Genomic DNA, 142,423 nt, shown 5'->3' on the forward strand with positions numbered 1-142,423 from the left:
TCCAAAATTCACCCATCTGTCTCTCCACTTCCCTCTCACCTGTAACCGTCCTATGAGCGATAAAAAGTTTCTCTCCAATCCGTCACCAGCCGGTCTGTATCATGTTGGTCACACCTCAAGCACTTCTCCCATTGTTATGCCTCCATCCTTTGCCTCTGTTCTCACTATCATTTGTTCCATCAGACATCAGTCCTCCCTCCTTCACTGACCATCGCACCATTTTTCCATTATTCATTCCTGCTCCGTGTCCTATCCCTCTGCTCCTCACCAGGCGAGACCCTGTCAGGATGAGTTATGGGAGGAGTATCTGCTGCTATAGCTGAGAATGCTTCAAACTGCTTTCAGCTGGATTAGCATATTGTTGGGATAAATTTGAAATATTTCTGTCAGGAACTGGACTCTTGCAGAATATGCATTTTTCCGATAAATATTTTGCCAAAGCCGGTAGTTTCTTTTTTTTTTTTTCTCAGAGAGAGGTCGACCTAGAGCAGATGACAGTCAGCACAGCCGCCCTTTTTAAACCGGCTGGAGCTCCCACCCACAGGCTTCATCCATACAACTGTCAACCTGTGCTGTCCTTAGCCTTTAATGACCAAAGCAGCTGACATGTCACATAACACACAGCATGGTGTGGGGAAGTATATAGGACTCTAATATAAGTATAGACACTTTCCCAAAGAAAAGGGCTGAAATAGAGCATTGGGAACATTTACATTTCCTCGTTTGAATGAAGACTTTTTATGTGGTTATGTACAGTAGTGCACAGCTCAGCCTCCGTGTAGGAACTCTTTGCTGACAGTTATCTGATTTTAGAGTTATTTATTAGTAACATAAATAGAGCAGTGCTACATCATACCACTAAAACCATGACATTGAGATAGGTGTCTGCTTTAAATCAGTCAACTTTAACAGCTCCACCTGTACACCTGGCTCGTATGAGGGTAACTCAAATTGCTAAGCAAATTTATGACTGTTTTACATAAAGAGCATGTTACTCTAAACTGTTAACAAATCCATCCGGGAGTTCCTTTTTTGTGCGTTTGTTTTTGGTAAAACGTGTTCTTTAAAAGTGCAGAGGGAGCAACAGGAAGCAGGAAGATGCTGCAGCATTTTGCTACAGTGTGCTACAAGGGACAAACTAGGTAGGTCACAGAAGAGTTTAAACTTTAATTTTCACTTTTGACAAACGTGTTTTCAGTTTAAAAGAAGTGAGTTTTGCATTTCAGATGTTTAATTTTGAATAAAACAAATTACACTGGAGTGAGGTTTCTATCTACATGTACACCTACAGGCAATTCAGAATCACCAGTTAACCTGATAAGCATGTTTTTGGACAGTGGGAGGAAGCTGGACCTCACCCAAACCAGGAGTGGAACTGCTGACCTTCTTGCCATGAGGCAATGGCACTAACCACCATATAGCTTCTGTATGGTCCTCATTTTTTTGTGGCTCGGATGGACATGATCAGTGGAGATATGTGTGCATATGTGTATATGTGTGTACTACCACCTCTGCATGAGTCAGTGCCCCAGTTTGGCTGCCCCATTACAAAAAAGAAGAAAATCTGGACACACCCCTGTGTAGTACTCTGACTTTTAATGAGTACCTCTTACAGCCAAATTTGAAAAATGTAAATTTTCCTTTGAAACCAACCTCAAAGAGCGGCTGTTATTAAAGTACTTAAAAGCTGCTGCTCCTGTTTTCTCCTCTTTCTTCCAACACGATGCATTCTGTATCCTTAAATGAGCTTCTGCTCCTCAGCTCCTAACTGAGTTACTTTGATAACAATATCACATGTTTTAGAGTTTAACAGCATTTGTTCTGAGAACAACTCTAGGGAAGTGTAAATTTCTTCTCCTGCTTTCTTTGCATTGCCACATTTTCAGAGTTAACCCTGGGGGGCGCATGGTTTTGTTTATATCCATCCAAACAATAAGCAATGACAATCATTAGTGTCGAAAAACCAAGTTATGGTTTTCATTTTAAAACCTAAAAGGCCTTATAGTCGGATGATTGCACCCAGCGACTCAGAGGGTTCCAACACCCATGGGGTGTTTTTTTGACCTAATTCATGTCAGACTAAACTGAGTTATTTGTTTCAACAAAGGAAGTCTAGGACAATAAAACGCAAACCCTGGAACTGTTTTCCCTCCTTATTGGTTTTTGTTACCATTAAACAGGATGAGTGAGCAGGTCATACATGTAGTTTACAGGAAGCCTAATACGCATGGCTGCTGACATGACAGTGACACGAACAGCCTGAGTTATAATAGACTCCTACAGGATGTGTGTGTGTGTTTGTTTGTGTGCTGTATGTAGGTCGAGGTGTCAGATGAGCTGTCGGGTCTCCCTTTTGAAAACCTGTAATTCTCCTAAATTACTCTCACCGCTCTGACGCTTCCCTGTAACCGGGAGTCATTTAGCATTTTGCTGCAGTTGTTCTTTTCTCGCCCTGAATCAAAGCACGCCTCGGCAACAGAAAGCCCGAGAGCTGCTGCTTTCGAGTGCTACACTGGAAAACAGATGAGAGTGTGGGAGCCAAATACTATCAGTTTAAGAGGCAGAGAGCTAGCTCGAGAGTGTGTGCGTGCGTGCATGAGTGTGTGTGTGTGTGTATGTTATAGGCTACAATTGTCTCATTAGCCTGGTTAATTTAGCTATCTGTTCTTTATCAAACCCCACCTCTCTAAACACTTCCTGTCAGAGAGGAGAGGCATAATTGTGAAGAGTGCAGACAGGAGTGTGTTGCAGAGTGATTCAGAGGTGCATGTGTTTAACTGAGTGTTTTATCAAAATGAGAGTAATTTTGTTGTCACTTTACAGTACATCTACATTTTTCCTGTTGTAATTTTCAGGGTTGATCATTCTGAAGTAATTAAGAGGTGAATTTTCTGGCGCCTGTTCCAACACCACTCCTCCCTGCCTGAAGTCCAGTCCTCTGAGTGGGGTAATGTCAACCATATGGTCCACAACATGACACATACTTAAAACACATAGTGCGAAACGCACACATACACAATCACAGATGAGTTGTGTTGCAGTAAAAACTCCCTAACAAGTCTCAGGGATCAGAAGATTTACATTTAGATATAAGAGCAGACATGCAGAGATTGAGAGGCTTAAAGTCACTTAGAGTGTGTACATATGTGTACATGTGTGTGTTTGTGTGTGTGTACAAGATCCCAAGCAGAGACCAGAGTTTATCCCCTGCAGTCTATATCTCACACGGTAACAATTTGGCCCAGATCTGCTGCAAACATGCACGCATATAATCTCACAAACTACGCTGAAAACACTCGTGATAAATAAGTGAACACACCCCCTCATCTCTACACCGTGGCCTTACACTGAACAGCATATGCTGCTTTTACAGTTGGCAGCGTGAGCAGCATAAACACCTCCGACCTGTTTACTAAAAGCCTCACTCATTGACGAACCTGGCACAGGCTCACACACACTAATTTCCATACTTCCTAATGTAGTAGAGTTATAATTTTGTAAATTTGCTCTGCCACAGCAGTAGATTGTAATGAATGAGGCCACCTTATTGTAAACAATAGATCCAAAAAAGGTAAATATAGCTGTTGAGGAGCAGTATTGATTTCAAAATGTTGCTTTAAAAAAAAACAAAATCAGCGATCAACCGCAGAAATGTTCTTTAACAGTCTTACATATGCTAAATATCTGTTTTCCTCTTAATGCATGCACAGCACTGCTTTATTTTCATTCATCCTGGCTTTCAGGCTGTGGGCATTTTGAGAAAATAATAAAAGGCGTAGGAGGGCAAAGAGTGCACGCTGCGTTGGGCACCGAGTGAAGATTTTAATGGTATGTGATAGCTTTAACGCCAAGGTCAGTTGTGAGTTAAACCAAACCTCAGCGTAGCAGAGCTGTAATATGGTCGCTGACTGGCCACAAACACTCTGCCCTCATTTTCATGGGTATAAATAGATTTTCTTTTTCTCTTCTTCCCCAGACTTCCACGACTAACAAACGGCTATTATCTTATAAATCTTCTGACTGTGGCTCTGAATACAGTCAGACAGTTTTGCTCTCCAGGAAAGGAGTGTGGTGTAGAGTTTACAGTTTGAGGATTTCTAGTATTGATTGGAAGCAAAACATACAATTCTTAATTTTAATGCTTTTTTAGCAGTTTGGCACAATGCAATGTAAATTTGTGTCATTTTTTTAATCAGAATGTTTCAAGAAAGTCACCAGAATTCACTAGCTTGGGATATTTATGCACTTTCTCTTTTTTCTGAAGAGCTGATAAGATTTGGGCCTCAGTTTGACTACCCTGTGCACCTCACGTGCAGAGGCTACAATCCTAGTTTAGCTCCAGGACTGCGTCTTTTTGCAGCATGTTTTATTTGAGATCTTTGTGTTCTGTTCTCAGCCCAACCTTGGAGAATAAGCATCTAATCAAAGCAAAATCCTGAAACAGATATTTCTGTTCTCTCTTGAGCCCACAGTGCTGCACCTTGATTTCCAAACCTATTAACACAGACAATTTGTCTCCAAGGTGTAATCTCCCTTTGTTTCTTCAGGAACATCAGGTTTTCTTCTCTAGTCTTTGCATCCTGCAGCAAACTCCAGTCTTAAAATATGAAGCCAATGCAGAAGCTTTAAAAAACTGAAGTCCATCAAGCTTCTGCTCGAGTTCAGAAGCACCAGAAACCACAAACACACCATTTCAAAAAAGTTGAAGCAAATGTAGCCTCTTTACCTCATCATTCTGTTCAACATATAAGGTAAAGGCACTGCCACAGGAGTCATGGTTTCACACCTGACAGTCACAACTTGCTAAATGCTGCACAGTGCTGCACTGATGATGGGTTAAGATGAGATAAGACGCCTTATCTCGTCTTGATGAAGGGTTAGCAGGTTTTTGTAAAGTGTCTCGAGATAACATCTGTTGTGATTTTGGGTTAGATTAAGATTAATTGATTGAACTGAAGGAGCCAAACAGCAAGTTACTTATCAAGCTGTTGTCGGTGATGACACAGCCAGAGGCTGTAACATAAAAGGTAAGACCAGTAGTATTTCTCTCTGTTTTTGCCTGTGTTTGACTCAAGTGAATTTTAAACAAGCCAACGGTTCAAATCTGTTGCCTGTTTTCATGCTAAGCTGAAGCTATACCTCCAAACTTCTTTCTGGCTGCCACTCAAGCTTTTCCATAAACTCCAACTGGTTCAGAACTCAGGTGCCCGGATCATCTCGAGAACCCCCTCTGCAAATCACATCTCTCTAGTTCTTTACCAACTGCACTGGCTACCAATCAAATACCCCACTGACTACAAGATTCTCCTCCTCACCTTCAAGGCTCTCAATAACCACGCACCTCCGTACCTTTCTGATCTCCTTCACACCTATACACCCATCCAGGACTCTCCGATCTTCTTCCTCCATGCTCCTTGCAACAACTCTTGCTCGCCTTTCTTCAATGGAGTCCCGAGTTTTCAGTCGTGCAGCCCCCCCATCTCTGAAACTCTCTCCTTCAAACTATCCGGGACATGACCTGTCTCTCGCCCACAAATAAAATGTATTATTAATATTATTTTAATTATTAAAGGACCTGTGGTCACTGGTGGTACTGTGTGTGTTGACAGTGCCAGAGTGCTTCTCATCATATTTTTACAACTTTTTCTCCTGTGTTTGTCTGGAGATCCGACCATAGTCACATTGTTTACATGTGAAATCAGCTGTTAGCAGCCTGTAGCATGTCAATGCTAACTGGTGTAAGGCCTGATGTTTCCCTACAAGGTGAGGAGGTGAGGACGACGTGCTGGTTCTCAGGTGTGAGCTAAGAAGTGACGACATGGACCTGTCCTTCCATCCATCGTTATTGGGAACGTAAGATCTATTTCCAATAAGATGGACAAGCTAGCCATGCTAACCCAACAACAGAGGGAAGACCAGAAGGCAGAGTAGCATCATGCTATTCACAGACATGGCTAACAGACTGAACAGACTGCTGAAGAAGCTCAGTCCTGGACCCTGTGGAGGTGGAGGCTGGCTGAACTGGACAATGATGGACAAGCTGTCATCATCTATTTTCTTTTGGAGCTTTTTGCACTTTCTATACACTTTCTTTCTATTGTTTTCTTGATTGCTGCTGTGACTCCTCCTGAATTTCCCCTCGGGATTCTATTCTATTCTATTCTATTCTATTCTATTCTATTCTATTCTATTCTATTTCATCAGCACTTACTGTAGTTTGGTTAGGTTTATTTGGTTTTGCAGCACTTTTGAGTCCTTGGTGGTATAAAGTCTATTTAAGCTTGCTGTTTGTGCTTCATATTTGCTTTTTTTGGATGATTTTTTTTTAAATAAAAAGGTCAAAACAAATGATGGACATCATGTTGAAGCACTAACAGCAGCTCTTGACCTGGAAACTTTGAACTCGGAATAAATGGATAAAAACACTAGATCTCCACTTTTTTTGTTGACAAATATTAGACATTCAGCTCTTTCTTGATAGAGAAATGTTCCAAAAGATAAACTACTTTGAAGTCAGAAATAAAAACTTCAGATATTGAAATATTTTTTGTTTTCAGGACCCTGAGCCCTAAAAATGCTGAACACCATTGGTTATGTACAGAAAACGGATGCTGCCAGTAGATATAGATCTTTGAGCACGTCGGTAAAAATTCTGTTTATACTGGTCTTGGCATCCCCTATAAATGAAGTGTCACTTTGCTGGTTTTGTCCTGTACCTGTGCAAACATTTTCTATGAAGGAATAAAAACTACTCTTCTAGGTACGCGTTGGAAAGCAAATCCAAAGTTCACTGTCGGTGAAGTTGATGGACAGACGGTTGGGAAAAGAACAATTCCTGCGTCTGTGATGTCAAAACAGCACAAAGGGAGCTCTGTTTGCAGGACGTGTGTTTGACATTTCAGTGGTTAGTTATCAAAATGTGTTGCTTTTTTTCTTCATTCACTTGAAGCTTTGAACACAAACATTTTCAAGGCCAGCCTTTGTTTGTGAAGTGAAATGACAGTGAACAATAATTGCCAAGTCTGTTTTGGCAAGAGAGAGTTTCAACAGCAAAAGATAGTCTGCCACAGCCCAATGACAAAGTTAATTAAAAATAAAAAACATCCATTGCTCTGTAACAACCTCTCTTCCTGGCTTTATCCAAAATACAGACACAAAGCCACAACCCCACAATCAGAAAACAATGCAACAACAGGCCCTCAGTCTCAAGTGTGTGTGCAGCATCCCTCATCCAGAGGTGCTGCTCCCAGTGCGCTTAAGCTGCCAGGCTATATTCTTATCTCTTCAAGCTGTGTGTGTGTCCTGTGCGTCACACAAAGGGTTATAAAAATGCTTTATGGCGGCTCCTGAAACACTGACCTTTACAGGAAAGCAGTGATGTGTTCAGAACAACATGATATACCGTGCGTGTGATAGAATGAACATTGTGTGTGCTCATGGTTGCATGTGCGTGCGACATGATGTATGGTCAGCGACGTTCAATCCCACCAGCCATCATTAACTTTGATGCAGAGCCAAATGTCGTTGTGTATGGTCGACTGCATGATTTACTGTAACAGACGTGTAATGGAGGAGGAGAGGTTACTGTAATGAACTCGCTGTGTGTATGATGTACGCGTCTCTTAAGGGTGGGGAAAGAGTAAATACTAACACGACAACAATGATGGCAACAATTACATATATCATAATAATGATGATGATAATGATGAAATTCCTCACTACTTTCTAGGACCCAAGTTTTAAGAGAGCGATGGGGAGGAGAAAGAGAGCAAACAAGGAAATGATGGAGACAGGGGAAGCCGCTAAAGGAAAGGAGAGACAGAGAGGAGAGAAGGAAGGGACCAATTACAGGCTGCCGCCGAAGCAAACTTTGATGTTTTGACAGGCAGCCACTGCTGGAGGGAGAGGGCATGAGTGTTGATGATGATGATAATCAATGATGATGACACTGATGATGGAAGAGTCTTTAGAGTCTTTTATTATTTAAGATCTGTGAGGCATTGTGGTCAAACTAGGACACCCTGCTTGACAAAACCCACCCTGTCTTTCTGTCCTTAAGCTGCTTTTTGTTATTACTCAGGGAAAATGGCTGATGGGAATTTGTTTGTCTGAGATTACTAAGCGTCATGTCGTCACTTGAAACAATGTGAGTGTAGAAGAAATGGAAGGAGATGTGGGAATGAAAGGTAAAGAGGAGGCATTCAGACCGAAAATTAAATAAACATCATGTGTCGTATGAAGCACCAGCTTAAACTTCTAGTGTAAAAATAAAATGTCATGTTCTTTAAATGTACATCATGTCTTCATGCACCTGAAGCTGCCTCTCTATTCTTTTCACCCTCTCATTTGTCTCCCTCATACAAACAAACAGCAGTTTACAATCATCCAATCACAGTGTAACTCTGCCCCCTAATGGTGAGTAGTTTGAACTGACACGTTGATTGATTTATCTCCATGGTGGGGTTGTGCCTAACAGAATCTGAAGGAATCACTTTGAAAAACAAAGGTCTCACTGTGAGCACTGAGGATTTTAAAGATGTTTTTTTGTTTTCATTTTTTATTTTTTGTTGTTGTTATTATTTTTATTTTATCTATTTATTTACTTATCTATCTTTTTTCAAAAAAAGGATTAAAGTTGGGATAAAGTCAGCGTGATGTGTCCAAAGAAGCAATGAAGTTCATTTTTATTTTATTCAAATTTTATTTAATGCAGTGCATTGATTTTCTTTGCCTTAAAAAAAATGCAATTTCAAAAAATTTGTTCACTTGACAAAAGATTCACATGTAAACACCAGACTTCTTCATTTTCATTTAATGACATGGTCATCTTCTCTATGCTTTGCAGCAAGTTCCTCTTCTCAGTACAATACTGCACTTAAAGGTAAATTGCATTGTTTATTCGTTTTATACGTTTCAGCTTAAAAAATATCTTTGTTAAAGGCACTGTGAGGAAGTTTCAGAGTGTTTCTGTTGAGGCCTTTCCCTCCAACAGTGGATTTCCCATGAGCACCAACACTCACTATTGTAAGTTAACATGTGGCTCTTTGTTAAGTGTGCATTTGTTGTAGACTTTTTCTCTTTTGCAGGATTTAAAGTGATAATGTGCCATCTCTAGCAACCTTTTATTAAACTTATGGCGATAAATCTGACATATCTTTTTTTAATGCAACCCAACAGCTTCTGTGTCTTTGTGTGCGCTACAGTGTCCTGACAATTAATGGATTATAAAATAAAAGCATAGCTCAGTTTTTGCCTTTAAAGGCAGAGTCTGCAGGATTTTCCTAAAAAAAGAATGTCAATTCTTAAAGGAATAATCTTGCTAATATTAATCTCCTATGAGCCTTGGTTACATCAGCCAATCACAGAGCGCCCAGTGCACAAGTGACTTTGTGTGTTGATAATAGGGAGTGGAGGGAACTAATCAGAGCAGCTACGAAAGTGAACATAGTAAAGAGGAAGAAAAACAACTAAAGTGAAAGAAAAAGCCAAACAGATTAAGAGTAGCATGGGTCTAAGAGCCACGTGAGTTAGCTTTCTGCTAACCAGGTACGTGTCAAATACCCGTGATTAGCTTGTGCTAACATACCAAGTCAGGTGCACTGCTCTCAAGTCGCAGTGCTACAGGTGGTTGCTGGGCTAGTGAGTGTGTTCATGTAGCTTTGGTCAGAGGAAGTGGGTGTGGGCTGCAGCTGGCACTGAGCCAAAGAGGAGGAGACCAGTTTGAATGTTGTGTTTACTGACAAGCAACAGAAATTCCTGCACACCCTACTTTTAAAGACAAGTTAAGCATTCACATACCAGCTATAACTGGTACTTAAATTATACACAGACTCTGCTTTCATAAAGAAATACCAACCAATCACGTCACTGATCATTTCATTTATAATGTTGGTCGGGATATGACATCAGAATCAGTGATACTACTTTCAAAATCTGTTGAAATTTCTCACAGTGCCTTTAAAGGTGACAAAAAAAGAAAAACAAATTTGTTTACTGTTGTTTTACAAAAGTAAACTGTAAGCTGAAGTAAATCTTTGAGTTTTACTTCATACTTAGGTAAAGTAGAAATCCTTTCATTGTGCAAATGAATGAATGGAATGAATTCATATGGGAAATGTTGAAAAAGCTTTAAAAGGGCAGCACATTGGGTTTTTAAACCAAGTCCAATGCCTAAACTTTGGCATATCAAGTCTTTGAATTGTTAAAATCTAATGAACGCACCCCGGACCCCAAAAAGGACAGTGGTCCATTATTCATGAAGGTGTGATAACCCTGCTGTGGATTCCAGAGGAGCTTCACCAAGTCCAGGAAAGGATATTTAAAAAAAAAAAAAAACTTTTTTAGACTGTCTGGCGGCTTTTTCCATTAAATATTTGTCGTGTCCTCTTTGCAGCCGCAGAATGGAAAAGTCCCACAGCAGGGCTGCAGCCAGGGTCTCCACAGAATCTTGTCCCACGTCATCTGGCTCTGAACACCAGGAGCATCTGTGCTGCTTTTAACAGAAGCATCGCCGGACTCCTGTGTGTGCGTGAAGGTGTTATTGTGCCTTTCTACAGCTTTAGCAGTCTGCTCTAGGATTTCAGTGTATCGCGGCTCAGTATCAGGGGTCAGTGGGCGGGACTCTGAGGGGTCGTGGAAAAGGTCATACAGCAAAGGTGGGTTGTGGTGTGTCACAAATTCTCCATGACAAAAACAGACCCCTGTTTTGTAGCATCCACCGGCTCCGGGGGGAGAAAAGTTGGGGGTGAAAAGGTGCACCTTAAAGATGGAGTCGCCTGGATGGAAAATCACATCAAAGTGTGACGTTAACAGTTAATACTGCCACAGCTTAAAGTCAATCATTGTAAGATATTTCAGGTTTAAAGGGCTATTCCTTCATCATCAGTATGATCTAACAGAGAGAAAAGTAACTTTAAATGATCCTGATCTTTAAAATACATCAATTAAAAAATGCAGAGTGGATTTAACTGTAAAGGTTTATTTGCGTTCATCTTCGTGCTTAGAACCAAAACCCATTTATTGCAGATGGTTACAGAAAATTCAGCTCTGTTGCTTCAAACTCTGCACTGTCAAACAATGACAGGAGCCAGTTTTGGAAATTGTTCCCTTCATTACTCAGCTGCATGTGCTAGCAACGGCAGCCCAGGGACAAAAGCGGCAGAACATGCAACCCAAAGGAGTAAGAATAGTAAGTGCTGAAGCTTGTACCACAGCTTGTACCTCTGTTTTATCACTCACTACATCATTCACATTGTCTTTCGAGGCAAAATCAGTAGAATAAATGGAGCACCAAGAGCTCAGAGAAACAGATTTGACTGTTGGAGAAGCAGCAGAGGAGCCTGACACGGCCATGCTTTATGTCAAATGAGTGCTGGAAAAGTGTAAAGCAAGCTGCTGCTGCTGCTGCTGCTGGACTCGGGAACAGAAGAAAAGTAATCCCTGGAGTGATGACACACTTCTCTATCTGGCACTTACAGCTGAATGTGTGTTTGCTGCATGCCAGGGGGGAACAATACCTTGTGGAGTACAAGGAGCTGTTTTTCAGGAATTGAAGGGTCTTCTTAAAGCAAAGTCAATAAATACACGGGGAGACAAGCGTAGAGTTGTTTGATTTACCTGCACCGATGCTTGACCTCAAATCCTTTTAAAGCCTTTGGGAAAAATAAGAACGTTGCTTGCAGGCTAAGCTTTTTCATCCAGTATCAGTGCCTGGTCTTCTAAAAGCTCTATTTGTTGAATCGGCAAAATCTTAAACTGCACGTACTAGACTTTAATCTTTGAGTGATGTGTGTTTTATGTCTTTAAGATGTGGAATAAAGCAACGATCAATCCTGGAAACAATGAACTCCACAGACTGAGCTGCTGTATGCAGTCAGTGTCTTAAGTCTCACTCTCTGCCCTCTTGTTTACTTTTTTTGATTTAGTAAAATAAATTAAGATGATAAATTAATGCATAAATCGACACTTGAGTAAGTAAATAAATAAATGCAGCATTAAATACATAAATTGAAAAATTAAATGATTAAATACTATTTTTTTTTGTTTGTATTACCATGTTTTTATTTTTATTCAGCTATCCATGTCCTCCAATATCCATGCTTTTTTAAATAAAAATATTTACAAATTTACTAAATTATTTGTGAATTTTAACATATCTAAATTAACTGGGCGGTCCTACTTCACTGTGAAGCATGAAAAGAAAGTGAGCTTAGATAATTTAATTATAATTTAGATAATAAAATTAAATCCAGAAATATAAGAATATTTAAATAAATAAGTAATTAGATATTTAAAATAAATATAAAACATGATAAAAAATATTAATGAATTAATAAATAAAACAAAAAAAACATAATTCAGAAAAAGAGAACCCAATAAGTAAGGTTAAAAAAAATGAAAAAAATGCATTTGATTTTTATTTACTAATTTAAATATTAATTTGTGTGTCAAAGTATTTGTTTATTTGTGTATGCATTTATTTCTGCATTTATTTATTCATTCTTTTATATTTAATTCAAGTTATGTCATTTTGGTCACTCCTACATTTTATTCTTTAAGTTCAGAACAAATGAAAGAACATGGTTGATTTATTTTGTTAATAAGAGTTAAATTATAGGTCTTCATGTGTGAACTTACTTCCAGGTGGGTGCCAGCGCACTGCATTCAGGTAGACCCCACAGTAGTGGAACATGAACTCATGCTCTGACCGCTCTGCCGTCCCCTCCAACAACGGCATGAGGTTGTAACCGTCTAAAGGTCTGGGAGAAATCAACAAGTCAGAGAACAGGAGGAGCAGAAATGTGATAAAATGTGTCCTAAAATCAAGGATAAAATTAAACCTAACAACAAGACGAGATTATGATTTTTAACTGTCTGACAAACTGCTTCACACTGTAACCAGCACATACACACAACTGTTTAAAGACGGATAATTATCTGAGACAAAGCAGAAAACACGCTCAGTGTGCCAGGATGAAAAATTGGTAGATAAATTACCCACAATTCTCTCTTAATAGGCTGAATTTGTTTCCTGTGTATAATGCAGCATTATCATCTGGCTACAATGCACTTTGACTACAGCGCTCAGGTTGCAGACTCCTTTATAGCACTTTCTCTGCGACTCTAGAGACTCTAATTGGGTCTATTATTGGTTTTCACATTTACAGAGATCAGAGAATCAAACACATGAGCCATTGTTTACCTGTCAGGTTGTGCGTCGTTGGCCAAATACTTCAGTGTTGGATACAGGTCCATGAGGCTGGTGGGTTCGTCCACAACTCTCCCAGCTGGCAGCCTGCCAGGCCAGCGGAAAATACCGGGCACCCTGATCCCGCCCTCCCATCCACCCATAGCTTTCCCACCTACAGGTCAGATGTTACACAACACAAACACCTCTATTATTGGAGCTAACACACACACTTCCCACAGCGGTCTTTTAACCCAAGCATTAAAACACAGTTACTCATGCCTTGTCAGGAGGGATGTGTGTTTTCTAGGGAGCTGATACACCAGAACAACTCTTTGTTTACTATAAAAGCATGATGATGATGATGATTTGATTTATTTCGGTCATCTCAGCACACTTATACAATATCACACATTTTCAATAGATCACATTGTACATTTCCGAAAGGGAAGACAGGAGAAGCAGAGCTTATTTAATCCCGTCCCCATATAAGTAAGCATAGCTTATAAGTTAAGCATAGTTTTGTAAAATAACGCTGTGAGGCGGTGTGTACCTTTGTAGATGCCATTCCAGCCTCCTTTCTGACCAACTTTTGAATCCCTATCCTCGAGGTGTCCACCGTGATCGGATGTAAAATACATCAGAGTGTTGCTGGTGAGGCCAAGGGAGTCCACAGTGTCAACTAGCTGTCCTGAAAGAGAAATCAAGACGTGTTAGACATTAAAGAAGAGTTATTAGAGGAAAATATGAAGAGAGCAAAGTGTTTACATCTGGTAATTTACTGAAAATTGTTTTCTGTCATTTCTGGTTGTTCACTGCCTTTCTTCTGACTTAACACCCAGCTGTGTAAATCCTTGATTTGCCAAAACCTCAGACTAGTCAAAGGAAGTTTGTTAAGATCACGTTTCATATCAAATCAGTCCAGGTTGGCACATTTATGTTTCTGATTTTATCTCTTCCTGCTGAAAATGCAACAAAAGCTCAGATCCTTCAGAGAACCTGAGAGTAGTTATTAATTCAACCCTCAATATATATGGAGATAGGAAAACTTAATATCTAAGACTGAAGGTTGGCCTGTCGCCAGTTTAGTAAATATGACATGAGGAGGTAAGGAAATAAGAAATATTCAAGACACACTGCAAAGTCAAAACTTGGAAAGTTACTTTTGTCTTTCTCATAAAAAGTGTTGTAGAAGATTTCATTCAAGCTTTATCTGGCAAGCTTCTTTCAGGATTTTATACGTCAAAAATAAACCCTGAATTACTGGTAATGACAAAAAATATATATAATATATGCAAATGAAGCTTAAATTAAGAAAAAAAAAAAACTTGGGTGATATCCTTATTCCAAGAATCTGGACACAGAAGATCTTCTTTTTCCATTTGTAGTTTTTTTCACCCATAACTTTGAATATTGTATTTTTGGGATTTGTCAGTTGAATGTGATGTATATTTCGTCTAGCAAGGCTTTTTATTTTTAAGAACTCAGACAAAAACTCTTCCTTAGTTTTGGGTTTTGTAGTGTGCATGAGGAGCCAAGTGAAAAAAGGCATCAACCAAACTGAAGGAAGTGGATTAAAACAACCACAAACCATTTTCACTATGGACTTTGGCAGTGTTTCGCAACTGGTTGAGTGAAAAAAAGCAGACATTAAATTTATTGAGGAAAAGAAAATAAAGGTGCTGCTGTTACTTTCTGCATTTATTAAGAATGTCATGTATTTGACCCACCAGTAGGGGGATAACGAAACCTCAACCATGGAAGGAATCAGAGGAAAAAAACATTTTTAATCAATAAAACCATATTTAAACTCAACTCGAGTTGGTAGTAATAGCTGGGAATCATCTCTGTTTTGTCTTCACTCAAAATTCTATTTTTAATTAACATCCACTCCTTTTTGCATTACACCTTAGGCTTCTACTTAATACCACAAGCTCAGAGCAGAACTGTGGGACTTTTGTCCCTTTTCCAACTGTTGAAGTTACTGTCAAACCAGTTTATCTCCTCAAAGTGGGAGTCAGTATTTGGTGTTTAAACGTATCCTGAAACCCACCAATTATCCAATCCATCTCCTCTAGGTTGTCACCGTAGCGACCATGGTGGCTTTTGCCAGCAAAAGCCGGGGTTTTAAAGAGCGGGATGTGGACGTGGACCAATGAGAAGAAGAGGAGGAAGGGACGATCCACATTTCTGAAAAGGAGAGGAGAAAAACAACAGTGAAATAATGATAACAATAACAACAGAAAGAAAACGAAGAGTGACATTTTAGGGATTGATCATGTCTTTTTGTCAAGTATGAAAATCAAAATCAGCTCAAAAAGAAATACTCTTACTGTAAATATCACCTGATGTATTAGTTTGATATTACTTCACCTTAAAAGTTTGGTGGAAATAGGATTTCTTAACTATGGAGGAGACATTAGCTGCTTTTATGTGATTGGAAACGCTCCACATGGAACGAACACAAATTCACACTCTTTCATCAAAACAGTTATCAAGCCACAGATGGACCTAAGTTATGAAATTGCAAACACTTGGGTTCCCCCGAAGAATTCATTGTGGTTTTCTGTGCTTCTTTCCAGGAAAAAAAGAACAACTTGTACCCTCTTTTGCTTGAGCATTCCTACCTCTTTATAAAATTCTGTGCTTCTCCCAGCAGCCTCTGGGGCACAGTCTCCACCGTCATCGGCTGCTCGATCACTTCTTGGTTCCTCATGAGGATGCAGTTCCAGGTCGGCAGGAATTTAAAGGGGATCCACCACACAGCGGCTGCTAGGACACTGAGCAAAAGCAGCGCTGCCAGGAGACCGAGGTTTATGTCGAAGAGACCAGACACACGGACACACACCTGGAAGGAGAAAACACAAACACACACACACTTCATGGATATACTAGGTTGGGAAAGAAAGGGGCAAAAACATGCACATTAAACACTAAATCTATGACTCTGTGAACATCAGATCTGGTGAATAAATATCACTCTATGACATTTTCTTATGCAGTAGCTTATATTTGTATTTCCATAACTTGTGGATCTATCTCAAGGCTGTTGTCATCTTTACAGGCAATTGAATAAATTGTGATGCAATTCCTTTCATTTGCCACTAGATGGCATTGTTAACCATTACCAAAGCATTCATTCATTGTGTGAAACAAGTAGCACATTGTTTATTTTTCAGAAAAAAAAGAACTCCCCGTTTAAATTTAGATCTGAACATGGTTCACAAACCTCTCCCTTCCTGATGTGGACTCTAACGTCATGTATATAATTGTGGCACCCAATAATTATTCTTTTTGGAAGTTATTTTGTTAGATAATTGATATTATAGAACTATTTTTTTTTATTTTTAGAAAAGCTTAAAATTGAGCTTTAAAGCTAAATAAGGAGGATACAGAGGGGAGTGTGAAGTCATGAAAAGACCAGAGTTAACTCAAACATCCTTCTGAGAGCACAAAGCAAAAATATCATGAATGTAATTTACCCAAACACTCTCCTGTATTTTAGGGGATTCCAGATGTTGCCAGCATCTCGTGAGGGTTTTTTTTTTTACAAGCAGAAATCAAAATACCAAGCACGAGGAGCCTGAAAATCTAAATTCACAGGGAATTATGCATCAAATTGCAAAGGCAGCTGAGTGGTAAGCATGTTTTTTAGTACCTTATAAAACTCAACCCCAAAAGGGTCTTATCACTCCAAAATTATATCCCAGTGTGAGGTTTTCTAAAACCCACAGTGGCTGCAACATTTGGCATCATCTCAGCAAAATGTACTTTTTCTCCACTGTACTGCAGAAACAAATGAAACACTTCCACCTAAATTCACACCATATGTTAGAGCTTCCACTAAAGCTGGCTTTTGATTCATTCTACCTTTTTTTAACACAGAGGCTTGTGTGAAAGCTTTTCCTTCGCTCTACCTGTTGCACAGCTGGTTTCCATTCATCCCTCAATCATAGAAATCTCATTCTGCTTCAGTTTCGACATTTCTCTGCTATCCCCTAAAACAGGTTTCTGGCTGACATGACTGTGAGTTTCACAATCACAGCTTCTGTTCCCAATCTGTGTTTTTTTCTCTAGCCTGTGGCTCATGTCAGAGTGATTACGCATTAGTTACTCTGCTTTGGGGTGAACAGCACAGCCACCCTTTGTTTTGCAGTTTCTTCATTTTTGACTGGCAACCCAATCAGCTCTTTCAGTTTTGTTCGTGCAGATATTAACAGCTCACGTTTCTTTTTCTCATTGTGACTGTCTTTATATGACTAGATCTGTCATGCTATGACCAGTGTTGGGAATAACGGCATCACAAATAACTGCAATACTAATGCCATTACTCTTTCCAGTAACGGGTAATCTAATTAATAACAATTTCAAATCTTGTAACGTTATTACCATTACTGACAGTGAAATATGGTGTGTGTCTCACTCAGCCAGGCACGAGAGAGGAACTCGAATAAAATGTGTTTCTCCTTCTTTGATGAGGGGGGAAAAGCAGCAGACACATGAGTCATGATGAGAACAATCATGTTCACGTTTTTTAACAGCTGATGCTAAAGTAAACTTTTCAGCAACAAATATCACACAGCTACCTATGTGTGTCTGTGTAACCTGCAGTTAGAGAGGATCTCATGCAAAGTCTTTGGATCAAACCAACTAGAGGGAGAGGGGTGGATGCTTTTTGAGGCTTGAATGTAAGATAAAGATAAAGATAAAGATAAAATATACTTTATTGTAAGGCACAAGTAGCCGATTTATTTTGACTTGAAAAATATGAAAGATGACAGGACCGTAATTAAAAATAAGGGGGGTAATCAGGAAAAAATACAATTCGGGAGTAGGGTGGGAGACAGGGTTAAATAGATGGAGAATCCCTCCTAAATCAGTAGCATCGGCAGGTCTATCTGACCTGGCTCACTCAGCCAGACAAGGGATGTGAATTGATAAGATTTTGTCAATACTGATGCCCTTATAAATTCTGCTTATCGATCTGATTTTTTATTGATTCTCTTATCAATTCCTGTGGTGAATTTTCTTGGAACAAAAAGTAGTTTTTTCAGGTTTTCTGCGTCAATAACATTTAATCGAGTTTATACTGTAAGTGAATAAAATGTAATTGGTCCCTGAGTCTGGATATTTCTGGGCATAATTATACAGAAACAGGTAAAAATTGTGACGTTGATGTACTGTGTTGTAATATATTAATAATTCAAATAGGCCATCTAGTGTCTCGAAGCGGTTATAGCAATGGTTTAAGTTGTTTGGAAGCTTTCCGTAGTTATGAAGTCAGCCATGAGCCTTTCAATTGCCTGTTAGCTTTTGACATTTGAGATTCTCAGTATTTTTTACAAAAGACTTGATGTGATATGTTTCTGTGATGAAAGTTGAAATTCTATTCTGAAGCTGAAGTTATACTGATGTATGCTAACTGCTAGCATATCAATGCAGTTTCCCATATAAGTTAGCATCAAGCTTGCGCTATTTTGTTATTTTGGTAAATAAGGTGATTTATATCATTCTGAATGTACTGAATATGAATCTCCTGAGAGAGAGTAATGTACATTTCTTTATGAAGTTAGTTCTAGAGTAAAACTTCAAGCTGAAAATCCTGAATCAGAGTTTCCTTGGGGAACATTATCTTACTGCTAAGCTAAGATAGCTGCGGCAGACTAGTCGATGTAAGGCACGACAGCTCTGGCACAATGTAAAGAATTGATAAGGGAATTGTTAAGCACAAAGGCTAACGATATCGATGGATTGATACATTTCTTATCGATTCTCAACAGGAACCAGTTTTTGATTCCCATCCCTAAGCCAGACATAGAACAGGAGCTGCAGATATAATGTGCCTGAGTCCGGAGAGGTCTGTGAGGTTAAAACTGGCATTTTCAGGACAGGAGTAAACAGACAAAAACAGACATGTGAAAAATATGTCCCAGAGCAAAATCTGCTCAAAAACTGACTTCTTTTGCAAAACTGAAGGCTTTTTTTTTTTAAGTAACGCAAGAATTAATTTTCTTAGTAACTAATTGCATTAATGAAGGACTACTTAATGGGGAAAGTAACGAGCTTATCACTTTTTGAAATGTAATTTGCCCAACACTGGTTATGACTCATTATATCACTCTTACCAGAGTTAAAAGACCAGCTACCAGCACCATGGTCAGATTCTGGAGCAAACGCTGGAGGTCTGCCAGGACGTCACTCCCCTCCCCCGGCACACAGTCATTAAAGAGGGTGAAAGGCACCCCGAAGTAGTAGCTGAAGCCGTGCTGGTTTGGATGGTGGCAGTGGTCTCCTCTTTGCTCGCAGTTCACACCCAGATGCCACTTACCTGCAGAAACAGAGAGAAAAATTCTTTAGAAAACAGATTCAAATATGAGTTATGAAAATGTTTTTCAACTAAAAAAAGCCTAAATGGTTTGCTGATGATACTTCTGAAGTGTGAAAATAATGGTGCAAGATGTGAAGAAAACACTTCATATTCTGCACACTCGCACCTAGATGTGTGTAAATATTCACATGCTTCTCTGTGCAGCTGACCCAGCTTTGAGCCCTCCAAGAAGGGGATTATAATCTACAGTAGTCTCCACTGCTGTCTATTTCTCAAAGAGATTTAACAAATGTGACCTCTGAATAACTGGTCACATGACAATTGGCTCTTTCACTAATGAAATTTCAGAAATGGTGGAGAAAAATCTCTGTTTCCATCCTTTTGTGTGTCGCTTCTTCAGCTTACGACAAACCTTATCATTCCTACCTTCTACCTTGAGGTGAATTTTCCCAATTGTTTTCTAAATTCTTACATCTTGACATGATGCTCAATTTTACATGGGGGCTAGCAGGATAATGCAATGCTCTTTCAGCTGTTTCCAATCACTCTTAAAGCCTACCTTTTAAAATTCTGTAACTTTCAGGGAGTTTGTACATGACTGGACACAACTTTTATCTCACCCACTAGACCCGTGGTGTATCCTTGTTGCTGCAGCCTCTTTGCAAAGGTGGTCTCAGTCGGTGGCAGCCCCCCTGAACCTCCCAGGAACAGCAGCACCTGTACACGGCCTATGGCTCCCAGTCCTTCACAGCACATACAATGATTTATTTCACAAACATCAGTTATTAGATGTACAGCCTATGTTTGCCATGGAAATAGGAGCTGAAGAGTGTCTGCTACCTGAGCGGGGTGCATAGCGCCCTGTCATAAAAGCAGCTCGGCTCGGGGTGCACAGAGGAGCTGCTGCAATGTGCTGAGTCAGCTTCACCCCTTCAGCAGCTAGTCTGTCCACGTTGGGAGTCCTACAAGGAAAGTAAAAGTGGGAGTAAGTACAACAGTAACAAAGGAACAATGTCACCATGAGAAAACTGAACAGAAGTGGGGGAAAAAGTAACAAACAAGGACTGGCTGTACATTAGCACTCACCTGATGGTGTCATTACCGTAACATCCTATATCACCAATACCGAGGTCATCCACCATCATCAGAACAATATTGGGTTTCCCCTCTGCCTCCTCCCCTGTAACATCACTCCCTACTGCCAGGAGGAGGGGGAGGAGGGGGAGGAGGAGGTGTGCAAACAGAGGAGCCCTTTGAGGAAAGAGACAAATATTTTTTTAGTTTGATGCAATGGAAAATTAAACAAAAACTGTTAGTGCATGAATAAGATGAATCACCACCAATTCTGTAAATGTCTCGAACATTTGATGTTTGTTTGTTTTTTTGCATGAGCTCTGAAAACTTGATTCATGTGATGGTAGAAAAATGTTACATTTTGTTTTGAAGTGAACCATGAAATCATTTTGGACTTTTTGTTTCTCCAGGTTTGTAGTTCCTCTTCACACAGAAATAAAAGGATGTTTGTCCAACTGTTTCCTTTATGCTTCAACCAGTCCTTCAGCAGTATGTTGCACAATACCAAAAACTGCAAAAGTGCCAGTCCTGTTAAACGCTATAGGAAGACTGAATGTCCCACTTAAACAGTTTGGACTTTTACCTCTGACAGCAGGAATTGTTGACTTTCCAGAAAATTCTACAACGATGCACAGACAGTTGTGTTAAGGGCGACTATTCTTCAAGTGTTCGACAAAATTTTACAAAAAGAAGAAAGAAAGACAAGAATAAAACGTTTGTTTTGACAGGTATGGGGTTAGTTGCAGGAAAGCTGCACAGAGAGGAGACTTGCGCCAGCGTCCAGGTGAACTTATCAATTCACTTCCTTATTCTTTGTTTATGCAGCGTGTTTTACGGTACAGCTGCTTACTCTTGCATTTGCTCTCAAAGACAGGTAAATTCCTCTTTACTGAACTCACCTCATGCCGCCGGCACAACGTACTGATTCATGAAACCACAACGTCACAGACTTTCTACTCTTCTTCATATGGACTCCTCTTCCTGAAACGGTGTAGAAGCGCACATACAAACTTACCGTAATGGCTGGTATAAATGTGCAACAAAAGTTTTTGTCAACGCTGTTTTCATTCTAGATACATATTTATGGACAACAAGAACAATAAAAAAAGATTATTTAAATTACTTTTGATGTTGACATTATAGATTTTCAGATACATAACTTCAATGCACATGCCTTCATTACACATGAGACATACTATGTGCTGACTAGCGGTGAGAAAAGTACAACTGCTTTACATTAACTGTTTACAGCATGTGATCACAGCCTCCTATTAAAAAGTCTGCTTAATCAAAAACTCTAAGTAAAAAGAAAAAAATCTTACATCAAACTATTTCACTGTAGAAATTAGCTGAGGGTAACATATTCCGAGCTCCAGCCAAATTGCTTCCGTATAATAACCAGCCATACTTACAGACTTCTGCATGAGAAAGAGCTTCATTAAATGTTCCAGCATTAAATCCAAAGAGCATTTTTCAGGAGTGGAAAGTTAGAAAGTAAAACTCTTCAAGTATTCTGCCTTTGAACAATTTGGGTGTTTTTTTTATAGCTCACCCTGAGCTCTTATTACGCAGATTTCTCCATCTCCACCACATTTAAAAGGGAAATTAATCTGATTTATTACACTCCACTGATTTGTCAGATGGGTGTGGGGATCACGAGTTTGTGAATTATGAGCAGTTTAGCCCAAAGTTTTAGTTCTCCTCTCAACTTCTGAAAACTTCAAAATAACAAAGAAAAGAGATTTTGTAGAAAGAGAACAAATGTTTTTCTTTTTTCCGTTTTTCTCTGAATCTTGATAACTTTCCAGTGCAGCTGAGTGTCAGAAGAGCAGCATGACCCCCTGATTGGCTATTTTCTTTCCCAGAGGCAGTACTTTCACGTGCTTTGTATTATTTATCTGGTATGCCCCATGTCTGTTAGATTCATGCCTCTCTTTGCATCTTTCTCTTTCATCCTATAGACATACAGAGATGTATGAAGAAATGAAAGGAAAAGTAGAGAAGGGATGAGGAAATCTGCTTTAAGGGACAAGACGTGTTCCTCTGAAGTGTTACATGAAGTTATGTCTGTGATGACAGCATCAAGTGTTCACTGCTTAATCAGCTGTCAGTCAACTTAAGCACCTGCGTCTACACACATGCACTATATTCAATCTAAATGAACTCATCTGTTTCCCCCTCTGTCTGCAGTTTTGGTTTGAACCGTATGGACCAATTTACTGATTTGTCTCATTATTCAATTGATCAACCCTGTTAGTTCTCCTGAACCCCAACTTTGGGCTCCAAAAATTCCTGTAGGATGAAAATACTCGGTTGCCACGGATGCCTCTGTGATCTACATCGTTAACCACTATAATTTGAGTTGATCAATAACTTGACCCTATGGAACCATTCTTTATTACAATACCTCCAATATGTGATGTCGTTTTATGATTCACTGGAAAATCTGAGCTTTTATCTGATTATACGAGCTGCTAGCATCTTTGATCTATGACACTTCATGATTACAATCCTCTTCCAGACACCGACTGAGTTTTATTATCTCTCCCATCAAAGAAAACTTTGTCTGACTGAATTGGAGCTCCATCATGGAATCCATATCAAAGCCCTCAGAGCGCTTTCTGCTGCAGTTTAATTAAGCTGTTTGTAGCGAGTTAGAGAGTACAGACTTCTGGCTATGGAATGAATATGAAGGGATAGAGAGTATGAACAGGTTCTCATATTTTACCTCTGAGAGCCTCAGGTGTGTTTTCATGCGTCTGTCACCATAAATCATTGACCACGCTGAGAATGTGTGTGTGAGTGTGTGTGTGTTTGTGTGAGCCCTCCTCTATAAATACCTTACATTTCATTCATTTCAGGTCATGTCGTATAAAGCCTGTTTCTGTTTTTATTAGAGGAGCAGACAGCTGCACAAACATCCCGTGCAGGTGTATTTCTATGAATGGAGAAGGTTACAGAAAGCGTGTATTTTACTGTCATAAAAGAAAATAATTCAGTCATAACTTTTGGACAGTCACCTAAGGTTACTTCATCCCTGGTGTCATAAAAACGCTCTGGCACAAACACCAGACAGAGATATGTTGCAGTAAAAGAAAAAAACAACAACAGTCAATCTCCCACGAAAACTGTTTAATTGACTCCTCAAACATTATTTACACAATTCCAGGAGAACAACACAATGCCAGATGACAAAAATGAAGAAGACAACACAAAAACACAGAACATTTAAATAAAAAGGAAGAATCACTAGTCTAAATCAAACATGAGTTGTCTAAATATGTTTAATGAATCAAGACGTGTACAGGATAGGAAAGTGCTTCTCCTGTAGAGATTGTGGTAGTAAAATCACCTGCTTTTTCCAATGCTTGTTTCCTTTGTCGACATTGTTCTCTATTTACCTTTCTGTCATAAGGCAGAACTGGTTTGGCGCAATTATTGATGCCATAGTATTATCTGAAATGCACATCATAGGACCCAGAGAGTCTTCAATTTCCTTGTTTTACATTCTGGTCTGGATGCTGTGCTCCAACTATTTGTGTTCACAAGGAATCTGACTGTCTGGGACCACAGTGTGCAAAAACAAAAGTAGTCCTTACTCTATTCTCTCTGAGGATGTGCTGTTTCAGTCTACGAATCAGTCTCAGTTAGGTTTCCGAATGTGCACTGCGGTACAGCAGAGTGCTTTTATTTTGAAGGGCTGTGTGATTTGAAGGCAGCATTGGCTCTATGAAAGCTTGTACTTATATTTAACAGATATTTTGTGCATTACAACTAGCAAGAGCATATAGAGAGGGAATTTGAACACACTTCCTGCTTGGTCCCGATGTGTCAAGAGAAACTCAGTCTATCACAGATAACAGGATAAGAAGGCAGATCCTGCGACCAGCCCACAGTTCATACAGTAGAATTAGTCGATATGTGACATCACAGACTATTAATATTTCTCAGCTTGTGGCTAGGCTGTTAGCAACAGTCTCTGTCCTGTATTGCAGCTATATGGCGCTTTACAAGTAACACACTTTACATGAACTGCAGCACAATGCGACACTCTATGACCCTATTTGAAAGATTAAAGGGGGCAGAGCAAGTACAAAACTGCAAGGCAACAAAAAGACATTCAGAAGTTTATATTATTTTGTGCTACAGCTGCAGAAAAACAAACAAAAAAAACATGTTGAGTTTGTTTTTTTTCTTCTCTCTAAATGCAGTAGCGCTGCTTCTGAGGCATTTCACAATAATATTCACAAAATACCACAGCAAACAAGTTGACTTGACTATCTGTGACAGCTCTGAGGCACCACTGCTAAATGTAAAACTGCTATAAAAAATCACGGGAGAAAGGAGATTGATATAAGAATTAAAACACTAAGACAGCAACTGGCTTGCTCAAATAAAGACACTCAATGAGGAAAGTTTAGAGTTGAAATAATGGATTTGGAATGCATTATTGGTTATTATAAAAGTACTAAATAAAACAGCACACTGGCCCACTGTGAACACATATACAGCAGCTGTCACATTCATGTAACAGTTTCACATAGATGAGCAAAAGGTGAGGCTCTTAAACCACCAACATGATTATTTATGAGCGGATTAAAATCATACATTCCTCAAATTTCTCACTGATATATACTTTTAATTACATTCATCTACTATTTTGCCTGTTTTCACTTTCAGTGTCCCAGCTCTCTTTGTGTCTGTCGATTGTTCAAGCCAGGCTGTGTCAGTGAAAGGCACTAGAGAGGAGAAAGTACTGCATCACATCTAGACTGACACACACACTACATCAGAACATGGTCTATTACATTATTACAGGATCTCTTTTTGAGCTTGGTTAACAATCCAAAAAAAGTTGGACCACACTTCAACTCAGTGAATTTCACAAAGTCTTCAACATCTTTCGAGAACATATTTGTGTGAGTTTGTTCTTGACAGGGTTTTCATCTTAAATTATTGCAGATTTCACAGATTGAATGCAGTGACTGAGGAGAAGTGTCGGCCTCCAAACAGGTTTTAAAATACGCCCCTTCACCGATTAAGAAGGACACACACAAGAATACACACGCACATACAGCGACATCAGTGGTCCGCTAAAAGAACATTGGACCATGTAACTGCAACCCCATAATCCTCAGATTATAAGCCCATACAATTTTCAAGAGTCCACAGAGAGACAGTGGTAGTTATTTGAGCCCCCTGTTTTCCATTTACCCTGTGCTGTCGACGATTATAATGGAAAAGAAAACAATTAGTTTGACATGTTTCACTTTAAGTGTCTGGTCTCCAGGAGGCTTTTCAAATCAAATGGGCGGCTCATGGAATGACGGAGTGAGTAGAAAAGAAGAAAGAAGTCATTTAAAGAGTTCATTACAAAGTATTTGTCACTGGTTTATATTCACACTGAGTTACTAGAAATCTATAGTAGCCATACGAATAAAATAAAAAAAGATATTTCCATAATTAAGCCATCTTATGGTCATACTTAGTTTGAGATTTAATCTCTTTAATGTCCCCTCTTTTTAAAAAACAACTCGATTTGGTTAAGTTTGACCAATTATTTGATAAATTTCTATATCATCACAATAATTAAATCCCTTAGTTTCACATATTTCTTCTGCCTTTTTAGTTCTTGTCCCCGACATTTTTTCAAACACATAAAAAGGAACACATGTACACTTTTTCTCAGGAACACTCATCCAGACACATGTACACACATCAAAAACAGACAAAACACACACCCACACTTTTTCTCTCACACACACACACATACACACACACACACACACACACACACACACACACAGCCCTACTGTGGGGCCTCACAGTAATTTAGCTCCACACACAATAGAGCTGAACAGTGAGATTGCCACTCTGCTTGCCATTGGTTGTTCCAGGCGGTCATGTGATCGTTGCTGGTCTAAGAGGAGTTCAGCAGGTTGCTAAGTACTACAGAGAGGAGAATAAACACAATGTAAAGGTCGTGACACCGCGCAGCACTGAGTGTGTTTGATTTTTGTTTTTTAAAATGCACTTAGCGTGTTCCCGCGTCTTACCCTGGGGATCTGACTGGGCCTCGGCTGCGTCGGCTTTGCGTGCGGCTTCTGGATCTGCTTCTGATCACAGACATGGGAAAAGTCACACAGATGCAAAGGCACAGAAAAGAAAACGTAGCAGGGATGTCAGTTTGGATTTCATGAGCTTTTAATTAGCCGAGCATAAATTAAAAGTGTGACATCATTAGGTATGACAGTGATGGCTCCCTGGGGGACTCTGCAACCGCTAATACTTCTCAGCTCTAATTGCTCATTATCACAACCACGAAAAGGTGTTAGATTTCTTTCTGGTATTAAACCTCAAAAGTACTTGTTTTTGAGCTGTCAGGCGTTTTTTTTTTCCACTGTCAGGGGAGCAGTGTGAGACTGTCGAGCCAATTTGTATGTCTTAAGCATATTTAAATTCATGAATCCTGCTTTGGCCGACTCAGAAATCTGCTGGGGAAATGAGCATTTGTTTTTTAGAAAGTCACATTTAAACATCTTTAACTAAATGAACAGATGTTAATACAAACATTTTCTTGACTTTTGCCCCACATTGCTCAAGCTGAGTGGCCTTTTGTGGCTGTTGACAGTAAATTAAAAATGTGCTGAATTCCCAGTATTGGTACACAGGGTGTGACTGTTTGAGCTGACCGTAATTGACACCTCCTTCTGGAGAGTTAAGTGGAGTTTTCTTTGTCTCAAGGTAAGGCAGTTGACCTTCAAATAAAGCAGTTCATACATAGATGTGGCAGTTACCTGACTGAGAGTCTCAGAATTTGCTTTTCTAGGTCAACATTCAGCAGATTCTTCCTCTGACAGAGGATTTGAACGCCTGATTGGGGTTGGAGTGAACTAAACAGCTTTGAGTTTGTATGAAACAGGCTCTACAGCTTTAATTTCAAAGCTCATACTTGTTTGCACTTAAATAACAAACACAATTTTAAAACAAACTTAACAGAAAACTGCACTGGACATTTTTTTAAGAATCTGTAGGACTTTCTTGTTTCAAAGCTGAAACCCAGTCTGATATTCAGGGTTGAGTCCAGAATGACACAGGCCAGTACCTGGCTTTTTTTTTAGAGGTGGTAACGTTAACGTGTACACTGTCACACACATATAACATGTTAGCCTTTCTGTCTCCACTAATCACTTCCAAATTGACAGCTTATATCAGGGTTTCATACTGATGTTACAGTTGTATATGTATGTTTTTTAAGTTGAGAAAATAACGGAATGGATGATAATCACACAAATAGAAAAAACTGATAGAAAAATAGGGAAGAACTGACAATTTAAGCTACTAGAAGCCTGCTACCACATCTAAATCTGGAAACATTGGTGTTAAAAAAAAAAAGCCAAAGAAGAAGTGTACAGCAGTTCCCTGTAGAGCTGGGTATTGCTAAAAACCTCACGATTCGATTTGATTTTGATTCTTTAGGTTGCAATTCGATATCGATTTGATTTGATATTGATTTAAAAGCATTGATGATCGATTTTCATGCCCCATGTGAACACAGGTGGTGTCAGCTTACCTTTTGGAGCAATAAAACAACCAAACCAAACGACAGACTTTAAAAATGAAGGATCTGGCTTTATGCTTCTGCTGCTACTTTGGCTGCCATTTTTTTGTTGCTTGGTCTCTCGTGGCCCTGAATTGGGCAAGGCAATGTTTCAATGCATGGATTCATCGATATTTTTACCCACCCCTAGTTCCCTGGGTGTCCACTTGAGGATGGCTACTGAAGTCAAAGAAAACCCTTAAAGTTCCATTTTCAGAGCAGAAAAACCCAATGGTGAGGTTTTTACTAGGGGTGAGTATTGGCAAGAACCTCCCGATATGATACGTATCACGATGTATCATGATAACACACTATTGAGATGTATTGCAGTATTTGATTGAAAACAACTTTTCTATCTAATTGTTTTTGAAACACTGAAAGTCAATGCAATGTTACATACAAATATGAAAACATAACGTGTATCAAGTTTGTCACTATAACTACTGTGACATTAAACTAATATTGCAAAAACCTAGTGGTTGAAAGACGTGGTCAGTTGGTGAAACTGATAAATGTCACTTGGTGTAACCAATGTTACTGATACAAAAAATCTGATATTATTAAAAAAAGTTACTACAAATATGATTTTATCAGTCTACTGCAATGTAAAAATCAAACTTACAATGATTTTAAACCAACTGACCCAAAAAATAGAGAGAAAAAAATGATGTCAACGGCTTCAAAACCAACATCATCAAGTTGAGGAATAAAATACTTTTGAACTTTGAGATTATATTTACAATACTGTTTATGGGCAACATACAGCAGAGTAGAGCCTCCATTGCCATCTACCTCAATGGAGGTGTGGAGGCCCCATTCAAGTTCTAACTTGGCTAAAAAATGAATTTTTTGTTTTTACAAATATATCGATATTAGGAGTTGAAAGATTGATATTGTATCAGAGGTCAAAGTATCACGATAAATCGCTGTATTGATGTTTTTTCAGACCTCTAGTTTTTACATCACATGCCTTAAAATAATGTAAAGACAAATTCTGGAATTTGTCTAATAATGACCAAGGCTGGCTTGGTTGACAGGTGGGGACACTGTAGCCAACTGAAATCCCACCTCACCTCTACCTCTTTGCCTGTTTATAGTTAAACTGAAAGTTGGGTTGAGTCAGCATTCACATTATGGAGAAACCAACGTGTGACATCACAGATACCACCCCTGCTCTCTATGGTCTCAAACAGCCAATTAAGGTTTAAGGAATTTGGTAGAGCAAATCAGGTTTCTAGTGTCAGCCCAATCTACTCCCTGGAAACACTTGTGGTGGTGTCAGGCCTTATTGATTGCAGTTTATATTATTGAGTGGGGTGTGCCATTCAGCCACCAGGCTTAATCGGCCCCCCACATATTTTGGTGAGTTATTAAGACAGCGTGATAATTACCCTGTCTGTTTTTGAAGCACAGCATCTTCTTCTGGTAAGTGATGTACGCAGCGACTCCTCCCACTGCAGCAATTACCACTGCACTGAGGATGCCTGCTAAAGAGCTGGATCCAGACTCTGTGGAGCAAAAAACACACCCAAAAAAGATCAGTGACACCTGTGCAGCAAGCATAGCCAGATTACATCTGTGTAATTTAAGACTCATTCCGTGGACGTTACTGAGGGATATTTTTCAGTGTAAGACTCGCTTAATGAGACTGTCGTGTTCAGTGTCACAACTGGATGCCATTTTGCAGCTGAAATAATGAGTGGCAGCACAGCGGCGAGGCTCAATGGCATGACATTATGGATGCACCAAGTGTGTGTGTTTGTGTGTGTGTGTGTTTGAGGAAAAGAAGCAGAGCGACGGATAAGCACATCTTGCTCAAGCACTTTCTGATCCTCTTCCTCTCGCCTCTCCTATAATTTAGTCCTGAAAAGCATTCAATCACAGCATATATCTGTCTGCACCTGTAACCCAGTTACTATGACAACATGGATCTGCATAGTTTTCATGCTGTGTCATATCAGACAGCACAGCCCTCTCATAGCCTATTAAAGATAGAGCAAACAGAAACACTCACGCAGCCCTCCCTGCCATGTTTACTGTCACCAATCCTGATGAAATAATCGAGTATAACAAGCATCTTATAGAATAATTCACTGTTATAATGTCACATAAAGAGGTGTTATTGGAAAACAGCATGCCAATTACTTTAATCGTGAGTAAATTGGTGTTATTTGTGCAACTTTTGGTGTTTTTCTCCAGATGATTGAACAGTAAACAAGTTTAGTTGGAGTGACTACAGCAGATTTATTTCTAAGCTCTGCTCTTCTTCTTACTGATCTAAGACAGACTTCACAAAAGTTTTAATCCAGACAATCTGGTTTTCCAAAATCCACATCCAGGATCCGGTAATCTATGTAACTGCTCTACTTTTGTCCTGATTTACAAAGGTACAACCGGTTAGAGTCAGCCTGGTACAGATACAGGCTTCGAGGATTACCAAAGGAGGATTACCGGTGCTCCTAATAAGACTTCCTGTGACAAACTTTATCCACAGGAGACACTGAAGTCTCCACAAAATGAAAATTATTCAGAGCTGCTCAAAGCTAAATATTTTACAGTTCATATTTCCAGAAATTTGGAGGTTTACAATGTGTAACAGGAGTTTCAATTCTTTAACAACCCTTGAGTTTTCTCAATTACTGTGTCAATTAAGGATGAGGAATCAGGTGCAACATATGAACCAAACAGATGCCAAATGATCAGCATTGTTGAAAATAATGAAATAACATCAGAAAAAATCAAAACTAAGTCAGTGTTTTCATCTAAGCTAGAGTAAAAACTAACTTGTTATACTTCACATAGGCCAGCTTATCCCAACAAGTCAACAAATAATCAATAATAATCAATGGTTAACTTCACAAAGTACTTTTTTCCCATCCAATCAACACGTTGTACTTTTGGCTTGTAATAGTTGGAGTTGAGATGTTTATCTGGATGTGTTTGACGATTGTATCATTTGATATAAGCTGAATGAATGAATTTGTCTGCTAAGTTTTAGGTTGTTGCGGTGTACTTCATGTAGTTAGGAGCAAAGTGACATTTTGTGTAAAATCTCTCACTGTCCTCACTTACAACTGAGTATAAAGCAATAAAAAGCAAAGCAACACTCTACAGATTTATAGCCTGAGACACAGCTCTATTGAGGTTCTCTTGCCATCAGTTGTGTGGGAAAATGAGTTAAGGTAAGTATTTTTGATTTATTTAATGTTGAGATCACATGATTCAAATATTAGCCTATTGCTGTGACTGAAAATCCACGTCAACAACACGGGTGCCTGGACATGTGCATCACTTTTGAGTGTCCTCTGGTAACATTTCCATTGTGTCGCAGTGTGTTTGGAGCATATTTTTCAAAATTCTGCGCACGTGTTGTCAAATTGATGAAGATGTTTTCTCAATGTGCTTGTGTTTTGTCTTTTTGCATGTGTTTTCTTAAGCTGTAGCACTGTGAGCTCTCAGGACCACCGTACTGAGATCATCTGGAATGCAGCAAAGTCATTTAGATACTGCTCAAAGTTTTGAAGAGCAGAAACTGGATATTTGACTCAGGGAACCCCAAAAGATTCATTATCAAATAAATAAAAACAACATTATGAAATAAATACCATTTTGATAAATAACAGACAGATATATAAGATGGCCATTAAATTGTAAAATACTGCAATATAATTATGAAATATGTTTTATTATTCTTTAATATAGAGATATCAAAATAAACTATTTCATAATGATTATTTTAACAATTTTATACTTTTTTAAAATAATGACTATTTATTCATTTTACAAGCCTTTATAAATAAATAAAAAGTTTTTTACAGAGTAATTTGTTTTTATTTCATAATGTCCTTCTCCACAATAGCTTTTTTATTTCATAATGTCTTTTTTCAGCATAATGGCTGTTTTAATTTGTTCAATTTTGATTTTTTTGGGAGGAATACATATTGATTTGGATTGAAGGAAAAAAATTCTAAGCTCATTTCATTAACTTTTGTTATTCCTTTCTTCCCCCAACAACCTGATAAGAAGATTTTATCTGACTGGACAGCTGAAACTAGCTCAAATAATTGTTGAACAGAAAATGTAAATTAGAAAGGAGGCACATGTAGATAGACATGTAAAATAGAACATGCTTTATGAATGCATCAGTTTGTTGTAAGGGCATCAATGATTAGATGATATAGGAAATGAAGGCAAAATGCAAATCAAACTGAGCTTAGTTTTCTGAATTTACTTCAGATGATTTTCTCAGTAGACAAAATTTGCTAACTAAATTTGATTGAATTATTATTATTATTTTTTGATAAATATACAAGTAAAAAAGTAAAGACTGTGCTTCAAACTAAAAGAATGTTTAAAACTTTTCTTTACGTTCTCAGTTACACATCTCATAAAAACCAAGTCCTTCATTGCCCTTGCGGTGGCTTCAGTCAACACAGATTAATAATGGCAGGATATTCTGAGGTGATAATGGAGAGACGGGCAGAAGACAGGATTCTGGGGTTGAACAGATGAGTCAGCAAAGTAGGTACAAGGGTACAATAAATCCAGGGATAAAAGGAGATGAAGGCAGTCAAAAACACAGGAGTGGCATGAGTCAGAGTGACTCAAGAAAAAATCCCAAAAAACGTGAATGAGTCACTGACATTAATTTGATTGAAACAAGACTTTGTAGTGAGTCAGTTTAAGGAAGCAAAGGTTGGGGCCGACAGGTGAGAACATGTATACTGCACACACATGCAAAGCAGCCAACATGGAGACACCAGTTTGTCTGGTCCCAAACAAACTGACGGAAAAGTAACACCACGGGTCGACGGAAACAAGAGCTATGGGAACCATTTGTGGTCAGCAGCCACAACCCTTATCACCTGACTGTTTGCTACACACCTGAGATCAGAGGTCAGAGGTCAGGGGGCAAAACTGTAACAGTAGACTGTCAAAGTGTCAAGATTTATGTTCTTGTTTGATTTGTTTAAAATGTGCCTTATCAGGATTAGCCTTAATTAGTGTTTGAGCTAAAATCAGCTTGAAGACATTCCAAGAACGTTGTAAACAACCCACAATTAGAAGGAAATGCCACTTCCTGTCATTATAAAGACGATAACATCAAATAAACACACTGAACCAGCATTTAAACTGCATTTAAACAAACAGAGACGAACGGATAACCACTAAAAGTGGGAAAAAGTGAGAGGAATAATGATACTGGTTTTCCTATATCTTTAGCCAGCCATCCTTATAATCCAGTCTCACATTTTCAAACCTGTGACTTTGGCCTTTTACTAAATTGGTTGTGCTTCCAGTTACTCTCATGCCCACTTCCTGCCTTTGCTACAACTTGTAATTTTCAAAACTATGTAAATACCCCTAAAGGATTTGAAGCAATGAGAAAAGGAGAATGTCAAGCAGCAGCTGCAGCGGCTTCACACCTGTCGCTTTGCATGACACAAGAAAATAAGGGAGTGCTTATGTTGCAGGTGTGTTTGGAGGAACATATGGGAGGGTGGCTTAATGTGTCCAAAACAGAGAAAAAAGCAGGAGAACTCACCTTGGCCATCAGGTTTGTCTACTGTAAAGAACAGAGAAGACAAAATGAAGTTAGTAACGTGAAACCAAACTGCTTACAAACTGGTTTAACAGTCATGCCTTGGAGTAAAAGCGGAAACATGTGTGGAATGGCCGTGGGGCTGAGAAGTGATATGAATTTAAAATCTATACGAGTTGGAGTCTTCATTCTGACACGTGCAAATGTTTATCTAAACAGGCACTAACACGCAGCTGTCATGCTGTTGTATCTTTTTCCTCTGCTTGAGGATTGGGAACGGAAGTTGGTCCCATTGTGGAGGAGCTTTAAGAGCCGGTTCTTCCAACAGATGCAGTGGACTACACATGGGAATTCAGTGTAAAATACTCCTGAAAGAGTTATTTTCAGACATCATTAAACTTCAACAATAAGAAAGAGCCTTTCCTGCTTACTAATGTATCCTGTTTTTATTGTCAGGACCATACTAGTAATATCCTGTGTGTTTCAAAGCTCTATGTTCTCTACCACTGCTGCATCTGAATGGGATTTGGACTACAGATGGTGTTGTGTTATTATTATTTTTCCTCTTTTGACACAAATAGCAATCATGTAAGCACAAATAAAGCCTTACCATCTCCTGTGGCTCCGGCAGCATGTGCTAAAAAAAAAGAGGGAAAAAGAGAAGCATGTGAATAACGGAGGCCTTTCAGGTTCAGGTTTTAATGGGTTAATGATGCATGTGAGGCACTTAGAGAAAAAAAAAGGGCAAAGAAGAAGAAGAACGAGATTATTTTCTTTGTAGTACTTTATACCTTTGAGGCATTACAGGTCTTGAGTTTCTGTCCCAACCAGTCTGTAGACATCTACTCACGTGACAGAATAAAAATGTGCTAAAATGTGCTTCTAGTTGAGTTATAGTGGCATTTTTATAAGTTGAGAGGTGACGATAAGTATCCTCTGTATCCCACTCTCTTTGTCTTGATCAATATGCAAACAGCCCCATTATCTCGTTCTGCCTGTCTGTATTTGCCCGTGACATCACGACTACCTGCTCCAACTTGACAAAGCCGCTAATCACGGAGCGCTTGAGAAGAGCGTCTTTCACCGGATTATAATGATTATGCCAGACCTACATGAATCAGCTTTTACATCGAGAATAAAGGGCGAGCGCCGCGAGAAGCTGCTCCAGGAAAATCAGGCTTTAAGCGTTGCTGTCAAATTGCTTTGTAGCTGGTGATTAGACTTTCTAAACTGGGGAGGCGAAACAAGTCAATTTGGTATCTTGTCATGGGAACCCAGCTCATTTAATTAGAACTGCATTCTTGCAGTGCAGATGGGTCTTGTGCAACTAATCATATGGTAGCTGTGAAACATTGTAGTTTTGATGTTTGACTACAGCAAGTACATGACACGGGCTGTCTCATGGCTTTGTGTCATTACTGAGGCTGTGCTAATGCTGCATCGTTAGAGAAAAGCCAGCGGTGGCATAAACAGGAAGTTTCAAATTAGCCACGGGGTAACATATTGTGTCTAAGACTTTCACATGGCAAAAAACTGAAATCTTATCAAGTGTTTTTGTCGTCCTTTCAGTAGAAAATGTCTTTTTAGACTTGATATGAGCTGCATTCACCTGACCAGTCCAGAAAAATGTTTTATTTCAAGCTAATTTAACGTATAATTGGTAGTTTGATTTAGATACACTTTTTGTTATACTGGTTAAAATGATCTATCACTGGCCTGCCCTGCCCCTGACTCAATGCGTGGTGTAAAGGTTCACACTCAGCAGAAGAATGGCAGAGAAACTACCCATACCCTCATAACTGGTAACCGCTCCTCCAGCTACACAGAGCAAGAAAAGAAAGACGAAGGCTGAAAAGGCCCAAACTAGAAAGAAATTGGACAAAGCCAAGGCGAAAACAAGAGTCAACGTTGGCCCGATGAGGTACTTGGCTCTGGGCTGTAGTCTGGATCAGTGTCTAATAAACTCTCACCACAGGGGCTCTGACAAGCAAAACAAAAAAAGTGTGATACTGAGTAAGTCCTTGAGAAAATGTACATGTACTATTTGTATTATAGCTTTACTCCTGATATCGTGTCACAGGTAGAAGTGGATGATGCTAGCATGACAGATGGGAGTGCTAACAAAAGTCACGTTTGTTTATTTGTTTTCAGCTTTAAGTTTTAACGTTTTGGTGTTTCCTTACCTCGAAATGAGACATGACTCAACGTAGTGCAAACATAAAATGATGTGCTGAGTCTGTCTTTCAGTCATTTACAATCATAGTTGCGTATAAGCAGCGCTTGTGCGCGTGAGCAGGGGCATTGCTTTGGAGGAGCTCCAAGAGGAGGGGGAGGAGGGGCTAGGTGGAGTCCTGACGAAATGCTACATTCAAATTCATGCTACTTTTTCAGGACTGCCAACCCTGCCTTTAAGTACAAAAATGAGGTCTGAATTGCTTATAACATGTATAAAAAACAGTTGAACAAGAGAAAAGTTACTTGTATTAAGAAATTATTCTAGTTTCAAGCTATTTTTGAGCAAATTTGTCTTGTTCCATTGGCAGATTTTCTTACCTATAGCAAGCAATTCAGACCTCATTTTTGTTTTTAAATAACTTGAAACAAGACATTTTTTCTGGACTGATAAGTTGAATGTGGCTCATATCAAGTATAACAAGGCAATTTTTACTTAAAATAAGACAAAAGCACTTGATAAGATTCTGTTTTTTTACTTTTTTACTAATAGGGCCAAATATTTTTACTAGTGAACTCTGTTTAGGATGATGAATATTCCAATACTACCTTAAATGTGCAAAACCCACTGTATTATATAAATAATGATATTTCTTAGACTTGAGATTGAGTTGACTCCTTAGTTTTTCAAATGACAAACCTGATTTTTACAGGTTCATACAGCTCTAAAGCTGCTAAAATAAAGTCAGGATGATGGTAAAACTTGGTAAAATATTGCTAAAACTGTTTTTTTTTTTTAACCACCGTGTTGTTTTGTGCATCCTCATCTACTCAGGAGAATCTAAGGTTGCCAAGCAATCATTAGGAGAAAATACTAACGCCCAGGATCCAGACTGCGGCTCTTTCCTGGCTGTGCTGGATTCTCCACTGCTGGTCCTTCTTCCAGAGCATCTTCCAAGTTGAATCCTGGATCTGAGAAAAAAAAAGATATCATCAGTGACAGAAATACAATATCCATCCCTGCAGGGAAATTCTCTTTTCAACGTCCCACCCAAGAGGGATATCTTCCAGATGTTCACCTTCAACATGTCGACTTTCCAACACAGTACACAACTCCGTCCCAAGCTATTTAATATCAAACTCATATCTATCATCAGGGAATCCCACCCTGTACTTCAGTCCCTCATGTCTCTGAGAGAATACCCTGCAGAGACGTCCCAGATGAGGATGCTGAAACTCGACCTGCTCCATGGGTGTGACAGTGATCCTGTGAACCAGCTCTGACTTAGATTAAAGGATATCATCTGTCCTGAACAATACCTTACCCTGAATCTAGATTCATCGGGGGAAAACCCAAGTGACTTTATACAGCATGTGTGAGTCAGAGCACAAAACAGTTGGAGGCTGGGCAGGGCGAGGTAGCATCCCTGAATTATTCTACAGCTGAAGGAACCTCGGAGGTGTAATCAGTCAGGGACCTGTTCTCTTAAAGAAAAACCCTGGCTCTCACTCATGATGAGTTAGTATTGGGCTTAAACTATAAAAGAACATTTGCCATGGGGAGGTGTATTAATTACAAGAAGTAAAACTGCATTTCAAGCCAAGTTTCACTTCAGATACTCTAATTTTCTTTCTAATTAACATCACTTGTAGTCTGGTCTAGAGCTGCTTTCACTGCAGATGTATTCCTTCTTTCTTCTACTTTTATTTGTTGTGTTCTTTTATTTCCAACACCTTCTCTTTTCCTTTATATCTTTCCTTTTCACATAACCTTTTCTTCCATCTATTTAATAACTTAATTCCTCCTGTTACATCCATGAGGGAACTCTCCACTGTCAGGTATCACATGAAGAAAACCCATAGCTCTGATTTCCTTCAACAGCCTTCCTAAGGGAGTCGTGCTCCTCAAAAGAAAAGAACATCTGCTTTCTATTCAGAAATTAGGGAGTTGCAAAAAAATGATACATGATATCTATAAAAGCAAGACGTGTATAATTGAAAAAGGCCGCTCTGACATGAGTTACTTCACGAGGCATTCCTGGAGTCAAAAATGACGCAGCAGCTCTCTAACACCTTCAGATGTATTGTAACAGGTTTACAGTTCAAGCAAAACTCAAAGCAGATATATTCAACCAACCCAGTTTATAGCGCTCCAGCTCCAGTACACTCGCTCTGAGCGTGCTCAGTGGGTTTTTTTCATTAAGGTCTTGAAATGCGGCCATGCAGGACTTCCACTTCAGCAAAGCATGAATTAAAGAGGCCAGTGTGTGTTTGTTGATCCAATGTTACTGCAGCAACCGAGCAAATAAGATTCAGCCTTATTATTATGAATGCTCCAGAAAGAAGAAAAGGGCTCCTGAGTCATATGGATAAGCAATTGTTATTGTTGCCTTTTAGTAATTTGTTTAACTGAAGAAACACCTGGCTCCATAAAGGGTGGGGTTTCTGTGTTGTGGTTCAGTAATTTGTTCCATCACCCATAAATTAAAGAAAACAAAGTTTTAAAGAAAACATTTTTTTTACCTGCATTCACCTCAGGTGCCACATTCGGTTTAACTGTGGGAAGATACAAAGAGAAAATGAACGGTTGGTGACAAACATACAAATGTGAAAAGCGAGGGTGGGAACTTTGCTGCGGCTCTAATCTGTTGCTGGGATCTAAAACGCAGAAAAGGTGTCTCGTTGCGAAATCGCGTCTGTTTTCTCAATTCAGCGCTTCATAAAAGAACCAAACATAATGTGTGTTTAAAGGTATCGCATAATTTCAGGGTTTTTATTGTGGCTTAGGGAGCCTGTTGCTACCACAACACCCCATGACACGATAATTGGACAGAATGTGCCAGAAGAAAGGTGCAGAGCATACATTTTTCAAAACAAGTTTGTACAGTTTCCACATGTAAAAGACACGCATGACAAAGACATGAGCTCATTTACAGAGAACATGTGTTGCACTTTCTCTTCTCATACGATACCGCGCAATAAAAATAAACACACCGACAAGGTTCCCCTTATTTAAAATGTCTAAGCATGTAGCGGTTCATAAATTCTTGCCCAAGGTCTCAGCGCTTGGGGTCGTGGAGAGGTGAATTCTGCATGTACAAAAACTACATGTTAATTCTTGCTTTTATGAATGAATGGGATCCTTTTCTGTCTGAATTTTACTGACAGCACATGAAAAAGCAAACCATAACTCTGTATGCTCACTTGTTGGGACTGGGACCACTGGATCACTTGGTTCTTCCTCACTGTCTTCTGCATCTGGATCTGCAGCATCCTGTTCAACATGCATCATACAGCAAAGTTGGAGAAAAACATGTCAAGTTTACATAAGCAGAACACGAGTGTTAGCATTAACATATTATTGGAACAGGGAAGTTTATTCAACTGCAGGTTATGTGTCAGAATAACTTGAGTCAAGTACTGTAAATGAAGGGTAAAAGAGTTGATGAAAACTAGGAGTAAATAAAGAGGAATACTCTGAAACACGAGTCAGTTTTGTGTTATGAAGACAAAGTATATAACAATGAAAACATACTTGAAATTTTATGACCGTATGGTATTCTACTTTGAAATTCCACCTCACTTTGACATGTTTTTCTAAAGATTTACAGCCCTCCTATGACTCTGAACACTCATTGGATTTAATGGTTTTATTTCAGACTGACCTTCTTTGGAGAAGGAGTGGTTGTATTAGTTTTGGCAGGTTTATCTTCATCTTCCTCTTTAGATGCTGGCTGCTCAGCCTCTGGTTCCTGAGTCTCAGGGTCAGCTGCAGGCGCTGGTCAAGAAAGGTTTCAGGTTAAGGTTTTTCAGCGGTGCATGTTCATCCCTCATGTTTTCAAAGTGTTGAAAGGACTGTAATGATTTGATTGATTGGAACTTAGCACAACATCTCAGTTAATTTTCTGTGTGCTGTGGATAGCACTGCTAGGGGACGACTGTAAAACTGAAGTTCAAACAAAGCAGCAGCAGTGTTTAATCCCTATTCTAGAACCAGAAAAGCTTTCTGCACAACATTTCTTTGCACCACCTGCTGTTGTCACAGCTGTTTCCTCCTCTGCGTCCGCTGCCACAGTAGTCGTTTCTTCGTCTTCCCCAGCCTCTGTCACAGAGTCAGCATCCTCCTCTGCAGGAGTCACTTCATCTGCTTCAGTGGTGGCTTCAGTGGGCTCAGGGTCATCAGTGGGCTCAGGGTCTTCAGTAGTCTCAGGCTCAGCTTCGGTTGGTGATACCTCCTGTATTAGCACAAGATATAAAATGGTGTTGGATGTGTTTTGAAAAATAATACATTTCATGGCTTTAGTTAAGGGAGCTCTTTATGAAAGATGGCGCTAACTTAATTTTGGGTATCTGTTGGCAATTAGCATTCTGTTTCTAGGGTTAAGTCAGGAAAAGGATAAAGATGCAGAGAAGATATATTACCACGGACTGTATAATTAGACGTAGTCTCCCTGATGTCACCCGTCTGTTTCTGAAATTGATTTTTAAAGCAGATCGGCTATCACGGCCATATTGGAGGTGGCAAGGGCTTTGAGTACAACTATAGAGCACCTGTCAGTCATGTGACCTGAGCGGTGCCTCTGATTGGATGAGCTCGCAATCTTAACATAGTCCAAAGTGCCGAGGTAGAAAAAAATTCACCACCCGTACAGTGTGTGCTGATAGTGAAATTTGCGATTGAGACAGGAGACGTTTTTTTTTTTTTTTTAAACCAGGCTGAAAATAGGTGAATTTCTGCTGTGTGTTGGTGACTTCCAGTACTTCTTGTACTTGCAGAGCCAGACTCAAGCTGACTCGAGAAACAGCAGGTTTTAGCACTTCTGCGTTGTCTCATATTCTTAGACTGGAGGTTGCTGCTTGTCTATTACAAGTGGGGTGCACCGATCACAATTTTCTGGCCGATTACTAGTCATTGATCTTTAAAAAGCCTGACCTGACTTTATTGATATTGGGCCAATACCAATCTTTAATTTCTATTTTTTATTTTTTATAACTGCCAGCATTTACTTTAATGTTTCAATCTTATCTTATTGAAAATCATTGAACAATACCTGTGAAACAATAAAATCGTTATGTTTTAAATAAAAAACCAATAAAGTGTCATAAGTTTTAGGTCTCAGAGCAAAAAGCAACAAAGGCTTGCTGTCAGCCCTTCCCAGAGGTATATAATATCAGTTTCATTTGTAAGGATGGGCCGATCACCGATCCCCCAAAATTAAGGAAATCGGCAAAGATTGATCGATGCATGTCTAACAAGCTAAAATTCAGGTCACATGAGGATTTACAACTAGATTTTTACCAGACTTGTAATGGCCTTCAAAATCTTGAGTTCCACAGTAGTTGGAGATTACTTAAAGGCACAGCTACCCAAAAATGCTAAAATATTCCAAGTAGCCAAGAGCCAGTAGACCCCCTACAAGTTTTAATAGGGTCAAAGTCTTGTAGTTGTGCTTCAGACTTTAAAAGCTAAGAGTTTAAAAAAATTAAAAACGAGCCTTTTTGTCTTATAAACATTGTACGACAGCTCATAGATAGACCATAGCTGCTAAGCTTGCTCTTGAAGCTTGGATTCCTCAGTCTACTGAATGAGGACATACACTGAAGTCCTGTCAGAAAGATTAGATAGACAGCAGAACAGCCCACAGCTATTTCACCATATTATGAATAATGTGCTTATCTTTTATTGGATTTGTATGAAACAGGAACTTGTCATTGGTCTTCAATGAAATCTAAACATTGTAACAGATTTCAGGAATGAAAAATGGGATCTCAGCATAAACTAAAGCATTATTTTGACAAACGAATCAAAAACTGAACAAATGGCTCCCATTTCTCACCTCAGACGAGTGCTCATGTTCCTCTTCAGCTGCAGCTTCTTCCTCGTACTCTGTCGGTGCCTCTTCGGGGGTCGATTCAGTGGTCTCAAGGGCCTCCGCTGTTGGCTCTGCATCATCTAAACAGAGATGTGTGAAAAGGGGAAGGAAGAGAATAATGAAAGAAAAGTTCACACTTCAGGGAGATATCAATTTCAAACAGCAGGAAAAAAAATAAAGGGCTGTCCTGAAAGTCTGCTGCTTCAGTAAACATCAAACATCTGACAGAAGCCTGTGTGACTGTGAATTTCTTTGTAAAAGAAGAAAGGACACGGACATGGCAACCCAAATCAATGTCAGCGTTTCAAAGGGAATACTCCTGCTTTGAAGGAATGCTTCATGACAACAGCCTTTAAATTCAACATATTCACTGAATTTTTGTTTCAGGTATGAGCAGTAACTCTGAATTAAATAGTGACAATAGAATACAGGAGTGGTGGTAATTATTGTAACTACGGTAATTTACAACCCTAATCCATCTGTTAACCATTCAAAACCATTAAAATCAACTGTCAGAACAGTCGTTACAATGCTGTGGATTCAACGCATTCTCTGACATGACTATCACACACACACACACACACACACACACACACACACACACACACACACACATGAACCCCACCCTGTTCTGATTGCTGCCTGATGTTAGCGCTCCAGCCCCAACTGTACGACTGACACACCGATAAGGTCTGACCTCCCCCCAAAATCATATGCGGTCTCGACCCCAGCGACGGCATAGCAACTGAGTGCTAATGAGAAAATACAAAGCGTGTGTGCCGGTCAGTGCGTGTGTATGGTGTCGGTGTGTGTTTGAGCTGGTGCTGTGACATTCCCCCCTCACATGTGAGAAGCTGAAACAGCAAACTGTGCCCTGGCTTGATCATTTTCTGCAGTGCTGATTTCAGCAGCACCCTGATGCTGGTCCATCTGGGCAGCAGCACGACCTTTCAAAATAAAAGCAGTAATGAGCAATATGGCTGCGCAGAAATTTCTCTAAATGATGTGTTTCACTTCCTGTGACTGAAAGTCTTATTAGGATGGGTTGAAAAAGTAAAGAAGAAATCTTCAGGGAGGCAGACATGCTCTTGTGTACGTTCTTTTCTCAGCCCAGTCAGGACAGATGGCTGTCTACTAACCAGTCTGGTAGTGCTCATGGTTTCTGCTTGCAAAAATACTTTTTTTTTTCTTGCTTTTGCTGCCAGGTGCTTTCACATTTGTGGATTAGCTTATGACCCAACCTCCCTCCTAAGAGCCATTACATAACTTCTGTGGGAATTTGGCTCAGAATGATCAAAAACTGACTGACTGATGATTGACAAAGACTAAGGAATGAAGACATACCAGAAAGTTTTAACAGTTTACTGCTGGGTGTCCCAACTGTCTTCCTTACTATTTTCAAAAGAAAATTATCGTCTTTTTTTAACTCATTGCCAATCGGGAGCTGTACGATTGCCAAGTGAGATCATATCAGAGTCAGCGAAGCCTGCAGGGAGAGCGGCACGAACACATCTCAACTATTTCCATCACAGAGTGGATTCTCTGGAGGTGAGCGTGCACCAATGGCAACCTGGCTCCCTGAACACTCACACTCTCACGCACACACACACACACACACACACACACACACACACACACACACACACACACACACACACACACACACACACACACAAGCATAAAATTCATACCAGATATGAAGAAAAATTATACACACACATTTTTTTTGGCGCAAGGGAAATGGCCAAACACACACCACATGCACTCGTTCACATGACACGGCAGAAAAAACACAAGCTCTCTTTGTTTCTCTGAATCCATGTTTTTCCAGTAAGTGACACTGTATTAAACAGCAACCGACTCAGGGCTCCATGTACAGCAGGGCTGCATGTCTGAATACATGTATGAGCAGGTGTGCTGTATGTGGGTGGATGTTTGTGTTACACCAGGCTTCCTTTGAGGCAGTCTTGATCAAAATGTGCAGAGATAGAAGAGTTGAACATAGTTTAGATGCATTGATTTCAAAGTCTTACAACTTTACAGAACAGAACAGAAAAGCTACAACCAGAGCATGTTTACCCCAAAAAGGCAGAAAAATAAATAAAATAATTGAGTTTCTTGAGAAATTTTTGGTAAGATAGCCTCCAAGACTTAAATGTGATTAAAGGAAGATTACAAATTAAAGTTCAAGTAAAAATCAGGACAGTGTTTTAAGTAAAATGTCAAACATCCGCTGACATTTACACAGATCTGTTTGTGTGTGTGTGATTGAGCGTGTGTGTATACATTTTTGTTTATGTTCTCATTAACAGTAAATGTGGGCACATTTCCTCCTGGCATTACGCTTACATACACGTGTGTTAGGCATGTGGCTCTCACATAACTCCTGTGGGTACATGTGTGTGTGTATCTACATGTGTGTTTGTGTGCACGACAAAGAGAGAAAGGTACACTGCCCACCGTACACACACACACACACATACACACTCTTTCTCCTGCCACTCTATAGAACATTCTGTTCCCATCTATCAGTTTGCCACTTCCTGCTCTAACTACCTCTACTACCCTCCCATAAACCCCCCACCCCCCTGCACACACACCCATCAACACAAGTACACACATGTGCACACACACACATACATGCATATGCACAGCCTTGTAAAAGTACCTTCTCTCCCCCTCCTCAGTCCAAACATACAAACAACCACATGTTCACGCGCACGTAAAGTTCTTGTGCACATTCCCTTTCACATAATAAGTAAGCTGTGTTCTGTTTTGTGTTAGCGTAAGTAGTGAAACAATTTGTTGCACATCCAAGACTTTCTCTCCCTTCTTCTTCTTCTCTTTTTCTTCTTTCTTGTCTTTGAGCTTGACTCCCCCCTTTCCTCTCCCTTCCTTCTCCCCCCCCAAAACTCTTTACTCCCTTTGTTTCTCTGCCACTGCTCTCCCTTGAGGCTGATGAGTCATATGAGTGTCTCTGACATGGACGCACGCGATTCTATGGGACTGTACAGGATGAGCAGTTAAACTGCAAAAGGGTCCCCCACAGGAAAACTCTTAAGTTAAACCAGTTGACACTTATGGGAATGCATCATACTGAGAGTTGTGTTGGTTCTTTAAAGAAAAACCTCAGTGGTTTGACAGATAAAAACATTCACTGACCACATTATTAGTTATTCCTTCACAAAGGTTCAGATAGCCAACTTATACCAGAATTTCATAAGAAGAGTTGATTCAGCAATTACAGCTGAAGTGTTGGTTTTGCACTAGCATTGAAATGTGTTTTTAATATTCTTCCCCCTTCGTGTTTAGAAAAAGGGTGTGGGCAACACAATAAAATACAGTCCACTTCAAGAACCATGAAACTACAACCTCAATTGCTCGACTTTATCTTAACAAAGGTGTCATTCAAACTGATAATAGTTATCTCTGCAAAAGTCGGATTAGAGTATCTGTTTATCTTGAAGAGGTGTAGACAGATGCATATCATAGACTGAGCAGTTTGAGGCATGACCATCCAACAATAATACAAAGCGATGCCAGTCAAAACACAACTAATAACTGAGTCAAAACACTAGCTCAGCTTAGCCCATTAAGTGAAAACAGGATAAAACCACTGACTTTGCATTAGCATTCAGACCAAAACTAGAGTAAAACTGCTAGCATAGCTGTACCTATTGTAAGGAAACAGGTGGGAAATGGCTACCTTAGCATTTTGACTCACAACAATCGAAAGTTACATGCTTGGCTTATCTCACAGAAGGAAACAGGCAGAAACGAGCTTATTTTAGCATACAGAATGAAGCTAATACCAGTTGCGTGGCTTATATCATAGTAAGAAACAGGCAGAAACTAGCTTATTTTAACATACCGAATGAAGCTTATACCAGTTGCTTGGCTTATCTCACAGAAGGAAACAGGCAGAAACGAGCTTATTTTAGCATACAGAATGAAGCTAATACCAGTTGCGTGGCTTATATCATAGTAAGAAACAGGCAGAAAGTAGCTTATTTTAACATACCGAATGAAGCTTATACCAGTTGCTTGGCTTATCTCACGGAAGGAAACAGGCAGAAACTAGCTTATTTTAACATACAGAATAAGGCTAATATCAGTTGCTTGGCTTTGAGATTAGGAAAAAAGGAAAACCAGAGAGTTTAAACAGGTATAAACTACCGAGTAACATTACACATTAGAACACAGCCTAATGACAGGGAGAAGCTACTACCTTAGTTTGGCAAAAAAAAAAAGAACCAAGGGAAGCCCCTGGCCTAGCAGATACATTTCAACTTTGTTAGCTTATCATGAAACGAACCAAAGTCTGTTAGCTAACATTAGCAGATCAAAACTTAAAGACCTACCTTAACATTTTCTTAAAGCACCATAAAAACCAGCTTGGTAGCACCTCCTTATTCTAAACGTTAGGTCTCATTTAAGGTGTTACAGTTTGTTTTATGCCAATATATTTCTTGGCAAGGTAAAGACACCTCTTGTAGTCTTGGCGTCACACTGAGTTACTTGCCTGGGCCAGGAAAACAGTCCAGTGAGTAAGACTTATACAAACCACAAATTGTTTTAACACGTTCTCTCCCTACAAGCTTCAGAATTGAGAACGTTTGAGCTATAGAGGTGCTGATGGGTGATTTTTTTTTCCACAAAGCTATGCAAGCTGTTTCCTACTGTTTTCATTTATTTTGCTAGGCTACGCTAAAATAACTAGCCATCTCAGTGGTTACACTCTTTCCGCGCTACTGTGTAAAATGATGCCAACAAGCGTTTCTCCGAGCAAAGCAATGGACAAAATGTCTAACTCTGGAGTTAATCATTCCTCTAGATGCGTGGGCAAAAATCACAGGGATACATGTACATGTGCATGTTCCTACAAATTTACTGACTGAGCAAACTTGAGGTGAATTTGTAACTTTAAGATGACTGTCCTGATGGGTGTCATGATAATGAACACAGACTGAAAGTGCCAAACTAAAAGGGAATTACTACATTTTATTTCTGTGTGTTTAACTGAATTCACTTCCAAAGGGTTTCATCAAAATGAACATTAATATTCATTTTCCTCTTTGAGCAAGCAGACTTTGAAAAATCATGTCATATCAAATCAAGTTAGTTAATTATATGGCATCAGATCACATCAGAAAGTATCTTTGGGCTATTTTCACACAGAGCAGGTGTTGCCTGTTTGTTTTAATGTGTCATGAAGTCTCATTTGTACCTTTAATGAATAAATGAGCCTTTTGGGATTCAAACGGACTCTTTCTGCAAGTTGCATCACGTTGCAAAGCTTCATGACAACTAGCAATAGAGCATGATAATGAGATAAAACTTTACATAAACCATTTTTCACACTTGAATGTTTTGGTCCTTACTGCAGGTGTGGCTGTTTGGATTATAAGGGTGACATTTGATAGAACGGTTTGATTTGACGCCTGATAACACTTCACTTTGAGAACGAAGTTTGTTCTTTCTTTTCTACCACAATCACATTCTGTTTTGGGAATCACAAAAGGACAGAGAAGTAAATCACTTCACTTTTAGTCAATGTCCTTCATTTTTGCAGATTACAAAAAGTGGAGTCAGAAACATTGTGACCAAAAGCAGATGAACTTTATTTTTTTTTGTGTCCTTTGGTTCCTGTCGTGAGATTGCATGAATGAGTCATAGTGCATGTACATGCAAGTGTGTGTAACGGATAACCAAGCCTTTCCCTGTAACATTAAACCAGACGACTCTGTGTGTGTATGTGTGTTAGTCAGGTGATATAACAGCATCTCTATCACACATTGTTCTGTCAGGTATGGTTCTATTGTTGGTTTGTAGGACAGAAAGTGCCGTGTTTACGCCAACCATGCACACCTTAAAACTGTCCCCATAGGTGCAGAGGGGGGAGACTGTGTGTGTATGTGTGTGTATGCGAGTTTCACTTATCAACCACAAGTGTGATTTATGTGATAGGAGTTGAAGGTGTAAACAGAGACAAGTCTCCACACACACACACACCTGGCACACATCACACAACTCTTGTTGCTTTTGTCTTCCCGTATCGCTGAAGTGCACACACACTCACACACATTAATAAAGCATTCCTTACACTCCCACATGCTCTGTACATTAAAGTAAGGCCCTACTCCCACTCTCTGAAACACAGATGCGGTGGGCCCAGAGGAGGAAAAAAGGCACTGAAGTTAGTTGTGTTGTTGGGTGTCGACTACAGCTGGAGCTGGGTCTGGTTACGGAGACACTCCCCATCCTTCACTTCCTTGACTTACACACTCTATACGTGATTCTGACACTGTCCAGTGCATGATCTTCTCAAGCCTAACTATCAACTGTTGGCATGCAAACTTGCATGCAAGCACACACACACACGCCCTTTGAGATTTCCTGCCTGACCATCATCCACTGGGCTTAGAGCAAGGTTACAGTTCAGCAATAAAAGGGGAAATGTGTGTGTGTGTGTGTGTGTGTGGGAACGAGAAGAAAAAGAAGGGAACCCATGTGTGTGAGTGTGTGTGTATAAGTGTGAGGGGGTGTTTCCTTTGTCGTTGTTAATCTGGTAATAAAAAAGTGAACCGGTAGAGTGAGATTATCCCGCTCATCGCACCAACGTCCAACTGAAAGTTTGTTTGCATAAAGATGTCTGTTTCCCTGCCTCTCTGTGCACGTCTTTGTTTCTCCTGCTGCTTCACTTTTATCTCTGTTCATCTCTACTTTTCTCATGCATGCGCACATTTCTTTCTTTTTTTTCTCCTCCAAATCTTTACAGTCTATCCGTCTGAGTTTTACTGCTCGTTTGAACAAAGTGAAATCATTGCATGAGCCGCAGGGAAGGGCAGGGGCCCATGGGCCAGCTGAGGAAGAAGAAGAAGAAGAATGAGAAGGAAGAGGAAGAGAAGAAAACAGAGAATAAAGAGGTCTGAAGACGCAAAGACATAAAGAAATAACTGCAGATGCAGAAGATGATCGGAAAGAAGTGTGACAGAAAAAAGGAGAAAAAAGGAGGGAAATGTACTTATGTAAGAACAATGGGTTCACCACACCCTTTGTTGGCCAAAACTCATGTCCAAAAAGATATGGCCACATCACATGACACACCTACTGTATTTCAATCATCATGTCTGGGCTTCAGATCCATGAACAATTACAGCACGGATGAAGAGCGCAGAGCTGCTTTTATGCGTTCAGTCAGAGCAGATTGAAATGAGCAGACCATAGCTAAAGGTGAGTGAGATTGACATGAGAGGGAGGCAGACAGACGGGCAATTACACTCATAGACACAGACATGTATGGATGAGTAATTTAAGGAAGACTGGCAGAGGAAGAGGAGAGACAGAGGGAGAGGGGGAGGAAGAAGAGAGCCAGGGGCACATGATATGATTTGACTATAAGAGAGCAGACAGACAGACAGACAGACTGGCAGACAGACAGACGGACAATCAAGCAGACAATCAGACAGACAGTCAGATAAAGGGATAGATGGATGAATTGATAGAAAGAGAGATATAGAGATACACAGACAGATCTGTCGTGCATGCAGACGAGCAAAACCAATCTGCCTTGAACAGCAGACTGGGCTGAATTAATTGAAGAATAAATCATTACCTTGTGCCTTGGCGCTCGCGGCCAGCAGGCTTCCTAATAGCAGAATCCACAGGTATGACATCATGGGAACACGGTGTTCTGGCTGCGACTGAACCGGGGCTCACAGTACCTTGCCTTGGCTTTTAACCGGACAATTAACCTTCCTGTGGGTTTCAGGTAGATCAGGGAGGGCGTGTGCGTCGGTGTGCCGGTGCGTTCTTGCGCGTCGTATCAGAACCCTATGGCGTCTCCAAGGTGCTCAGATGCTTGGCTCAGCGCGCGCCGCCGCGGATCCGATGCCCTTCCTTTTGTCTGGATTGGAAGAGAGAGGTCCAGTCTTTATTAAGGTGGGCGGGGCCCCTCTCCCAGGCAAGCAGAGAGGGCTGTGGATGCATTACTTCTCTCAATAGTTGGCAGTGTGAAAGCATTCAGGTTTTATGACTAATACCAACACTTATGATTGAAACTCGTTTTTTTAAGTGAATTAGTCATCATGGAAACTACTTATAGAGCATGTTCTCTCTTATAACCTATAATTTGCCTGCAGTGAGGTTACCTTTTGAGGTATGAGACAGCGATCAACGGGATCAAATCGACTCTGACATGTTATGACCTGATTCAGTGGTGAATGAAACCATCGATTATGTGCTGTTAAGATACCCAAGAGACCGAATGGCACACATATCACAAACATATCTCCCCTCGTGCTCAGGCTTGGATATCATTTCCATACAGACTTGTACGTTTTCCTACAGTTAAGCAGGCTTTACTGCTCTCTTTTGGCCTAATTAGCCCGTGATTTACTTGGATTCACTCAAACATCAACTTTATGAGAAGTACACTGAATTGCTGGATTAAGGGAAAATTAAGGCACAGGCCTGATTTTAATGTTGAATTAATGTTAGGTTTCCATTTGAGAAAACCACGCATGACCTCATGCAAACTGAGCAGTGGATCGACTCACAAAAAAAAAAGGAAAAGGAGGAATATTTAGTTTTCCTTTCCTCAGGCTCTTCTTCTCTTGACCACTTTGAGGAGAGCCACTTCAATGCCAAATTGAAATGTTGTACCTAGGTTGAACCGGCAGGTGGCGCAGTTTCGCCATAACTTGAAAAATTCAGTAGCTCATCAAAGGTCTCAAGCACAAAAACTGTTTGCAGTTTACAATATATCAGGATATCATCAGCATATTACATATTTTAATAACTTCACAGACCAGCCTTTTGTTGCCATTTTCTCCCTTATACATTATCTATAACAACCATACTCAAGCATCACATTGATTATATGCCATTATAATAAACTTCATAAAGTGGTTTCTGTGTTTTTGATGACTCATGTACTCAAGACTTGAACATGCATCAGCACAACACCGTCCCATGACTGCAAACACAGATCCACCCATCTGATTTCCATCCACCGTCACCACAGGTATCGTGGAAAAAAACAAGCCTTGCATAGGGGCCAGGCTGTGTTACTTTGACACAGATGATTTACACCAGCCTGACATTTCAAAAAGGGTTCATTAAAAGTCTTTCATCTTCTCCACGCCAAGAAGAACAAAATGCTGAGTAACTTATCATACACAAATGAGTCATCAGGCAGCCTGCAGGGTGATCTGCACGCGCGGTGTGAGGCCTGCATTGTCACATGTCCTGACGTTTAATATCAAATGTTTTACATTAGGAACAAAATCAAAAACAGTGTTAAAAAAGAAAATCTTTATTAGTGTCTTCATTAAATGATTACATAAACATAAAAAACAACAATCTCAATTCTCATTTATATAAAATGAAAACAAACAGCAAGCTTTGATTTTTACTTTCCTAGATAATCTTTAGTTTGTTTCGGAAAGGTGAGGTTATTTTTTGGGGAGGCGATTTCAATATTTCACATTGTTTTTGCACCAATTTATCCTTATTATGGGAATATCAGTAAGGGATCGAACACATTCTTTCATTATAAATTTTCAAGTTTTGGTCATTTTCATTCATAATAACCTGAGACACTAATTGATTGTGGGTTGACATTCCAGTCCTCTTGTACTAAACAAAGTTTTATCTCTATGTCAAAATGGCCCGGCAGTACAACAAAACAGTAAACTATTTATGATGTTTTTGTTTTTTGATATTAACTCTTACAGTTCCTCTTTGCAGATCAGTCAGTTTGTAGAAGCTAGAAGTTTCTGGACTCCTTTGAAGAGGTAAAGACTATAACTGTATCCCCCTCACTGCTTCCCCCTCTCCCAGTATTTGTACCATAAAAGTACCTGATCAGAAGTTCTTTGGTTGGCTACAGAGCATAAACAGCATAGAAACTGACTCGCACTTACAGAAAAATAATGTCACAAAAATCAGAAAAGTGATGCTGAGTGGCTTCTTTGTGTGCAGCACGTCTTCCCCTGGCACTCTTTCTGATTATTTTTGTCCAATTAATCAGCTGATGTTTCTATTAAACAACATTCCCAAAGAGGGAGGGCTCAGTGAAGAAGTGATTGTTGTCAGCTGACGATAGCTTCAGCTCCATTTGCAGCCCCTGGTGTTGATTGTGGCTGAGAGTAAGCAGAAGTGGAAACGAACTTCCGAAGCTGGTTCCCGGCAACAGCTCTTTGAACGATTCCCTTTTATCTCACTGTGAAAGCTCTGCTACATTCAGGAGGCCTGGGGACACGGTATACAACGTGTCTTGTGCATGGTCAGTTGGAGATTTTGGTGATAGGCTAACCATCGACGTAAAAGTTGAAATCTTGAGTGTCACTGTCAATTTGCTGTTTTCAAGTTTACGATTAGACAAAGAAGTTTACAGATGGTGCAATGTCCATAATCCTGCATTTACTGAACAACTATTTGTAGTTTATGCGCAATCCATTTGCTTAATCTTCTCAGCTTCTGATGTTTTCCATTTTTCAGGATAAGAAATAAATCAAATTAGGAAAACAGCTGGAATAAACTGCACAGCTATTTCCTCTGTGCAAGTGTGATGAATTCTTGATGCAGGATTTACCTTGTGGAAAAGCTGTCGCCTTAGCAGCAAAGAATAATTTAGAAAGTTTGATAATCTACACGGTGAATGTCAAATGAACAGAACTGGAACTGATTATTAAAGGATGGGAGATTTAAGGCATAGCTACAATAAAGGACAATTCTGTGGAAACTTAAGTGAAATAAAGGGCAAAGAATCCGTCAAAGTCACTTGGATTCTGTGAATGGACATGCCAAAGGCAGTGTATGGGATCCCACTGCTGTCTCCATAAGGCTGCAGGTCCCACTCTGAACAACCTGTCTGTTGCTTTGGTGCAGGAGAGTGACTGAGTGACTGGCTGGCTTAGTGGCCTAGTGGCTTACATTTTGCTGAAACACTCCTTGGCATTGGACCACACCTGGATTCCCTGAGATAGAGGAAGTGAAAGAGAACAAGAGTGATTTCGAGAAAGGAAGACAAGGCAAACCAAACAATTTCTGAGAAAACAGATGGAGAGCTCCTGACTGCTGATAACGCCTGGCGTTCTGAAGCAGGGCGGGGGAAAGAAAAACAAACATACAGACGCCCATACCTTCTTACACATGCTGATCTGCATAATGGCATAGCTGATTAGTGCTTCTCGCAAATCATTGTCCTTCTGCTCCTTGAAACGTTCAATGTCTTTCCAGGCTGTTCGCACGAACTCTCTGAAGGCACAAAGACAAACAAAGACACATGCTGCTGTGAGTCATTCTGTGGGGAAGAGACGGCATGGGAAGAAGAGTAGAGGAGGAGAAGTGTGTGAGAAAACAACGAAGGATAGAGGCTTTGTTGATTTATGCTCTAATTACTTCTTCTCTTTATTTATGTGTTTTTTTTCTGTTACAAGTCACTGTATATCGCCCTGTAATGACTCTGGGTACACATGCTAAATGATCCTAACACTGTCCACAACTTTTTGTCTGAACCACTGCATGAGTTTATTGTAAGTTTTAATAATTCATGCTGTTTACTTTTTTTAACATCAGTTGTTATCCAAATTAAAGAAAAAAGATGCCTTGAAAAGAAAAACTAACACCTGTTTTTCCAAACAAAGGAGAACAGTGAGTGTACAGACATGTCAGCAACCTAGACAGTGAGTGGGAGACAGTTCAAAGACACTCTAATCAGAGGAAGGTGAGTGGTGCTGAGCTCACTTGCACTCGTTGTGTTTCTCCATGACTATCTGCTCTCCTTCCTGGATGCTCTGATCCAAAGCTGCCAGCCTGCTCTCCCTCTGCTCGGGGCTTTCCTGGCCAAAAAGCTTGCTGGTCATCCCTTTTAGCGAAAAGATGCGCACAGTCTGCATGGAAAAACACACAAAAATTAGAGTCAGACAATGAAAACAGGTTTTAAAGTACACATTTAAATGTGATGAGAATTTTATTGAATGCAGAATTCTAACAATTAACCAAAACATATACCTGCTAAACTCTTCTTTTAGTGACTTCACTCCGGTGCAAAACACAGAGCGAAAATGCCATCCTCAGATTTTTTTTTACATGTAAACTTGTTTCTTGATGTAGACACTTTACTTTAGTTTCATGTGGAATTTTGTGCTTTTCACATCATCTCAGTTAGTCAAAAAGGAAGGTTTTGTTATAGAGGGATTATCAGTCTACGTCATCATAAAGATGAGCAAGCATCTTGACCGCAGAAGCAGTGTTTAGCTCCATTCCACACCGTTTTTTAAACACTAAATTCAACCTGTTATCAGCATCAAAATGTACGGTTGTTCTGTGGTCAGTTTTCAGAAATAATACTATACAACAGAGGCAATGTCTGTCAGCTTTTGACCGTCACAAAGCAACCAGTGTTTTGGAGTTAATAGCGACCATGCTAACTGGTGACTCTCAGCCGACAGTATCAGTGATTAATGGCCGAGAGTCACCAGTTAACAGGGTCACACTTTACACTGAAACACCAGCAATGTCTGTGGGTAAATAATTAAATGTGCTGTCTTTATCTGATTTGGTGCAGTTCTCTGGACGTAGTTTTCTGGTTCTTTTATCATGAACCAGGTCTCAGACTTGGCAGTCTGTGTGCTTTATTGGTTTGGGAGGGTTTCTGATTTATTGACAGGTGTTTACTTCCTGATTTGTCACAGTCTGGCAAGTGTCCACAGATAATGCAGTTATTAGCATTGTGTAACAGTTGTGCCAGATTTCTCCGCTAAAAATGTCTGTCCACTTGATGATCTCTTCTGTCCACTCACTGCTATTTCACAAACCTGGGAGCCGTTTACCATCCGTATGAGTGCTGATATTTAGTTTAAAAATCCTTTGTTTGGTGGGTAACTGCTCCACGTCAGTTGACAAACTATTGTACTCCGCAGTGCTTCTGCACCCAAGTTGCGCGCATCTGGCATTGTTGATAAACAAATAATCCCTCTATATCATGCTGAGTTTTTAGAGGTCTTGTATATTTACTGTGAAGAGAAACAAATTATTTTTTGTGCTCTGTTTTACCTCTTCCATGCTATTTTCTTGTTGTAGTGATTAATCCACCATAAAGCTGTCGTGCTGCCCCTCACGTTAGAGTCTGTGTCACATGACTGTAATATGTAACTATGCCTGTGAGGCTGCTGTAGTCATAGTCATCCCGGAAAACACTAAATGAAGTGACAGATTTTGTGACAGTGTAATCCTGATTGAGTTTGTGCTCAGTAAACTTTGTAGGCACACTGATTGCTAACAGGAGAATAATTATTTACTTTGAGTGCCTACACCTGTAGTGCATGTACAGTGCGGTGAGTGCAGAAAAGGGCGGTTAGTTTTCATTCTGTACCCCTCTTCCCCTGACACAATCATGTTTTTATGGAGACCAGACTTATGATTGGTAACATGTCTAGAACTTTGTGGGACCTGTGATGGTGTAAAATCTTCAAATATTGCTTGGTGCACTCAGCAAAAGAAAGGACCTGCCGATGGTGCCTTATCCCACTTGTTTTATTTACCAATTTAAAATTCATACCAGCATTTGGGAAGTGGCAGGTGCTAACTTTGAGCTATGGGTATATGAGCATATCACTATTTGTGCAAGCTGTGCAAAAGGAAATAAGACAGAAGAAGCTGGTGGAAATGACAGAGAGAAATAGCGCTGGTGTGTTACCCCTGTAGCCAGCTCCTCTTTCTGTTGTTTCTTTTGTGCAAGATCCTGGACGGCCATTTCCAGCTCGTACTGGATCATCTCATTTTTCTTGCATACAGACCTACAATCACACAAACACAAACATGGACAAAAGTTTAGAAAACTGATTGAATGTTAAACTCAGGGCTGTGTGTTGTTACGTCCTGATACAAATGTTGCAACAAAGAGAAAACCTGAAACAGCACATGACACTGCTGATCTCCCTCCAGGTTAAAAGTCGTGAGAGTGGGGCTTGTCACAGCTCTACACTCCGTGCTCCTCTGTGAGCTATAGATTTGCATCTGCCGAATAGTATTTGCATTATTCTGCTGCGTGCTGCTCTGTTTTGAATAGAGTTCACTGATGCCAAGTTAATGCTGACGCAAATTTTATTTGTGTCACCATTCATTTAACCCTGCCTAGCTAACTTACAAGAAGAAAAACAAAAAAAGCACGATTCTATGGTTGGGGCACTTAATTCAAAGATTGATATATAAACGTAAAGTGCTGCTTTGTAGAAGCTTTGTATCTTCAGCACAGAGTGGCACTATTAAAATATTTTCTCTAATCTGGAGGTAACAAATAATTTCTCTTTTGAAAATGACTTAATTATCAGCTAATCAGAATTAATTTTCTTCTCACAAGAATTTATTACTTTACTTATCTCTCCAGTTCTGAATTAATTAAGGACCATATCCCCCAAAGCCTAAGTTAATTTGAGCCTAGTTTTTCAGTTTACACAAATTTCAATGAGGAACACTGTGGAAGATTTATATCACTTATGTAAAACACTTTAGTGTTGATTCCAGCCATAATTAAGACTACTACAAAATAAGTTCTGATTAGGTGTGCCGACATTAGACGCTCATATCAAAATGAGCATCGAGGAGCAATCAATTCTGATTACTGATTAAACTCTTACTGTTCAGCTTAAAGGGGCTGTGTGTTTCTAAGTTGTCTTGAAAAAATTTAACCTCTAGATATATGCCTAGTCATTAGGAGTGGGGAAAAAACAAAACAAAAATCAAATTACTGTGATTTTTTTTTGTTTGACAATATCAAAAAATAATTCTTTGTCAAAAAATAGATTTTTTTAATTCAAATTCTTTATTTCAGTATTTGTTTATAAAATGGATTGGAAAAAGTTTCCACTTTTCTCCAGCAGAGGGTGAAATGTTTTTCTCTGACTCCCACGATGTGAATTTTATGGGGAAAATATGGCTCCTGATATAGTCTGTAGACATTATCATCATTTAGCTTTTTTACATGGTCTGGTGTAAAAAAAAGAAAGCTAAAACTCGCAAAAATCGTAAATATCGAAGAAAATTGTCATAGAAGCAAATCACGAGAATAGCATCTTGTCCCAGCTCTACTGGGATCACAATCCACAACTCGAAATTAGATAATCAGCGCCAAAACAGGTTATTTCCAAATAATATTTCTTAGATTCCTGATCGGTACGGACAGGTCAGAACTGATTTAGGCCAGGTTGAAGCCTCTTAGACAGAAACTAGTTGGCTGAAAAAGTTAAATAGTGAGAATAAAGATTTGTGTTTTTCTCTGCTGAAAGTGATTTGCTGGACTTATATTGTAGTGAAGGTAGACACTGGAGCTGGCCCGTCTGACTGAAAAAGACAGACGAGCTAAAGAAAAGCTAAAGGGGAGAGTGATAGAGCCCGAGCTAAAGGCTAAAACAGGGGTTAAACTGTTTGTTGTCTGTTCAACAGAATTGAACACAGAGGTCATTACAGCCAAACAGCGCTGTCTGGAGTGACACTACTGCAACAGAGCACTAACTTGGAGCGGACCATGATGGAATATTGGTGAAAAACACGAGTTTTTGGACGATTAATGCAGTTTTAGGAGCGGCGCTGTCTATGCCCCCGATGGATCCCATTATACGGACGTCCGCTGCACGATTTTGGATCTAAATATCTCCCAAAGCACTGCTTGGATCAGGAAAGCCTTCTGGGTGAGTATTTTGTTCTACTTCATGCTATAAACAATGTAAAAGCTGTATAAACTGAAATTATCCTTTAAAAGGGGCATTTACAGTAGGAGGGAGTGCAGTGTTGTCAGTGGGGCACAGATTTATATAAGGCAACCAATTTTACTGTGACAGTTCCATCAGCCCTTACCCGGAAGAGGTAGCGAGTAGTTACTCGTATGGCCACCGTTCAATCTACTGGTGGTAATAAAAAGAACTCCGCTTAAATAGTAATATTTTGGTTGCTCTATTTGCAGTTATTGTAAAGGTAACGATCGTGGCGTTTCATTTGTAACTCTAGTTTAACTACTAATCTAGGAGTAGTGCCGTTACACTACTCGTTACTATCAAAAGTAATTTAACTACTTGTAACGTTCGTTACTTGTAGTTATATACCCAACTCTGCTGTTAAAACTTGAGAGTCTATCAATAAAATGAAGATTGAGGTCACATTACCTCTGCTTGGCAGATGAGCACTGATAAGACATAATAAGGATTTGCTAATGTTATGTTATGTGTTGTCAGTAATGCTAAATATAGCCGGCTACTAAACTACCGTACAAACTTACAGAGTTTGCTTGTTGTCATATTTCAAACAACAGCTCTATGTAACTGTTGATAAATACCTTATCTTGTTGCGTTGTATCTGGTAAAAAGTTGTCTTGAAGAAAGAAAAGAAAGGTTTGAAAAAAATCCCAAACTCCATTGATTTTTCAAAACAAACACACGCCTTGTTAAGAGTCATGTCTTCATGACAGTGTGCGTGCAATTCTGACCAAAGGTGTCGCTGCACCTCACTTCAAACTGATAGTCCTCACAGTCCCTTTTATAGGTAACACATTTTCATCCTTTAAAACTAGTACAACCACTGACCTGACAGCATCTGTGTAGAAAAAGTACTCTTTCAGTTGGTCTGCATAATGCTCTTCCTCCTCCAAAATGTCATCTATTGATGCAGCGTACCTGTAAACATGCAGAATTAAAAAATGAAACATGGTTCGTTATGTGTAAGTTCACAGTTTAATGATGATCCTCTCCTACATTGAAGAACTAGTTTGCAGTGAGTGTTACGTAAAGGTTTGGTGTTTACGTACGTGTCCATGTGGTGGCCTGCACTCTGTAATCCATCACCCATCTCTTTTTCTATCGCACTCCACTCACTGGAAACACAGAGAGGATCACTGAAGCATTATTAGCTTAGTAATGTATTTTTTCCTATCAACCCTGAAAAAATAAGGCATCTCCTGTACTTAATGAATCAACTGATGCCTAATTACTGAATGCAAGTTGTAATTAGAAACAGAAAGTAATATAAGGTGCTAAAAATAAGTCTATGTAAATATTTAACAGTTTAATGTTTCCAAATCAAAGAAGGCTGATGAGAGCACATGTACTGTCTTCTACTTGATGGTTTGTTATTAAGTGTTCCAGCACCCCAGTCTAACCACAGCTATAGTTTCATAAATGTAGAACAGGTAATATGGTAATATCTCACCTGAAGACTCTGCCATAGTTGCCATGAACTTTGTAAACTCCATACAGTCGATCAGCTACCCTCTAGAATTAGGAAAATCATATTTGTAATAATCAAACATAAGCTGACAGATTAACATTTATTTCTGCATTTATGTTTATTTCACTTTGCTGAACTTACCGCCCGCACCCTCAGTAACTGAGCAATGACTGTGTTCAGTTCGTCACTGTACTGTTTCAGTGCTGTAAACCGCCTGGAGAACACAACACAATGTAAAACATTATACCTCAGCATCTCACTTCCTCATTTACCAACAGAATCACTGATTTAGATGAAGCTGCCTCCATAAAACTATTGTTTGATGCTTCATCAAAACCAACAACAAACAAACCATTTATTATAATCTCTGGTTTTGTTTATGCTTACTTGTCTGGGTTTTTGACTCTGAACATGGCATTCAGAGACTTTAGCCTGGAGTCCACCTGGCAGGAAAAATGACGAAAAATTGGTTTGTATTTGCATCTAGCAAACAACAGACTCTACAGAGGTGTGCTTCTAATATGGTTAAATTTGCATATCATGAAAAAGCTCAGAGACTGAAATACCAAAAGTGTTACTTTACAACCAATGTAACATTAAGGCAAGACAGCAAGGGGAATTTGAATGTTTCTCAAAAAAAAGTTAGAGACACTACACTGTCACACTGAAATTACAAAGGAAGAAAAGCACATTCACTGTTCACCTTGTCTTGGAAACCTGTCTCCAGAACTGCCTCCCTCCATCCCTTCTCCTGAGGAGAGATGATTGACAGATGAGAGTCACAAGACAGACAAGGTTATGACCACACTGTGTCAAAGAGGGAAATCGAGGCGACAATATGACAACACAACAGGCTGCGCTGAGTTGAGCTCTTTGCTGGAGGCTATGGGGAGAAGACAAAATATTGGGTTGGTGTCCCTTGATTGGGAGCTTGGACTGTTCATTTTTCTTTCCTAGGATTTTTCTGTGTTTGGAATTTTACTTGTTTGTTTAAGCACTTTAAGAATCAAAGCTGTGAGTCATATTTATAAAATGAGGCATTTCATAAATAAGGTTATTATAATTATCATTATAAATGGAAAAGAGTCACATTTTCACTTTGCTTTTAATTATTCCCCTGTCTTAATCTATTTCCACAAACCAGAGCAGCCTCTTGTTGTACTTGCGATGACATGCTACAGAGAGTATGAGTGTGAAATAGAGTGTCTGCCTGCAAAGGTAATGTGGTGGACTTCATCCATAACTTCTGTGTAACAAGCTTTGACTGCCAACCTCTGTCAGAAAGAGGAAGAAGATCTTGTCATTGGAGAGGACAGGATGTGATGCAACTCGCAGCAAGAAGTTTTCCAGACCAACTCTCCGCCGCTCAACAAAGTCTGGGTCCAGGTTGTCTGCTGACAGCTTGTGCCAGACAAACTCTGCCTACAAGAGACAAAAGCCAAAGAGTGAAAAAACTGCAGATGTTGTTTTTCCTCCTCTTGCTTTTCAACGTTTGAATGACTCACCCTTTTCTCTGGTAGTGGAGGGATGATGATGTAAGGGTAGGTTACAAGGAGGAATGTTCTGAGCAGCTCAAACTCACTGTAACGTCTCCACAGAGTGTCGGGTGCTGCAGGAGTACCCCCTTCTGGGACAGTCTCAGCCGGACTGCAGAGAGACAAACTCTGTTAATCTTCTTTCTTTAGGTGTTTACATAGAGTGATGAAGGATTTTAGGCAACTGTTTGTAATTACGGCAACTTCAGACACAGAATTATGAAAAATTATCACTTCTAACTTGTAGATTTTATCTTCATGAATTAGGGATGGAACGGTTAATGGAACAAATCCTAACTGTTAGGTTTTTCTCACATGGTTGGAGGCACATGTGCTTTGTTCGTGTTTTTCTTTTTTCTTCATTTTACTACTCAGACTGAAGCGAGTATGTAGCTCCAATCATACACACGCGCATCTCGAGGTAAAAGAATACAACGTGTGTACGGTGTACATGACAAGCGGAGACGACAGAGTTATAGGGTGTACCTGTGGCGTTGTGTTGTTCTGCTAACTGGGAGCACTTTAGATTCAGAGTGAGCTCTGATGATGGCGTTAAAAAAGTGAAGGACAAAACCACGAATGAGTGTTGCCAACTTAGAGACTTTGTTGCTACATTTAGTGACTTTTCAGACACCACTGGCAATTTTTTCCAAAGACAACAATTCTTGTGACTTCTCTGGAGTTTGGAGAATCTGGGGCTTAAGCATGTTTTGATCTCCTCAATGGGCATTCTGTACCATTTACTCAAGTGCCGAGTGAAAAGTAGAGGCATAATTTTATTTAAGAAATGCATCAAATGTTGCTGAGATAAAAAGTAACAGCACATCCAAAATAACCAAATGTAAACATTGAGGTTCATTAGTGTGTAAAGAAAACCATACACCCACAATGACGCACCGTGTTTCTATGAGATAGACTGTGTAGGTTTCCTGCATGTTAACCGTGTTCTTTCCTGTCCTCTTCTCTGCCTCGGCAACATTAATCTCCATTTTCCTCAACAGAGCTGTCCCTCTTTCAACCATCTACGAAGACAGGGAAAACAACAAAAGGTTAATTAGAAGCTGTCTTTGTGAAGAGGCATGAAAAAAATCAGGTGTTTAGACAGGTGCATGCAAAACAGTGTGGAATCCATGGCACAAAAAAGTCCTTGATGGAAAAACAAACTGATCTTTTTCATTCAGAACAAGCAGATTAAAGAAAAACAGCTAACCACAGGAGGACTGATAACAGGTTTACTATTGATCAGTCACACTGCTTCTTAACGCTGGTTTGAGGCAAGCGTGTGCAGGTCACAAGACAAGGTACTCCTCCCAACATCAAAGCTTTTACAACTGAATAGAAATAGAAATAGAGAAATAGAGAATACTTTATTTTATACTTTATTTAATAAAGAGGTTTTCCTGTCTGTAAATTCAGAACAAGAGACTGCACTTGCAGCACACTTGGAAATAACGTTTCATTAAAACACAGCAAACTTAGGACTTTCTGTTTGGAGCTGCTAGCCAACAAGCTAACGTCAGCAGTAAAGTTTACATAGTAGCTTCAAACTGCGAGCAAAAGCAACTTTAGCTAACTCAGAAACTTTCCTGTTCACTTGCAATGAGAGAAGTTACACCAAGCCTTTGTTTTACGTTCCCAGTTTGTGACAAAAATAAAAAGTGAGAGGTAAATCTCCGAGTCTCACTGTGACACTAACTCCACCTAACTCACAGCTAACATGTACATTACGTCAGGCCTGTTAGGGAAAGTTTTCACTCGTGAGAGCTGGCTTTCAAAAAACATTTTTATGTATCACAAAGGAAACGGAAAAAGGTACAACCGTGTTTATAATGTTGTTTTCGGATTCCGCAGATGTTATATCGGTGTTGCCGATCACAGCTACTTCTTCGGTACTTCCAGAGTCTGCCATCATCATTTGGCTGCTGCTGTTGTCAGCTGAGCTGGCAGGAGGGGGGTGTTCCCGTGCTTAGCGCATGCGCAGTTTGACCGAACCTACATCTTTGGACCACAGAACAATACAGGAAGACGCATGGCATGAATGGGAAAAAAAAAAAATCCTTAATTTTAAATTATAAATGTAAGTGAATTTATGTGATAAAATTTGAATTAAATACCAATACCTTTGTTATTCAGTCATTCTTTAAGATACAAGCAGTTATCTATGCATTATAGTTATTATTGCAACAACTTAACATACTTAACTTTCAGGAAGTTTTTCGCCAATAAAAGCGTTAACACCCGTTGACACTCAGATAAAAGTGAACAACAATACATTTTCAGAAAATACTTGAGAGTTTTTCTTTTTCCCCCTCTTCCTTTGTCTATTATAACAAGTTAATTTTAAATTAACAAATAAGCAATAAAAGGAGGCTATTTACAAATCAGAATAGATAAAACCAGTGGTTAAGTGCTTCAGATGCTTATCAATCAATCAATCAATCAATCAATCAATCAATCAATCAATCAATCAATCAGTTGATCAATCATTCGAGCAATCATTCTAACTTCTTTTTATGTTGCACTTTCTTTGCACAAAAATGGTAAAACAAGGTGCTTGACACACACAAAAAAAATAAAATCAATTATTATTATATACCATTATATAACATACCATAAACACACAACCCTCCACCCACAACACACCATCCCAATACCAGTTTGTTCGTTCTGATGAGGTTCATCTCATGCAGGACTCTCTCCTGTTGGCTCGGCTGGAGCTGCTCCAGTGTTCTCCACTGCAGATCTCCAGGCCTGCTTCCTGTCCTTACAATTTTCCTCCTCCAGAGGGAGACAGCAGTTAGTAGTTAGTTGGTGAGATTTCCCTGAAAATTTTCCTTCACAATGGAATATGTTTATGTTCTTTCTTGGTCTTCACCTGGTTGATGTCTTCCAGAGCCTTCATGATGGATGTAACCACTGGGTTTACCAGCACGAACTGGGCCATGATGACAAAACTGGTAAAGTAGACAGAGGAGACCTATTTGAAGTAGCTTGGACAGAAACTTTACCTGGACAGCACTCTCTGAACGGGTCCTGAAAATGACAAATAAGAAAGTTAAAGAACTGTGATTATTACATTTACAAATAAAAGAAACTTTCAAAATGAGATAGAAACATTTACAACCAGCCGATGTCCATGATGCTGCCTATGATCTTAAGTCATCAGAAGCAGCTGGTTTTGAAAAATAAAAGACACATCTGTTTAACAGTTTATCTGCATGTTAAATCTTGCGATGGTCAGGTGTTTTTAAGTGATTGGGTTTTGAGCAGAGGAAAGGTGTCAAGACCTCATCTGCTCATTCTGCTTATTGTGATCATCAGTGATCACGCCTGTAAAACCTTCCTTCAAAGCATAGAGAACATTTTTCAGCTGCTGTTTAAAAAAAAAATAAAAAATATTAGTCATTTGCTCTGTCAGAGATTCCGCTATTAAGTGATTTACATTAAATAAATTTGGGCTGAGTTACAAGCACACATGACAGAATCCATGCGTTACTAAAACTGAATTCTGAAACCTAACTTTATCTTCAGACCGAGATGAGAAAAAATTATTTATTCATCTATTTATTATCATTATCATTATCATCCTTTTTTGTACCAGACTTTAATTGTGTTTGTTTCTTCAGAAAAGACATGCCTTTTCAAATAGATGTGCATGGGATTTCAGAAATCAGGAGCTCGCCTCAAAAGACTGCAGCTTTTAGCACTTGTGCATCGGCCTCATTACCACTGCAGTACCAACTATAAAATTAAACTATCCTTAAAATAGTTGAAGTATTCATAATGAAATTAATGTCATGATTTAAAATGCAATAATAGGGAATTAAACCTGTGTTTAAACTATCCTAATATTGTATTTGACTGTAAATAGTGAAGCATGGTGTTATGGATATGAATGCAGCACCACAAAATTGCTCTGTTGTGGTTCAAATGTGGCATCAAGCAAAGTGATGGCCCAAACTTGTCCATATTTAAAAGTTTCCATTCAGCTGCTCTGGTTTAGTGAACCCATTACCCCCTTTTTATGCTGATGCTTTCCTTTGACATGGCTGACATCTAGTGGTGGGATTTGGGTTTTGTTTGGCTCTATTCTGCTTCCTACCTGGGACTAATACTGAGGTTTGCTGTCCACCTTATTACCCTCCTTTTTTACTTCATAATGTTTTTCCAATTGAGTGATTACCCCAAGGATAAAACACCAGACGCTCTGTCACTAAGTGTTAAAATAATCCTTGAGTTACGTCAAAACATGCTGTGAGGATATGAAGAGTACTGAGGCGTTATTATACCATGAGGTACTGGATATTGCCCAGTACATTTATGACAATTCTTTAAATTTATGTTTCATTACTACTGTAAAACTCTAAAAAAGGTTTCATAACTGATTAATTTCCTCTTGTTGTTGACATCTTTTGGTCCCTCTCTCATTGGTATTATGGTTGTGGGCCCAGATGTTAATGAGAGGGATGCGGTTTGCCTCGGGCTAGTAAACAGCACAGAAACACGGCCTTTTAGTTCCTGTGGTCACGCTGTTGTGCAGCGTTTAATGTTTAAAGAGAAGGGTGGAGCAGCATTTAGTAAGGAAGCATTTTATATAGATGCCACTGGGTATGCAGAGGGTGCTGTGAGTTAAAAAGAAGAGGAAAAAATGGGGATAAGTGAAGGAGTGTACACAAGGACTCACGATTTAAGTTAAAGTGATCTAAGCTGTTAATTAATTAACTGTTAAGTGATCAACGACACACATGCAGAGGGTATGGAGGGATGGATGGAGTGATGGTGGGATGCGGTTTCGAGCTAAAGCGTGTCAGGAAACCCAAAGCCTATGTTGCGACCAGTCGTAGTCACAGCAACAGCATAGTTACCATTCTTTCCTGCCACGGACCTCAGACCAGCCACCACCACTTCCTGTCCGCACGCAGGGGCACACAGACATACACATACGTGCACGCACACACCTCCAGCCCTGTTTGGCTGTCTGTAATTGTCTATTTCACAACTTTTTCAAGCCTCAGACAAACAGTTTTAACACCAAACTACTATAAGTTATGTACAGTGTGTCTGTTTGTGTGTTTGTTCCTGTCTTGTCTAAATGTGGAAGTTCTGACCTAAAAAGATGCTGAGTGGCTTCGGATGAGGGTGTGTGTGCTAACCTTAGAGTCACGTTATTCATGGACAAGTGCATGGAGACAAACAGTTTAAAACGAAAAGTTATTATTCACACAAAATATTTTCTAATTGTGCAGTTTAAAAAAAAGCAAAAGTTATTTCATCTTTCTTGGTTATTTAACATAATTATTAGACCAGTGTCTTCTTCATTTTCAGGGTTGTTGTCAATGAAACTTTAGTTTTCTGTTTTGTTTGAATGCCAATATGCTTTTCTGGTAATTAATAATTTCCTTTGTTAGTGTCAATTATTATTCTGGCTGTTGAAGTTTCACTGTTGTGCAGCAGAGGGAAGCAGTAACCCAGAAATGTTAATGCATGGCATCCTGTAGCACAGCGTTCAATCCAGACTACACAGCACTGCACCATAAGGTTAATATCATATGGGTGTGTTTCTCAGTGGATGAATAGGTAATTCATTATGACATTGCTATGCAAACTGTAAATCTCTGACTCACCATTGTGAGCTGTACTCTCAGGTTGGATGGCCTGCTTTGATGAGGCTCACACATTGGCACACCTTCACTTATGAGGCAAATCTTTGTCTACTTCCCCACTATTTGTGTGTTTTTATCACACAGAAAAGTACTAACAGTACTCCCTAATTCTCAGGACCTCTTAATGCTCTCTGTCTCAGATGCTTGGACAGAAATTGGGGACTTTGGGTACTCTGCACCCTCAGCCTGTAATCTGTTAAAGGATGACTCAAGTAAACTTAAGTTCAAGTAGCTGGTGTCCTTAAATGTTTTTAAATAAAAAATGAAATACATGGAGGCAGATTTTGTAAGATGTTGATTTTTTTTTAGCTCGAGCTGTTTGAACAAACAATCATTTCCAGAATGAAGCCTAGATTTTAACCCCAGAACACTATTGCTGGAGCAAATATATTTACATGATTTTCATTACGTTGCGTTTTTCTGTATTTTATGGGTCCCTGGGAAGCGTCAGGCCACTAACTGATGTCAAAGGTAGGCGGGTTTTCCTGCTACCTTCCCCATTGTTTTCAGCAGGCACATGTTCAGGTGATTTTCACCCAACATTAGTGATCAAGTGGTAAAATATTTTTACTATTATTTGTTATTGAAAAAAAATATTTTTTCCTTTAATCTTCACTGAACAAGGCTCACATGTCCAAGGAATGAGATAACAAAAAAAATTCCAGCTTGATTGGTATTGTATTTTTAAGGATTTTTCATTGATGACTTCCTGACTTTTCACAAAATTTGGAACCTTACTTTTGGGTCTGTTTATTTTATTTTATTTCATTTTATTTTATTTCATGAGACTTTGCAAATGGAAAAGTAAAAGAAGAGTGCTCAACTTGACCATGTGCTGATGTATTTCAATGTATTTCTAAGTACAACATTATTTTTTGATGGTTATTTTATATGATATACCTGACGTAAGTGATGGTGCTGCGATTGGTAGCAATAGTGTTCTATGGTTTATCCATAATATCTTGTGTTTTTTGACTGTGCTTTGTCTTTTTTTGTGTGTTTCCTGTCTGTAACTTTATGTTTTGGCTGCAGCCTGTCTTGGCCAGGTCTCCCTTGAAAAGGGGGTTGTAAACCTCAATAAGACCAACCTGTTTAAATAAAGGTTGAATTTTTTTTTTTTTAAGTCATATTATTCTCATTGTGATTGGTCAAGGACCTTAAATCTTAACAATTCCATTTTTTATTCTATTATTTCAAACACTTGTGGATAACCTTCAGTTTGTGGCACATGCAAGTTAAAAACCAGCATACCTCATCTCTTTGCGAATATTTTCTTGTCCATTTTAAGAAGTATCTTTTAACAAAAACTTTTTGCTTTTCACAGTTGTCACATGTGTCACTCACTGAGATTTTTTGCTGCAGATAATTTAAAACTAAAAGTACAGCTCCAGCAGTGCAGTTACTTGCATCAACTGAAACCAACCTTCAGTCTCATAAGAATACATAGCTACTGTATAAACCCCTAAAAACCCTTCACAGGAGCTTTAGACCTTTGTTTTTTTCTGCAGTAAAAAGAGCAAACTAAAACATGTCATTGATTCATATTAATAGTTTTTCACAATCCAGCAAAAAGGACCTAGGTTGTCATAAAAAGTGTTTTGGATTAAAATAGCTACATATATATATATATATATATATATATTTTTAAGACATAGCTAAAATGTATATACGTAAACATTCACCATGACCTGGCCAATCGTATTTAAAGGGATATTGCTGAAAATACAATATGCATTCTATTTTGTCAAAGACAGCAACCAAAGTCAATAAAACAGATTATGGGTCTGAGTCTGGCATCAGTATCAATTCTTTGACCACCTGAGTCAATACTGTTTCTGTAGAATGGTTACCTCAAAACACAGTTTTGACGATGGGTAGCTGAGAGCTCATTGGATGCCACCTTCACAAAAACCTTTGACAAAACAGACAGGTTTGAGATTTTTAGGGTCTCTGAATCCAAGCCAAGCCTAAAGATAACTTCATCTCATCTTCGACACCTTCAAAATACCAATATTTATCACATATGCTAAAGTTTCACAATCTTGAACTTAATGTGCATGTCTGTGTGAGTACGTGTGTGTGTGTGTGTGTGTGTGTGTGTGTGTGTGTGTGTGTGTGTGTGTGTGTGTGTGTGTGTGTGTGTGTGTGTGTGTGTGTGTGTGCGTGCTGTGCACCAAGCTGGTCACGAAGGTCATAAAGAGGAAGTTCTTGTGGTCAGTTGAGGCACACATGTTTTGCTTCATGTCTTATTCTCCGTCCTTCAATTTTTCCTCATCCATCTTTCTATTCTTGATTTGATGGGGGGGAGTCATGCAGTGTCTCCACCAGGCCTGTGTTTGAGTGGGTTGACGTGAGTATGAAAAGTCTCAATGAAGTGAAACTTTGCTGTATTCTGACAGTTGGTAATTTTAACAACCTTGTTACTGTAAGGTGATGAACACATTTTCTTCTTGATAAAAAATGTAGAGAAGTCAGGCTTGTTGTAGACGTTTTTTACTGAAGTTAAACCACTTTCTCTTTTACCAAAGTTAGCGATCCAAAGCACAGAAGTCGATGGATTCAATATATTTTTTTTATTTCTGAGCCCTCACTAGAAATATTTGATGCTTTAAAGCAGGAGTTCCCAACTTTTTCAGACCTAAGATACAGTACACTTGTAAATGACTTTTGATTATGCAAGGCCTAAATGTTAATAAAATTTTTATTTAGCAGAAACCCAACATCAAGATAAGATGAGGAGCTTTATCTTATCTTTATCCACCATGAGAACAGGACTTTGCAGCATTTAGCAAGTTACAATAGCAAGGAAAAACTTCCCTTTAACAGGCAGAAACCTCGGACAGAACCAGACTCATGTTAGACAGACATCTGTCTTGACTGCGTTGGGGTCAGAGAGAGACAGATAGAGGAGATAGAGTGGGAGAGAGAAGTATAGAGGGAGGGGGGGTGACACAGAGAGAAGGATACACATACACACACACAGAAAGGGAGGGAGAGACACACAGACACAGACACAATCCAAAGTTTGGTGCTGTGGCGACAGTTAAGGTGAAACCAGCAGGCCATTCCCGGCAACAATCCAAAGCTGTAGCAGCTGGAGTCGCAGCAGACCATCCTCTTCACCAATCCCCAGGAACCTACAAGACAAACTCAGAGCCTCCCAGAGAGGTGTATGGTCAGTAACTATGGTAGGAGGGACCAGAAGTTAGACAGACAGATAGAGAGGGAGACAGAAGCCCTGTGTGTCAGTTCCCCCCAACAGTCTAAACCTAAGGCAGCATGACTAAGAGCTGGTTCAGACCTGATCCAGCTCTAACTGTAAGCTTTATCAAAAAGGAAAGTTTTAAGTCTACACTTAAAGGTTGAGACCGTGTCTGATCCCTCAACCGGTAAGTTATTCCAAAGAAGAGGAGCCTGGTAACTAAAGGCTCGACCTCCCAGACTACTTTTAGAGACCCTAGGTACAACGAGCAGACCTGCATGTTGAGAACACAAAGACCTAGATGGGTAATACGGAACAACTAAGTCTTTAAGATAGGATGGCCCGATGCCATTAAGCGCTTTGTAAGTCAAAAGAAGAATTTTAAACTCTATCCTAGATTTTATAGGTAACCAGTGTAGAGACGCTAACACTGGAGAGATGTGCTCTCTCCTACCAGTCCGAGTCAGTACCCGAGCGGCAGCATTCTGAACCAGCTGAAGAGTCCTAATAGACTTATTAGGACAGCCGGATAAAAGAGAGTTACAGTAGTCTAGCCTAGAAGAAACGAAAGCATGGACTAGTTTCTCAGCATCGCTCCGATGTGTCTAATTCTCTTGATATCACGAAGATGAAAAAATGCCGTCCTTGAGACCTGTTAGATGTGAGAGTTAAAGGACAGGTCCTGATCAAAAAGCACTCCCAGGTTCCTGACAGTGGTGCTGGAGGCCAAGATGATGTCGTCCGAGGCGGCAGTGTTGTTCAAGAAAGCTTCTCTGAGATGTTTAGGTCCAAGAACAATGACTTCAGTCTTCTCTGAGTTCAGCAGTTGGAAGTTTCTGCTCATCCAGGACCTTACGTCTTTGAGACATGCTTCAAGTTTAGATAAGCGGTTGGTTTCTTCAGGCTTCATTGACAAGTAAAGCTGAGTGTCATCTGCATAGCAGGGAAAGTTGATGGAGTGTTTCCTCAATATAGTGCCAAGAGGAAGCATGTACAAGATGAAAAGAATCGGTCCTGAACCTTGAGGAACTCCATATTGCACCCTGGTGTGCGAAGAAGAGACGTTGTTCACATGAACAAACTGATGTTGATCTGAAAGATACGATCGAAGCCAAGCTAAAGCGGTTCCTGAGATACCAAGAAGACCATCTAATCTCCGCAGAAGAATGCGATGATCAATAGTATCGAAAGCGGCACTAAGATCGAGCAAGACAAGCACAGAAAGAAGACCACTGTCTGAAGCCAAAAGTAGATCGTTGGTTACTTTCAGCAGTGCAGTCCCAGTGCTATGGTGGGCTCTGAACCCAGACTGAAAGACCTCAAAGAGACTGTTGCTATGAAGAAACTGACAGAGCTGTTTCGCGACAACTTTCTCCGAGATCTTAGAAATGAAAGAAAGGTTAGATATCAGTCTGTAGTTGACCAAAGAGCCTGAATCAAGTGTAGGCTTTTTAAGAAAAGGCTTAATAACAGCAAGTTTAAAAAGTTGGGGCACGTAGCCCGTCAGTAAGGACGCATTAATAATCCTTAGTGAAGAAGATCCAACCAATGGAAAGACTTCCTTCAGCAACCAAGCTGGGATGGGATCCAGAAGACAAGTCGATGGTTTGGCTAAAGAGACACTTGAATCCTGCTCTGACAAGTCCACAGGTGAGAAGCAGTCCAAGAGTATATTAGCTCTAAGCGATGTTTCCGCAATTTTGCCATCGGTCGAAGGTTCTACCGCAGTTGCAAGTAACACGTTACTAATTTTATCTCTAATCTTCAATATCTTATCATTAAAAAATCTCATAACTAAGCGAAAGAGGCATGCATGGCTCAGTAGAGCTATGACTGTTTGTCAGCCTGGCCACAGTGCTGAAAAGGAATCTAGGATTGTTTTTGTTCTCTTCTACAAGAGTCGAGTAGTAAGTTGCACGCGGAAGCCGCAAAGCCTTCCTATATTTATTTGGACTATTTTTCCAGCGCAAGCAGGGTTCGTTTGTTTCAGTCGAACGCCATATTCTTTCTAATTTCCTTGATTTTTGTTTAAGCTCACAAGTTTGAGCGTTGTACCACATAGCCGAACTATGTCGTCTGAGAGTCCTCTGTCTGAGCGGGGCAATTGAATCGAGGACGGCTTGAAGAGAACCTGTGGTATCCGCAACAAGTTGATCTAGCTGAGAGGGAGCACCAGAGCTCTCTGCAAAAGTAGAGCAAGAATTCAAAGCAGCAGGAATAGCTTCCTTGAAAATGTCTACGGCTCTGTCTGACAAGTCCCTGGACAAGATGATTTTGTTTGCAGTTGAGAAATCTGACAGAAAGAATTCGAAAGGAATGAAGAAATGATCTGACAGAAGAGGATTCTGTGGTAAGGCTGCTATGTTGACGGGTTCCACGCCATAAGCAAGAACAAGATCCAAGGTGTGGTTAAAGCGATGAGTAGGATGGTTCACAGACTGTGTGAAACCAAATGAATCCAGTATCATCAACGGCATCCACATGAATATTAAAGTCCCCAACGATGATGATTTTATCCGGAAGAAGAACGATGTTGGAAAGAAACTCTGAAAAATCGAGGAGAAATTGAGAGTACGTGCCAGGAGGCCGGGAAACGATAACAAAAAAAAAAACGTTTTTTACAGCTGGATGCAAGAAACTAAGAGAAAGACTTTCAAAAGAGCTAAAGCCTAGTTTAGGTGTAGTGCTAATATTAAAACTTGAGTTAAAAATAGCTGCAACCCCCCCCCCTCCCACAGCCTGTGTCTCGAGGGTTATGAGTATTAAGGTGACTGGGAGGAGTGGACTCGTTTAAACTAACATATTCACCCTCACACAGCCAGGTTTCAGTCAAAGCAAGTAAATCAATATGGTAATCAGATATAAGTTCATTAACTAGTACAGCTTTAGCAATAAAGATCTAATATTTAACAAACCACATTTGACTTTAACGTTATGTGGTTCATCTGCACCCAAAGTTTTAATTTTTATAAAATTATCATAATTCACTCCTTTATTGTTATTATTACTATTATTATTATTATTATTATTATTATTGTTGTTGTTGTTGTTGTTGTTGTTGTTGTTGTTGTTATTGTTATAGAAATAGGGTCTCGGTCGGGGAACCGACACAGTCTCTATATTACAACAGGAGTGGCTGGGAAACTGCAGTGAGGGAAAGGCAGAGGAGCGTGTAGGACTGCAGCTCTGCTGCCTGGTCTCCACTCTGAGTTGTCAGATGGGTAAACTAATAAAATCAGCCAGATTTCGAGTTAAACGAGCTGCGCCATCCAGAGTAGGATGAACGCCATCTCAGCTAATTAGACCAGGTTTGCCGCAGAAAGATCGCCAGTTGTCAAGAAAACCCACGCCATTATCTGGACACCAGTTCGACAGCCAGCGGTTGAATGAGGAGATGCGGCTAAACATCTCATCATTTGCCCTATTTGGCGGGGGGCCAGAGAAAATTACGGAGTACGACATAGTTTTGGCCAAAGCACACACCGACTCCTCATTAACCTTTGTGACTTCCGACTGGCGTCGTCGGGAGACATTAATGGCCAACATGTATAACTATCTTTCGAAATTTATGTTTATCTTTTGCCAGCAGTTTTAAGTTGCCCTCAATATCGCCCACTCTGGCTCCTGGGAGGCAAGTGACTATGGTGTCTGGCGTCACTAATTTCACATTCCTTACAACCAAGTCACCAATCACCAGAGTGTTAAGCTTCTTAGCAGGTGTGTTGCTAAGAGGGGCATATTTGTTGGAAATGTGAACGTTACAGTTATCCGGCGTGCGGTTTTTAAGCTTGCGGCTATGTTTCCCTCTCACGGTCACTCAGCCACTACATCCCTGCTGCTCGGGATCTGCTGGGGGGGAGGCTAAGCTAGGACGGTCCGCACTGGATACAGGTGGCTGGCTAGCATTAGCTAAATGTGGACTAGCATCGGTGCGGAGCCGCGTCTCCAATTCAGTAACCCTCGCCTCCAGAGCTACAAATAGGCTGCATTTATTACATTTATCATTATCCATAAAGGAGGATGAGGAATAGCTAAACATCTGACACATCGAGCAGAAACGAGCCACAGAAGGAGAGTCACAGTGAGAGCTGGAGCTAGAGTGAAAATACATCACTAGTGCTGGGGAGCTAAAAGGCTAACAGAAAAATCAGTCGTCAGAACACAGAAAAAAGTGTACACCCTTGTGGAAAAAAGGCAGTGTGCTTGGTGAAAACTACTACAGATCGATAATATGGTAAGTTTGAAAAGAAGGAAAGTCCGTTACAAGGAAAACGACAAAGATAGTTGAGAGCTAACAACACGACCGTGCTGTACACAGAGTAAAGGAAAACCAGAAATGATACCACACACTCACACTCACTCACTTGTCTTGAACAAAAACTTTTTACTGAAGGAAACCTTCCAATTTTCGGGAAAACCCAGTTGTTGGCGGGCTGGTTTTCACGGCAAATTAGGCCTGCTTTTAGCCTCTCAGCCAATGGGCCATAACTCCACAAAGCGTAGCCCAAGGGCTCTGAACCTTCTAGGGTGCGTTCGTGGGGTCCCTAGGAGCATCCCTAGTGGGTTTTCTCAGACAGGGTTTGGGGTCCGATTTTCGGATATTCACAGTTTTGTGAAGGCTGTTTTTCAAGGAATTTAGGCCTGTATTAATCCTTTCATTCAACAGGCCGTAACTCCACAAAACATAGCCCAAGGACTCTGAAACTTCTAAGGTGCATCTGTAATGTCCCTTGGAGTGCCCCCAGTGGGTTTTCTCAGAACCAGGTTTGGGGGTCCAATTTTTGGATAATCACAGTTTTGTGAAGGATGTTTTTCAAGGAATTTAGGCCTGTATTTAGCCTCTCATTCAACAGGCCGTAACTTCACAAAACGTAGCCGGAGGGCTCTGAAACTTCTTAGGTGCGTCCGTCAGGTCCCTAGGAGTGTCCCCAGTGGGTTTTCTCAGAACCGGGTTTGGTGTCCAATTTTTGGAAAATCACAGTTTTGTGAAGGCTGTTTTTTAATGAATTAAGGCCGAAATATAGCCTCTCATTCAACAGGAAATGGACTCTGAAACTTCTAAGTTGCATCTGTCAGGTCCCACGGAGTGTCCCCAGTGGGTTTTCTCAGAACCAGGTTCGGGGTCCAATTTTCGGAAAAACACAGTTTTGTGAAGGGTGTTTTTTATTGAATTTAGGCCTATATTGAGCCTCTCATTGAACTGGCCGTAACTTCACAAAACATAGCCAGAGGACTCTGAAACTTTTAGGGTGCGTCCGTCAGGTCCCTAGGAGTGTCCCCAGTGGGTTTTCTCAGAACTGGGTTCGGGGTCCAATTTTCAAAAAATCAAAGTTTTGTGAAGGGTGTTTTTTAATGAATTTAGGCCTATATTTAGCCTCTCATTCAACAAGCCGTAACTCCACAAAAAGTAGCCAGAGGACTCTGAAACTTCTTAGGGTGCGTCTGTCAGGTCCCTAGGAGTGTCCCCAGTGGGTTTTCTCAGAACCGGGTTCAGTGTCCAATATTCGGAAAATCACAGTTTTGTGATGGCTTTTTTTTAAGGAATTTAGGCCTATATTTAGCCTCTCATTCAACAGGCCTTAACTCCAAAAAACTTAGCCAGAATACCATAAAACTTCTCAGGTGCATCCGTCAGGTCCCTAGGAGTGTCCCCAGTGGGTTTTCTCAGAACCGGGTTCGGAGTCCAATTTTCGGAAAATTACAGTTTTGTGGTGGCTTTTTTTGAAGGAATTTAGGCCTGTATTTAGCCTCTCATTCAGCAGGCTGTAATTTCACAAAATGTAGACAGAGGACTCTGAAACTTCTAAGCTGCATCTGTCAGGTCCCTAGGAGTGTCCCAAGTGAGTTTTCTCAGAACCGGGTTTGGGGTCCAATTTTTTGAAAGTCACAGTTTTGTGAAGGCTGTTTTTAAAGGAATTTAGGCCTGTATTTAGCCTCTCATTCAACAGGCTGAAATTTCACAAAATGTAGCCAGAGGACTCTGAAACTTCTAAGTCGCGTCTATCAGGTCCCATGGAGTGTCCCCAGTGGTATTCTCAGAACCGGGTTCAGGGTCCAATTTTCGGAAAAACACAGTTTTGTGAAGGGTGTTTTTTATTGAATTTAGGCCTATATTGAGCCTCTCATTCAACAGGCCGTAACTCCACAAAACATAGCCAGAGGACTCTGAAACCTTTAGGGTGCGTCCGTCAGGTCCCTAGAAGTGTCCCCAGTGGGTTTTCTCAGAACCGGGTTCGGGGTCCAATTTTCGGAAAATCACAGTGGTGTGAATGATGTTTTTTAGGAAATTAAGGCCTTTATTTAGCCTCTCATTCAACAAGCCGTAACTCTACAAAACATAGCTGGAGGACTCTGAAACTTTTAGGGTGCGTCCGTCAGGTCCCAAGGAGCGTCTCGAGTGGGTTTTCTCAGAACCAGGTTCGGGGTCAAATTTTTGGAAAATCACAGTTTTGTGATGGCTTTTTTAAAAGAAATCTAGGTCGAAATTTAGCCTCTCATTCAACAGGCCGTAACTCCACAAAACATATCCCAAGGACTCTGAAACTTCTCAGGTGCGTCCGTCAGGTCCCTAGGAGTGTCCCCAGTGGGTTTTCTCAGAACCGGGTTCAGTGTCCATATTCGAGAATCACAGTTTTGTGAAGGGTTTTTTTTAAGGAATTTAGGCCTTTATTTAGCCTCTCATTCAACAGACCGTAACTCCACAAAACATAGGTGGAGGACTCTGAAACTTCTCAGGTGCGTCCGTCAGGTCCCTAGGAGTGTCCCCAGTGGGTTTTCTCAGAACCGGGTTCGGGGTCCAATTTTCGGAAAATCACAGTTTTTTGATGGCTTTGTTTTAATGAATTTAGGCCTATATTGAGCCTCTCATTCAACAGGCCGTAACTCCACAAAACATAGCTGGAGGACTCTGAAACTTCTCAGGTGCGTCCGTCAGGTCCCTAGGAGTGTCCCCAGTGGGTTTTCTCAGAACCGGGTTCAGTGTCCAATATTCGGAAAATCACAGTTTTGTGATGGCTTTTTTTTTAATGAATTTAGGCCTATATTGAGCCTCTCATTCAACAGGCCGTAACTCCACAAAACGTAGCCCGAGGGCTCTGAAAATTCTAGGGTGCGTCCGTCAGGTCACTAGGAGCGTCCCCAGATGGTTTTCTCAGAACCGGGTTCGGGTCTTATTTTCAGCAAATCGCGGATTTTGCGCAGGCATTTTTTCATAGGAAATTAGGCCTGTATTTAGCCTCTCATTAAACTGGCCACAACTCCACAAAACGTAGCCCGAGGGCTCTGAAACTTCTCAGGTGCGTCCGTCAGGTCACTAGGAGCGTCCCCAGATGGTTTTCTCAGAATCGGGTATGGGGTCCGATTTTTGGAAAATCGCAATTTTGCGCAGGCATTTTTTTCATAGGAAATTAGGCCTGTATTTAGCCTCTCATTAAACTGGCCGTAACTCCACAAAACGTAGCCCGAGGGCTCTGAAACTTCTAGCGTGCGTCCGTCAGGTCACTAGGAGCGTCCCAAGTGGGTTTTCTCAGAACTGGGTTCGGGGTCTGATTTTCTGAAAATCACGAATTTGCGCCGGTATTTTTTCAAAGGAAATTAGGTCTGTATTTAGCCTCTCAGTAAACTGGCCGTAACTCCACAAAACGTAGCCCGAGGGCTCTGAAACTTCTAGGGTGCGTCCGTCAGGTCACTAGGAGCGGCCCCAATGGGTTTTCTCAGAACAGGGTTCGGTGGCCCATTTTCGGAAAATCGCGATTTTGCACAAGCATTTTTTCAAAGGAAATTAGGTCTGTATTTAGCCTCTCAGTAAACTGGCCGTAACTCCACAAAACGTAGCCCAAGGGCTCTGAAACTTCTAGGGTGCGTCCGTCAGGTCACTAGGATTGTCCCCAGATGGTTTTCTCAGAACCGGGTTTGGGGTCCGGTTTTTGGAAAAATCGCGATTTTGCGCGGGCATTTTTTCATAGGAAATTAGGTCTGTATTTAGCCTCTCAGTAAACTGGCCATAACTCCACAAAACGTAGCCCGAGGGCTCTGAAACTTCTAGGGTGCGTCCGTCAGGTCACTAGGAGCGTCCCCAATGGGTTATCTCAGAACCGGGTTCGGGGTCCGATTTTCGGAAAATCGCGATTTTGCGCATGCATTTTTTCAAAGGAAATTAGGCCTGTATTTAGCCTCTCATTAAACTGGCCGTAACTCCACAAAACGTAGCCCGAGGGCTCTGAAACTTCTAGGGTGCGTCCGTCAGGTCTATAGGAGCGTCCCCAGTGGGTTTTCTCAGAACCGGGTATGGGGTCCGATTTTTGGAAAATCGCAATTTTGCGCAGGCATTTTTTCATAGGAAATTAGGCCTGTATTTAGCCTCTCATTAAACTGGCCGTAACTCCACAAAATGTAGCCCGAGGGCTCTGAAACTTCTAGGGTGCGTCCGTCAGGTCACTGGGAGCGTCCCCAGATGGCTTTCTCAGAATCAGGTTTGGGATCCGATTTCCGGAAAATCGCGATTTAGCGCGGGCATGTTTTCATATGAAATAAGGCCTGTATTAACCTCTCATTAAACTGGCCGTAACTCCACAAAACATAGCCCGAGGGCTCTGAAACTTCTAGGGTGCCTCCGTCAGGTCACTAGGATTGTCCCCAGATGGTTTTCTCAGAACCGGGTTTGGGGTCCGGTTTTTGGAAAAATCGCGATTTTGCGCGGGCATTTTTTCATAGGAAATTAGGTCTGTATTTAGCCTCTCAGTAAACTGGCCATAACTCCACAAAACGTAGCCCAAGGGCTATGAAACTTCTAGGGTGCGTCCGTCAGGTCACTAGGAGCGTCCCCAGTGGGATTTCTCAGAACAGGGTTTGGGGTCCGATTTTTGGAAAATCGCAATTTTGCGCGGGCATTTTTTCATAGGAAATTAGGTCTGTATTTAGCCTCTCATTAAACTGGCCGTAACTCCACAAAACCTAGCCCGAGGGCTCTGAAACTTCTAGGGTGCGTCAGTTAGGTCACTAGGAGCGTCCCCAATGGGTTATCTCAGAACCGGGTTCGGTGTCCGATTTTCGGAAAATCGCGATTTTGCGCAAGCATTTTTTCAAAGGAAATTAGGCCTGTATTTAGCCTCTCATTAAACTGGCCGTAACTCCACAAAACGTAGCCCGAGGGCTCTGAAACTTCTAGGGTGCGTCCGTCAGGTCACTAGGAGCGGCCCCAATGGGTTTTCTCAGAACAGGTTTCGGTGGCCCATTTTCGGAAAATCGCGATTTTGCACAAGCATTTTTTCAAAGGAAATTAGGTCTGTATTTAGCCTCTCAGTAAACTGGCCGTAACTCCAAAAAACGTAGCCCAAGGGCTCTGAAACTTCTAGGGTGCGTCCGTCAGGTCACTAGGAGCGTCCCCAGTGGGATTTCTCAGAACAGGGTTTGGGGTCCGATTTTGGGAAAATCGTGATTTTGCGCGGGCATTTTTTCATAGGAAATTTGGCCTGTATTTAGCCTCTTATTAAACTGGCCGTAACTCCACAAAACCTAGCCCGAGGGCTCTGAAACTTCTAGGGTGCGTCAGTTAGGTCACTAGGAGCGTCCCCAATGGGTTATCTCAGAACCGGGTTCGGGGTCCGATTTTCGGAAAATCGCGATTTTGCGCAAGCATTTTTTCAAAGGAAATTAGGCCTGTATTTAGCCTCTCATTAAACTGGCCACAACTCCACAAAACGTAGCCCGAGGGCTCTGAAACTTCTAGGGTGTGTCCGTCAGGTCACTAGGAGCGTCCCCAGATGGTTTTCTCAGAATCGTGTATGGGGTCCGATTTTTGGAAAATCACGAATTTGCGCAGGCATTTTTTCAAAGGAAATTAGGTCTGTATTTAGCCTCTCAGTAAACTGGCCGTATCTCCACAAAACGTAGCCCGAGGGCTCTGAAACTTCTAGGGTGCGTCCGTCAGGTCACTAGGAGCGTCCCCAGGGGGTTTTCTCAGAATCGGGTTCGGGGTACTTTTTTCGGAAATATGCGATTTTGCGCGGGCATGTTTTCATAGGAAATTTGGCCTTTATTTAGCCTCTCATTATACTGGCCATAACTCCACAAAACGTAGCCCGAGGGCTCTGAAACTTCTAGGGTGCGTCCGTCAGGTCACTAGGAGCGTCCCCAAGGGGTTTTCTCAGAATTGGGTTCGTGGTACTTTTTACGGAAAATCGCGATTTTGCGCAGGCATGTTTTCATAGGAAATTTGGCCTGTATTTAGCCTCTCATTAAACTGGCCGTAACTCCACAAAACGTAGCCCGAGGGCTCTGAAACTTCTAGGGTGCGTCCGTCAGGTCACTAGGAGCGTCCCCAGGGGGTTTTCTCAGAATCGGGTTCGGGGTACTTTTTTCGGAAAATCGCGATTTTGCGCGGGCATAATTTCATAGGAAATTTGGCCTGTATTTAGCCTCTCATTATACTGGCCATAACTCCACAAAACGTAGCCCGAGGGCTCTGAAACTTCTAGGGTGCGTCCGTCAGGTCACTAGGAGCGTCCCCAGTGGGTTTTCTCAGAATCGGGTTCGGGGTACTTTTTTCGGAAAATCGCGATTTTGCGCGGGCATGTTTTCATAGGAAATTTGGCCTGTATTTAGCCTCTCATTAAACTGGCCGTAACTCCACAAAACGTAGCCCGAGTGCTCTGAAACTTCAAGGGTGCGTCCGTCAGGTCACTAGGAGCGTCCCCAGTGGGTTTTCTCAGAATCCGGTTCGGGGTCCGATTTTCGGAAAATCGCGATTTTGCGCGGGAATTTTTTCATAGGAAATTTGGCCTGTATTTAGCCTCTCATTAAACTGGCCGTAACTCCACAAAACGTAGCCCGAGGGCTCTGAAACTTCTAGTGTGCGTCCGTCAGGTCACTAGGAGCGTCCCCAGGGGGTTTTCTCAGAATCGGGTTCGGGGTACTTTTTTCGGAAAATCGCGATTTTGCGCGGGCATGTTTTCATAGGAAATTTGGCCTGTATTTAGCCTCTCATTAAACTGGCCGTAACTCCACAAAATGTAGCCCGAGGGCTCTGAAACTTCTAGGGTGCGTCTGTCAGGTCACTAGGAGCGTCCCCAGTGGGTTTTCTCAGAATCGGGTTCGGGGTCCGATTTTCGGAAAATCGCGATTTTGCGCGGGCATGTTTTCATAGGAAATTTGGCCTGTATTTAGCCTCTCATTAAACTGGCCGTAACTCCACAAAATGTAGCCCGAGGGCTCTGAAACTTCTAGGGTGCGTCCGTCAGGTCACTGGGAGCATCCCCAGTGGGTTTTCTCAGAATCGGGTTCGGGGTCCGATTTTCGGAAAATTGCGATTTTGCGTGGGAATTTTTTCATAGGAAATTTGGCCTGTATTTAGCCTCTCATTAAACTGGCCCTAACTCCACAAAACGTAGCCCGAGGGCTCTGAAACTTCTAGGGTGCGTCCGTCAGGTCACTAGGAGCGTCCCCAGGGGCTTTTCTCAGAATCGGGTTCGGGGTACTTTTTTCGGAAAATTGCGATTTTGCGCGGGCATGTTTTCATAGGAAATTTGGCCTTTATTTAGCCTCTCATTATACTGGCCATAACTCCACAAAACGTAGCCCGAGGGCTCTGAAACTTCTAGGGTGCGTCCGTCAGGTCACTAGGAGCGTCCCCAGTGGGTTTTCTCAGAATCGGGTTCGGGGTACTTTTTTCGGAAAATCGCGATTTTGCGCGGGCATGTTTTCATAGGAAATTTGGCCTGTATTTAGCCTCTCATTAAACTGGCCGTAACTCCACAAAATGTAGCCCGAGGGCTCTGAAACTTCTAGGGTGTGTCCGTCAGGTCACTAGGAGCGTCCCCAGTGGGTTTTCTCAGAATCCGGTTCGGGGTCCGATTTTCGGAAAATCGCGATTTTGCGCGGGAATTTTTTCATAGGAAATTTGGCCTGTATTTAGCCTCTCATTAAACTGGCCGTAACTCCACAAAACGTTGCCCGAGGGCTCTGAAACTTCTAGGGTGCGTCCGTCAGGTCACTAGGAGCGTCCCCAGGGGGTTTTCTCAGAATCGGGTTCGGGGTACTTTTTTCGGAAAATCGCGATTTTGCGCGGGCATGTTTTCATAGGAAATTTGGCCTGTATTTAGCCTCTCATTAAACTGGCCATAACTCCACAAAACGTAGCCCGAGGGCTCTGAAACTTCTAGGGTGCATCCGTCAGGTCACTAGGAGCGTCCCCAGTGGGTTTTCTCAGAATCGGGTTCGGGGTACTTTTTTCGGAAAATTGCGATTTTGCGCAGGCATGTTTTCATAGGAAATTTGGCCTGTACTTAGCCTCTCATTAAACTGGCCGTAACTCCACAAAACGTAGCCCGAGGGCTCTGAAACTTCTAGGGTGCGTCCGTCAGGTCACTAGGAGCGTCCCCAGTGGGTTTTCTCAGAATCGGGTTCGGGGTACTTTTTTCGGAAAATCGCGATTTTGCGCGGGCATGTTTTCATAGGAAATTTGGCCTGTACTTAGCCTGTCATTAAACTGGCCGTAACTCCACAAAACGTAGCCCGAGGGCACTGAAACTTCTAGGGTTCGTCCGTCAGGTCACTAGGAGCGTCCCCAGTGGGTTTTCTCAGAATCGGGTTCGGGGTCCGATTTTTGGAAAATCGCGATTTTGCGCGGGCATTTTTTCATAGGAAATTTGGCCTGTATTTAGCCTCTCATTAAACTGGCCGTAACTCCACAAAACGTAGCCCGAGGGATCTGAAACTTCTAGGGTGCGTCCGTCAGGTCACTAGGAGCGTCCCCAGTGGGTTTTCTTAGAATCGGGTTCGGGGTCAGATTTAAAGAAAATCGCGATTTTGCGCGGGCATTTTTTCATAGGAAATTTGGCCTGTATTTAGCCTCTCATTAAACTGACCGTAACTCCACAAAACGTAGCCTGAGGGCACTGAAACTTCTAGGGTGCGTCCGTCAGGTCACTAGGAGAGTCCCCAGGGGGTTTTCTCAGAATCGGGTTCGGGGTACTTTTTTTGGAAAATCGCGATTTTGCGCGGGCATGTTTTCATAGGAAATTTGGCCTGTATTTAGCCTCTCATTATACTGGCCATAACTCCACAAAACGTAGCCCGAGGGCTCTGAAACTTCTAGGGTGCGTCCGTCAGGTCACTAGGAGCGTCCCCAGTGGGTTTTCTCAGAATCAGGTTCGGGGTTCGATTTTCGGAAAATCGTGATTTTGCGCGGGCATTTTTTCATAGGAAATTAGGACTGTATTTAGCCTCTCATTAAACTGGCTGTAACTCCACAAAACGTAGACCGAGGGCTCTGAAACTTCTAGGGTGCGTCCGTCAGGTACCTAGGAGCGTCCCCAGTGGGTTTTCTCAGAATCGGGTTCGGGGTCCGATTTTCGGAAAATCGCGATTTTGCGCGGGAATTTTTTCATAGGAAATTTGGCCTGTATTTAGCCTCTCATTAAACTGGCCGTAACTCCACAAAACGTAGCCCGAGGGCTCTGAAACTTCTAGGGTGCGTCCGTCAGGTCACTGGGAGCGTACCCAGTGGGTTTCTCAGAATTGGGTTTGGGGTCCGATTTCCAGAAAATTGTGATTTTGCGCAGGCACGTTTTCATAGGAAATTTGGCCTGTATTTAGCCTCTCATTAAACTGGCCGTAACTCTACAAAACGTAGACCGAGGACTCTAAAACTTCTAGGGTGCATCCGTCAGGTCACTAGGAGCGTCCCCAGGGGGTTTTCTCAGAATCGGGTTCGGGGTACTTTTTTCGGAAAATCGCGATTTTGTGCGGGCATGTTTTCATAGGAAATTTGGCCTGTATTTAGCCTCTCATTATACTGGCCATAACTCCACAAAACGTAGCCCGAGGGCTCTGAAACTTCTAGGGTGCGTCCGTCAGGTCACTAGGAGCGTCCCCAGTGGGTTTTCTCAGAATCGGGTTCGGGGTCCGATTTTCGGAAAATCGCGATTTTGCGCGGGCATGTTTTCATAGGAAATTTGGCCTGTATTTAGCCTCTCATTAAACTGGCCGTAACTCCACAAAACGTAGACCGAGGGCTCTGAAACTTCTAGGGTGCGTCCGTCAGGTCACTGGGAGTGTCCCCAGTGGGTTTTCTCAGAATCGGGTTCAGGGTCCGACTTTCGGAAAATCGCGATTTTGCGCGAACATGTTTTCATAGGAAATTTGGCCTGTATTTAGCCTCTCATTAAACTGGCCGTAACTCCACAAAACGTAGCCCGAGGGCTCTGAAACTTCTAGGGTGCGTCCGTCAGGTCACTAGGAGCGTCCCCAGTGGGTTTTCTCAGAATCGGGTTTGGGGTCCGATTTCCAGAAAATTGCGATTTTGCGCGGGCATGTTTTCATAGGAAATTTGGCCTGTATTTAGCCTCTCATTAAACTGGCCGTAACTCCACAAAACGTAGCCCGAGGGCTCTGAAACTTCTAGGGTGCGTCCGTCAGGTCACTAGGAGCGTCCCCAGTGGGTTTTCTCAGAATCGGGTTCGGGGTCCGATTTTCGGAAAATCGCGATTTTGCGCGGGCATGTTTTCATAGGAAATTTGGCCTGTATTTAGCCTCTCATTAAACTGGCCGTAACTCCACAAAATGTAGCCCGAGGGCCCTGAAACTTCTAGGGTGCGCCCGTCAGGTCACTGGGAGCGTCCCCAGTGGGTTTTCTCAGAATCGGGTTCGGGGTCCGATTTTCGGAAAATCGCGATTTTGCGCGGGCATGTTTTCATAGGAAATTTGGCCTGTATTTAGCCTCTCATTATACTGGCCATAACTCCACAAAACGTAGCCCGAGGGCTCTGAAACTTCTAGGGTGCGTCCGTCAGGTCACTAGGAGCGTCCCCAGTGGGTTTTCTCAGAATCGGGTTCGGGGTCCGATTTTCGGAAAATCGCGATTTTGCGCGGGCATGTTTTCATAGGAAATTTGGCCTGTATTTAGCCTCTCATTATACTGGCCATAACTCCACAAAACGTAGCCCGAGGGCTCTGAAACTTCTAGGGTGCGTCCGTCAGGTCACTAGGAGCGTCCCCAGTGGGTTTTCTCAGAATCGGGTTCGGGGTCCGATTTTCAGAAAATCGCGATTTTGCGCGGGCATGTTTTCATAGGAAATTTGGCCTGTATTTAGCCTCTCATTAAACTGGCCGTAACTCCACAAAACGTAGACCGAGGGCTCTGAAACTTCTAGGGTGCGTCCGTCAGGTCACTAGGAGGGTCCCCAGTGGGTTTTCTCAGAATCGGGTTCGGGGTCCGATTTTCGGAAAATCGCGATTTTGCGCGGGCATGTTTTCATAGGAAATTTGGCCTGTATTTAGCCTCTCATTAAACTGGCCGTAACTCCACAAAACGTAGCCCGAGGGCTCTGAAACTTCTAGGGTGCGTCCGTCAGGTCACTAGGAGCGTCTTCAGGGGGTTTTCTCAGAATCGGGTTCGGGGTCCGATTTTCGGAAAATCGCGATTTTGCGCGGGCATGTTTTCATAGGAAATTTGGCCTGTATTTAGCCTCTCATTAAACTGGCCTTAACTCCACAAAACGTAGCCCGAGGGCTCTGAAACTTCTAGGGTGCGTCCGTCAGGTCACTAGGAGCGTCCCCAGGGGGTTTTCTCAGAATCGGGTTCGGGGTACTTTTTTCGGAAAATCGCGATTTTGCGCGGGCATGTTTTCATAGGAAATTTGGCCTGTATTTAGCCTCTCATTAAACTGGCAGTAACTCCACAAAACGTAGCCCGAGGGCTCTGAAACTTCTAGGGTGCGTCCGTCAGGTCACTAGGAGCGTCCCCAGTGGGTTTTCTCAGAATCGGGTTCGGGGTCCGATTTTCGGAAAATCGCGATTTTGCGCGGGCATGTTTTCATAGGAAATTTGGCCTGTATTTAGCCTCTCATTAAACTGGCCGTAACTCCACAAAATGTAGCCCGAGGGCTCTGAAACTTCTAGGGTGCGCCCGTCAGGTCACTGGGAGCGTCCCCAGTGGGTTTTCTCAGAATCGGGTTCGGGGTCCGATTTTCGGAAAATCGCGATTTTGCGCGGGCATGTTTTCATAGGAAATTTGGCCTGTATTTAGCCTCTCATTATACTGGCCGTAACTCCACAAAATGTAGCCCGAGGGCTCTGAAACTTCTAGGGTGCGCCTGTCAGGTCACTGGGAGCGTCCCCAGTGGGTTTTCTCAGAATCGGATTCGGGGTCCGATTTTCGGAAAATCGCGATTTTGCGCGGGCATGTTTTCATAGGAAATTTGGCCTGTATTTAGCCTCTCATTATACTGGCCATAACTCCACAAAACGTAGCCCGAGGGCTCTGAAACTTCTAGGGTGCGTCCGTCAGGTCACTAGGAGCGTCCCCAGTGGGTTTTCTCAGAATCGGGTTCGGGGTACTTTTTTCGGAAAATCGCGATTTTGCGCGGGCATGTTTTCATAGGAAATTTGGCCTTTATTTAGCCTCTCATTAAACTGGCCGTAACTCCACAAAACGTAGCCTGAGGGCTCTGAAACTTCTAGGGTGCGTCCGTCAGGTCACTAGGAGCGTCCCCAAGGGGTTTTCTCAGAATCGGGTTCGGGGTCCGATTTTCGAAAAATCGCGATTTTGCGCGGGCATGTTTTCATAGGAAATTTGGCCTGTATTTAGCCTCTCATTAAACTGGCCGTAACTCCACAAAACGTAGCCCGAGGGCTCTGAAACTTCTAGGGTGCGTCCGTCAGGTCACTAGGAGCGTCCCCAGTGGGTTTTCTCAGAATCGGGTTCGGGGTACTTTTTTCGGAAAATCGCGATTTTGCGCGGGCATGTTTTCACAGGAAATTTGGCCTGTATTTAGCCTCTCATTAAACTGGCCGTAACTCCACAAAACGTAGCCCGAGGGCGCTGAAACTTCTAGGGTGCGTCCGTCAGGTCACTAGGAGCGTCCCCAGTGGGTTTTCTCAGAATCGGGTTCGGGATCCGATTTTCGAAAATCGCGATTTTGCGCAGGCATTTTTTCATAGGAAATTTGGCCTGTATTTAGCCTCTCATTAAACTGGCCGTAACTCCACAAAACGTAGCCCGAGGGCTCTTAAACTTCGAGGGTGCGTCCGTCAGGTCACTGGGAGTGTCCCCAGTGGGTTTTCTCAGAATCGGGTTCGGGGTCCGATTTTCGGAAAATCGCGATTTTGCGCGGGCATGTTTTCATAGGAAATTTGGCCTGTATTTAGCCTCTCATTAAACTGGCCGTAACTCCACAAAACGTAGCCCGAGGGCTCTGAAACTTCTAGGGTGCGTCCGTCAGGTCACTAGGAGCGTCCCCAGGGGGTTTTCTCAGAATCGGGTTCGGGGTACTTTTTTCGGAAAATCGCGATTTTGCGCGGGCATGTTTTCATAGGAAATTAGGCCTGTATTTAGCCTCTCATTAAACTGGCCGTAACTCCACAAAACGTAGCCCGAGGGCTCTGAAACTTCTAGGGTGCGTCCGTCAGGTCACTAGGAGCGTCCCCAGTGGGTTTTCTCAGAATCGGGTTCGGGGTCCGATTTTCGGAAAATCGCGATTTTGCGCGGGCATGTTTTCATAGGAAATTTGGCCTGTATTTAGCCTCTCATTAAACTGGCCGTAACTCCACAAAATGTAGCCCGAGGGCTCTGAAACTTCTAGGGTGCGCCCGTCAGGTCACTGGGAGCGTCCCCAGTGGGTTTTCTCAGAATCGGGTTCGGGGTCCGATTTTCGGAAAATCGCGATTTTGCGCGGGCATGTTTTCATAGGAAATTTGGCCTGTATTTAGCCTCTCATTATACTGGCCATAACTCCACAAAACGTAGCCCGAGGGCTCTGAAACTTCTAGGGTGCGTCCGTCAGGTCACTAGGAGCGTCCCCAGTGGGTTTTCTCAGAATCGGGTTCGGGGTCCGATTTTCAGAAAATCGCGATTTTGCGCGGGCATGTTTTCATAGGAAATTTGGCCTGTATTTAGCCTCTCATTAAACTGGCCGTAACTCCACAAAACGTAGACCGAGGGCTCTGAAACTTCTAGGGTGCGTCCGTCAGGTCACTGGGAGTGTCCCCAGTGGGTTTTCTCAGAATCGGGTTCGGGGTCCGATTTTCGGAAAATCGCGATTTTGCGCGGGCATGTTTTCATATGAAATTTGGCCTGTATTTAGCCTCTCATTAAACTGGCCGTAACTCCACAAAACGTAGCCCGAGGGCTCTGAAACTTCTAGGGTGCGTCCGTCAGGTCACTAGGAGCGTCCCCAGGGGGTTTTCTCAGAATCGGGTTCGGGGTCCGATTTTCGGAAAATCGCGATTTTGCGCGGGCATGTTTTCATAGGAAATTTGGCCTGTATTTAGCCTCTCATTAAACTGGCCGTAACTCCACAAAACGTAGCCCGAGGGCTCTGAAACTTCTAGGGTGCGTCCGTCAGGTCACTAGGAGCGTCCCCAGGGGGTTTTCTCAGAATCGGGTTCGGGGTACTTTTTTCGGAAAATCGCGATTTTGCGCGGGCATGTTTTCATAGGAAATTTGGCCTGTATTTAGCCTCTCATTAAACTGGCAGTAACTCCACAAAACGTAGCCCGAGGGCTCTGAAACTTCTAGGGTGCGTCCGTCAGGTCACTAGGAGCGTCCCCAGTGGGTTTTCTCAGAATCGGGTTCGGGGTCCGATTTTCGGAAAATCGCGATTTTGCGCGGGCATGTTTTCATAGGAAATTTGGCCTGTATTTAGCCTCTCATTAAACTGGCCGTAACTCCACAAAATGTAGCCCGAGGGCTCTGAAACTTCTAGGGTGCGCCCGTCAGGTCACTGGGAGCGTCCCCAGTGGGTTTTCTCAGAATCGGGTTCGGGGTCTGATTTTCGGAAAATCGCGATTTTGCGCGGGCATGTTTTCATAGGAAATTTGGCCTGTATTTAGCCTCTCATTATACTGGCCATAACTCCACAAAACGTAGCCCGAGGGCTCTGAAACTTCTAGGGTGCGTCCGTCAGGTCACTAGGAGCGTCCCCAGTGGGTTTTCTCAGAATCGGGTTCGGGGTCCGATTTTCAGAAAATCGCGATTTTGCGCGGGCATGTTTTCATAGGAAATTTGGCCTGTATTTAGCCTCTCATTAAACTGGCCGTAACTCCACAAAACATAGACCGAGGGCTCTGAAACTTCTAGGGTGCGTCCGTCCGGTCACTAGGAGCGTCCCCAGTGGGTTTTCTCAGAATCGGGTTCGGGGTCCGATTTTCGGAAAATCGCGATTTTGCGCGGGCATGTTTTCATAGGAAATTTGGCCTGTATTTAGCCTCTCATTAAACTGGCCGTAACTCCACAAAATGTAGCCCGAGGGCTCTGAAACTTCTAGGGTGCGCCCGTCAGGTCACTGGGAGCGTCCCCAGTGGGTTTTCTCAGAATCGGGTTCGGGGTCCGATTTTCGGAAAATCGCGATTTTGCGCGGGCATGTTTTCATAGGAAATTTGGCCTGTATTTAGCCTCTCATTATACTGGCCATAACTCCACAAAACGTAGCCCGAGGGCTCTGAAACTTCTAGGGTGAGTCCGTCAGGTCACTAGGAGCGTCCCCAGTGGGTTTTCTCAGAATCGGGTTCGGGGTCCGATTTTCAGAAAATCGCGATTTTGCGCGGGCATGTTTTCATAGGAAATTTGGCCTGTATTTAGCCTCTCATTAAACTGGCCGTAACTCCACAAAACGTAGACCGAGGGCTCTGAAACTTCTAGGGTGCGTCCGTCAGGTCACTGGGAGTGTCCCCAGTGGGTTTTCTCAGAATCGGGTTCGGGGTCCGATTTTCGGAAAATCGCGATTTTGCGCGGGCATGTTTTCATATGAAATTTGGCCTGTATTTAGCCTCTCATTAAACTGGCCGTAACTCCACAAAACGTAGCCCGAGGGCTCTGAAACTTCTAGGGTGCGTCCGTCAGGTCACTAGGAGCGTCCCCAGGGGGTTTTCTCAGAATCGGGTTCAGGGTCTGATTTTCGGAAAATCGCGATTTTGCGCGGGCATGTTTTCATAGGAAATTTGGCCTGTATTTAGCCTCTCATTAAACTGGCCGTAACTCCACAAAACATAGCCCGAGGGCTCTGAAACTTCTAGGGTGCGTCCGTCAGGTCACTAGGAGCGTCCCCAGGGGGTTTTCTCAGAATCGGGTTCGGGGTACTTTTTTCGGAAAATCGCGATTTTGCGCGGGCATGTTTTCATAGGAAATTTGGCCTGTATTTAGCCTCTCATTAAACTGGCAGTAACTCCACAAAACGTAGCCCGAGGGCTCTGAAACTTCTAGGGTGCGTCCGTCAGGTCACTATGAGGGTCCCCAGTGGGTTTTCTCAGAATCGGGTTCGGGGTCCGATTTTCGGAAAATCGCGATTTTGCGCGGGCATGTTTTCATAGGAAATTTGGCCTGTATTTAGCCTCTCATTAAACTGGCCGTAACTCCACAAAATGTAGCCCGAGGGCTCTGAAACTTCTAGGGTGCGCCCGTCAGGTCACTGGGAGCGTCCCCAGTGGGTTTTCTCAGAATCGGGTTCGGGGTCTGATTTTCGGAAAATCGCGATTTTGCGCGGGCATGTTTTCATAGGAAATTTGGCCTGTATTTAGCCTCTCATTATACTGGCCATAACTCCACAAAACGTAGCCCGAGGGCTCTGAAACTTCTAGGGTGCGTCCGTCAGGTCACTAGGAGCGTCCCCAGTGGGTTTTCTCAGAATCGGGTTCGGGGTACGATTTTCAGAAAATCGCGATTTTGCACGGGCATGTTTTCATAGGAAATTTGGCCTGTATTTAGCCTCTCATTAAACTGGCCGTAACTCCACAAAACGTAGACCGAGGGCTCTGAAACTTCTAGGGTGCGTCCGTCCGGTCACTAGGAGCGTCCCCAGTGGGTTTTCTCAGAATCGGGTTCGGGGTCCGATTTTCGGAAAATCGCGATTTTGCGCGGGCATGTTTTCATAGGAAATTTGGCCTGTATTTAGCCTCTCATTAAACTGGCCGTAACTCCACAAAATGTAGCCCGAGGGCTCTGAAACTTCTAGGGTGCGCCCGTCAGGTCACTGGGAGCGTCCCCAGTGGGTTTTCTCAGAATCGGGTTCGGGGTCCGATTTTCGGAAAATCGCGATTTTGCGCGGGCATGTTTTCATAGGAAATTTGGCCTGTATTTAGCCTCTCATTATACTGGCCATAACTCCACAAAACGTAGCCCGAGGGCTCTGAAACTTCTAGGGTGAGTCCGTCAGGTCACTAGGAGCGTCCCCAGTGGGTTTTCTCAGAATCGGGTTCGGGGTCCGATTTTCAGAAAATCGCGATTTTGCGCGGGCATGTTTTCATAGGAAATTTGGCCTGTATTTAGCCTCTCATTAAACTGGCCGTAACTCCACAAAACGTAGACCGAGGGCTCTGAAACTTCTAGGGTGCGTCCGTCAGGTCACTGGGAGTGTCCCCAGTGGGTTTTCTCAGAATCGGGTTCGGGGTCCGATTTTCGGAAAATCGCGATTTTGCGCGGGCATGTTTTCATATGAAATTTGGCCTGTATTTAGCCTCTCATTAAACTGGCCGTAACTCCACAAAACGTAGCCCGAGGGCTCTGAAACTTCTAGGGTGCGTCCGTCAGGTCACTAGGAGCGTCCCCAGGGGGTTTTCTCAGAATCGGGTTCAGGGTCCGATTTTCGGAAAATCGCGATTTTGCGCGGGCATGTTTTCATAGGAAATTTGGCCTGTATTTAGCCTCTCATTAAACTGGCCGTAACTCCACAAAACATAGCCCGAGGGCTCTGAAACTTCTAGGGTGCGTCCGTCAGGTCACTAGGAGCGTCCCCAGGGGGTTTTCTCAGAATCGGGTTCGGGGTACTTTTTTCGGAAAATCGCGATTTTGCGCGGGCATGTTTTCATAGGAAATTTGGCCTGTATTTAGCCTCTCATTAAACTGGCAGTAACTCCACAAAACGTAGCCCGAGGGCTCTGAAACTTCTAGGGTGCGTCCGTCAGGTCACTAGGAGGGTCCCCAGTGGGTTTTCTCAGAATCGGGTTCGGGGTCCGATTTTCGGAAAATCGCGATTTTGCGCGGGCATGTTTTCATAGGAAATTTGGCCTGTATTTAGCCTCTCATTAAACTGGCCGTAACTCCACAAAATGTAGCCCGAGGGCTCTGAAACTTCTAGGGTGCGCCCGTCAGGTCACTGGGAGCGTCCCCAGTGGGTTTTCTCAGAATCGGGTTCGGGGTCTGATTTTCGGAAAATCGCGATTTTGCGCGGGCATGTTTTCATAGGAAATTTGGCCTGTATTTAGCCTCTCATTATACTGGCCATAACTCCACAAAACGTAGCCCGAGGGCTCTGAAACTTCTAGGGTGCGTCCGTCAGGTCACTAGGAGCGTCCCCAGTGGGTTTTCTCAGAATCGGGTTTGGGGTACGATTTTCAGAAAATCGCGATTTTGCACGGGCATGTTTTCATAGGAAATTTGGCCTGTATTTAGCCTCTCATTAAACTGGCCGTAACTCCACAAAACGTAGACCGAGGGCTCTGAAACTTCTAGGGTGCGTCCGTCAGGTCACTGGGAGTGTCCCCAGTGGGTTTTCTCAGAATCGGGTTCGGGGTCCGATTTTCGGAAAATCGCGATTTTGCGCGGGCATGTTTTCATAGGAAATTTGGCCTGTATTTAGCCTCTCATTATACTGGCCGTAACTCCACAAAATGTAGCCCGAGGGCTCTGAAACTTCTAGGGTGCGCCCGTCAGGTCACTGGGAGCGTCCCCAGTGGGTTTTCTCAGAATCGGATTCGGGGTCCGATTTTCGGAAAATCGCGATTTTGCGCGGGCATGTTTTCATAGGAAATTTGGCCTGTATTTAGCCTCTCATTATACTGGCCATAACTCCACAAAACGTAGCCCGAGGGCTCTGAAACTTCTAGGGTGCGTCCGTCAGGTCACTAGGAGCGTCCCCAGTGGGTTTTCTCAGAATCGGGTTCGGGGTACTTTTTTCGGAAAATCGTGATTTTGCGCGGGCATGTTTTCATAGGAAATTTGGCCTTTATTTAGCCTCTCATTAAACTGGCCGTAACTCCACAAAACGTAGCCTGAGGGCTCTGAAACTTCTAGGGTGCGTCCGTCAGGTCACTAGGAGCGTCCCCAAGGGGTTTTCTCAGAATCGGGTTCGGGGTCCGATTTTCGGAAAATCGCGATTTTGCGCGGGCATGTTTTCATAGGAAATTTGGCCTGTATTTAGCCTCTCATTAAACTGGCCGTAACTCCACAAAACGTAGCCCGAGGGCTCTGAAACTTCTAGGGTGCGTCCGTCAGGTCACTAGGAGCGTCCCCAGGGGGTTTTCTCAGAATCGGGTTCGGGGTCCGATTTTCGGAAAATCGCGATTTTGCGCGGGCATGTTTTCATAGGAAATTTGGCCTGTATTTAGCCTCTCATTAAACTGGCAGTAACTCCACAAAACGTAGCCCGAGGGCTCTGAAACTTCTAGGGTGCGTCCGTCAGGTCACTAGGAGGGTCCCCAGTGGGTTTTCTCAGAATCGGGTTCGGGGTCCGATTTTCGGAAAATCGCGATTTTGCGCGGGCATGTTTTCATAGGAAATTTGGCCTGTATTTAGCCTCTCATTAAACTGGCCGTAACTCCACAAAATGTAGCCCGAGGGCTCTGAAACTTCTAGGGTGCGCCCGTCAGGTCACTGGGAGCGTCCCCAGTGGGTTTTCTCAGAATCGGGTTCGGGGTCCGATTTTCGGAAAATCGCGATTTTGCGCGGGCATGTTTTCATAGGAAATTTGGCCTGTATTTAGCCTCTCATTAAACTGGCCGTAACTCCACAAAATGTAGCCCGAGGGCTCTGAAACTTCTAGGGTGCGCCCGTCAGGTCACTGGGAGCGTCCCCAGTGGGTTTTCTCAGAATCGGGTTCGGTGTCCGATTTTCGGAAAATCGCGATTTTGCGCGGGCATGTTTTCATAGGAAATTTGGCCTGTATTTAGCCTCTCATTATACTGGCCGTAACTCCACAAAATGTAGCCCGAGGGCTCTGAAACTTCTAGGGTGCGCCCGTCAGGTCACTGGGAGCGTCCCCAGTGGGTTTTCTCAGAATCGGATTCGGGGTCCGATTTTCGGAAAATCGCGATTTTGCGCGGGCATGTTTTCATAGGAAATTTGGCCTGTATTTAGCCTCTCATTATACTGGCCATAACTCCACAAAACGTAGCCCGAGGGCTCTGAAACTTCTAGGGTGCGTCCGTCAGGTCACTAGGAGCGTCCCCAGTGGGTTTTCTCAGAATCGGGTTCGGGGTACTTTTTTCGGAAAATCGTGATTTTGCGCGGGCATGTTTTCATAGGAAATTTGGCCTTTATTTAGCCTCTCATTAAACTGGCCGTAACTCCACAAAACGTAGCCCGAGGGCTCTGAAACTTCTAGGGTGCGTCCGTCAGGTCACTAGGAGCGTCCCCAGTGGGTTTTCTCAGAATCGGGTTCGGGGTCCGATTTTCGGAAAATCGCGATTTTGCGCGGGCATGTTTTCATAGGAAATTTGGCCTGTATTTAGCCTCTCATTAAACTGGCCGTAACTCCACAAAATGTAGCCCGAGGGCTCTGAAACTTCTAGGGTGCGCCTGTCAGGTCACTGGGAGCGTCCCCAGTGGGTTTTCTCAGAATCGGGTTCGGGGTCCGATTTTCGGAAAATCGCGATTTTGCGCGGGCATGTTTTCATAGGAAATTTGGCCTGTATTTACCCTCTCATTAAACTGGCCGTAACTCCACAAAACGTAGCCCGAGGGCTCTGAAACTTCTAGGGTGCGTCCGTCAGGTCACTAGGGGCGTCCCCAGGGGGTTTTCTCAGAATCGGGTTCGGGGTACTTTTTTCGGAAAATCGCGATTTTGCGCGGGCATGTTTTCATAGGAAATTTGGCCTGTATTTAGCCTCTCATTAAACTGGCCGTAACTCCACAAAACGTAGCCCGAGGGCTCTGAAACTTCTAGGGTGCGCCCGTCAGGTCACTGGGAGCGTCCCCAGTGGGTTTTCTCAGAATCGGGTTCGGGGTCCGATTTTCGGAAAATCGCGATTTTGCGCGGGCATGTTTTCATAGGAAATTTGGCCTGTATTTAGCCTCTCATTATACTGGCCGTAACTCCACAAAATGTAGCCCGAGGGCTCTGAAACTTCTAGGGTGCGCCCGTCAGGTCACTGGGAGCGTCCCCAGTGGGTTTTCTCAGAATCGGGTTCGGGGTCCGATTTTCGGAAAATCCCGATTTTGCGCGGGCATGTTTTCATAGGAAATTTGGCCTGTATTTAGCCTCTCATTATACTGGCCATAACTCCACAAAACGTAGCCCGAGGGCTCTGAAACTTCTAGGGTGCGTCCGTCAGGTCACTAGGAGCGTCCCCAGTGGGTTTTCTCAGAATCGGGTTCGGGGTACTTTTTTCGGAAAATCGCGATTTTGCGCGGGCATGTTTTCATAGGAAATTTGGCCTTTATTTAGCCTCTCATTAAACTGGCCGTAACTCCACAAAACGTAGCCTGAGGGCTCTGAAACTTCTAGGGTGCGTCCGTCAGGTCACTAGGAGCGTCCCCAAGGGGTTTTCTCAGAATCGGGTTCGGGGTCCGATTTTCGGAAAATCGCGATTTTGCGCGGGCATGTTTTCATAGGAAATTTGGCCTGTATTTAGCCTCTCATTAAACTGGCCGTAACTCCACAAAACGTAGCCCGAGGGCTCTGAAACTTCTAGGGTGCGTCCGTCAGGTCACTAGGAGCGTCCCCAGTGGGTTTTCTCAGAATCGGGTTCGGGTTACTTTTTTAGGAAAATCGCGATTTTGCGCGGGCATGTTTTCACAGGAAATTTGGCCTGTATTTAGCCTCTCATTAAACTGGCCGTAACTCCACAAAACGTAGCCCGAGGGCTCTGAAACTTCTAGGGTGCGTCCGTCAGGTCACTAGGAGCGTCCCCAGGGGTTTTTCTCAGAATCGGGTTCGGGGTACTTTTTTCGGAAAATCGCGATTTTGCGCGGGCATGTTTTCATAGGAAATTTGGCCTTTATTTAGCCTCTCATTATACTGGCCATAACTCCACAAAACGTAGCCCGAGGGCTCTGAAACTTCTAGGGTGCGTCCGTCAGGTCACTAGGAGCGTCCCCAGGGGGTTTTCTCAGAATCGGGTTCGGTGTCCGATTTTCGGAAAATCGCGATTTTGCGCGGGCATGTTTTCATAGGAAATTTGGCCTGTATTTAGCCTCTCATTATACTGGCCGTAACTCCACAAAATGTAGCCCGAGGGCTCTGAAACTTCTAGGGTGCGCCCGTCAGGTCACTGGGAGCGTCCCCAGTGGGTTTTCTCAGAATCGGATTCGGGGTCCGATTTTCGGAAAATCGCGATTTTGCGCGGGCATGTTTTCATAGGAAATTTGGCCTGTATTTAGCCTCTCATTATACTGGCCATAACTCCACAAAACGTAGCCCGAGGGCTCTGAAACTTCTAGGGTGCGTCCGTCAGGTCACTAGGAGCGTCCCCAGTGGGTTTTCTCAGAATCGGGTTCGGGGTACTTTTTTCGGAAAATCGTGATTTTGCGCGGGCATGTTTTCATAGGAAATTTGGCCTTTATTTAGCCTCTCATTAAACTGGCCGTAACTCCACAAAACGTAGCCCGAGGGCTCTGAAACTTCTAGGGTGCGTCCGTCAGGTCACTAGGAGCGTCCCCAGTGGGTTTTCTCAGAATCGGGTTCGGGGTCCGATTTTCGGAAAATCGCGATTTTGCGCGGGCATGTTTTCATAGGAAATTTGGCCTGTATTTAGCCTCTCATTAAACTGGCCGTAACTCCACAAAATGTAGCCCGAGGGCTCTGAAACTTCTAGGGTGCGCCTGTCAGGTCACTGGGAGCGTCCCCAGTGGGTTTTCTCAGAATCGGGTTCGGGGTCCGATTTTCGGAAAATCGCGATTTTGCGCGGGCATGTTTTCATAGGAAATTTGGCCTGTATTTACCCTCTCATTAAACTGGCCGTAACTCCACAAAACGTAGCCCGAGGGCTCTGAAACTTCTAGGGTGCGTCCGTCAGGTCACTAGGGGCGTCCCCAGGGGGTTTTCTCAGAATCGGGTTCGGGGTACTTTTTTCGGAAAATCGCGATTTTGCGCGGGCATGTTTTCATAGGAAATTTGGCCTGTATTTAGCCTCTCATTAAACTGGCCGTAACTCCACAAAACGTAGCCCGAGGGCTCTGAAACTTCTAGGGTGCGCCCGTCAGGTCACTGGGAGCGTCCCCAGTGGGTTTTCTCAGAATCGGGTTCGGGGTCCGATTTTCGGAAAATCGCGATTTTGCGCGGGCATGTTTTCATAGGAAATTTGGCCTGTATTTAGCCTCTCATTATACTGGCCGTAACTCCACAAAATGTAGCCCGAGGGCTCTGAAACTTCTAGGGTGCGCCCGTCAGGTCACTGGGAGCGTCCCCAGTGGGTTTTCTCAGAATCGGGTTCGGGGTCCGATTTTCGGAAAATCCCGATTTTGCGCGGGCATGTTTTCATAGGAAATTTGGCCTGTATTTAGCCTCTCATTATACTGGCCATAACTCCACAAAACGTAGCCCGAGGGCTCTGAAACTTCTAGGGTGCGTCCGTCAGGTCACTAGGAGCGTCCCCAGTGGGTTTTCTCAGAATCGGGTTCGGGGTACTTTTTTCGGAAAATCGCAATTTTGCGCGGGCATGTTTTCATAGGAAATTTGGCCTTTATTTAGCCTCTCATTAAACTGGCCGTAACTCCACAAAACGTAGCCTGAGGGCTCTGAAACTTCTAGGGTGCGTCCGTCAGGTCACTAGGAGCGTCCCCAAGGGGTTTTCTCAGAATCGGGTTCGGGGTCCGATTTTCGGAAAATCGCGATTTTGCGCGGGCATGTTTTCATAGGAAATTTGGCCTGTATTTAGCCTCTCATTAAACTGGCCGTAACTCCACAAAACGTAGCCCGAGGGCTCTGAAACTTCTAGGGTGCGTCCGTCAGGTCACTAGGAGCGTCCCCAGTGGGTTTTCTCAGAATCGGGTTCGGGGTACTTTTTTCGGAAAATCGCGATTTTGCGCGGGCATGTTTTCACAGGAAATTTGGCCTGTATTTAGCCTCTCATTAAACTGGCCGTAACTCCACAAAACGTAGCCCGAGGGCTCTGAAACTTCTAGGGTGCGTCCGTCAGGTCACTAGGAGCGTCCCCAGGGGTTTTTCTCAGAATCGGGTTCGGGGTACTTTTTTCGGAAAATCGCGATTTTGCGCGGGCATGTTTTCATAGGAAATTTGGCCTTTATTTAGCCTCTCATTATACTGGCCATAACTCCACAAAACGTAGCCCGAGGGCTCTGAAACTTCTAGGGTGCGTCCGTCAGGTCACTAGGAGCGTCCCCAGGGGGTTTTCTCAGAATCGGGTTCGGGGTACTTTTTTCGGAAAATCACGATTTTGCGCGGGCATGTTTTCATAGGAAATTTGGCCTGTATTTAGCCTCTCAATAAACTGGCCGTAACTCCACAAAACGTAGCCCGAGGGCTCTGAAACTTCTAGGGTGCGTCCGTCAGGTCACTAGGAGCGTCCCCAGGGGTTTTTCTCGGAATCGGGTTCGGGGTACTTTTTTCGGAAAATCGCGATTTTGCGCGGGCATGTTTTCATAGGAAATTTGGCCTTTATTTAGCCTCTCATTATACTGGCCATAACTCCACAAAACGTAGCCCAAGGGCTCTGAAACTTCTAGGGTGCGTCCGTCAGGTCACTAGGAGCGTCCCCAGTGGGTTTTCTCAGAATCGGGTTCGGGGTCCGATTTTCGGAAAATCGCGATTTTGCGCGGGCATGTTTTCATAGGAAATTTGGCCTGTATTTAGCCTCTCATTATACTGGCCATAACTCCACAAAACGTAGCCCGAGGGCTCTGAAACTTCTAGGGTGCGTCCGTCAGGTCACTAGGAGCGTCCCCAGTGGGTTTTCTCAGAATCGGGTTCGGGGTCCGATTTTCGGAAAATCGCGATTATGCGCGGGCATTTTTTCATAGGAAATTTGGCCTGTATTTAGCCTCTCAATAAACTGGCCGTAACTCCACAAAACGTAGCCCGAGGGCTCTGAAACTTCTAGGGTGCGTCCGTCAGGTCACTAGGAGCGTCCCCAGTGGGTTTTCTCAGAATCGGGTTCGGGGTCCGATTTTCGGAAAAACGCGATTTTGCGCAGGCATTTTTTCATAGGAAATTTGGCCTGTATTTAGCCTCTCTTAAACTGGCCGTAACTCCACAAAACGTAGCCCGAGGGCTCTGAAACTTCTAGGGTGCGTCCATCAGGTCACTGGGAGCGTCCCCAGTGGGTTTTCTTAGAATCGGGTTTGGGGTACTTTTTTCGGAAAATCGCGATTTTGCGCAGGCATGTTTTCATAGGAAATTTGGCCTGTATTTAGCCTCTCATTAAACTGGCCGTAACTCTACAAAACGTAGACTGAGGGCTCTGAAACTTCTAGGGTGCGTCCGTCAGGTCACTAGGAGCGTCCCCAGTGGGTTTTCTCAGAATCGGGTTCGGGGTCCTATTTTCGGAAAATCGCGATTTTGCGCGGGCATGTTTTCATAGGAAATTTGGCCTGTATTTAGCCTCTCATTAAACTGGCCGTAACTCCACAAAACGTAGCCCGAGGGCTCTGAAACTTCTAGGGTGCGTCCGTCAGGTCACTAGGAGCGTCCCCAGGGGTTTTTCTCAGAATCGGGTTCGGGGTACTTTTTTCGGAAAATCGCGATTTTGCGCGGGCATGTTTTCATAGGAAATTTGGCCTTTATTTAGCCTCTCATTATACTGGCCATAACTCCACAAAACGTAGCCCGAGGGCTCTGAAACTTCTAGGGTGCGTCCGTCAGGTCACTAGGAGCGTCCCCAGGGGGTTTTCTCAGAATCGGGTTCGGGGTACTTTTTTCGGAAAATCGCGATTTTGCGCGGGCATGTTTTCATAGGAAATTTGGCCTGTATTTAGCCTCTCAATAAACTGGCCGTAACTCCACAAAACGTAGCCCGAGGGCTCTGAAACTTCTAGGGTGCGTCCGTCAGGTCACTAGGAGCGTCCCCAGGGGTTTTTCTCGGAATCGGGTTCGGGGTACTTTTTTCGGAAAATCGCAATTTTGCGCGGGCATGTTTTCATAGGAAATTTGGCCTTTATTTAGCCTCTCATTAAACTGGCCGTAACTCCACAAAACGTAGCCTGAGGGCTCTGAAACTTCTAGGGTGCGTCCGTCAGGTCACTAGGAGCGTCCCCAAGGGGTTTTCTCAGAATCGGGTTCGGGGTCCGATTTTCGGAAAATCGCGATTTTGCGCGGGCATGTTTTCATAGGAAATTTGGCCTGTATTTAGCCTCTCATTAAACTGGCCGTAACTCCACAAAACGTAGCCCGAGGGCTCTGAAACTTCTAGGGTGCGTCCGTCAGGTCACTAGGAGCGTCCCCAGTGGGTTTTCTCAGAATCGGGTTCGGGGTACTTTTTTCGGAAAATCGCGATTTTGCGCGGGCATGTTTTCACAGGAAATTTGGCCTGTATTTAGCCTCTCATTAAACTGGCCGTAACTCCACAAAACGTAGCCCGAGGGCTCTGAAACTTCTAGGGTGCGTCCGTCAGGTCACTAGGAGCGTCCCCAGGGGTTTTTCTCAGAATCGGGTTCGGGGTACTTTTTTCGGAAAATCGCGATTTTGCGCGGGCATGTTTTCATAGGAAATTTGGCCTTTATTTAGCCTCTCATTAAACTGGCCGTAACTCTACAAAACGTAGACTGAGGGCTCTGAAACTTCTAGGGTGCGTCCGTCAGGTCACTAGGAGCGTCCCCAGTGGGTTTTCTCAGAATCGGGTTCGGGGTCCTATTTTCGGAAAATCGCGATTTTGCGCGGGCATGTTTTCATAGGAAATTTGGCCTGTATTTAGCCTCTCATTAAACTGGCCGTAACTCCACAAAACGTAGCCCGAGGGCTCTGAAACTTCTAGGGTGCGTCCGTCAGGTCACTAGGAGCGTCCCCAGGGGTTTTTCTCAGAATCGGGTTCGGGGTACTTTTTTCGGAAAATCGCGATTTTGCGCGGGCATGTTTTCATAGGAAATTTGGCCTTTATTTAGCCTCTCATTATACTGGCCATAACTCCACAAAACGTAGCCCGAGGGCTCTGAAACTTCTAGGGTGCGTCCGTCAGGTCACTAGGAGCGTCCCCAGGGGGTTTTCTCAGAATCGGGTTCGGGGTACTTTTTTCGGAAAATCGCGATTTTGCGCGGGCATGTTTTCATAGGAAATTTGGCCTGTATTTAGCCTCTCAATAAACTGGCCGTAACTCCACAAAACGTAGCCCGAGGGCTCTGAAACTTCTAGGGTGCGTCCGTCAGGTCACTAGGAGCGTCCCCAGGGGTTTTTCTCGGAATCGGGTTCGGGGTACTTTTTTCGGAAAATCGCAATTTTGCGCGGGCATGTTTTCATAGGAAATTTGGCCTTTATTTAGCCTCTCATTAAACTGGCCGTAACTCCACAAAACGTAGCCTGAGGGCTCTGAAACTTCTAGGGTGCGTCCGTCAGGTCACTAGGAGCGTCCCCAAGGGGTTTTCTCAGAATCGGGTTCGGGGTCCGATTTTCGGAAAATCGCGATTTTGCGCGGGCATGTTTTCATAGGAAATTTGGCCTGTATTTAGCCTCTCATTAAACTGGCCGTAACTCCACAAAACGTAGCCCGAGGGCTCTGAAACTTCTAGGGTGCGTCCGTCAGGTCACTAGGAGCGTCCCCAGTGGGTTTTCTCAGAATCGGGTTCGGGGTACTTTTTTCGGAAAATCGCGATTTTGCGCGGGCATGTTTTCACAGGAAATTTGGCCTGTATTTAGCCTCTCATTAAACTGGCCGTAACTCCACAAAACGTAGCCCGAGGGCTCTGAAACTTCTAGGGTGCGTCCGTCAGGTCACTAGGAGCGTCCCCAGGGGTTTTTCTCAGAATCGGGTTCGGGGTACTTTTTTCGGAAAATCGCGATTTTGCGCGGGCATGTTTTCATAGGAAATTTGGCCTTTATTTAGCCTCTCATTAAACTGGCCGTAACTCTACAAAACGTAGACTGAGGGCTCTGAAACTTCTAGGGTGCGTCCGTCAGGTCACTAGGAGCGTCCCCAGTGGGTTTTCTCAGAATCGGGTTCGGGGTCCTATTTTCGGAAAATCGCGATTTTGCGCGGGCATGTTTTCATAGGAAATTTGGCCTGTATTTAGCCTCTCATTAAACTGGCCGTAACTCCACAAAACGTAGCCCGAGGGCTCTGAAACTTCTAGGGTGCGTCCGTCAGGTCACTAGGAGCGTCCCCAGGGGTTTTTCTCAGAATCGGGTTCGGGGTACTTTTTTCGGAAAATCGCGATTTTGCGCGGGCATGTTTTCATAGGAAATTTGGCCTTTATTTAGCCTCTCATTATACTGGCCATAACTCCACAAAACGTAGCCCGAGGGCTCTGAAACTTCTAGGGTGCGTCCGTCAGGTCACTAGGAGCGTCCCCAGGGGGTTTTCTCAGAATCGGGTTCGGTGTCCGATTTTCGGAAAATCGCGATTTTGCGCGGGCATGTTTTCATAGGAAATTTGGCCTGTATTTAGCCTCTCATTATACTGGCCGTAACTCCACAAAATGTAGCCCGAGGGCTCTGAAACTTCTAGGGTGCGCCCGTCAGGTCACTGGGAGCGTCCCCAGTGGGTTTTCTCAGAATCGGATTCGGGGTCCGATTTTCGGAAAATCGCGATTTTGCGCGGGCATGTTTTCATAGGAAATTTGGCCTGTATTTAGCCTCTCATTATACTGGCCATAACTCCACAAAACGTAGCCCGAGGGCTCTGAAACTTCTAGGGTGCGTCCGTCAGGTCACTAGGAGCGTCCCCAGTGGGTTTTCTCAGAATCGGGTTCGGGGTACTTTTTTCGGAAAATCGTGATTTTGCGCGGGCATGTTTTCATAGGAAATTTGGCCTTTATTTAGCCTCTCATTAAACTGGCCGTAACTCCACAAAACGTAGCCCGAGGGCTCTGAAACTTCTAGGGTGCGTCCGTCAGGTCACTAGGAGCGTCCCCAGTGGGTTTTCTCAGAATCGGGTTCGGGGTCCGATTTTCGGAAAATCGCGATTTTGCGCGGGCATGTTTTCATAGGAAATTTGGCCTGTATTTAGCCTCTCATTAAACTGGCCGTAACTCCACAAAATGTAGCCCGAGGGCTCTGAAACTTCTAGGGTGCGCCTGTCAGGTCACTGGGAGCGTCCCCAGTGGGTTTTCTCAGAATCGGGTTCGGGGTCCGATTTTCGGAAAATCGCGATTTTGCGCGGGCATGTTTTCATAGGAAATTTGGCCTGTATTTACCCTCTCATTAAACTGGCCGTAACTCCACAAAACGTAGCCCGAGGGCTCTGAAACTTCTAGGGTGCGTCCGTCAGGTCACTAGGGGCGTCCCCAGGGGGTTTTCTCAGAATCGGGTTCGGGGTACTTTTTTCGGAAAATCGCGATTTTGCGCGGGCATGTTTTCATAGGAAATTTGGCCTGTATTTAGCCTCTCATTAAACTGGCCGTAACTCCACAAAACGTAGCCCGAGGGCTCTGAAACTTCTAGGGTGCGCCCGTCAGGTCACTGGGAGCGTCCCCAGTGGGTTTTCTCAGAATCGGGTTCGGGGTCCGATTTTCGGAAAATCGCGATTTTGCGCGGGCATGTTTTCATAGGAAATTTGGCCTGTATTTAGCCTCTCATTATACTGGCCGTAACTCCACAAAATGTAGCCCGAGGGCTCTGAAACTTCTAGGGTGCGCCCGTCAGGTCACTGGGAGCGTCCCCAGTGGGTTTTCTCAGAATCGGGTTCGGGGTCCGATTTTCGGAAAATCCCGATTTTGCGCGGGCATGTTTTCATAGGAAATTTGGCCTGTATTTAGCCTCTCATTATACTGGCCATAACTCCACAAAACGTAGCCCGAGGGCTCTGAAACTTCTAGGGTGCGTCCGTCAGGTCACTAGGAGCGTCCCCAGTGGGTTTTCTCAGAATCGGGTTCGGGGTACTTTTTTCGGAAAATCGCAATTTTGCGCGGGCATGTTTTCATAGGAAATTTGGCCTTTATTTAGCCTCTCATTAAACTGGCCGTAACTCCACAAAACGTAGCCTGAGGGCTCTGAAACTTCTAGGGTGCGTCCGTCAGGTCACTAGGAGCGTCCCCAAGGGGTTTTCTCAGAATCGGGTTCGGGGTCCGATTTTCGGAAAATCGCGATTTTGCGCGGGCATGTTTTCATAGGAAATTTGGCCTGTATTTAGCCTCTCATTAAACTGGCCGTAACTCCACAAAACGTAGCCCGAGGGCTCTGAAACTTCTAGGGTGCGTCCGTCAGGTCACTAGGAGCGTCCCCAGTGGGTTTTCTCAGAATCGGGTTCGGGGTACTTTTTTCGGAAAATCGCGATTTTGCGCGGGCATGTTTTCACAGGAAATTTGGCCTGTATTTAGCCTCTCATTAAACTGGCCGTAACTCCACAAAACGTAGCCCGAGGGCTCTGAAACTTCTAGGGTGCGTCCGTCAGGTCACTAGGAGCGTCCCCAGGGGTTTTTCTCAGAATCGGGTTCGGGGTACTTTTTTCGGAAAATCGCGATTTTGCGCGGGCATGTTTTCATAGGAAATTTGGCCTTTATTTAGCCTCTCATTATACTGGCCATAACTCCACAAAACGTAGCCCGAGGGCTCTGAAACTTCTAGGGTGCGTCCGTCAGGTCACTAGGAGCGTCCCCAGGGGGTTTTCTCAGAATCGGGTTCGGGGTACTTTTTTCGGAAAATCGCAATTTTGCGCGGGCATGTTTTCATAGGAAATTTGGCCTGTATTTAGCCTCTCAATAAACTGGCCGTAACTCCACAAAACGTAGCCCGAGGGCTCTGAAACTTCTAGGGTGCGTCCGTCAGGTCACTAGGAGCGTCCCCAGGGGTTTTTCTCGGAATCGGGTTCGGGGTACTTTTTTCGGAAAATCGCGATTTTGCGCGGGCATGTTTTCATAGGAAATTTGGCCTTTATTTAGCCTCTCATTATACTGGCCATAACTCCACAAAACGTAGCCCAAGGGCTCTGAAACTTCTAGGGTGCGTCCGTCAGGTCACTAGGAGCGTCCCCAGTGGGTTTTCTCAGAATCGGGTTCGGGGTCCGATTTTCGGAAAATCGCGATTTTGCGCGGGCATGTTTTCATAGGAAATTTGGCCTGTATTTAGCCTCTCATTATACTGGCCATAACTCCACAAAACGTAGCCCGAGGGCTCTGAAACTTCTAGGGTGCGTCCGTCAGGTCACTAGGAGCGTCCCCAGTGGGTTTTCTCAGAATCGGGTTCGGGGTCCGATTTTCGGAAAATCGCGATTATGCGCGGGCATTTTTTCATAGGAAATTTGGCCTGTATTTAGCCTCTCAATAAACTGGCCGTAACTCCACAAAACGTAGCCCGAGGGCTCTGAAACTTCTAGGGTGCGTCCGTCAGGTCACTAGGAGCGTCCCCAGTGGGTTTTCTCAGAATCGGGTTCGGGGTCCGATTTTCGGAAAAACGCGATTTTGCGCAGGCATTTTTTCATAGGAAATTTGGCCTGTATTTAGCCTCTCTTAAACTGGCCGTAACTCCACAAAACGTAGCCCGAGGGCTCTGAAACTTCTAGGGTGCGTCCATCAGGTCACTGGGAGCGTCCCCAGTGGGTTTTCTTAGAATCGGGTTTGGGGTACTTTTTTCGGAAAATCGCGATTTTGCGCAGGCATGTTTTCATAGGAAATTTGGCCTGTATTTAGCCTCTCATTAAACTGGCCGTAACTCTACAAAACGTAGACTGAGGGCTCTGAAACTTCTAGGGTGCGTCCGTCAGGTCACTAGGAGCGTCCCCAGTGGGTTTTCTCAGAATCGGGTTCGGGGTCCTATTTTCGGAAAATCGCGATTTTGCGCGGGCATGTTTTCATAGGAAATTTGGCCTGTATTTAGCCTCTCATTAAACTGGCCGTAACTCCACAAAACGTAGCCCGAGGGCTCTGAAACTTCTAGGGTGCGTCCGTCAGGTCACTAGGAGCGTCCCCAGGGGTTTTTCTCAGAATCGGGTTCGGGGTACTTTTTTCGGAAAATCGCGATTTTGCGCGGGCATGTTTTCATAGGAAATTTGGCCTTTATTTAGCCTCTCATTATACTGGCCATAACTCCACAAAACGTAGCCCGAGGGCTCTGAAACTTCTAGGGTGCGTCCGTCAGGTCACTAGGAGCGTCCCCAGGGGGTTTTCTCAGAATCGGGTTCGGGGTACTTTTTTCGGAAAATCGCGATTTTGCGCGGGCATGTTTTCATAGGAAATTTGGCCTGTATTTAGCCTCTCAATAAACTGGCCGTAACTCCACAAAACGTAGCCCGAGGGCTCTGAAACTTCTAGGGTGCGTCCGTCAGGTCACTAGGAGCGTCCCCAGGGGTTTTTCTCGGAATCGGGTTCGGGGTACTTTTTTCGGAAAATCGCAATTTTGCGCGGGCATGTTTTCATAGGAAATTTGGCCTTTATTTAGCCTCTCATTAAACTGGCCGTAACTCCACAAAACGTAGCCTGAGGGCTCTGAAACTTCTAGGGTGCGTCCGTCAGGTCACTAGGAGCGTCCCCAAGGGGTTTTCTCAGAATCGGGTTCGGGGTCCGATTTTCGGAAAATCGCGATTTTGCGCGGGCATGTTTTCATAGGAAATTTGGCCTGTATTTAGCCTCTCATTAAACTGGCCGTAACTCCACAAAACGTAGCCCGAGGGCTCTGAAACTTCTAGGGTGCGTCCGTCAGGTCACTAGGAGCGTCCCCAGTGGGTTTTCTCAGAATCGGGTTCGGGGTACTTTTTTCGGAAAATCGCGATTTTGCGCGGGCATGTTTTCACAGGAAATTTGGCCTGTATTTAGCCTCTCATTAAACTGGCCGTAACTCCACAAAACGTAGCCCGAGGGCTCTGAAACTTCTAGGGTGCGTCCGTCAGGTCACTAGGAGCGTCCCCAGGGGTTTTTCTCAGAATCGGGTTCGGGGTACTTTTTTCGGAAAATCGCGATTTTGCGCGGGCATGTTTTCATAGGAAATTTGGCCTTTATTTAGCCTCTCATTAAACTGGCCGTAACTCTACAAAACGTAGACTGAGGGCTCTGAAACTTCTAGGGTGCGTCCGTCAGGTCACTAGGAGCGTCCCCAGTGGGTTTTCTCAGAATCGGGTTCGGGGTACTTTTTTCGGAAAATCGCGATTTTGCGCGGGCATGTTTTCATAGGAAATTTGGCCTGTATTTAGCCTCTCATTAAACTGGCCGTAACTCCACAAAACGTAGCCCGAGGGCTCTGAAACTTCTAGGGTGCGTCCGTCAGGTCACTAGGAGCGTCCCCAGGGGTTTTTCTCAGAATCGGGTTCGGGGTACTTTTTTCGGAAAATCGCGATTTTGCGCGGGCATGTTTTCATAGGAAATTTGGCCTTTATTTAGCCTCTCATTATACTGGCCATAACTCCACAAAACGTAGCCCATGGGCTCTGAAACTTCTAGGGTGCGTCCGTCAGGTCACTAGGAGCGTCCCCAGGGGGTTTTCTCAGAATCGGGTTCGGGGTACTTTTTTCGGAAAATCGCGATTTTGCGCGGGCATGTTTTCATAGGAAATTTGGCCTGTATTTAGCCTCTCAATAAACTGGCCGTAACTCCACAAAACGTAGCCCGAGGGCTCTGAAACTTCTAGGGTGCGTCCGTCAGGTCACTAGGAGCGTCCCCAGGGGTTTTTCTCGGAATCGGGTTCGGGGTACTTTTTTCGGAAAATCGCAATTTTGCGCGGGCATGTTTTCATAGGAAATTTGGCCTTTATTTAGCCTCTCATTAAACTGGCCGTAACTCCACAAAACGTAGCCTGAGGGCTCTGAAACTTCTAGGGTGCGTCCGTCAGGTCACTAGGAGCGTCCCCAAGGGGTTTTCTCAGAATCGGGTTCGGGGTCCGATTTTCGGAAAATCGCGATTTTGCGCGGGCATGTTTTCATAGGAAATTTGGCCTGTATTTAGCCTCTCATTAAACTGGCCGTAACTCCACAAAACGTAGCCCGAGGGCTCTGAAACTTCTAGGGTGCGTCCGTCAGGTCACTAGGAGCGTCCCCAGTGGGTTTTCTCAGAATCGGGTTCGGGGTACTTTTTTCGGAAAATCGCGATTTTGCGCGGGCATGTTTTCACAGGAAATTTGGCCTGTATTTAGCCTCTCATTAAACTGGCCGTAACTCCACAAAACGTAGCCCGAGGGCTCTGAAACTTCTAGGGTGCGTCCGTCAGGTCACTAGGAGCGTCCCCAGGGGTTTTTCTCAGAATCGGGTTCGGGGTACTTTTTTCGGAAAATCGCGATTTTGCGCGGGCATGTTTTCATAGGAAATTTGGCCTTTATTTAGCCTCTCATTAAACTGGCCGTAACTCTACAAAACGTAGACTGAGGGCTCTGAAACTTCTAGGGTGCGTCCGTCAGGTCACTAGGAGCGTCCCCAGTGGGTTTTCTCAGAATCGGGTTCGGGGTCCGATTTTCGGAAAAACGCGATTTTGCGCGGGCATGTTTTCATAGGAAATTTGGCCTGTATTTAGCCTCTCATTAAACTGGCCGTAACTCCACAAAACGTAGCCCGAGGGCTCTGAAACTTCTAGGGTGCGTCCGTCAGGTCACTAGGAGCGTCCCCAGGGGTTTTTCTCAGAATCGGGTTCGGGGTACTTTTTTCGGAAAATCGCGATTTTGCGCGGGCATGTTTTCATAGGAAATTTGGCCTTTATTTAGCCTCTCATTATACTGGCCATAACTCCACAAAACGTAGCCCGAGGGCTCTGAAACTTCTAGGGTGTGTCCGTCAGGTCACTAGGAGCGTCCCCAGGGGGTTTTCTCAGAATCGGGTTCGGGGTACTTTTTTCGGAAAATCGCGATTTTGCGCGGGCATGTTTTCATAGGAAATTTGGCCTGTATTTAGCCTCTCAATAAACTGGCCGTAACTCCACAAAACGTAGCCCGAGGGCTCTGAAACTTCTAGGGTGCATCCGTCAGGTCACTAGGAGCGTCCCCAGGGGTTTTTCTCGGAATCGGGTTCGGGGTACTTTTTTCGGAAAATCGCAATTTTGCGCGGGCATGTTTTCATAGGAAATTTGGCCTTTATTTAGCCTCTCATTAAACTGGCCGTAACTCCACAAAACGTAGCCTGAGGGCTCTGAAACTTCTAGGGTGCGTCCGTCAGGTCACTAGGAGCGTCCCCAAGGGGTTTTCTCAGAATCGGGTTCGGGGTCCGATTTTCGGAAAATCGCGATTTTGCGCGGGCATGTTTTCATAGGAAATTTGGCCTGTATTTAGCCTCTCATTAAACTGGCCGTAACTCCACAAAACGTAGCCCGAGGGCTCTTAAACTTCTAGGGTGCGTCCGTCAGGTCACTAGGAGCGTCCCCAGTGGGTTTTCTCAGAATCGGGTTCGGGGTACTTTTTTCGGAAAATCGCAATTTTGCGCGGGCATGTTTTCACAGGAAATTTGGCCTGTATTTAGCCTCTCATTAAACTGGCCGTAACTCCACAAAACGTAGCCCGAGGGCTCTGAAACTTCTAGGGTGCGTCCGTCAGGTCACTAGGAGCGTCCCCAGGGGTTTTTCTCAGAATCGGGTTCGGGGTACTTTTTTCGGAAAATCGCGATTTTGCGCGGGCATGTTTTCATAGGAAATTTGGCCTTTATTTAGCCTCTCAATAAACTGGCCGTAACTCCACAAAACGTAGCCCGAGGGCTCTGAAACTTCTAGGGTGCGTCCGTCAGGTCACTAGGAGCGTCCCCAGTGGGTTTTCTCAGAATCGGGTTCGGGGTCCGATTTTCGGAAAATCGCGATTTTGCGCGGGCATTTTTTCATAGGAAATTTGGCCTGTATTTAGCCTCTCAATAAACTGGCCGTAACTCCACAAAACGTAGCCCGAGGGCTCTGAAACTTCTAGGGTGCGTCCGTCAGGTCACTAGGAGCGTCCCCAGTGGGTTTTCTCAGAATCGGGTTCGGGGTCCGATTTTCGGAAAAACGCGATTTTGCGCAGGCATTTTTTCATAGGAAATTTGGCCTGTATTTAGCCTCTCTTAAACTGGCCGTAACTCCACAAAACGTAGCCCGAGGGCTCTGAAACTTCTAGGGTGCGTCCATCAGGTCACTGGGAGCGTCCCCAGTGGGTTTTCTTAGAATCGGGTTTGGGGTACTTTTTTCGGAAAATCGCGATTTTGCGCGGGCATGTTTTCATAGGAAATTTGGCCTGTATTTAGCCTCTCATTAAACTGGCCGTAACTCTACAAAACGTAGACCGAGGGCTCTGAAACTTCTAGGGTGCGTCCGTCAGGTCACTAGGAGCGTCCCCACTGGGTTTTCTCAGAATCGGGTTCGGGGTCCGATTTTCGGAAAATCGCGATTTTGCGCGGGCATTTTTTCATAGGAAATTTGGCCTGTATTTAGCCTCTCATTAAACTGGCCGTAACTCCACAAAACGTAGCCCGAGGCCTCTGAAACTTCTAGGGTGTGTCCGTCAGGTCACTAGGAGCGTCCCCAGTGGGTTTTCTCAGAATCGGGTTCGGGGTCCGATTTTCGGAAAATCGCGATTTTGCGCGGGCATTTTTTCATAGGAAATTTGGCCTGTATTTAGCCTCTCATTAAACTGGCCGTAACTCCACAAAACGTAGCCCGAGGGCTCTGAAACTTCTAGGGTGCGTCCGTCAGGTCACTAGGAGCGTCCCCAGTGGGTTTTCTCAGAATCGGGTTCGGGGTCCGATTTTCGGAAAATCGCGATTTTGCGCGGGCATGTTTTCATAGGAAATTTGGCCTGTATTTAGCCTCTCATTAAACTGGCCATAACTCCACAAAACGTAGCCCGAGGGCTCTGAAACTTCTAGGGTGCGTCCGTCAGGTCACTAGGAGCGTCCCCAGTGGGTTTTCTCAGAATCGGGTTCGGGGTCCGATTTTCAGAAAATCGCGATTTTGCGCGGGCATGTTTTTATAGGAAATTTGGCCTGTATTTAGCCTCTCATTAAACTGGCCGTAACTCCACAAAACGTAGCCCGAGGGCTCTGAAACTTCTAGGGTGCGTCCGTCAGGTCAGTAGGAGCGTCCCCAGGGGGTTTTCTCAGAATCGGGTTCGGGGTACTTTTTTTGGAAAATCGCGATTTTGCGCGGGCATGTTTTCATAGGAAATTTGGCCTGTATTTAGCCTCTCATTAAACTGGCCGTAACTCCACAAAACGTAGCCCGAGGGCTCTGAAACTTCTAGGGTGCGTCCGTCAGGTCACTAGGAGCGTCCCCAGGGGGTTTTGTCAGAATCGGGTTCGGGGTACTTTTTTTGGAAAATCACGATTTTGCGCGGGCATGTTTTCATAGGAAATTTGGCCTGTATTTAGCCTCTCATTAAACTGGCCGTAACTCCACAAAACGTAGCCCCAGGGCTCTGAAACTTCTAGGGTGCGTCCGTCAGGTCACTAGGAGCGTCCCCAGTGGGTTTTCTCAGAATCGGGTTCGGGGTCCGATTTTCGGAAAATCGCGATTTTGCGCGGGCATGTTTTCATAGGAAATTTGGCCTGTATTTAGCCTCTCATTAAACTGGCCGTAACTCCACAAAACGTAGCCCGAGGGCTCTGAAACTTCTAGGGTGTGTCCGTCAGGTCACTAGGAGCGTCCCCAGTGGGTTTTCTCAGAATCGGGTTCGGGGTCCGATTTTCGGAAAATCGCGATTTTGCGCGGGCATGTTTTCATAGGAAATTTGGCCTGTATTTAGCCTCTCATTAAACTGGCCGTAACTCCACAAAACGTAGCCCGAGGGCTCTGAAACTTCTAGGGTGCGTCCGTCAGGTCACTAGGAGCGTCCCCAGTGGGTTTTCTCAGAATCGGGTTCGGGGTCCGATTTTCGGAAAATCGCGATTTTGCGCGGGCATGTTTTCATAGGAAATTTGGCCTGTATTTAGCCTCTCATTAAACTGGCCATAACTCCACAAAACGTAGCCCGAGGGCTCTGAAACTTCTAGGGTGCGTCCGTCAGGTCACTAGGAGCGTCCCCAGTGGGTTTTCTCAGAATCGGGTTCGGGGTCCGATTTTCAGAAAATCGCGATTTTGCGCGGGCATGTTTTCATAGGAAATTTGGCCTGTATTTAGCCTCTCATTAAACTGGCCGTAACTCCACAAAACGTAGACCGAGGGCTCTGAAACTTCTAGGGTGCGTCCGTCAGGTCACTGGGAGTGTCCCCAGTGGGTTTTCTCAGAATCGGGTTCGGGGTCCGATTTTCGGAAAATCGCGATTTTGCGCGGGCATGTTTTCATAGGAAATTTGGCCTGTATTTAGCCTCTCATTAAACTGGCCGTAACTCCACAAAACGTAGCCCGAGGGCTCTGAAACTTCTAGGGTGCGTCCGTCAGGTCACTAGGAGCGTCCCCAGGGGGTTTTGTCAGAATCGGGTTCGGGGTACTTTTTTGGAAAATCGCGATTTTGCGCGGGCATGTTTTCATAGGAAATTTGGCCTGTATTTAGCCTCTCATTAAACTGGCCGTAACTCCACAAAACGTAGCCCGAGGGCTCTGAAACTTCTAGGGTGCGTCCGTCAGGTCACTAGGAGCGTCCCCAGGGGGTTTTCTCAGAATCGGGTTCGGGGTACTTTTTTTGGAAAATCGCGATTTTGCGCGGGCATGTTTTCATAGGAAATTTGGCCTGTATTTAGCCTCTCATTAAACTGGCCGTAACTCCACAAAACGTAGCCCGAGGGCTCTGAAACTTCTAGGGTGCGTCCGTCAGGTCACTAGGAGCGTCCCCAGGGGGTTTTGTCAGAATCGGGTTCGGGGTACTTTTTTGGAAAATCGCGATTTTGCGCGGGCATGTTTTCATAGGAAATTTGGCCTGTATTTAGCCTCTCATTAAACTGGCCGTAACTCCACAAAACGTAGCCCGAGGGCTCTGAAACTTCTAGGGTGCGTCCGTCAGGTCACTAGGAGCGTCCCCAGTGGGTTTTCTCAGAATCGGGTTCGGGGTCCGATTTTCGGAAAATCGCGATTTTGCGCGGGCATGTTTTCATAGGAAATTTGGCCTGTATTTAGCCTCTCATTATACTGGCCATAACTCCACAAAACGTAGCCCGAGGGCTCTGAAACTTCTAGGGTGCATCCGTCAGGTCACTAGGAGCGTCCCCAGTGGGTTTTCTCAGAATCGGGTTCGGGGTCCGATTTTCGGAAAATAGCGATTTTGCGCGGGCATTTTTTCATAGGAAATTTGGCCTGTATTTAGCCTCTCAATAAACTGGCCGTAACTCCACAAAACGTAGCCCGAGGGCTCTGAAACTTCTAGGGTGCGTCCGTCAGGTCACTAGGAGCGTCCCCAGTGGGTTTTCTCAGAATCGGGTTCGGGGTCCGATTTTCGGAAAAACGCGATTTTGCGCAGGCATTTTTTCATAGGAAATTTGGCCTGTATTTAGCCTCTCTTAAACTGGCCGTAACTCCACAAAACGTAGCCCGAGGGCTCTGAAACTTCTAGGGTGCGTCCGTCAGGTCACTAGGAGCGTCCCCAGTGGGTTTTCTCAGAATCGGGTTCGGGGTCCGATTTTCGGAAAATCGCGATTTTGCGCGGGCATGTTTTCATAGGAAATTTGGCCTGTATTTAGCCTCTCATTAAACTGGCCATAACTCCACAAAACGTAGCCCGAGGGCTCTGAAACTTCTAGGGTGCGTCCGTCAGGTCACTAGGAGCGTCCCCAGTGGGTTTTCTCAGAATCGTTTTCGGGGTCCGATTTTCAGAAAATCGCGATTTTGCGCGGGCATGTTTTCATAGGAAATTTGGCCTGTATTTAGCCTCTCATTAAACTGGCCGTAACTCCACAAAACGTAGACCGAGGGCTCTGAAACTTCTAGGGTGCGTCCGTCAGGTCACTGGGAGTGTCCCCAGTGGGTTTTCTCAGAATTGGGTTCGGGGTCCGATTTTCGGAAAATCGCGATTTTGCGCGGGCATGTTTTCATAGGAAATTTGGCCTGTATTTAGCCTCTCATTAAACTGGCCGTAACTCCGCAAAACATAGCCCGAGGGCTCTGAAACTTCTAGGGTGCGTCCGTCAGGTCACTGGGAGCGTCCCCAGATGGTTTTCTCAGAATCGGGTTCGGGGTCCGATTTTCGGAAAATCGCGATTTTGCGCGGGCATTTTCTCATAGGAAATTAGGCCTGTATTTAGCCTCTCATTAAACTGGCCGTAACTCCACGAAACGTAGCCCGAGGGCTCTGAAACTTCTAGGGTGCGTCCGTCAGGTCACTAGGAGCGTCCCCAGGGGGTTTTCTCAGAATCGGGTTCGGGGTACTTTTTTTGGAAAATCGCGATTTTGCGCGGGCATGTTTTCATAGGAAATTTGGCCTGTATTTAGCCTCTCATTAAACTGGCCGTAACTCCACAAAACGTAGCCCGAGGGCTCTGAAACTTCTAGGGTGCGTCCGTCAGGTCACTAGGAGCGTCCCCAGTGGGTTTTCTCAGAATCGGGTTCGGGGTCCGATTTTCGGAAAATCGCGATTTTGCGCGGGCATTTTTTCATAGGAAATTTGGCCTGTATTTAGCCTCTCAATAAACTGGCCGTAACTCCACAAAACGTAGCCCGAGGGCTCTGAAACTTCTAGGGTGCGTCCGTCAGGTCACTAGGAGCGTCCCCAGTGGGTTTTCTCAGAATCGGGTTCGGGGTCCGATTTTCGGAAAAACGCGATTTTGCGCAGGCATTTTTTCATAGGAAATTTGGCCTGTATTTAGCCTCTCTTAAACTGGCCGTAACTCCACAAAACGTAGCCCGAGGGCTCTGAAACTTCTAGGGTGCGTCCATCAGGTCACTGGGAGCGTCCCCAGTGGGTTTTCTTAGAATCGGGTTTGGGGTACTTTTTTCGGAAAATCGCGATTTTGCGCGGGCATGTTTTCATAGGAAATTTGGCCTGTATTTAGCCTCTCATTAAACTGGCCGTAACTCTACAAAACGTAGACTGAGGGCTCTGAAACTTCTAGGGTGCGTCCGTCAGGTCACTAGGAGCGTCCCCAGTGGGTTTTCTCAGAATCGGGTTCGGGGTCCTATTTTCGGAAAATCGCGATTTTGCGCGGGCATGTTTTCATAGGAAATTTGGCCTGTATTTAGCCTCTCATTAAACTGGCCGTAACTCCGCAAAACGTAGCCCGAGGGCTCTGAAACTTCTAGGGTGCGTCCGTCAGGTCACTAGGAGCGTCCCCAGATGGTTTTCTCAGAATCGGGTTTGGGGTCCGATTTCCAGAAAATTGCGATTTTGCGCAGGCCCGTTTTCATAGGAAATTTGGCCTGTATTTAGCCTCTCATTAAACTGGCCGTAACTCTACAAAACGTAGACCGAGGACTCTGAAACTTCTAGGGTGCATCCGTCAGGTCACTAGGAGCGTCCCCAGTGGGTTTTCTCAGAATCGGGTTCGGGGTCCTATTTTCGGAAAATCGCGATTTTGCGCGGGCATGTTTTCATAGGAAATTTGGCCTGTATTTAGCCTCTCATTAAACTGGCCGTAACTCCACAAAACGTAGCCCGAGGGCTCTGAAACTTCTAGGGTGCGTCCGTCAGGTCACTAGGAGCGTCCCCAGGGGGTTTTCTCAGAATCGGGTTCGGGGTACTTTTTTTGGAAAATCGCGATTTTGCGCGGGCATGTTTTCATAGGAAATTTGGCCTGTATTTAGCCTCTCATTAAACTGGCCGTAACTCCACAAAACGTAGCCCGAGGGCTCTGAAACTCCTAGGGTGCGTCCGTCAGGTCACTAGGAGCGTCCCCAGGGGGTTTTGTCAGAATCGGGTTCGGGGTACTTTTTTGGAAAATCGCGATTTTGCGCGGGCATGTTTTCATAGGAAATTTGGCCTGTATTTAGCCTCTCATTAAACTGGCCGTAACTCCACAAAACGTAGCCCGAGGGCTCTGAAACTTCTAGGGTGCGTCCGTCAGGTCACTAGGAGCGTCCCCAGTGGGTTTTCTCAGAATCGGGTTCGGGGTCCGATTTTCGGAAAATCGCGATTTTGCGCGGGCATGTTTTCATAGGAAATTTGGCCTGTATTTAGCCTCTCATTATACTGGCCATAACTCCACAAAACGTAGCCCGAGGGCTCTGAAACTTCTAGGGTGCGTCCGTCAGGTCACTAGGAGCGTCCCCAGGGGGTTTTCTCAGAATCGGGTTCGGGGTACTTTTTTCGGAAAATCGCGATTTTGCGCGGGCATGTTTTCATAGGAAATTTGGCCTTTATTTAGCCTCTCATTAAACTGGCCTTAACTCCACAAAACGTAGCCCGAGGGCTCTGAAACTTCTAGGGTGCGTCCGTCAGTTCACTAGGAGCGTCCCCAAGGGGTTTTCTCAGAATCGGGTTCGGGGTACTTTTTTCGGAAAATCGCGATTTTGCGCGGGCATGTTTTCATAGGAAATTTGGCCTGTATTTAGCCTCTCATTAAACTGGCCGTAACTCCACAAAACGTTGCCCGAGGGCTCTGAAACTTCTAGGGTGCGTCCGTCAGGTCACTAGGAGCGTCCCCAGGGGGTTTTCTCAGAATCGGGTTCGGGGTCCGATTTTCGGAAAATCGCGATTTTGCGCGGGAATTTTCATAGGAAATTTGGCCTGTATTTAGCCTCTCATTAAACTGGCCGTAACTCCACAAAACGTAGCCCGAGGGCTCTGAAACTTCTAGGGTGCGTCCGTCAGGTCACTAGGAGCGTCCCCAGTGGGTTTTCTCAGAATCGGGTTCGGGGTCCGATTTTCGGAAATTCGCGATTTTGCGCGGGCATTTTTTCATAGGAAATTTGGCCTGTATTTAGCCTCTCATTAAACTGGCCGTAACTCCACAAAACGTAGCCCGAGGGCTCTGAAACTTCTAGGGTGCGTCCGTCAGGTCACTAGGAGCGTCCCCAGTGGGTTTTCTCAGAATCGGGTTCGGGGTCCGATTTTCGGAAAATCGCGATTTTGCGCGGGCATTTTTTCATAGGAAATTTGGCCTGTATTTAGCCTCTCAATAAACTGGCCGTAACTCCACAAAACGTAGCCCGAGGGCTCTGAAACTTCTAGGGTGCGTCCGTCAGGTCACTAGGAGCGTCCCCAGTGGGTTTTCTCAGAATCGGGTTCGGGGTCCGATTTTCGGAAAAACGCGATTTTGCGCAGGCATTTTTTCATAGGAAATTTGGCCTGTATTTAGCCTCTCTTAAACTGGCCGTAACTCCACAAAACGTAGCCCGAGGGCTCTGAAACTTCTAGGGTGCGTCCATCAGGTCACTGGGAGCGTCCCCAGTGGGTTTTCTTAGAATCGGGTTTGGGGTACTTTTTTCGGAAAATCGCGATTTTGCGCGGGCATGTTTTCATAGGAAATTTGGCCTGTATTTAGCCTCTCATTAAACTGGCCGTAACTCTACAAAACGTAGACTGAGGGCTCTGAAACTTCTAGGGTGCGTCCGTCAGGTCACTAGGAGCGTCCCCAGTGGGTTTTCTCAGAATCGGGTTCGGGGTCCTATTTTCGGAAAATCGCGATTTTGCGCGGGCATGTTTTCATAGGAAATTTGGCCTGTATTTAGCCTCTCATTAAACTGGCCGTAACTCCGCAAAACGTAGCCCGAGGGCTCTGAAACTTCTAGGGTGCGTCCGTCAGGTCACTGGGAGCGTCCCCAGATGGTTTTCTCAGAATCGGGTTTGGGGTCCGATTTCCAGAAAATTGCGATTTTGCGCAGGCCCGTTTTCATAGGAAATTTGGCCTGTATTTAGCCTCTCATTAAACTGGCCGTAACTCTACAAAACGTAGACCGAGGACTCTGAAACTTCTAGGGTGCATCCGTCAGGTCACTAGGAGCGTCCCCAGTGGGTTTTCTCAGAATCGGGTTCGGGGTCCTATTTTCGGAAAATCGCGATTTTGCGCGGGCATGTTTTCATAGGAAATTTGGCCTGTATTTAGCCTCTCATTAAACTGGCCGTAACTCCACAAAACGTAGCCCGAGGGCTCTGAAACTTCTAGGGTGCGTCCGTCAGGTCACTAGGAGCGTCCCCAGGGGGTTTTCTCAGAATCGGGTTCGGGGTACTTTTTTTGGAAAATCGCGATTTTGCGCGGGCATGTTTTCATAGGAAATTTGGCCTGTATTTAGCCTCTCATTAAACTGGCCGTAACTCCACAAAACGTAGCCCGAGGGCTCTGAAACTCCTAGGGTGCGTCCGTCAGGTCACTAGGAGCGTCCCCAGGGGGTTTTGTCAGAATCGGGTTCGGGGTACTTTTTTGGAAAATCGCGATTTTGCGCGGGCATGTTTTCATAGGAAATTTGGCCTGTATTTAGCCTCTCATTAAACTGGCCGTAACTCCACAAAACGTAGCCCGAGGGCTCTGAAACTTCTAGGGTGCGTCCGTCAGGTCACTAGGAGCGTCCCCAGTGGGTTTTCTCAGAATCGGGTTCGGGGTCCGATTTTCGGAAAATCGCGATTTTGCGCGGGCATGTTTTCATAGGAAATTTGGCCTGTATTTAGCCTCTCATTATACTGGCCATAACTCCACAAAACGTAGCCCGAGGGCTCTGAAACTTCTAGGGTGCGTCCGTCAGGTCACTAGGAGCGTCCCCAGGGGGTTTTCTCAGAATCGGGTTCGGGGTACTTTTTTCGGAAAATCGCGATTTTGCGCCGGCATGTTTTCATAGGAAATTTGGCCTTTATTTAGCCTCTCATTAAACTGGCCTTAACTCCACAAAACGTAGCCCGAGGGCTCTGAAACTTCTAGGGTGCGTCCGTCAGTTCACTAGGAGCGTCCCCAGTGGGTTTTCTCAGAATCGGGTTCGGGGTCCTATTTTCGGAAAATCGCGATTTTGCGCGGGCATGTTTTCATAGGAAATTTGGCCTGTATTTAGCCTCTCATTAAACTGGCCGTAACTCCACAAAACGTTGCCCGAGGGCTCTGAAACTTCTAGGGTGCGTCCGTCAGGTCACTAGGAGCGTCCCCAGGGGGTTTTCTCAGAATCGGGTTCGGGGTCCGATTTTCGGAAAATCGCGATTTTGCGCGGGAATTTTCATAGGAAATTTGGCCTGTATTTAGCCTCTCATTAAACTGGCCGTAACTCCACAAAACGTAGCCCGAGGGCTCTGAAACTTCTAGGGTGCGTCCGTCAGGTCACTAGGAGCGTCCCCAGTGGGTTTTCTCAGAATCGGGTTCGGGGTCCGATTTTCGGAAATTCGCGATTTTGCGCGGGCATTTTTTCATAGGAAATTTGGCCTGTATTTAGCCTCTCATTAAACTGGCCGTAACTCCACAAAACGTAGCCCGAGGGCTCTGAAACTTCTAGGGTGCGTCCGTCAGGTCACTAGGAGCGTCCCCAGTGGGTTTTCTCAGAATCGGGTTCGGGGTCCGATTTTCGGAAAATCGCGATTTTGCGCGGGCATTTTTTCATAGGAAATTTGGCCTGTATTTAGCCTCTCAATAAACTGGCCGTAACTCCACAAAACGTAGCCCGAGGGCTCTGAAACTTCTAGGGTGCGTCCGTCAGGTCACTAGGAGCGTCCCCAGTGGGTTTTCTCAGAATCGGGTTCGGGGTCCGATTTTCGGAAAAACGCGATTTTGCGCAGGCATTTTTTCATAGGAAATTTGGCCTGTATTTAGCCTCTCTTAAACTGGCCGTAACTCCACAAAACGTAGCCCGAGGGCTCTGAAACTTCTAGGGTGCGTCCATCAGGTCACTGGGAGCGTCCCCAGTGGGTTTTCTTAGAATCGGGTTTGGGGTACTTTTTTCGGAAAATCGCGATTTTGCGCGGGCATGTTTTCATAGGAAATTTGGCCTGTATTTAGCCTCTCATTAAACTGGCCGTAACTCTACAAAACGTAGACTGAGGGCTCTGAAACTTCTAGGGTGCGTCCGTCAGGTCACTAGGAGCGTCCCCAGTGGGTTTTCTCAGAATCGGGTTCGGGGTCCTATTTTCGGAAAATCGCGATTTTGCGCGGGCATGTTTTCATAGGAAATTTGGCCTGTATTTAGCCTCTCATTAAACTGGCCGTAACTCCGCAAAACGTAGCCCGAGGGCTCTGAAACTTCTAGGGTGCGTCCGTCAGGTCACTGGGAGCGTCCCCAGATGGTTTTCTCAGAATCGGGTTTGGGGTCCGATTTCCAGAAAATTGCGATTTTGCGCAGGCCCGTTTTCATAGGAAATTTGGCCTGTATTTAGCCTCTCATTAAACTGGCCGTAACTCTACAAAACGTAGACCGAGGACTCTGAAACTTCTAGGGTGCATTCGTCAGGTCACTAGGAGCGTCCCCAGTGGGTTTTCTCAGAATCGGGTTCGGGGTCCTATTTTCGGAAAATCGCGATTTTGCGCGGGCATGTTTTCATAGGAAATTTGGCCTGTATTTAGCCTCTCATTAAACTGGCCGTAACTCCACAAAACGTAGCCCGAGGGCTCTGAAACTTCTAGGGTGCGTCCGTCAGGTCACTAGGAGCGTCCCCAGGGGGTTTTCTCAGAATCGGGTTCGGGGTACTTTTTTTGGAAAATCGCGATTTTGCGCGGGCATGTTTTCATAGGAAATTTGGCCTGTATTTAGCCTCTCATTAAACTGGCCGTAACTCCACAAAACGTTGCCCGAGGGCTCTGAAACTTCTAGGGTGCGTCCGTCAGGTCACTAGGAGCGTCCCCAGTGGGTTTTCTCAGAATCGGGTTCGGGGTCCGATTTTCGGAAAATCGCGATTTTGCGCGGGCATTTTTTCATAGGAAATTTGGCCTGTATTTAGCCTCTCAATAAACTGGCCGTAACTCCACAAAACGTAGCCCGAGGGCTCTGAAACTTCTAGGGTGCGTCCGTCAGGTCACTAGGAGCGTCCCCAGTGGGTTTTCTCAGAATCGGGTTCGGGGTCCGATTTTCGGAAAAACGCGATTTTGCGCAGGCATTTTTTCATAGGAAATTTGGCCTGTATTTAGCCTCTCTTAAACTGGCCGTAACTCCACAAAACGTAGCCCGAGGGCTCTGAAACTTCTAGGGTGCGTCCATCAGGTCACTGGGAGCGTCCCCAGTGGGTTTTCTTAGAATCGGGTTTGGGGTACTTTTTTCGGAAAATCGCGATTTTGCGCGGGCATGTTTTCATAGGAAATTTGGCCTGTATTTAGCCTCTCATTAAACTGGCCGTAACTCTACAAAACGTAGACTGAGGGCTCTGAAACTTCTAGGGTGCGTCCGTCAGGTCACTAGGAGCGTCCCCAGTGGGTTTTCTCAGAATCGGGTTCGGGGTCCTATTTTCGGAAAATCGCGATTTTGCGCGGGCATGTTTTCATAGGAAATTTGGCCTGTATTTAGCCTCTCATTAAACTGGCCGTAACTCCGCAAAACGTAGCCCGAGGGCTCTGAAACTTCTAGGGTGCGTCCGTCAGGTCACTGGGAGCGTCCCCAGATGGTTTTCTCAGAATCGGGTTTGGGGTCCGATTTCCAGAAAATTGCGATTTTGCGCAGGCCCGTTTTCATAGGAAATTTGGCCTGTATTTAGCCTCTCATTGAACTGGCCGTAACTCTACAAAACGTAGACCGAGGACTCTGAAACTTCTAGGGTGCATCCGTCAGGTCACTAGGAGCGTCCCCAGTGGGTTTTCTCAGAATCGGGTTCGGGGTCCTATTTTCGGAAAATCGCGATTTTGCGCGGGCATGTTTTCATAGGAAATTTGGCCTGTATTTAGCCTCTCATTAAACTGGCCGTAACTCCACAAAACGTAGCCCGAGGGCTCTGAAACTTCTAGGGTGCGTCCGTCAGGTCACTAGGAGCGTCCCCAGGGGGTTTTCTCAGAATCGGGTTCGGGGTACTTTTTTTGGAAAATCGCGATTTTGCGCGGGCATGTTTTCATAGGAAATTTGGCCTGTATTTAGCCTCTCATTAAACTGGCCGTAACTCCACAAAACGTAGCCCGAGGGCTCTGAAACTTCTAGGGTGCGTCCGTCAGGTCACTAGGAGCGTCCCCAGGGGGTTTTGTCAGAATCGGGTTCGGGGTACTTTTTTGGAAAATCGCGATTTTGCGCGGGCATGTTTTCATAGGAAATTTGGCCTGTATTTAGCCTCTCATTAAACTGGCCGTAACTCCACAAAACGTAGCCCGAGGGCTCTGAAACTTCTAGGGTGCGTCCGTCAGGTCACTAGGAGCGTCCCCAGTGGGTTTTCTCAGAATCGGGTTCGGGGTCCGATTTTCGGAAAATCGCGATTTTGCGCGGGCATGTTTTCATAGGAAATTTGGCCTGTATTTAGCCTCTCATTATACTGGCCATAACTCCACAAAACGTAGCCCGAGGGCTCTGAAACTTCTAGGGTGCGTCCGTCAGGTCACTAGGAGCGTCCCCAGGGGGTTTTCTCAGAATCGGGTTCGGGGTACTTTTTTCGGAAAATCGCGATTTTGCGCGGGCATGTTTTCATAGGAAATTTGGCCTTTATTTAGCCTCTCATTAAACTGGCCTTAACTCCACAAAACGTAGCCCGAGGGCTCTGAAACTTCTAGGGTGCGTCCGTCAGTTCACTAGGAGCGTCCCCAAGGGGTTTTCTCAGAATCGGGTTCGGGGTACTTTTTTCGGAAAATCGCGATTTTGCGCGGGCATGTTTTCATAGGAAATTTGGCCTGTATTTAGCCTCTCATTAAACTGGCCGTAACTCCACAAAACGTTGCCCGAGGGCTCTGAAACTTCTAGGGTGCGTCCGTCAGGTCACTAGGAGCGTCCCCAGGGGGTTTTCTCAGAATCGGGTTCGGGGTCCGATTTTCGGAAAATCGCGATTTTGCGCGGGAATTTTCATAGGAAATTTGGCCTGTATTTAGCCTCTCATTAAACTGGCCGTAACTCCACAAAACGTAGCCCGAGGGCTCTGAAACTTCTAGGGTGCGTCCGTCAGGTCACTAGGAGCGTCCCCAGTGGGTTTTCTCAGAATCGGGTTCGGGGTCCGATTTTCGGAAAATCGCGATTTTGCGCGGGCATTTTTTCATAGGAAATTTGGCCTGTATTTAGCCTCACAATAAACTGGCCGTAACTCCACAAAACGTAGCCCGAGGGCTCTGAAACTTCTAGGGTGCGTCCGTCAGGTCACTAGGAGCGTCCCCAGTGGGTTTTCTCAGAATCGGGTTCGGGGTCCGATTTTCGGAAAAACGCGATTTTGCGCAGGCATTTTTTCATAGGAAATTTGGCCTGTATTAAGCCTCTCTTAAACTGGCCGTAACTCCACAAAACGTAGCCCGAGGGCTCTGAAACTTCTAGGGTGCGTCCATCAGGTCACTGGGAGCGTCCCCAGTGGGTTTTCTTAGAATCGGGTTTGGGGTACTTTTTTCGGAAAATCGCGATTTTGCGCGGGCATGTTTTCATAGGAAATTTGGCCTGTATTTAGCCTCTCATTAAACTGGCCGTAACTCTACAAAACGTAGACTGAGGGCTCTGAAACTTCTAGGGTGCGTCCGTCAGGTCACTAGGAGCGTCCCCAGTGGGTTTTCTCAGAATCGGGTTCGGGGTCCTATTTTCGGAAAATCGCGATTTTGCGCGGGCATGTTTTCATAGGAAATTTGGCCTGTATTTAGCCTCTCATTAAACTGGCCGTAACTCCGCAAAACGTAGCCCGAGGGCTCTGAAACTTCTAGGGTGCGTCCGTCAGGTCACTGGGAGCGTCCCCAGATGGTTTTCTCAGAATCGGGTTTGGGGTCCGATTTCCAGAAAATTGCGATTTTGCGCAGGCCCATTTTCATAGGAAATTTGGCCTGTATTTAGCCTCTCATTAAACTGGCCGTAACTCTACAAAACGTAGACCGAGGACTCTGAAACTTCTAGGGTGCATCCGTCAGGTCACTAGGAGCGTCCCCAGTGGGTTTTCTCAGAATCGGGTTCGGGGTCCTATTTTCGGAAAATCGCGATTTTGCGCGGGCATGTTTTCATAGGAAATTTGGCCTGTATTTAGCCTCTCATTAAACTGGCCGTAACTCCACAAAACGTAGCCCGAGGGCTCTGAAACTTCTAGGGTGCGTCCGTCAGGTCACTAGGAGCGTCCCCAGGGGGTTTTCTCAGAATCGGGTTCGGGGTACTTTTTTCGGAAAATCGCGATTTTGCGCGGGCATGTTTTCATAGGAAATTTGGCCTGTATTTAGCCTCTCATTAAACTGGCCGTAACTCCACAAAACGTAGCCCGAGGGCTCTGAAACTCCTAGGGTGCGTCCGTCAGGTCACTAGGAGCGTCCCCAGGGGGTTTTGTCAGAATCGGGTTCGGGGTACTTTTTTGGAAAATCGCGATTTTGCGCGGGCATGTTTTCATAGGAAATTTGGCCTGTATTTAGCCTCTCATTAAACTGGCCGTAACTCCACAAAACGTAGCCCGAGGGCTCTGAAACTTCTAGGGTGCGTCCGTCAGGTCACTAGGAGCGTCCCCAGTGGGTTTTCTCAGAATCGGGTTCGGGGTCCGATTTTCGGAAAATCGCGATTTTGCGCGGGCATGTTTTCATAGGAAATTTGGCCTGTATTTAGCCTCTCATTAAACTGGCCATAACTCCACAAAACGTAGCCCGAGGGCTCTGAAACTTCTAGGGTGCGTCCGTCAGGTCACTAGGAGCGTCCCCAGGGGGTTTTCTCAGAATCGGGTTCGGGGTACTTTTTTCGGAAAATCGCGATTTTGCGCGGGCATGTTTTCATAGGAAATTTGGCCTTTATTTAGCCTCTCATTAAACTGGCCTTAACTCCACAAAACGTAGCCCGAGGGCTCTGAAACTTCTAGGGTGCGTCCGTCAGTTCACTAGGAGCGTCCCCAAGGGGTTTTCTCAGAATCGGGTTCGGGGTACTTTTTTCGGAAAATCGCGATTTTGCGCGGGCATGTTTTCATAGGAAATTTGGCCTGTATTTAGCCTCTCATTAAACTGGCCGTAACTCCACAAAACGTTGCCCGAGGGCTCTGAAACTTCTAGGGTGCGTCCGTCAGGTCACTAGGAGCGTCCCCAGGGGGTTTTCTCAGAATCGGGTTCGGGGTCCGATTTTCGGAAAATCGCGATTTTGCGCGGGAATTTTCATAGGAAATTTGGCCTGTATTTAGCCTCTCATTAAACTGGCCGTAACTCCACAAAACGTAGCCCGAGGGCTCTGAAACTTCTAGGGTGCGTCCGTCAGGTCACTAGGAGCGTCCCCAGTGGGTTTTCTCAGAATCGGGTTCGGGGTCCGATTTTCGGAAATTCGCGATTTTGCGCGGGCATTTTTTCATAGGAAATTTGGCCTGTATTTAGCCTCTCATTAAACTGGCCGTAACTCCACAAAACGTAGCCCGAGGGCTCTGAAACTTCTAGGGTGCGTCCGTCAGGTCACTAGGAGCGTCCCCAGTGGGTTTTCTCAGAATCGGGTTCGGGGTCCGATTTTCGGAAAATCGCGATTTTGCGCGGGCATTTTTTCATAGGAAATTTGGCCTGTATTTAGCCTCTCAATAAACTGGCCGTAACTCCACAAAACGTAGCCCGAGGGCTCTGAAACTTCTAGGGTGCGTCCGTCAGGTCACTAGGAGCGTCCCCAGTGGGTTTTCTCAGAATCGGGTTCGGGGTCCGATTTTCGGAAAAACGCGATTTTGCGCAGGCATTTTTTCATAGGAAATTTGGCCTGTATTTAGCCTCTCTTAAACTGGCCGTAACTCCACAAAACGTAGCCCGAGGGCTCTGAAACTTCTAGGGTGCGTCCATCAGGTCACTGGGAGCGTCCCCAGTGGGTTTTCTTAGAATCGGGTTTGGGGTACTTTTTTCGGAAAATCGCGATTTTGCGCGGGCATGTTTTCATAGGAAATTTGGCCTGTATTTAGCCTCTCATTAAACTGGCCGTAACTCTACAAAACGTAGACTGAGGGCTCTGAAACTTCTAGGGTGCGTCCGTCAGGTCACTAGGAGCGTCCCCAGTGGGTTTTCTCAGAATCGGGTTCGGGGTCCTATTTTCGGAAAATCGCGATTTTGCGCGGGCATGTTTTCATAGGAAATTTGGCCTGTATTTAGCCTCTCATTAAACTGGCCGTAACTCCGCAAAACGTAGCCCGAGGGCTCTGAAACTTCTAGGGTGCGTCCGTCAGGTCACTGGGAGCGTCCCCAGATGGTTTTCTCAGAATCGGGTTTGGGGTCCGATTTCCAGAAAATTGCGATTTTGCGCAGGCCCGTTTTCATAGGAAATTTGGCCTGTATTTAGCCTCTCATTAAACTGGCCGTAACTCTACAAAACGTAGACCGAGGACTCTGAAACTTCTAGGGTGCATCCGTCAGGTCACTAGGAGCGTCCCCAGTGGGTTTTCTCAGAATCGGGTTCGGGGTCCTATTTTCGGAAAATCGCGATTTTGCGCGGGCATGTTTTCATAGGAAATTTGGCCTGTATTTAGCCTCTCATTAAACTGGCCGTAACTCCACAAAACGTAGCCCGAGGGCTCTGAAACTTCTAGGGTGCGTCCGTCAGGTCACTAGGAGCGTCCCCAGGGGGTTTTCTCAGAATCGGGTTCGGGGTACTTTTTTTGGAAAATCGCGATTTTGCGCGGGCATGTTTTCATAGGAAATTTGGCCTGTATTTAGCCTCTCATTAAACTGGCCGTAACTCCACAAAACGTAGCCCGAGGGCTCTGAAACTCCTAGGGTGCGTCCGTCAGGTCACTAGGAGCGTCCCCAGGGGGTTTTGTCAGAATCGGGTTCGGGGTACTTTTTTGGAAAATCGCGATTTTGCGCGGGCATGTTTTCATAGGAAATTTGGCCTGTATTTAGCCTCTCATTAAACTGGCCGTAACTCCACAAAACGTAGCCCGAGGGCTCTGAAACTTCTAGGGTGCGTCCGTCAGGTCACTAGGAGCGTCCCCAGTGGGTTTTCTCAGAATCGGGTTCGGGGTCCGATTTTCGGAAAATCGCGATTTTGCGCGGGCATGTTTTCATAGGAAATTTGGCCTGTATTTAGCCTCTCATTATACTGGCCATAACTCCACAAAACGTAGCCCGAGGGCTCTGAAACTTCTAGGGTGCGTCCGTCAGGTCACTAGGAGCGTCCCCAGGGGGTTTTCTCAGAATCGGGTTCGGGGTACTTTTTTCGGAAAATCGCGATTTTGCGCGGGCATGTTTTCATAGGAAATTTGGCCTTTATTTAGCCTCTCATTAAACTGGCCTTAACTCCACAAAACGTAGCCCGAGGGCTCTGAAACTTCTAGGGTGCGTCCGTCAGTTCACTAGGAGCGTCCCCAAGGGGTTTTCTCAGAATCGGGTTCGGGGTACTTTTTTCGGAAAATCGCGATTTTGCGCGGGCATGTTTTCATAGGAAATTTGGCCTGTATTTAGCCTCTCATTAAACTGGCCGTAACTCCACAAAACGTTGCCCGAGGGCTCTGAAACTTCTAGGGTGCGTCCGTCAGGTCACTAGGAGCGTCCCCAGGGGGTTTTCTCAGAATCGGGTTCGGGGTCCGATTTTCGGAAAATCGCGATTTTGCGCGGGAATTTTCATAGGAAATTTGGCCTGTATTTAGCCTCTCATTAAACTGGCCGTAACTCCACAAAACGTAGCCCGAGGGCTCTGAAACTTCTAGGGTGCGTCCGTCAGGTCACTAGGAGCGTCCCCAGTGGGTTTTCTCAGAATCGGGTTCGGGGTCCGATTTTCGGAAATTCGCGATTTTGCGCGGGCATTTTTTCATAGGAAATTTGGCCTGTATTTAGCCTCTCATTAAACTGGCCGTAACTCCACAAAACGTAGCCCGAGGGCTCTGAAACTTCTAGGGTGCGTCCGTCAGGTCACTAGGAGCGTCCCCAGTGGGTTTTCTCAGAATCGGGTTCGGGGTCCGATTTTCGGAAAATCGCGATTTTGCGCGGGCATTTTTTCATAGGAAATTTGGCCTGTATTTAGCCTCTCAATAAACTGGCCGTAACTCCACAAAACGTAGCCCGAGGGCTCTGAAACTTCTAGGGTGCGTCCGTCAGGTCACTAGGAGCGTCCCCAGTGGGTTTTCTCAGAATCGGGTTCGGGGTCCGATTTTCGGAAAAACGCGATTTTGCGCAGGCATTTTTTCATAGGAAATTTGGCCTGTATTTAGCCTCTCTTAAACTGGCCGTAACTCCACAAAACGTAGCCCGAGGGCTCTGAAACTTCTAGGGTGCGTCCATCAGGTCACTGGGAGCGTCCCCAGTGGGTTTTCTTAGAATCGGGTTTGGGGTACTTTTTTCGGAAAATCGCGATTTTGCGTGGGCATGTTTTCATAGGAAATTTGGCCTGTATTTAGCCTCTCATTAAACTGGCCGTAACTCTAAAAAAAGTAGACTGAGGGCTCTGAAACTTCTAGGGTGCGTCCGTCAGGTCACTAGGAGCGTCCCCAGTGGGTTTTCTCAGAATCGGGTTCGGGGTCCTATTTTCGGAAAATCGCGATTTTGCGCGGGCATGTTTTCATAGGAAATTTGGCCTGTATTTAGCCTCTCATTAAACTGGCCGTAACTCCGCAAAACGTAGCCCGAGGGCTCTGAAACTTCTAGGGTGCGTCCGTCAGGTCACTGGGAGCGTCCCCAGATGGTTTTCTCAGAATCGGGTTTGGGGTCCGATTTCCAGAAAATTGCGATTTTGCGCAGGCCCGTTTTCATAGGAAATTTGGCCTGTATTTAGCCTCTCATTAAACTGGCCGTAACTCTACAAAACGTAGACCGAGGACTCTGAAACTTCTAGGGTGCATCCGTCAGGTCACTAGGAGCGTCCCCAGTGGGTTTTCTCAGAATCGGGTTCGGGGTCCTATTTTCGGAAAATCGCGATTTTGCGCGGGCATGTTTTCATAGGAAATTTGGCCTGTATTTAGCCTCTCATTAAACTGGCCGTAACTCCACAAAACGTAGCCCGAGGGCTCTGAAACTTCTAGGGTGCGTCCGTCAGGTCACTAGGAGCGTCCCCAGGGGGTTTTCTCAGAATCGGGTTCGGGGTACTTTTTTTGGAAAATCGCGATTTTGCGCGGGCATGTTTTCATAGGAAATTTGGCCTGTATTTAGCCTCTCATTAAACTGGCCGTAACTCCACAAAACGTAGCCCGAGGGCTCTGAAACTTCTAGGGTGCGTCCGTCAGGTCACTAGGAGCGTCCCCAGGGGGTTTTGTCAGAATCGGGTTCGGGGTACTTTTTTGGAAAATCGCGATTTTGCGCGGGCATGTTTTCATAGGAAATTTGGCCTGTATTTAGCCTCTCATTAAACTGGCCGTAACTCCACAAAACGTAGCCCGAGGGCTCTGAAACTTCTAGGGTGCGTCCGTCAGGTCACTAGGAGCGTCCCCAGTGGGTTTTCTCAGAATCGGGTTCGGGGTACTTTTTTCGGAAAATCGCGATTTTGCGCGGGCATGTTTTCATAGGAAATTTGGCCTTTATTTAGCCTCTCATTAAACTGGCCTTAACTCCACAAAACGTAGCCCGAGGGCTCTGAAACTTCTAGGGTGCGTCCGTCAGTTCACTAGGAGCGTCCCCAAGGGGTTTTCTCAGAATCGGGTTCGGGGTACTTTTTTCGGAAAATCGCGATTTTGCGCGGGCATGTTTTCATAGGAAATTTGGCCTGTATTTAGCCTCTCATTAAACTGGCCGTAACTCCACAAAACGTTGCCCGAGGGCTCTGAAACTTCTAGGGTGCGTCCGTCAGGTCACTAGGAGCGTCCCCAGGGGGTTTTCTCAGAATCGGGTTCGGGGTCCGATTTTCGGAAAATCGCGATTTTGCGCGGGAATTTTCATAGGAAATTTGGCCTGTATTTAGCCTCTCATTAAACTGGCTGTAACTCCACAAAACGTAGCCCGAGGGCTCTGAAACTTCTAGGGTGCGTCCGTCAGGTCACTAGGAGCGTCCCCAGTGGGTTTTCTCAGAATCGGGTTCGGGGTCCGATTTTCGGAAATTCGCGATTTTGCGCGGGCATTTTTTCATAGGAAATTTGGCCTGTATTTAGCCTCTCATTAAACTGGCCGTAACTCCACAAAACGTAGCCCGAGGGCTCTGAAACTTCTAGGGTGCGTCCGTCAGGTCACTAGGAGCGTCCCCAGTGGGTTTTCTCAGAATCGGGTTCGGGGTCCGATTTTCGGAAAATCGCGATTTTGCGCGGGCATTTTTTCATAGGAAATTTGGCCTGTATTTAGCCTCTCAATAAACTGGCCGTAACTCCACAAAACGTAGCCCGAGGGCTCTGAAACTTCTAGGGTGCGTCCGTCAGGTCACTAGGAGCGTCCCCAGTGGGTTTTCTCAGAATCGGGTTCGGGGTCCGATTTTCGGAAAAACGCGATTTTGCGCAGGCATTTTTTCATAGGAAATTTGGCCTGTATTTAGCCTCTCTTAAACTGGCCGTAACTCCACAAAACGTAGCCCGAGGGCTCTGAAACTTCTAGGGTGCGTCCATCAGGTCACTGGGAGCGTCCCCAGTGGGTTTTCTTAGAATCGGGTTTGGGGTACTTTTTTCGGAAAATCGCGATTTTGCGCGGGCATGTTTTCATAGGAAATTTGGCCTGTATTTAGCCTCTCATTAAACTGGCCGTAACTCTACAAAACGTAGACTGAGGGCTCTGAAACTTCTAGGGTGCGTCCGTCAGGTCACTAGGAGCGTCCCCAGTGGGTTTTCTCAGAATCGGGTTCGGGGTCCTATTTTCGGAAAATCGCGATTTTGCGCGGGCATGTTTTCATAGGAAATTTGGCCTGTATTTAGCCTCTCATTAAACTGGCCGTAACTCCGCAAAACGTAGCCCGAGGGCTCTGAAACTTCTAGGGTGCGTCCGTCAGGTCACTGGGAGCGTCCCCAGATGGTTTTCTCAGAATCGGGTTTGGGGTCCGATTTCCAGAAAATTGCGATTTTGCGCAGGCCCGTTTTCATAGGAAATTTGGCCTGTATTTAGCCTCTCATTAAACTGGCCGTAACTCTACAAAACGTAGACCGAGGACTCTGAAACTTCTAGGGTGCATCCGTCAGGTCACTAGGAGCGTCCCCAGTGGGTTTTCTCAGAATCGGGTTCGGGGTCCTATTTTCGGAAAATCGCGATTTTGCGCGGGCATGTTTTCATAGGAAATTTGGCCTGTATTTAGCCTCTCATTAAACTGGCCGTAACTCCACAAAACGTAGCCCGAGGGCTCTGAAACTTCTAGGGTGCGTCCGTCAGGTCACTAGGAGCGTCCCCAGGGGGTTTTCTCAGAATCGGGTTCGGGGTACTTTTTTTGGAAAATCGCGATTTTGCGCGGGCATGTTTTCATAGGAAATTTGGCCTGTATTTAGCCTCTCATTAAACTGGCCGTAACTCCACAAAACGTAGCCCGAGGGCTCTGAAACTCCTAGGGTGCGTCCGTCAGGTCACTAGGAGCGTCCCCAGGGGGTTTTGTCAGAATCGGGTTCGGGGTACTTTTTTGGAAAATCGCGATTTTGCGCGGGCATGTTTTCATAGGAAATTTGGCCTGTATTTAGCCTCTCATTAAACTGGCCGTAACTCCACAAAACGTAGCCCGAGGGCTCTGAAACTTCTAGGGTGCGTCCGTCAGGTCACTAGGAGCGTCCCCAGTGGGTTTTCTCAGAATCGGGTTCGGGGTCCGATTTTCGGAAAATCGCGATTTTGCGCGGGCATGTTTTCATAGGAAATTTGGCCTGTATTTAGCCTCTCATTATACTGGCCATAACTCCACAAAACGTAGCCCGAGGGCTCTGAAACTTCTAGGGTGCGTCCGTCAGGTCACTAGGAGCGTCCCCAGGGGGTTTTCTCAGAATCGGGTTCGGGGTACTTTTTTCGGAAAATCGCGATTTTGCGCGGGCATGTTTTCATAGGAAATTTGGCCTTTATTTAGCCTCTCATTAAACTGGCCTTAACTCCACAAAGCGTAGCCCGAGGGCTCTGAAACTTCTAGGGTGCGTCCGTCAGTTCACTAGGAGCGTCCCCAAGGGGTTTTCTCAGAATCGGGTTCGGGGTACTTTTTTCGGAAAATCGCGATTTTGCGCGGGCATGTTTTCATAGGAAATTTGGCCTGTATTTAGCCTCTCATTAAACTGGCCGTAACTCCACAAAACGTTGCCCGAGGGCTCTGAAACTTCTAGGGTGCGTCCGTCAGGTCACTAGGAGCGTCCCCAGGGGGTTTTCTCAGAATCGGGTTCGGGGTCCGATTTTCGGAAAATCGCGATTTTGCGCGGGAATTTTCATAGGAAATTTGGCCTGTATTTAGCCTCTCATTAAACTGGCCGTAACTCCACAAAACGTAGCCCGAGGGCTCTGAAACTTCTAGGGTGCGTCCGTCAGGTCACTAGGAGCGTCCCCAGTGGGTTTTCTCAGAATCGGGTTCGGGGTCCGATTTTCGGAAAAACGCGATTTTGCGCGGGCATTTTTTCATAGGAAATTTGGCCTGTATTTAGCCTCTCATTAAACTGGCCGTAACTCCACAAAACGTAGCCCGAGGGCTCTGAAACTTCTAGGGTGCGTCCGTCAGGTCACTAGGAGCGTCCCCAGTGGGTTTTCTCAGAATCGGGTTCGGGGTCCGATTTTCGGAAAATCGCGATTTTGCGCGGGCATTTTTTCATAGGAAATTTGGCCTGTATTTAGCCTCTCAATAAACTGGCCGTAACTCCACAAAACGTAGCCCGAGGGCTCTGAAACTTCTAGGGTGCGTCCGTCAGGTCACTAGGAGCGTCCCCAGTGGGTTTTCTCAGAATCGGGTTCGGGGTCCGATTTTCGGAAAAACGCGATTTTGCGCAGGCATTTTTTCATAGGAAATTTGGCCTGTATTTAGCCTCTCTTAAACTGGCCGTAACTCCACAAAACGTAGCCCGAGGGCTCTGAAACTTCTAGGGTGCGTCCATCAGGTCACTGGGAGCGTCCCCAGTGGGTTTTCTTAGAATCGGGTTTGGGGTACTTTTTTCGGAAAATCGCGATTTTGCGCGGGCATGTTTTCATAGGAAATTTGGCCCGTATTTAGCCTCTCATTAAACTGGCCGTAACTCTACAAAACGTAGACTGAGGGCTCTGAAACTTCTAGGGTGCGTCCGTCAGGTCACTAGGAGCGTCCCCAGTGGGTTTTCTCAGAATCGGGTTCGGGGTCCTATTTTCGGAAAATCGCGATTTTGCGCGGGCATGTTTTCATAGGAAATTTGGCCTGTATTTAGCCTCTCATTAAACTGGCCGTAACTCCGCAAAACGTAGCCCGAGGGCTCTGAAACTTCTAGGGTGCGTCCGTCAGGTCACTGGGAGCGTCCCCAGATGGTTTTCTCAGAATCGGGTTTGGGGTCCGATTTCCAGAAAATTGCGATTTTGCGCAGGCCCGTTTTCATAGGAAATTTGGCCTGTATTTAGCCTCTCATTGAACTGGCCGTAACTCTACAAAACGTAGACCGAGGACTCTGAAACTTCTAGGGTGCATCCGTCAGGTCACTAGGAGCGTCCCCAGTGGGTTTTCTCAGAATCGGGTTCGGGGTCCTATTTTCGGAAAATCGCGATTTTGCGCGGGCATGTTTTCATAGGAAATTTGGCCTGTATTTAGCCTCTCATTAAACTGGCCGTAACTCCACAAAACGTAGCCCGAGGGCTCTGAAACTTCTAGGGTGCGTCCGTCAGGTCACTAGGAGCGTCCCCAGGGGGTTTTCTCAGAATCGGGTTCGGGGTACTTTTTTTGGAAAATCGCGATTTTGCGCGGGCATGTTTTCATAGGAAATTTGGCCTGTATTTAGCCTCTCATTAAACTGGCCGTAACTCCACAAAACGTTGCCCGAGGGCTCTGAAACTTCTAGGGTGCGTCCGTCAGGTCACTAGGAGCGTCCCCAGTGGGTTTTCTCAGAATCGGGTTCGGGGTCCGATTTTCGGAAAATCGCGATTTTGCGCGGGCATTTTTTCATAGGAAATTTGGCCTGTATTTAGCCTCTCAATAAACTGGCCGTAACTCCACAAAACGTAGCCCGAGGGCTCTGAAACTTCTAGGGTGCGTCCGTCAGGTCACTAGGAGCGTCCCCAGTGGGTTTTCTCAGAATCGGGTTCGGGGTCCGATTTTCGGAAAAACGCGATTTTGCGCAGGCATTTTTTCATAGGAAATTTGGCCTGTATTTAGCCTCTCTTAAACTGGCCGTAACTCCACAAAACGTAGCCCGAGGGCTCTGAAACTTCTAGGGTGCGTCCATCAGGTCACTGGGAGCGTCCCCAGTGGGTTTTCTTAGAATCGGGTTTGGGGTACTTTTTTCGGAAAATCGCGATTTTGCGCGGGCATGTTTTCATAGGAAATTTGGCCTGTATTTAGCCTCTCATTAAACTGGCCGTAACTCTACAAAACGTAGACTGAGGGCTCTGAAACTTCTAGGGTGCGTCCGTCAGGTCACTAGGAGCGTCCCCAGTGGGTTTTCTCAGAATCGGGTTCGGGGTCCTATTTTCGGAAAATCGCGATTTTGCGCGGGCATGTTTTCATAGGAAATTTGGCCTGTATTTAGCCTCTCATTAAACTGGCCGTAACTCCGCAAAACGTAGCCCGAGGGCTCTGAAACTTCTAGGGTGCGTCCGTCAGGTCACTGGGAGCGTCCCCAGATGGTTTTCTCAGAATCGGGTTTGGGGTCCGATTTCCAGAAAATTGCGATTTTGCGCAGGCCCGTTTTCATAGGAAATTTGGCCTGTATTTAGCCTCTCATTGAACTGGCCGTAACTCTACAAAACGTAGACCGAGGACTCTGAAACTTCTAGGGTGCATCCGTCAGGTCACTAGGAGCGTCCCCAGTGGGTTTTCTCAGAATCGGGTTCGGGGTCCTATTTTCGGAAAATCGCGATTTTGCGCGGGCATGTTTTCATAGGAAATTTGGCCTGTATTTAGCCTCTCATTAAACTGGCCGTAACTCCACAAAACGTAGCCCGAGGGCTCTGAAACTTCTAGGGTGCGTCCGTCAGGTCACTAGGAGCGTCCCCAGGGGGTTTTCTCAGAATCGGGTTCGGGGTACTTTTTTTGGAAAATCGCGATTTTGCGCGGGCATGTTTTCATAGGAAATTTGGCCTGTATTTAGCCTCTCATTAAACTGGCCGTAACTCCACAAAACGTAGCCCGAGGGCTCTGAAACTTCTAGGGTGCGTCCGTCAGGTCACTAGGAGCGTCCCCAGGGGGTTTTGTCAGAATCGGGTTCGGGGTACTTTTTTGGAAAATCGCGATTTTGCGCGGGCATGTTTTCATAGGAAATTTGGCCTGTATTTAGCCTCTCATTAAACTGGCCGTAACTCCACAAAACGTAGCCCGAGGGCTCTGAAACTTCTAGGGTGCGTCCGTCAGGTCACTAGGAGCGTCCCCAGTGGGTTTTCTCAGAATCGGGTTCGGGGTCCGATTTTCGGAAAATCGCGATTTTGCGCGGGCATGTTTTCATAGGAAATTTGGCCTGTATTTAGCCTCTCATTAAACTGGCCGTAACTCCACAAAACGTAGCCCGAGGGCTCTGAAACTTCTAGGGTGCGTCCGTCAGGTCACTAGGAGCGTCCCCAGGGGGTTTTCTCAGAATCGGGTTCGGGGTACTTTTTTGGAAAATCGCGATTTTGCGCGGGCATGTTTTCATAGGAAATTTGGCCTGTATTTAGCCTCTCATTAAACTGGCCGTAACTCCACAAAACGTAGCCCGAGGGCTCTGAAACTTCTAGGGTGCGTCCGTCAGGTCACTAGGAGCGTCCCCAGTGGGTTTTCTCAGAATCGGGTTCGGGGTCCGATTTTCGGAAAATCGCGATTTTGCGCGGGCATGTTTTCATAGGAAATTTGGCCTGTATTTAGCCTCTCATTATACTGGCCATAACTCCACAAAACGTAGCCCGAGGGCTCTGAAACTTCTAGGGTGCGTCCGTCAGGTCACTAGGAGCGTCCCCAGGGGGTTTTCTCAGAATCGGGTTCGGGGTACTTTTTTCGGAAAATCGCGATTTTGCGCGGGCATGTTTTCATAGGAAATTTGGCCTTTATTTAGCCTCTCATTAAACTGGCCTTAACTCCACAAAACGTAGCCCGAGGGCTCTGAAACTTCTAGGGTGCGTCCGTCAGTTCACTAGGAGCGTCCCCAAGGGGTTTTCTCAGAATCGGGTTCGGGGTACTTTTTTCGGAAAATCGCGATTTTGCGCGGGCATGTTTTCATAGGAAATTTGGCCTGTATTTAGCCTCTCATTAAACTGGCCGTAACTCCACAAAACGTTGCCCGAGGGCTCTGAAACTTCTAGGGTGCGTCCGTCAGGTCACTAGGAGCGTCCCCAGGGGGTTTTCTCAGAATCGGGTTCGGGGTCCGATTTTCGGAAAATCGCGATTTTGCGCGGGAATTTTCATAGGAAATTTGGCCTGTATTTAGCCTCTCATTAAACTGGCCGTAACTCCACAAAACGTAGCCCGAGGGCTCTGAAACTTCTAGGGTGCGTCCGTCAGGTCACTAGGAGCGTCCCCAGTGGGTTTTCTCAGAATCGGGTTCGGGGTCCGATTTTCGGAAAATCGCGATTTTGCGCGGGCATTTTTTCATAGGAAATTTGGCCTGTATTTAGCCTCACAATAAACTGGCCGTAACTCCACAAAACGTAGCCCGAGGGCTCTGAAACTTCTAGGGTGCGTCCGTCAGGTCACTAGGAGCGTCCCCAGTGGGTTTTCTCAGAATCGGGTTCGGGGTCCGATTTTCGGAAAAACGCGATTTTGCGCAGGCATTTTTTCATAGGAAATTTGGCCTGTATTAAGCCTCTCTTAAACTGGCCGTAACTCCACAAAACGTAGCCCGAGGGCTCTGAAACTTCTAGGGTGCGTCCATCAGGTCACTGGGAGCGTCCCCAGTGGGTTTTCTTAGAATCGGGTTTGGGGTACTTTTTTCGGAAAATCGCGATTTTGCGCGGGCATGTTTTCATAGGAAATTTGGCCTGTATTTAGCCTCTCATTAAACTGGCCGTAACTCTACAAAACGTAGACTGAGGGCTCTGAAACTTCTAGGGTGCGTCCGTCAGGTCACTAGGAGCGTCCCCAGTGGGTTTTCTCAGAATCGGGTTCGGGGTCCTATTTTCGGAAAATCGCGATTTTGCGCGGGCATGTTTTCATAGGAAATTTGGCCTGTATTTAGCCTCTCATTAAACTGGCCGTAACTCCGCAAAACGTAGCCCGAGGGCTCTGAAACTTCTAGGGTGCGTCCGTCAGGTCACTGGGAGCGTCCCCAGATGGTTTTCTCAGAATCGGGTTTGGGGTCCGATTTCCAGAAAATTGCGATTTTGCGCAGGCCCATTTTCATAGGAAATTTGGCCTGTATTTAGCCTCTCATTAAACTGGCCGTAACTCTACAAAACGTAGACCGAGGACTCTGAAACTTCTAGGGTGCATCCGTCAGGTCACTAGGAGCGTCCCCAGTGGGTTTTCTCAGAATCGGGTTCGGGGTCCTATTTTCGGAAAATCGCGATTTTGCGCGGGCATGTTTTCATAGGAAATTTGGCCTGTATTTAGCCTCTCATTAAACTGGCCGTAACTCCACAAAACGTAGCCCGAGGGCTCTGAAACTTCTAGGGTGCGTCCGTCAGGTCACTAGGAGCGTCCCCAGGGGGTTTTCTCAGAATCGGGTTCGGGGTACTTTTTTTGGAAAATCGCGATTTTGCGCGGGCATGTTTTCATAGGAAATTTGGCCTGTATTTAGCCTCTCATTAAACTGGCCGTAACTCCACAAAACGTAGCCCGAGGGCTCTGAAACTCCTAGGGTGCGTCCGTCAGGTCACTAGGAGCGTCCCCAGGGGGTTTTGTCAGAATCGGGTTCGGGGTACTTTTTTGGAAAATCGCGATTTTGCGCGGGCATGTTTTCATAGGAAATTTGGCCTGTATTTAGCCTCTCATTAAACTGGCCGTAACTCCACAAAACGTAGCCCGAGGGCTCTGAAACTTCTAGGGTGCGTCCGTCAGGTCACTAGGAGCGTCCCCAGTGGGTTTTCTCAGAATCGGGTTCGGGGTCCGATTTTCGGAAAATCGCGATTTTGCGCGGGCATGTTTTCATAGGAAATTTGGCCTGTATTTAGCCTCTCATTAAACTGGCCATAACTCCACAAAACGTAGCCCGAGGGCTCTGAAACTTCTAGGGTGCGTCCGTCAGGTCACTAGGAGCGTCCCCAGGGGGTTTTCTCAGAATCGGGTTCGGGGTACTTTTTTCGGAAAATCGCGATTTTGCGCGGGCATGTTTTCATAGGAAATTTGGCCTTTATTTAGCCTCTCATTAAACTGGCCTTAACTCCACAAAACGAAGCCCGAGGGCTCTGAAACTTCTAGGGTGCGTCCGTCAGTTCACTAGGAGCGTCCCCAAGGGGTTTTCTCAGAATCGGGTTCGGGGTACTTTTTTCGGAAAATCGCGATTTTGCGCGGGCATGTTTTCATAGGAAATTTGGCCTGTATTTAGCCTCTCATTAAACTGGCCGTAACTCCACAAAACGTTGCCTGAGGGCTCTGAAACTTCTAGGGTGCGTCCGTCAGGTCACTAGGAGCGTCCCCAGGGGGTTTTCTCAGAATCGGGTTCGGGGTCCGATTTTCGGAAAATCGCGATTTTGCGCGGGAATTTTCATAGGAAATTTGGCCTGTATTTAGCCTCTCATTAAACTGGCCGTAACTCCACAAAACGTAGCCCGAGGGCTCTGAAACTTCTAGGGTGCGTCCGTCAGGTCACTAGGAGCGTCCCCAGTGGGTTTTCTCAGAATCGGGTTCGGGGTCCGATTTTCGGAAATTCGCGATTTTGCGCGGGCATTTTTTCATAGGAAATTTGGCCTGTATTTAGCCTCTCATTAAACTGGCCGTAACTCCACAAAACGTAGCCCGAGGGCTCTGAAACTTCTAGGGTGCGTCCGTCAGGTCACTAGGAGCGTCCCCAGTGGGTTTTCTCAGAATCGGGTTCGGGGTCCGATTTTCGGAAAATCGCGATTTTGCGCGGGCATTTTTTCATAGGAAATTTGGCCTGTATTTAGCCTCTCAATAAACTGGCCGTAACTCCACAAAACGTAGCCCGAGGGCTCTGAAACTTCTAGGGTGCGTCCGTCAGGTCACTAGGAGCGTCCCCAGTGGGTTTTCTCAGAATCGGGTTCGGGGTCCGATTTTCGGAAAAACGCGATTTTGCGCAGGCATTTTTTCATAGGAAATTTGGCCTGTATTTAGCCTCTCTTAAACTGGCCGTAACTCCACAAAACGTAGCCCGAGGGCTCTGAAACTTCTAGGGTGCGTCCATCAGGTCACTGGGAGCGTCCCCAGTGGGTTTTCTTAGAATCGGGTTTGGGGTACTTTTTTCGGAAAATCGCGATTTTGCGCGGGCATGTTTTCATAGGAAATTTGGCCTGTATTTAGCCTCTCATTAAACTGGCCGTAACTCTACAAAACGTAGACTGAGGGCTCTGAAACTTCTAGGGTGCGTCCGTCAGGTCACTAGGAGCGTCCCCAGTGGGTTTTCTCAGAATCGGGTTCGGGGTCCTATTTTCGGAAAATCGCGATTTTGCGCGGGCATGTTTTCATAGGAAATTTGGCCTGTATTTAGCCTCTCATTAAACTGGCCGTAACTCCGCAAAACGTAGCCCGAGGGCTCTGAAACTTCTAGGGTGCGTCCGTCAGGTCACTGGGAGCGTCCCCAGATGGTTTTCTCAGAATCGGGTTTGGGGTCCGATTTCCAGAAAATTGCGATTTTGCGCAGGCCCGTTTTCATAGGAAATTTGGCCTGTATTTAGCCTCTCATTAAACTGGCCGTAACTCTACAAAACGTAGACCGAGGACTCTGAAACTTCTAGGGTGCATCCGTCAGGTCACTAGGAGCGTCCCCAGTGGGTTTTCTCAGAATCGGGTTCGGGGTCCTATTTTCGGAAAATCGCGATTTTGCGCGGGCATGTTTTCATAGGAAATTTGGCCTGTATTTAGCCTCTCATTAAACTGGCCGTAACTCCACAAAACGTAGCCCGAGGGCTCTGAAACTTCTAGGGTGCGTCCGTCAGGTCACTAGGAGCGTCCCCAGGGGGTTTTCTCAGAATCGGGTTCGGGGTACTTTTTTTGGAAAATCGCGATTTTGCGCGGGCATGTTTTCATAGGAAATTTGGCCTGTATTTAGCCTCTCATTAAACTGGCCGTAACTCCACAAAACGTAGCCCGAGGGCTCTGAAACTCCTAGGGTGCGTCCGTCAGGTCACTAGGAGCGTCCCCAGGGGGTTTTGTCAGAATCGGGTTCGGGGTACTTTTTTGGAAAATCGCGATTTTGCGCGGGCATGTTTTCATAGGAAATTTGGCCTGTATTTAGCCTCTCATTAAACTGGCCGTAACTCCACAAAACGTAGCCCGAGGGCTCTGAAACTTCTAGGGTGCGTCCGTCAGGTCACTAGGAGCGTCCCCAGTGGGTTTTCTCAGAATCGGGTTCGGGGTCCGATTTTCGGAAAATCGCGATTTTGCGCGGGCATGTTTTCATAGGAAATTTGGCCTGTATTTAGCCTCTCATTATACTGGCCATAACTCCACAAAACGTAGCCCGAGGGCTCTGAAACTTCTAGGGTGCGTCCGTCAGGTCACTAGGAGCGTCCCCAGGGGGTTTTCTCAGAATCGGGTTCGGGGTACTTTTTTCGGAAAATCGCGATTTTGCGCGGGCATGTTTTCATAGGAAATTTGGCCTTTATTTAGCCTCTCATTAAACTGGCCTTAACTCCACAAAACGTAGCCCGAGGGCTCTGAAACTTCTAGGGTGCGTCCGTCAGTTCACTAGGAGCGTCCCCAAGGGGTTTTCTCAGAATCGGGTTCGGGGTACTTTTTTCGGAAAATCGCGATTTTGCGCGGGCATGTTTTCATAGGAAATTTGGCCTGTATTTAGCCTCTCATTAAACTGGCCGTAACTCCACAAAACGTTGCCCGAGGGCTCTGAAACTTCTAGGGTGCGTCCGTCAGGTCACTAGGAGCGTCCCCAGGGGGTTTTCTCAGAATCGGGTTCGGGGTCCGATTTTCGGAAAATCGCGATTTTGCGCGGGAATTTTCATAGGAAATTTGGCCTGTATTTAGCCTCTCATTAAACTGGCCGTAACTCCACAAAACGTAGCCCGAGGGCTCTGAAACTTCTAGGGTGCGTCCGTCAGGTCACTAGGAGCGTCCCCAGTGGGTTTTCTCAGAATCGGGTTCGGGGTCCGATTTTCGGAAATTCGCGATTTTGCGCGGGCATTTTTTCATAGGAAATTTGGCCTGTATTTAGCCTCTCATTAAACTGGCCGTAACTCCACAAAACGTAGCCCGAGGGCTCTGAAACTTCTAGGGTGCGTCCGTCAGGTCACTAGGAGCGTCCCCAGTGGGTTTTCTCAGAATCGGGTTCGGGGTCCGATTTTCGGAAAATCGCGATTTTGCGCGGGCATTTTTTCATAGGAAATTTGGCCTGTATTTAGCCTCTCAATAAACTGGCCGTAACTCCACAAAACGTAGCCCGAGGGCTCTGAAACTTCTAGGGTGCGTCCGTCAGGTCACTAGGAGCGTCCCCAGTGGGTTTTCTCAGAATCGGGTTCGGGGTCCGATTTTCGGAAAAACGCGATTTTGCGCAGGCATTTTTTCATAGGAAATTTGGCCTGTATTTAGCCTCTCTTAAACTGGCCGTAACTCCACAAAACGTAGCCCGAGGGCTCTGAAACTTCTAGGGTGCGTCCATCAGGTCACTGGGAGCGTCCCCAGTGGGTTTTCTTAGAATCGGGTTTGGGGTACTTTTTTCGGAAAATCGCGATTTTGCGTGGGCATGTTTTCATAGGAAATTTGGCCTGTATTTAGCCTCTCATTAAACTGGCCGTAACTCTACAAAACGTAGACTGAGGGCTCTGAAACTTCTAGGGTGCGTCCGTCAGGTCACTAGGAGCGTCCCCAGTGGGTTTTCTCAGAATCGGGTTCGGGGTCCTATTTTCGGAAAATCGCGATTTTGCGCGGGCATGTTTTCATAGGAAATTTGGCCTGTATTTAGCCTCTCATTAAACTGGCCGTAACTCCGCAAAACGTAGCCCGAGGGCTCTGAAACTTCTAGGGTGCGTCCGTCAGGTCACTGGGAGCGTCCCCAGATGGTTTTCTCAGAATCGGGTTTGGGGTCCGATTTCCAGAAAATTGCGATTTTGCGCAGGCCCGTTTTCATAGGAAATTTGGCCTGTATTTAGCCTCTCATTAAACTGGCCGTAACTCTACAAAACGTAGACCGAGGACTCTGAAACTTCTAGGGTGCATCCGTCAGGTCACTAGGAGCGTCCCCAGTGGGTTTTCTCAGAATCGGGTTCGGGGTCCTATTTTCGGAAAATCGCGATTTTGCGCGGGCATGTTTTCATAGGAAATTTGGCCTGTATTTAGCCTCTCATTAAACTGGCCGTAACTCCACAAAACGTAGCCCGAGGGCTCTGAAACTTCTAGGGTGCGTCCGTCAGGTCACTAGGAGCGTCCCCAGGGGGTTTTCTCAGAATCGGGTTCGGGGTACTTTTTTTGGAAAATCGCGATTTTGCGCGGGCATGTTTTCATAGGAAATTTGGCCTGTATTTAGCCTCTCATTAAACTGGCCGTAACTCCACAAAACGTAGCCCGAGGGCTCTGAAACTTCTAGGGTGCGTCCGTCAGGTCACTAGGAGCGTCCCCAGGGGGTTTTGTCAGAATCGGGTTCGGGGTACTTTTTTGGAAAATCGCGATTTTGCGCGGGCATGTTTTCATAGGAAATTTGGCCTGTATTTAGCCTCTCATTAAACTGGCCGTAACTCCACAAAACGTAGCCCGAGGGCTCTGAAACTTCTAGGGTGCGTCCGTCAGGTCACTAGGAGCGTCCCCAGTGGGTTTTCTCAGAATCGGGTTCGGGGTCCGATTTTCGGAAAATCGCGATTTTGCGCGGGCATGTTTTCATAGGAAATTTGGCCTGTATTTAGCCTCTCATTATACTGGCCATAACTCCACAAAACGTAGCCCGAGGGCTCTGAAACTTCTAGGGTGCGTCCGTCAGGTCACTAGGAGCGTCCCCAGGGGGTTTTCTCAGAATCGGGTTCGGGGTACTTTTTTCGGAAAATCGCGATTTTGCGCGGGCATGTTTTCATAGGAAATTTGGCCTTTATTTAGCCTCTCATTAAACTGGCCTTAACTCCACAAAACGTAGCCCGAGGGCTCTGAAACTTCTAGGGTGCGTCCGTCAGTTCACTAGGAGCGTCCCCAAGGGGTTTTCTCAGAATCGGGTTCGGGGTACTTTTTTCGGAAAATCGCGATTTTGCGCGGGCATGTTTTCATAGGAAATTTGGCCTGTATTTAGCCTCTCATTAAACTGGCC

The 142,423-nt window shown here is 44.6% G+C and overlaps 3 protein-coding genes across 4 annotated transcripts; all 3 read right to left on the reverse strand.

The window, feature by feature from the left end:
* Positions 1 to 8,644: 8,644 nt before the first annotated feature.
* Positions 8,645 to 21,574, reverse strand: arsh (arylsulfatase H). Its single transcript, XM_074695167.1, has 11 exons — positions 21,488 to 21,574; positions 20,601 to 20,765; positions 20,355 to 20,476; positions 20,135 to 20,257; positions 19,312 to 19,514; positions 15,814 to 16,034; positions 15,240 to 15,376; positions 13,740 to 13,877; positions 13,202 to 13,361; positions 12,637 to 12,758; positions 8,645 to 10,775 (listed from the first exon to the last, which is right to left on the reverse strand). Exons 1-11 carry the CDS (start codon positions 21,553 to 21,555, stop codon positions 10,366 to 10,368), a joined length of 1,869 nt encoding a protein of 622 aa, XP_074551268.1. The 5' UTR covers positions 21,556 to 21,574; the 3' UTR covers positions 8,645 to 10,365.
* A 2,125-nt stretch (positions 21,575 to 23,699) lies between these two features.
* On the reverse strand, positions 23,700 to 49,701 carry LOC141808869 (uncharacterized). Its single transcript, XM_074695624.1, has 12 exons — positions 49,391 to 49,701; positions 41,740 to 41,855; positions 39,933 to 40,137; positions 39,568 to 39,680; positions 39,107 to 39,176; positions 38,426 to 38,458; positions 36,782 to 36,874; positions 34,341 to 34,367; positions 33,734 to 33,754; positions 29,580 to 29,696; positions 26,645 to 26,704; positions 23,700 to 26,537 (listed from the first exon to the last, which is right to left on the reverse strand). The coding sequence occupies exons 1-12, from the start codon at positions 49,452 to 49,454 to the stop codon at positions 26,509 to 26,511; spliced, it is 948 nt and encodes a 315-aa protein (XP_074551725.1). The 5' UTR covers positions 49,455 to 49,701; the 3' UTR covers positions 23,700 to 26,508.
* Positions 49,702 to 51,088: 1,387 nt separating this feature from the next.
* Positions 51,089 to 62,518, reverse strand: LOC141808894 (sorting nexin-4-like). 2 transcript variants are annotated; one of them, XM_074695667.1, is made up of 15 exons: positions 62,353 to 62,518; positions 61,431 to 61,555; positions 60,504 to 60,645; positions 60,271 to 60,420; positions 59,702 to 59,749; positions 59,386 to 59,441; positions 59,140 to 59,212; positions 58,981 to 59,042; positions 58,580 to 58,645; positions 58,359 to 58,448; positions 55,481 to 55,580; positions 53,527 to 53,672; positions 52,923 to 53,037; positions 52,714 to 52,757; positions 51,089 to 52,029 (listed from the first exon to the last, which is right to left on the reverse strand). In XM_074695667.1, the coding sequence occupies exons 1-15, from the start codon at positions 62,446 to 62,448 to the stop codon at positions 51,993 to 51,995; spliced, it is 1,350 nt and encodes a 449-aa protein (XP_074551768.1). In that variant the 5' UTR covers positions 62,449 to 62,518; the 3' UTR covers positions 51,089 to 51,992. The 2 variants fall into 2 exon arrangements, with proteins under 2 accessions (XP_074551768.1, XP_074551769.1); XM_074695668.1 differs by having other exon boundaries at positions 51,089 to 52,757; positions 62,353 to 62,517.
* Positions 62,519 to 142,423: the final 79,905 nt, after the last annotated feature.

The sequence above is a fragment of the Halichoeres trimaculatus genome, unplaced genomic scaffold, assembly GCF_033239565.1.
Source record: "Halichoeres trimaculatus isolate MK-OKI-2021-1 unplaced genomic scaffold, fHalTri1.1 fHalTri1_scaffold_19, whole genome shotgun sequence".
NCBI lineage: Eukaryota > Metazoa > Chordata > Actinopteri > Labriformes > Labridae > Halichoeres > Halichoeres trimaculatus.

What these genes read in the sequence shown, in the direction of transcription:
- LOC141808869 (XM_074695624.1), bottom strand. Translation starts at nt 49,454, where the DNA reads ATGATGTCATACCTGTGGATTCTGCTATTAGGAAGCCTGCTGGCCGCG. An exon ending in CCGCAGTCTGGATCCTGGGC is followed by an intron (nt 34,368 to 36,781) that starts GTTAGTATTTTC and finishes CTTTTTTTTTAG; the next exon opens with CACATGCTGCCGGAGCCACA. An exon ending in GGCCCAGTCAGATCCCCAGG is followed by an intron (nt 26,538 to 26,644) that starts GTAAGACGCGGG and finishes TCCTCTCTGTAG; the next exon opens with TACTTAGCAACCTGCTGAAC.
- arsh (XM_074695167.1), bottom strand. Translation starts at nt 21,555, where the DNA reads ATGAAGAAGAGTAGAAAGTCTGTGACGTTGTGGTTTCATGAATCAGTA. An exon ending in TACGGTAATGACACCATCAG is followed by an intron (nt 20,477 to 20,600) that starts GTGAGTGCTAAT and finishes CTTTCCTTGTAG; the next exon opens with GACTCCCAACGTGGACAGAC. An exon ending in GCACAGAATTTTATAAAGAG is followed by an intron (nt 15,377 to 15,813) that starts GTAGGAATGCTC and finishes TCTCCTTTTCAG; the next exon opens with AAATGTGGATCGTCCCTTCC.
- LOC141808894 (XM_074695667.1), bottom strand. Translation starts at nt 62,448, where the DNA reads ATGATGATGGCAGACTCTGGAAGTACCGAAGAAGTAGCTGTGATCGGC. An exon ending in AACTATGGCAGAGTCTTCAG is followed by an intron (nt 58,646 to 58,980) that starts GTGAGATATTAC and finishes CTGTGTTTCCAG; the next exon opens with TGAGTGGAGTGCGATAGAAA. An exon ending in TTCTACACAGATGCTGTCAG is followed by an intron (nt 55,581 to 58,358) that starts GTCAGTGGTTGT and finishes GTGTGATTGTAG; the next exon opens with GTCTGTATGCAAGAAAAATG.